This window comes from Dendrobates tinctorius, unplaced genomic scaffold (genome assembly GCF_039654945.1).
Source record: "Dendrobates tinctorius isolate UK_male_01 unplaced genomic scaffold, ASM3965494v1 ptg000192l, whole genome shotgun sequence".
Lineage (NCBI taxonomy): Eukaryota > Metazoa > Chordata > Amphibia > Anura > Dendrobatidae > Dendrobates > Dendrobates tinctorius.
The window spans coordinates 2,378,680-2,522,858 of NW_027361859.1; the positions used below are offsets into that span (position 1 = coordinate 2,378,680).

Below are 144,179 nucleotides of genomic sequence, written 5' to 3' on the forward strand. Positions count from 1 at the left end.
AGCCGCGTGTGTACGAGGTGTACGGAGCGGAGCCATGTGTACGAGGTGTACGGAGCGAAGCCGCGTGTGTACGAGGTGTACAGAGTGGAGCCGTGTGTGTACGGAGCGGAGCCGTGTGTGTACGAGGTGTACGGAGCGGAGCCGCGTGTGTACGAGGTGTACGGAGCGGAGCCGCGTGTGTACGAGGTGTACAGAGTGGAGCCGTGTGTGTACGGAGCGGAGCCGTGTGTGTACGAGGTGTACGGAGCGGAGCCGCGTGTGTACGAGGTGTACGGAGCGGAGCCGCGTGTGTACGAGGTGTACGGAGCGGAGCCGTGTGTGTACGAGGTGTACGGAGCAGAGCCGTGTGTGTACGAGGTGTACGGAGCGGAGCCACGTGTGTACGAGGTGTACGGAGCGGAGCCGTGTGTGTACGGAGCCGCGTGTGTACGAGGTGTACGGAGTGGAGCCGCGTGTGTACGAGGTGTACGGAGCGGAGCCGCGTGTGTACGAGGTGTACGGAGCGGAGCTGCGTGTGTACGAGGTGTACGGAGCGGAGCCGCGTGTGTACGAGGTGTACGGAGCGGAGCCGTGTGTGTACGAGGTGTACGGAGCAGAGCCGCGTGTGTACGAGGTGTACAGAGCGGAGCCGTGTGTGTACGAGGTGTACGGAGCAGAGCCGTGTGTGTACGAGGTGTACGGAGCGGAGCTGTGTGTGTACGAGGTGTACGGAGCGGAGCCGTGTGTGTACGGAGCCGCGTGTGTACGAGGTGTACGGAGCGGAGCCGCGTGTGTACGAGGTGTACGGAGCGGAGCCGCGTGTGTACGATGTGTACAGAGCGGAGCCGCGTGTGTACGAGGTGTACAGAGCGGAGCCGCGTGTGTACGAGGTGTACAGAGCGGAGCCGCGTGTGTACGAGGTGTACAGAGCGGAGCCGCGTGTGTACGAGGTGTACAGAGCGGAGCCGCGTGTGTACGAGGTGTACAGAGCGGAGCCGCGTGTGTACGAGGTGTACAGAGCGGAGCCGCGTGTGTACGAGGTGTACAGAGCGGAGCCGTGTGTGTACGAGGTGTACAGAGCGGAGCCGCGTGTGTACGAGGTGTACAGAGTGGAGCAGTGTGTGTACGGAGCGGAGCCGTGTGTGTACGGAGCGGAGCCGTGTGTGTTCAGGGTGTACGGAGCAGAGCCGTGTGTGTACGAGGTGTACGGAGCAGAGCCGTGTGTGTGCGAGGTGTACGGAGCAGAGCCCCATGTGTGTACGAGGTGTACAGAGTGGAGCCGTGTGTGTACGAGGTGTACAGAGCGGAGCCGCGTGTGTACGAGGTGTACAGAGCGGAGCCGCGTGTGTACGAGGTGTACAGAGCGGAGCCGCGTGTGTACGAGGTGTACAGAGTGGAGCCGTGTGTGTACGGAGCGGAGCCGTGTGTGTGCGGAGCCGTGTGTGTTCAGGGTGTACGGAGCAGAGCCGTGTGTGTACGAGGTGTACGGAGCAGAGCCGTGTGTGTGCGAGGTGTTCGGAGCAGAGCCGTGTGTGTGCGAGGTGTACGGAGCAGAGCCCCATGTGTGTACGAGGTGTACAGAGTGGAGCCGTGTGTGTACGAGGTGTACAGAGTGGAGCCGTGTGTGTACGGAGCGGAGCCGTGTGTGTAAGGCTACTTTCACACTTGCGTTTTTTTGCTGCACTTTTTTTGCTGCACTTTTTTTGCGCACACAAACGCATGAAAAAAAGCATCATGCGTTTGAGTGCGTTTTTTTTGCGGGTTTTGGTGTGTTTTTTTTAAAACGCATGCTTTTTTGCGCATACGTGTGCATTACAATGCGCACGTATCCGCACCCATAGACTATAATGGGTGTTTTGCCTTTCTTCCTCCTCCACTCTCCCACTTCTCCATACTATACCCCACTATACGCTGCCTTTTTCCATAATGTCCTCCAAACTGCCTTTTTCATACTGCTCCCCCATGCTGTAGTCCCCTCCACCTCCACATACTGTCCACCATGCTTTAGCTCCATACTGCTCACCCACACTGTCTTTCTACGTTATTATACTGTCCACAATAATAAAACTCTCTCTCCAAGCTGCTCCATTGCTATACTGCGTTCCCTCACTACCCCATAAAACCAACCCCCTTGCATCTGCAATAATAGACCATAGATTCATACTTCAGCTCATCCACAGAATGCTTACTGTTCACCGCTGCCTCTGCGATGACAGTAGCAGTGTGATGGGGTCAGCAGAGTGATGACCTCATCACGTCACCTGCACGTCAGGAGGTAAAGCTGATGAGCAGTCCTCTGCCCCTGTGCTGGTGTTAGTGTTCAAATATACAATGGAATAGAGGAAGGAAGGAAGTGCCATCTACCGGTTCTCTGTGAGCCACAAGAAGTCCTATCGATGACCGCATGTGGCCAGTATGTTGTACAGGCCTGATATAAACAATAAAGCAATAGATCCAAACACAATGATATTAGTAAAAAAAAAATGTTTCTTAACATTTAATGTTTTAAAGGACTTGTCTAACACCTCTCTTACTCCTGACCTGACATCAGATGTGAGATGATGATGCTTTATTTGATCAGTTGAAAAGAGAACCATTTACTGGCGTGTATGCACAGTTCCTGCTCTAAGGCTACATTTTATAGATTTTTCCCTGGCTAAAAGTGGGTTAAAATTAATTTTACTGATCCATTAGCCCCCTCTGGTCACTTTTGCAGGTCTGCTCAGCTTACCATCTCTGGTCAGAGGACAAGAAGACTGACTTTACATTGGGCCAGGAGGCACTGCTCTTGTTAAGTGATTTTCACAGAAAGAAGGAGCCTGGGCATCTCTCTCTTTCCAGCTGAAGAATTGAACCAGGACTGACTTTCTGAAGGTTTATCACACACCAGCCCACAGAAGAGGTGAGGAGACAGGAAATCCCCAACAGCGTCTTGGATATACAACACTCAGCACGTCCTAAAGCGGGAGGTGTGGAACTACCTGGGACTCCCAAGCATAAGTCACTGCTTTGTACTCCATAAGCCTGCTCACAGTAATTTACAGCCCTGAAACAAGTGCTCATACCTTTAGAGGAGTTCTCCCACCCTTTCATACTTGGGGACCCCGTGTATAAGACGCCATTGCATAGCTTTTGGCGCCAAAGTAGCCATCTTGATTGAAATTCAGCCCTGACATTTGCAATCACAGGCCCATGTTGTCCTTGTCTCCAAGCACCAAATGGGGATATATTACTAATATTACCCTGGATGGAGGAAAGCAAGATATAATAATAATTTTATTTCTATAGCGCCGACATATTCCGCAGCACATTACATTATAGAGGGGACTTTTACAGACGATAGACATTACAGCATAACAATAATCACATAGATTATAACAGATACCAAGAGGAGAATGAGGGCCCCGCTCGCAAGCTTACAGTCTATGAGGAAAAAGGGGAGACACGAAAGGTGGGTGGTAACAATTGCTTTTATTGTTTTTATGGTTTGGACCTTCCCTAGTGTAAGAATCGGGTTTACTACCAGACCAATATTTCTAATGATATCTGTGGCCTGCTGGGGTAAGCGACGGAGTCAGCGACTGTGACGGGGTATGCGACGGAGCAGGAGGAGACACCAGGCCGATAAACAATTCAGCAAGATTTATTGGAACAGTGAACTGGAGCAACACAAATGAAAGTAATTCTGCAGCGTCCGTAATGAGTCTACAATGAGTCCACACAAAGGGAGCAGATCCGGGGGCGCCACACGGCAATCCGGCGCCAGGAAAATAGAAATAGTCCTCGGGTGAATTCAATGGATCCAGCTGATGAGGGACACAACACAGTCCCACATGGCAGCTTCTAACAATACACATGGTCACTGGGATCTCGCCTCAGCATAAGGTCCCAGCCCTTCACAGGTCACCACACAAATGAACTCAGCCAACACATGAGTCTATTGTCCTATGTCCTGGGATCAGCCCATCGATGGGGGAGGGCTCCCACCTACTTTTGACTATGTGGCTAATAAGAAGTTTCCAGAAGCTACATGCTTGTATTGGATAAGTCCTATGTTGAGGAGAACAAAGACAGACTTCCCCACCGATTGTTGACTCAGGCCTGATTACATTGCAGTCAAGGGACACAGGCCGGGGGAGGGACACGCTGTTACAGCGACTTTGTGCTCCGTCACAACTGTTAGCGTGTGATGTCTTGAGAACACCGATTCTGTTAACAACGTATCAGACAAGGCAGCCCACAACCTGAAAGGCCCTTCTGGCATTTGCCGGATGGCCAGTCCAGCCCTGATCTTGAAGGTCGGTGGACTCAGTAGCACACTGAAGCATACGTGCTGTATTATTCCTTCCTAACCAGCTTAATACGACAGACTTGGAATCCGTTGAGGTGATCTCCATATGAAGAAACCTGTACCTCATTTTTTTTAAAATCTTTGGGGAACTTATCACATAAAACAGCCCTCCCAACACCCCTTTATAAGATCTGAAGAGGGAAAAGAAGTAAAACTTCCTGCCTACCACTATACAAGTTATATAATCCTTTCCTGACATCTAGTGGCAGTTTACAGAGGTGCATAAGACTTAAGGAATAAAGGTATGGGATACATAATACAACCTATCATTTGCTGAACTCTGCTGCCATCATATGGCATATCTTATAATTATTACAATATTGACTCTAAATACTCAGCTCAAAGGACTCTCCTCTCTCATTACACCAAAACTTGAACCACCCTTTAGAACGCCTCACTTACCTAAATTTTAACTTGTTTAGACAGAAAAAGGGAACGGAAAAAATACTGATGGCAGCATAACAGTGACGTTCCAGACCTCACCGTCAACAAAGAGACAATGGACTGACACCAAGGCGGAACACGTGTGCCAAAACGAAAGAGAAGAGGAAAACTGAACCATTATGGAGGGTGTGGAGAAACCAGGCCTAACTAACACTCTTGGACAGGTTTCTGGTTAAAAGAGCTCACAATACTGGGTCGTTATGCCACCAAATTCGCAAAGAAAACCAATCCTAAAGGGAGGATCAGTAAAGAATTTCACCACAGGACTTAAATTCCTGGAAAAATATGTCATCTCCCCACCAAAGAAGACTACAAATCCTTTGTCTCATAAGTTAAGGATGCCTGCAGAGTAGAATCATAGAATCATAGAATCGTAGAGTTGGAAGGGACCTCCTGGGTCATCTGGTCCAACCCCCTGCTCAAAGCAGGATTCACTAAATCATCCCAGTCAGATGTCTGTCCAGCCTCTGTTTGAAGACTTCCATTGAAGGAGAACTCACCACTTCTTGGGGCAGCCTGTTCCACTCATTGATCACTCTAAGGCCGGAGTCACACTACAGCGAGATACGGCCGAGTCTCGCAGGTTAAAACCAAGCTCTGGCACCGGCACTCCGGAGTGGCGCGTGCAGCTCCATGTATTGCTGTGCGACTGCACGCTCCGCTCCGGAGTGCCGGCGCCAGAGCTTGGTTTTAACCTGCGAGACTCGGCCGTATCTCGCTGTGTGTGATCCCAGCCTAACTGTCAAAAAGTTTTTTCTAATATCTAATCTGTGTCTCCTCCCATTCAGTTTCATCCCATTGCTTCTAGTCTTTCCTTGTGCAAATGAGAATAAAGTTGATCCTTCTACAATGTGACAGCCCTTTAGATATTTGTAGACAGCTATTAAGTCTCCTCTCAGTCTTCTCTTTTGCAAACAAAACATTCCCAAATCCTGCAACCTTTCCTCATAAGACAGGGTTTGCAGACCGGTCACCATTCTGGTCGCTCTTTTCTGAACTTGCTCCAGTTTGTTGATGTACTATGTACACCAAGATGTTAAGCAAAGTGGACTCTATGGAAAATGAACATGATATCACCAGGAGATACTTTTCTAAACTACATATTCGAGTGACCATATACGCTAAAGCTCTGGATGAAACAAACATCTTGAAGACTTGGACAATAGAGGTTGACGCAACAATATAAAGGTACTGTCACACTTAGCGATGTACCAGCGATCCTGACCAGAGATATGACGTGGTCAGGATCGCTGGTACATCGCTAAATGGTCGCTTGTGAGCTGCCACACAGGCAGATCTCACCAGCGACATCGCTGGGGACGGGGGTCGCTTCTTACCTGTCACACTAGGCGATCCTGCGTCCTCCCGCCCGGCTCCACGCTCGTCACTTGTCTCTCCACAGGAAGCGCCGCAGGAAGCTGACGACGAGAAACAGTCCAGGACGTTCTCGCGCGATCAGCGATAACCAGTGATGGAGCCGGTCGTAGGTAAGTATCAGACACAGCGATATCGCTAGCAATATCGCTATAACGTCACAAATTATATCGATATTGCTAGCGATATCGCTTAGTGTGACAGTACCTTAAGGGTGAAAGGCTTTCCTGAGGCTGCAGGATCGGAAGATTTTCATGCAACACTTGAACTTCATATTGGGCCAATATGCAGCCCATAAAATAATAATAGACATTGTGCACAGAGTACTCCACTCTAAATGCTTTCAAACTCAACAGTGTGATGTGATCTGCTATGTTGATGACTTCAATTAAAGAAGGACATAAATTCTAAAGCCCGCACTCTCCGTAGAGCTGACTTTGAAGGGACTCCCATTCAACTATATCCTAACCTCTCCTGGATTACCATCCAGACAGCCAAAACCACTCCTATCCATTAAAAACAAGGCTCTCAAGAACTGTTGCTGTTTCCCATTTGCATTTATAGTCATAAAGGATAGACACTCTAATATCTTACGTTCACTCAAATACCTCCCGGCCTTCTGTTCTGACTTGGAGATCCCACTTCCTAATCTGACGGACTGGGAACTGGAACTTTGCAATACTTCACCATTACCAATTTGGCAAATTAAGAACCCCAGGAGATGCAGACCTCCATCCAGAGAAACACCCAACCTGAGGGATTCTATTACCTCTAAGCCATAGAGGATACTTTTCACTTGATACTTTTTTTCAGGGTGTTGTAAAGGTTCCGGATGTTACTTGAAGCCTGTTTTGCCCTTGTCCAAGATGGAATCTGGTACTTCGCCCTGCCCTTGACCTTCCTGTCTGTCCTATTTTAGTCCAGGTCAGGAGATCCTCCTTGCCTGAGTATTTTGTTGCTGTTGGCTACTAAGCTTCTGCATGTTGCTTCTGACTCCTTGCTGCTGCTCGTTACTTTATGCTTTATCTCTCCACGTTCTGCTGCCTTCAGTCCTCTGTGCTGCTCCTTGATCCTGAACGGGATTACTTATTGTCTGAAATTCTAATGTGGAGCTACTCGCCTCTGGAACTGCTGTGGTCAGTAAGAAATTCTGACACCATTATTTCTTCCTGGACTGTGTATGTTGGGCTGTGGTGCTGGACTTGAGCGGGACTTTTCAGCCCAAAAGGTACATTTAGAGACCTTCTTCTGCTAACACTCCACCTCTGTATTGCTGGACTTCCACATTTAAGTACTGTGTGCATTCACACTCACATTATTGCTGGACTTCCATGTTTAAGTGCCTTGTGCACTCCTGCATCATATTACTGCTGGACTGGTTCATATTAGCCTGCGCACGCCGCTATTCAGTTTGTTGAGCACTTCTATATTGTGCTGTGCACTTTGTTACAATTGCAGGAAGATCTTAGTCTTGTTTCCACTTCTTACTTTGTTAAATACACTTGTTTGCCTCAGTTTTGGTCTCAGATTCGTTTTATCCCATGCAATCAGATTCCATAGTACCCACATAATTGTTACAAGTGTTTAATGTTAATGTTTTCCTATTTTCTCTCATATACCGTTGTATTTGCTGGTTATATGTCTGGATGGTGAGCTGAGAGTTGCTCATTTGACTCTTCTTTGGTCCTCTGTTAGGTGCTGTTGTAAGAGGTGCCTAGTGCCACTATTCCCTCACAAGAGTTTGTCTTTCCCTGGTTCTGCTCTTGAAAGGGTCTCAAGGAAGGTTAGGGAGATCTACTATCTCTACACCACTGATTTTCTAAAAACTTTGCTGTAACTCTTACCAGGGGAGGGGGAGACTGAGAACTGAATAAGTTCTGCTCTCCTCTTCTGGCAACATCAATGTGTACATATTCTTTTTTGAATGTTTGTTGGATCTTTGTCTTCCCCAATACCTCTTGTGTCTTAATCAATAGGTTAAAAAATAACCGCTGGTGGTCAGCAATTTTTGACCTACACAATAGATTGACTATCAATATTAGACCCACAATGGAAGCTGCATTATTGTCCTTGAGTGACATCTCAGCTTCCAAATTAAAAAAGGTCTTCTTAGACATTTCCTTACAGCTGTCAGAAACTTGATCCCCAGATATTGGAAACAGGTAAAGTCAACTTCTCGTTCTGAGTTTGTCGCTGAGCTTAACGATATCTATAGAATGGAGCAAATGATAGGCCAAATAGTTGGCGACACAGACAGAGTCTATAACACTTGGGCTCCCTGGCATGTTTTTAGAGAGACCGCTGGGTTGGAGGTATGGGTATCGGGACACTGATGATTCTCTTTAATACATGAACACCCCTTTGATTTGACTGGATGGTATTCGGGGCACCCTGGGCTCCTGGATGGTGTTCCTGGATCTTGACTCCCATCGGAGTGATCAGAGGATCTATGGCCTGCCAGGTCTAGGGAATGCTTCAATCCCATTTCTAACTTGTAACTCCTATTTTTTAGGACCATTTAATCCCCTCCCCTCTCTTTTCTTTTTTCTTCTTTCCCTCCTGTTTCCTTTCTCTTTTCTCTTCATTTTCTTGTTATGGTTGTATAAATAACTTTCTTTCACAAACATTCTAAACATGTCAATATCCTTTTATTGACTGCTCTATAAACCAATCAATATATTGATTGTTGTCAGTTTAGCATGTTTTATTACAATAGAAATGATACTGCTATCATTTATATCCAACAGTTGATAATCTCATGCTGATGTGGATTATATGCTTTCTTATATAGCTTACAATAAGCCTGGATTCTGTATTGTATAATTATTTCAATAAACTTGATTTACACCAAAAAAATAATCCGCTGTTACTGTTTTACTATCTCCTGAATCATGTACAGTGGGGAAAAAAAGTATTTAGTCAGTCAGCAATAGTGCAAGTTCCACCACTTAAAAAGATGAGAGGCGCCTGTAATTTACATCATAGGTAGACCTCAACTATGGGAGACAAACTGAGAAAAAAAAATCCAGAAAATCACATTGTCTGTTTTTTTTTTCATTTTATTTGCATATTATGGTGGAAAATAAGTATTTGGTCAGAAACAAAATTTCATCTCAATACTTTGTGATATATCCTTTGTTGGCAATGACAGAGGTCAAACGTTTTCTGTAAGTCTTCACAAGGTTGCCACACACTGTTGTTGGTATGTTGGCCCATTCCTCCATGCAGATCTCCTCTAGAGCAGTGATGTTTTTGGCTTTTCGCTTGGCAACACGGACTTTCAACTCCCTCCAAAGGTTTTCTATAGGGTTGAGATCTGGAGACTGGCTAGGCCACTCCAGGACCTTGAAATGCTTCTTACGAAGCCACTCCTTCGTTGCCCTGGCGGTGTGCTTTGGATCATTGTCATGTTGAAAGACCCAGCCACGTTTCATCTTCAATGCCCTTGCTGATGGAAGGAGGTTTGCACTCAAAATCTCACGATATATGGCCCCATTCATTCTTTCATGTACCCGGATCAGTCGTCCTGGCCCCTTTGCAGAGAAACAGCCCCAAAGCATGATGTTTCCACCACCATGCTTTACAGTAGGTATGGTGCTTGATGGATGCAACTCAGTATTCTTTTTCCTCCAAACACGACAAGTTGTGTTTCTACCAAACAGTTCCAGTTTGGTTTCATCAGACCATAGGACATTCTCCCAAAACTCCTCTGGATCATCCAAATGCTCTCTAGCAAACTTCAGACGGGCCCGGACATGTACAGGCTTAAGCAGTGGGACACGTCTGGCACTGCAGGATCTGAGTCCATGGTGGCGTAGTGTGTTACTTATGGTAGGCCTTGTTACATTGGTCCCAGTTCTCTGCAATTCATTCACTAGGTCCCCCCGCGTGGTTCTGGGATTTTTGCTCACCGTTCTTGTGATCATTCTGACCCCACGGGGTGGGATTTTGCGTGGAGCACCAGATCGAGGGAGATTGTATGTCTTGTATGTCTTCCATTTTCTAATTATTGCTCCCACAGTTGATTTCTTCACTCCAAGCTGGTTGGCTATTACAGATTCAGTCTTCCCAGCCTGGTGCAGGGCTACAATTTTGTTTCTGGTGTCCTTTGACAGCTCTTTGGTCTTCACCATAGTGGAGTTTGGAGTCAGACTGTTTGAGGGTGTGCACAGGTGTCTTTTTATACTGATAACAAGTTTAAACAGGTGCCATTACTACAGGTAATGAGTGGAGGAAAGAGGAGACTCTTAAAGAAGAAGTTACAGGTCTGTGAGAGCCAGAAATCTTGATTGCTTGTTTCTGACCAAATACTTATTTTCCACCATAATATGCAAATAAAATGAAAAAAAAACAGACAATGTGATTTTCTGGATTTTTTTTTCTCAGTTTGTCTCCCATAGTTGAGGTCTACCTATGATGTAAATTACAGACGCCTCTCATCTTTTTAAGTGGTGGAACTTGCACTATTGCTGACTGACTAAATACTTTTTTTCCCCACTGTAGGTAAAACTTCATATATTTCACACTACTACATTCGAAACAATGGTTTAAATTGGTTAAAATACTAACACTAAATGTTAAGGGTCTTGACTCCAACATTATTAGATATATGGTCCTTAACCCCTTCATGACCAAGCCTATTTTGACCTTAATGACCAGGCCATTTTTTGCAATTCTGACCAGTGTCCCTTTATGAGGTAATAACTCAGGAACGCTTCAACGGATCCTAGCGATTCTGAGATTGTTTTTTCGTGACATATTGGGCTTCATGTTAGTGGTAAATTTAGGTAGATAATTTTTGCGTTTGTGAAAAAATCAGAAATTTGCCGAAAATTTCGCAATTTTCAAATTTTGAATTTTTATTCTGTTAAACCAGAGAGTTATGTGACACAAAATAGTTACTAAATAACATTTCCCACATGTCTACTTTACATCAGCACAATTTTGGAAGTTATAAGGGTTAAAAGTTGACCAGCGATTTCTCATTTTTACAACAAAATTTACAAAACCAGTTTTTTTAGGGACCACCTCACATTTGAAGTCACTTTGAGGGGTCTATATTGCAGAAAATACCCAAAAGTGACAACATTCTAAAAACTGCACCCCTCAAGCTACTCAAAACTACATTCAAGAAGATTATTAACCCTTCAGGTGTTTCACAGGAACTAAAGCAAAATGGAAAGAAAAAATGGACATTTTAATTTTTCCAACCAAAAATTTTCTTTTAGCATCAATTTTTTCATTTTCACATGGGCAACAGGATAAAATGGATCTTAAAATTTGTTGGGAAATTTCTCCTGAGTACACCGATACCTCATATGTGGTCATAAACCACTGTTTGGGCGCACGGCAGGGCTCAGAAGGGAAGGAGCGCCATTTGACTTTTTGAATGGAAAATTTGCTGGAATATTTAGCGGTTGCCATGTCGCATTTGGAGAGCCTCTGTGTGCCTAAACATTGGAGCTCCCCCACAAGTGACCCCATTTTGGAAACTAGACCCCCCAAGGAACTTATCTAGATGCATAATGATCACTTTGAACCCCCAGGTGCTTCACAAATTGATCTGTAAAAGAAAAAAAGTACTTTTTTTCACAAAAATTTTCTTTTAGCCTGTTTTTTCATTTTCACATGGGCAACAAGATAAAATGGATCCTAAAATTTGTTGGGCAATTTCTCCTGAATACACCGATACCTCATATGTGGTCATAAACCACTGTTTGGGTGTACGGCAGGGTCCGGAGGGGAAGGAGCACCATTTGACTTTTTGAATAGAAAATTAGCTCCAATCGGACACCATGTCGCGTTTGGAGAGCCCCTGTGCACCTAAACATTGGAGCTCCCCCACAAGTGACCCCATTTTGGAAACTAGACCCCTTATGGAACTTATCTAGATGTGTAGTGAGCACTTTGAACCCCCAAGTGCTTCACAAAAGTTTATAACGCAGAGCCGTGAAAATAAAAAATATTTCTTTTTCCTCAAAAAATTATTTTTTAGCGCACAATTTTTTATTTTCACAAGGGTACCAGGATAAATTGGCCCCCAAAAGTTGTTGTCCAGTTTGCCCTGAGTACGCTGGTACCCCATATGTGGGTGGGGACCACTGTTTGGGTACACGTCGGGGCTTGGAAGGGAAGTAGTGACATTATGAAATGCTGACTTTGATGGAATGGTCTGCGGGCATCATGTTACATTTGCAGAGCCCCTGATGTACCTAAACTGTGGAACCCCTCATAAGTGACCCCATTTTGGAAACTAGACCCCCCAAGGAACTTATCTAGATGTGTGGTGAGCACCTTGAACCCCCAAGTGCTTCACAGAAGTTTATAACGCAGAGCCGTGAAAATAAAAAAAACATTTTTTCCTCAAAAAAATTATTTTTAGCCAGCAATTTTTTTTTCACAAGGGTACCAGGATAAATTGGACCCCAAAAGTTGTTGTCCAGTTTGTCCTGAGTATGCTGGTACCCCATATATGGGGGGGAACCATTGTTTGGGCACACGTAAGGGCTCGGAATGGAAGTAGTGACATTTTGAAATGCAGACTTTGATGGAATGGTCTGCGGTCGTCGTTACGTTTGCAGAGCCCCTGATGTGCCTAAACAATAGAAACCCCCCACAAGTGACCCCATTTTGGAAACTAAACCCCCCAAGGAACTTATCTAGATGCCTGGTGAGCACTTTGAACCCCCAAGTGCTTCACAGAAGTTTATAACGCAGAGACGTGAAAATAAAGAAAAAAAATTTTTTCCACAAAAATATTTTAGCCCCCAATTTTTTATTTTCCCAAGGGTACCAGGAGAAATTAGACCCCCAAAGTTGTTGTGCAATTTTTCCTGAGTACGCTGTAAACCACTGTTTGGACACACGTCGGGGCTTGGAAGGGAGGGAGCACCATTTGATTTTTTGAACGCAAAATTGGCTGGAATCAATGGTTGCACCATGTCGCGTTTGGAGACCCCCGTGATGTACCTAAACAGTGGAAACCCCTCAATTCTAACTTCAACCCTAACCCCAACACACCCCTAACCACAGCCCTAACCCCAACACATCCCTAACCCTAATCCCAACACACCCCTATCCCTAATCCCAACCCTAACCACAAGCCTAACCCTAATTCCAACCCTAACCCTAATTCCAACGGTAACCCTAATTCTAACTGTAATTCCAACCCTAACCCTAATTTCACCCTAAGGCTAATTCCACCCTAACCCTAATTCCAACCCTAATTCCAACCCTAACCCTATTTCCAACCCTAACCCTCTTTCCAACCCTAACCCTCGCTCCAACTCTGACCCTAACCCTCTTTCCAACCCTAACCCTAACGGAAAAATAATTTCTTTATTTTATTAGTTGTTCCTGCCTATGGGGGTGATAAACGGGGGGTTTACTTTTCATTCTATTTTGATCACTGTGAGAGTTTATCACAGTGATCAAAATGAATGAAAGGAAATTGCAGCCGGCGGGCGCGCTGCGCATGCACCCGCCATTTTTCAATATGGCGGCGCCCATGGTCCGGGACTGCGGGACACAAGGAGCCATAGCGGCACTCTGTGAGTACCGGGGGGGTGGGAGCGGGGCGATCGGAAGGCGGGGGGAGCGTAGGGAAGGCAGATGATGACAGCGGCGGCACATCACCGCTATCATTCAGTGGCAGGGGGAAGATCGCCCTCGTTAACCGTGGGGGGGGTCGGATCGGTGTCACCAACCATGTCCGATGCTACAGCAGCGTCAGACATGGCTGGATTGTAATATTTCATCAATTTTCATTGATGAAATATTACTATCGCTCTGATTGGCTGTTTCACTTTTAACAGCCAATCAGAGCGATCGTAGCCACGTGGGGGCGAAGCCACGCCCCCCGTGGTGAAGTACAAAGCCCCCTGTATCTGCGGGTCAGGTGACCTTTCAGTGACCTAGGTCACCCGACCCGCAGGGAGGCTTTGAAGTCATGACACAGGGTATGCGTCATTGGTCAGAATGGCACCGACTTTCATGACGCATACTCTGTGTCACTGGTCGTGAAGGGGTTAAAGAATTACACACACACCATGCAGACATTGTGTTTTTAAAGGAAACTCACTTAAACTTAGAGGGGAATTGAAATTTTGCCTAGCATCTATACCCCACAATATACAGTATTTAGCCTCTCAGACCAGGAAAAGGGTGGGGGTAGCAGTGCTGATCACAGGGTCATGTCCTATCCAGATTTCATCAGTGACTAAGGATCCCAAGGGACGATATCTTATACTAGAAGGCAGTTATATAGACATTACAATTTTATTCTGCAATATATACAAACCAAATTTCTTACAAACAGAGTGCTCTTAAAACTTTCTTGCCTCCCTCCATCAGCCTGAATAATTGGAGGAGACTTTAATGTCATCTTCTCAGACACAATGGATAGATTATCCCTTTGTGGATCATTACCAAGCGGATCCCAACGAAAGTTGATAGTTAACGTTCAGAAAATGATACGCAAATTTGCTTTATATGATCTCTGACGTATCAATCACCCTACAGATTTTCCCTCCCTCCACGCACACATACAAAAATGAATTACTTTTTTTGGAAATATTCAAACAATTAGATTGACAATTAGATATAAAAATAAAGATTATTATTATAAAAAAAAAAAAAAAAATAAAGATTATTATTGACAGCAAATGCTATTTTGGGTGTTATGTTGTGGTCTAACCACGAGCCTGTGACACTCACTTTTACACAAGCTTCAACTCAGAAGGTGTGCCATTGGTGCCATTGGAGGATTTATGAATCCCTGCTTAAAAAAGGCAACATACAGGTACGAGTTGAGTAAAGCAATTGTTGACTATTTTGAGGTTAACATGGGTTCAGTCTCTAATTTTTCTATCTCTGAAGCTCTTAAGGCTGTGTTTAGGGGAAACCGCAAAGTATTAGGCACCCGCATAAAAAAAAAATAGATTGCACCAGATAGATCGTCTGATTGACCAACTAAGGACTCTTGAGGCTAAACTAACTATAACTACATCCAAGAGAACACTTACAGATATAGTTTCAATTTGCTCAAAATTAAAAAATATTACTATTTACAAAATCGAAAAACTATTGCTTTATTATAGACAAAGATATTATGATAAAGGGAACAAGTCCGACACTCTTCTGGCAAAGCTACTTAGGGAAAATAGGGGAAAGTCATCTATCTATGCACTTAAAGATACCAAAGGGACAGTCGTATGCAATCCAGTTGTTAGGATTTTCCATGATTATTTGCTCGAATTATACTCTCTTCAGGATAGTCTTCCTCCTAACCGAGAAAATAGGAGGAAAGTTATCCAAACCTTCCTGCGGGAATACATTCTCCCTGCCCTTTCCATAGAGACCATAGCTTTTCTTAATAAAGCAATTACCCAGGAAGAATCAGATGAGATACATAAACTTCTTCCTAACCACAAATCTCTGGGACCAGATGGACTAACTTATCTATATTTTAAAACATTTAAAGCACTCAGGAGCCACATGTGGCTCGCGGCTGTCTGCTAGCTTGGTGCATTAGCTCCAGGTCTAACAAAGAGCTAGTAGTCCGGCAAAGAAGAGTAGATCTGGATGCACATATACTGGTCTTAGGGGTATAGAGAAAATTTAAGGATGGTGGGATGGAGACAGTATGATACTACCGTTCATATGAGGTGCTTGATGCTGTATACGACAGTGGTGGGAGTGCTTGATGGGAGAATACTGAAGGGAAATTGTGGGAACCCTTGAATCTTGGTATACTGCTTCTGTGGAAAAGCTTTGGCTTTCGTTATACCCATAATAGGAGATTTGGTTGCCACTAATGTGAGGGAGTCGGTTGTAGCTCATGACCATCTCTCAAAGCTAAACAGCGCTCGCGACCCTCTCTCAGATCTGGATGTGGATCTCAAGGTCAGAAAGGTTGGGGACCACTGCACTAGACAGTACTAACTACAGGCCTATTGCTTTACTTAATGCGGATTTAAAAATCTTCAATAAAATATTGACCATATATTTGTCTTTTCGGCTTCCTCATCTCATCCATAAGGATCAAGTGGGGTTTATACCATGTAGGCAGGGGGGAATACTACAAGAAAGGTAATAGACCTCACTGAGGTTATAAACAGGACTGGTGCTCAGCCTAGATGCCGTCAAGGCCTTTGACTGCCCTGTATGGTTATTTATGTTCAAAACTCTGAAACAATTTGGACTGTCAGTGCCGTTTATTACAGCCCTAAAAAGTCTGTATTCCCAACCCTCAGCATTGGTTAAAATCCCACAAGCGCTCTCTCAGCCTCTTAATTCATAACGGTACCTGGCAGGGGTGCCCCATCTCCCCTATTTGTTTTATGTATTGAACATCTTGGCTGCTGCCATTCGCCTTGACCCAAACATTAATGGAGTAATGGTGAGGGACAGGGGAATTCAAATTATCTCAATTTGCAGATGATATTCTATGGACACTAACACAACTACATATTACCCTCCCTGACATGCATGCTCTTTTGGGAAAGTTTGGTCAACTGATAGGCTACAAAGTTATCAATAACAAAACAGAAGCGCTTCAGCTAAATGTCTCAGAATATAGATTATATCCACTTACGGAAAACCATAATTACAGATGGAAGGACACCTCCCTTAGATTATTATTATTTATTACTGTAATCCATTAATTCCATGGCACTTTACATGTGAAAAGGGGTATACATAATAAAAACCAGTACAGTAATCTTAAACAATACAAGTCACGAATGGTACAGGAAGAGAGAGGACCCTGCCCGCGAGGGCTCACAATCTACAAGGGAACATAACGAGGGTTTCAATTATCCTCTAGCTATAAAACATTATACAAGCATAATTATCCATAATTATTCTTGGAACTTAGGCAATTACTTAATATATGGAACAAGCTTCCATTATCTCATAGCTGTAAAAATGACCAAACTTCCAAAACTTTTATACCTGTTTGAAACCCTTCCTGTTTGTGTCCCTTATAGGGAACTAGGTAATGTTCAATCATTTATTATTCAATTTATTTGGGCACACAAAAGGCAAAGGATTAAAAATCAAATTATGCTTGCGAGTAAATCTAGAGGATTGGTTGTCCCTGATATCATCATGTATTATAGGGCAGCTCATCTTCGGCATATCCCATTGCGGTCTAATCTCAGAGCAGCCGTGGTTTAACAAGCAACTTTTCTGTTTGCAGGTAGAGTGGATATGCACTCCAGAACCCTATTACCATTTAACACGCTACACACCAGGTATAATCTACCGGCTAAGGCTGTGTGCACACGCTGCGGAAAAGGTGCGGATTCATCCGCGCGGATTTTGTACAATCCGCAGGTGAAACCGCAGGTCAAAAGACCTGCGGTTTTACCTGCGGATTGCTCTGCGGTTTTGCCCTGCGGTTTTTCATCTCCTCAATGGAGGAGATGGCAAACCGCAGGAGAATCCGCAGAAAGAATTGACATGTCAATTCTTTCTGCGGATTGAAAACCGCAGATAATCCGCGCGGAAAATTCCGCACCGTCTGCACTGCGGTTTTTGATTCCCATAGGGAATCATGGTACTGTACACCGCAGCAGAAACTGCTGCGGGTCCGCAGCGGCCAAAACCGCTGCGGAACCGCAGCAAAATCCGCAGCGTGTGCACACAGCCTTACTCTCCCTACAGATACTTGCAGATCAGACACTATATGCACTCCCTTTATTCCACCTTGAGGCTGTGTGCACACGATGCAGATTTGCAGCGGATCTGCAGCGGATTTTACCGCGCAGAAACGTTGCATATCCGCATTGTGATGTACAGTAGCCTTAAAATCAATTTAAAAAAAAAAACCCGCTGTGCAGACGCTGCGGATTTTTCCGCGCGGTTTCCCTGCGGTACAAAATCCGCAGCATGTTACTTCTTTTGTGCGGTTTTCCATCTCCCCTGTCACCAAATCCGCAGTGGGAAAACCGCAGTGGAAAACCGCACAAAAACCGCAAGAAAAATGGAAGAAATCCGCAGGAAAAATGCAGGTCATTTGACCTGCGGATTTCTTCCATTCTGCACGGAAAAATCCGCAGGGCCAAAAAGTACGTCTGCACTCAGCCTTAAAGTCTCTTACCTCACATATTTTGAATTGTGTAGAGCTGGTGTTTCAACTAAGGGCCTTATATTGGATATTTACAAGATATTAATTAATCCTCATCCGGATGAGCACCCTAAATATTCTTATATGAGTAAGGCCTGTTTCACACAACATTTTTTTTGTCAGTTAAAATCCGCTAAAATGGTGGACAACGGATCCGTTCCTGTACTGACCACAACGTTTGGCACCGGACCGTTGTTTTAACGGATCCGTCGAAGGAAGAATTTTAAAGGAACCGCTGCCTGCGGACGAGAGAGAGAGAGAAAGAAAAAGAGAAAGAGAGAGAGAGAGAAATTTTTTTTCTGCCGCCAGAACAGGGTTTAGGGTTAAATTTGCGGCCGAGGCAAATACACCGGGCATCTGCAATGTAAAATCCGGATCCAGACCGCCGAAAAAACGTTGCATTGTCCGTCCAGGCATGTTGGCAGACGCCAAAATTTTGGCGGATCCGCAAAAATACGGATGGCCATCCGTCAAGATCCGCCAGTAATGCAACTCAATGGGAGAAAAAACGGATCCGCCAACCAAAATGGCGGATCCGTTTTTTTTTGCAAAACGGCGGATTTTGACTGATGGTCAAAAACTGATGTGTGAAACAGGCCTTAATGGGAAGGTTTTTGGGACAACCTCTTCCACCCTGTATTTGGCAGGAGATCTGGAAAAACGCAGTCAAAACTTCTACATGTTACACCTACAGAGAAAACCAGGATAAACTACTCATGTTCTGATCTCATACTCCTTATTTTCTGCATAAACTCAACACTGCCATCCCTAGTTGTTGTTGTTGGAGATGTGGGGGATGAGGAAGGTGACCTACCCCATTTGTTCTGATCATGCCCAAATATTCTAGCTCTCTGGGAATATGTCAAGTCCCTGATTTATAAAGTCACCGGTCATCAGATCCCCTTGGGTCCAATTTTTTATTTACTCAATATATCACCATTTCAACTAGGTCATCAAGTCAAACAGCATTTATTACAGATAACAATGGCTGCCAGATGTTTGAAAGCCTGTAAGTGGAAGTCGATTCATCCCTCATCGAACACTGAACTCCAGTCGCGAATACAAGAAGTATGGAATATCTCATGGCTATGTTGAATAATACTGTTGATCGTTTCAATGGAGTTTGGACATGTATTGGGTTCAGAGAGACTACTAATAAATGCAGTTAAAGTTAGTTGTTATGGGTCATATATTAGGTATAGGTTTTACCTCCATCCACTCCCCCTTCTGTCTGTGTCTTGTAGGGTCGGGATTTTAGTTTAAGCTCCATATTGAGATGCAGATTTATTACACTGTGCCTACTCAATATTGATGATAAATCTGTTTATTGTTAGAAACAGCATCCAGTTTTGCTATAATAAGAAATCTGTTCTTGTATTGAAGGATTTGAATTTTCCTTTCTTTTCTGTAATACTACTCTAAAAAAACTTAATAAAATTCAATTATAGATGTAACAAGCTGGTGTCAGATGTTTGGCTCGGCAAGTGTCAAAAGTTTGGACATGCCTCATGCAAAATTTTCTTTGTTCTTATTGGAATGTGCAAATTGTTGATTTAGAAGTCAATAGGGGTAGTGGTCGCTAAGGATCGCCAGGAGGGCGGCAAAAAAATGTAGGAGTCAATGATCCACTGCAGCTCCAGACGTTCACCTCCAATGGAGGAAAGTGAACTTGGAAGATGAGAGTGAACGGTCAGCGGAGCGCTAGGAACACAAGGAAAAGACAATTGTTGATGAAGACGAGGTTACAGTTGAAACGCGTTGTGGGCTAAAGAAGAAACAATTGTCTTTTCCTTGTGTTCCTAGCGCTCTGCTGACCGTTCACTCTCATCTTCCAAATTGTAGATTTAGGCTGAATGCATTAAAACCCACAAAGTAACACCTAGGGAAACAAGAATTAAAGAAACCATAACAGTATTTTAAACCTTAGATACCTCAAGGAAGTTCCTTTTACTCTGATGACAGCTTTACAATTCCTTGTCATTCCCATAGGGAGATTTATTAGGTAGTCATCAAGAATGCCTTTCCAACAGTCTTAAATGAGCACGTGTTGGCTATTTTGCCTTCCCAATGTGTTATAACGTGGCCAAACCATTTCAAATGGGTTGACTTTGGGTGATTGAAAAGGCCATGTCATCTGATGCAGCACCCCTTCCCTTTCCCACTTGGCACATAGTAATTACAGTACATAGCCTGGAGCTGTGGTTTAGGTCATTATCCTGAGGCAAAACAAATTCTCACATTATACCTATGCAGATGGGATGGCATATTGTTGCAGAATGCTATAGTAGGCATGCTAGGGAAATGTGCCTGGAATTTGGAATAAATCACCAACACTGTCAACAGCAAAGCATCCACACACCCTTACACATTCCCCTCTGGCACTATATAACAGGAAAGATAAACCACCCCAATGAAACGCAGTTTTAGGGGTCATGAATTCAAAGTGTTTATGCCATAAAACTGCAATAAAAAACTTTTTAAAGTCACAAATTTTTTGTGCAACGCAAAGTTGCACAAAAATCTTGCATTTTTTGGCATTTTCACACCAGTCCCATCTAGCAATGCCAAAGTGAGTGGAAAACGGATGGGATGGCAACATGTGCCCATCTAATTAATAACCAGACATGAGATTTTGTGACGAGTTGCATGCCACTTGTAAGATGCATCCGATTCTTTAAATGGTGTGTGCCTGTTAATGAATCAGGCTTCTCATACTCTACCACCATGCCCTTTTATTGTGTACGACAGACTTAATGAATCAGTGCTATAGTGCTTATACAAGTGTAAAGTAGGTGCATGTACATGGCGAAATATCTACAAGTGTTCTCTGAATTCCGTTTGCTGATGTTTATTGATAGTTGCTTATATCTCTTAACCATCATATAATCCTCCAAATTGCTTTCACTTTCTCCTTTAGTTGTGTGACTTAAGTTTGACCTTAAGTTTTCTACAATTTGTCAATGGAAAGATTTTAAATAATGTAAAAAGGCTTTTCCCATGTGTGATTTCTCTTACATTTAAGAGAATATAAAACATATTCCACATGCTCAACATAAAAATGGCTTCTCCCCTGTGTGAGTTCTCAGATGCACAACAAGAGTGGATTTATGGGAATAACATTTCCCACATTCTGAACAAGAAAATGGTTTCTCCCCTGTGTGGCTTCTCTGATGTCTAACAAGTTTTGTTTTAATGTTGTAGCATTTCCCACATTCTAAACATGAAAATGGCTTCTCCCCTGTGTGAATTCTCTCATGTGAAACAAGATCGGGTTTGTAAGTAAAACATTTCCCACATTCTAGGCATGCAAATGGCTTCTCCCCTGTATGAATTCTCTGATGTCTAACAAGATCGTATTTTCCTATAAAACATTTCCCACACACCCAACAGGAAAATGGCTTCATTCCTGTGTGTATTCTCTGATGTCGAGCAAGACATGATTTTCTTTTAAAACATTTCCCACATTCTGAACATGAAAATGGCTTCTCCCCTGTGTGATTTTTTTCATGTCTAACAAGATCTGATTTTCCAAGAAAACATTTCCCACATGTTAAACATGAATATGGCTTCACCTCTGTATGAAGTCTCTGATGTGTAACAAGACTTGATTTCTGCTTAAAAGTTTTCCTACATTCTGAACATGAGAATAGCTGCTCCCCTGAATAAGCTATTTGATGGTCAACATTCCTCCTGATATTTTTGTTTTGAACAGTTTGTAATGAGTCAGAGCACAGGAAATGTTGAAACGAGTCAGATGATAGATCTTTACTGTGAAGGACTAAAGGTATATCTTGAATAATGGCATCATCTTCATATTTATTTAGTGTAATACCGTGATCATCTTTAACATCTGAAAATACCAGAATCTCTGAGCTTCCAATACAGTCATCTGTAAAAAACAAAAAAAAAAATTGTTCAAAAATGCTGCCTTTCTGTAATCATGTGTCTTTAAAACTAGAAATAACAAGAAACCACCCAAAAGAAAATATTCAAAGAATCACATATAAAATCAAACTAAACACAATACATGTAAACATGATAAACATGATAACAGAACAAATGGAGGAGACCTGAACGTAGGCAAGGAAAAGGATAAAGCTCAATACAGACCCTGGGGGAGCGGGGTAAATAAGAATCACTTGTGCACAGCTACCCTTTCATAAAGAAAGCATGTGAAACGCGCGTCTGGGCCCGCAAGGAAGGTTGCAGTGGTCTGGACCTACCATGGTAAGCAGGTGCTTATTCTTGTGACATCTCATGCTATTTACACATAGATATATCCTACTATTATCCACAGTGTTTCCTACTTGGTACCACTTGCATGCACCATTAGGCTTCTTTTACACTTACCGTGTTTTTGCAGGTTGTTTTTGCGGCCCCAATAAATTTCTATGGGGCCACAAAATCGGCCCGCAAAAATTCCACGGTGTGCCGTATGGCCATATTTGCGACTGTGAAAAAAGATCGAGACTGCTCGATCTTTTTTCACGGCGTACGGACACGGCTCCCGTTGCATATCAATGGGGCCGCAAAAACAAACGGAAGTTTGTTTTTGCGGTGCAACCTCACTTCCACCGTGTTTTTTTTTTCCAATACTATTTCCATAGTATTGGAAACATGAAAAACAGCGATCCGCAAGTATTTTGCGGTCCGTTATTGCGGCAGACCGTAAAAATTGCGGCGATACGGCCCGCAAAAAAAAAAAACTGGCATGTGTAAAAGAAGCCTTATTGTGATTCTTATTTACCCTGATCCCCAGTTCTATATTGATCCTTAGCCTTTTCCTTGCCTTCCTTCAAGTTTCCTCCATTTGTTCTCTTATCATGTTTATATGTATGTTATTTAGTTTGATTTTATATGTGGTTCTCTAATAAATATTATTTGTACATTTAATTTTCGGTGGTCTCTTGTTACTCCGTTTAGTTTCTAGTTTTGGTACATTATGTGGAGTACTCCACTTTTGCGATTATATTTTGGTTACATGTTGGGAGAGCTTGACCCTAGTATGCGCTCAGCCCTAATACATAAATTGTGCCTTTTGATTACTGTTTTAGTTTAAACTTGTTTCTTTGTACATACATATTTGAATCTTGTATACTCACTTAGACACAAGAAAATTCAAGTGAAAAGGTGTAAAGAAACACGAGTGAAACAAACCATAGTTAGTAGCTAGTGTTACCACAATGATTCTTTAAAGCACACCCTTTTTCTTATGATGAGAGCTATGCACACCCTTGCCATTCTCTCAAGCAGCTTCATCAGGTATTCAAACATTATGGCTTTCCAACTGTCCTGAATGTGTTTCCTGAGGTGCTTCGCACTTGTTGGCTGCTTTGCTTTCATCTGTGGTTCAACTCATCCCAAAACATCTCAATTGGATAGATGTGATTATGTACAATATGTCATGTGACACAGCTCTACATCCCCCTCCTGTTTGGTCACACAGCCTGCAAGTGTTTTTTTATTATTGTCCTGTTGTAGCACAAATAATGGTCCCTCTGAGTGAAAATATGTTGGATAGGAAATTGTTGTGAAGTTATGTCGTTGTCCTGTATTCTGAATATCATAGTGTCACCAGCATCCCCACACATCCCCCTGCATGTTTCACAGTGGGCACCACACACGTAGAAACCATCCGCTCACAATTTCTGCTTCTCGTAAAGACAAGGGGGTTAACACCAAAAAGCACAAATTTTGGCTCATCAGACCTCTGCTTTTATGTCCAGTTCTTGTGTTGCTTGGTCTTGTGTTTGTGGTCCTTACTAGGGGTTTCTTAGCAGCAAATTAACCATAAAGATCTGATTCTCGCAGTCTCTTCTGAACAGTTAATGTTGTGATATGTCTGCTTCTTGATGCCTGTGCACTATTTATGAGGGCTATTTAACTGAGATTTTGTCAATTTACTGATTTTGAGGAAAGTAATTCAAATTAACAACCTCGGCAGCAGAGGCAATTCTTTTCAAATCTTTCTTACCTTGGGTGGTACACATGAAATACAGTTTAATCAAAGTCATTAATGGATTTCATGACCAAACTTAAAGATACATGACGTCACATCTGTGCACCCTCTGCCTGAACAGTCACAGTGCACAGAGCCAAAAGACAGCGACCCTGAGGAGTCTGGAGGAGAGCAGCGACCAGCAAGGAAAGGTGAGCATTTCATTTTTTTAATGTTTGGAGCATCTTATGGGGCCAAGTACATATGGAGCAGTATATGGGGCCGATTACATATGGAGAATTTTATGGGGCCAATTACATATGAAGCATCTTATGGGGCCCATTATATATGAAGCATTATAATATACTGTATGGAGTATTATATGGTGCTGATTATACTGTATGGAGCATTATATGGGGCTCATACTGTACGGAGCAATATATGGGGCTCATTATTCTGTATGGAGCACTATGTGGTGCCCATAATACTGTGTGGAGCAACATATGGGGGTCATTCTTTATGGAGCACTATGTGGTGCCCATAATATTGCATGGTGCACTATATGGGGCTCTATTCTGTATGGAGCAATATATGGGGCTCATTACTCTGTATGGAGCGCTATCAGATGCCCATAATGCTGTATGGAGAAATATACTGTCCGGTTTCTGAGTTATCGATATCACTCATGTAATGTAAGAAGCAAGAAAAATCTTTGCCATTGTACTATACTTACACACATGGTCAAAATTGTTGGTACCCTAGTTTAGTGACAGAAAAACCCACAATGGTGACAGCACTGGAAGCCACCGACAGAAAAGGGCCCTTGTGCAAGAACAATATATGGGCACTTTGCAGCCCAAGAGCTCCTAAAAATACAAATTTGCACCTGCTTTGGAGGTAGAAATGGCCCCCCCTTACCTCTTAGGCCCCTGTGCAGCCGCACTCGTTGCACCAATGATATGTCCGCCCCTGGGTGACAGAAATAGCTTGAATCTGACAAAAGTAATAAATCAAAAATCTATGATAATGAACAAAGGAAACTCAGACACTGCTTTTCAACCATGCTTTCACAGAATTTTTTTTTTAAAATAAAACTCATGAAATAGGCCTGGACAGAAATGATGGTACCGCTGAAAATAAAGTAACAAAAGGGACATGAAAAATCAAGGCGTGTTCACTAATTAACATCACAGGTGTCTACAATCTTGGAATCAGTGAGTGGGCCTGTATGGAGGGCTACAGATACATGGTGTGTATCACACTCAACATGGTCCAAAGGAAGCAAAGGAAAGAGTTGTCTCAGGAGATTAGCAAGAAAACTGTAGACAAACATGTTAAATGAAAAGTTACAAGACCATCTCCAAGCAGCTTGATGTTCCTGTGACTACAGTTGCACATATTATTCATAAATTTAAGCTCCATGGGACTGTAGCCAACCTCCCTGAATGCAGCCGCAGGAGAAAAAATGATGACAAATCAAAGAGATGGATAATACGAATGGTAACAAAAGAGCCCAGAAAAACTTCTAAACAGATTAAAGGTGAACTTCAAGCTCAAGGAACATCAATGTCAGATCGCACCATCCATCGTTGTATGATGTGTATGATGGTGGACTGGACTTCATGGAAGACGACCAAGGAGGACACCATTGTTAAAAAAAAATCATAAAAAAGCCAGACTGGAATTTGCCAAACTACATGTTGACAAGCCACAAATCTTCTGGGAGAATGTCCTATGGACAGATGAGACAAAAATGGAACTTTTTGGCAAGGCACATCAGCTCTATGTTCACAGGTGGAAAAATGAAGCATATCAAGAAAAGAACACTGTCCCTACTGTGAAACATGGAGGAGGCTCTGTTATGTTCTGTTGCTGCTTTACTGCATCTGGCACAGGGTGTCTAGAATCTGTGCAGGGTACAATAAAATCTCAAGACTATCAAGGGATTCTAGAGAGAAATATGCTGCCCAGTGTCAGAAAGCTTGGTCTCAGTCGCAGGTCATGGGTCTTGCAACAGGATAATGATCCAAAACACAGCTAAAAACACCCAAGAATTGCTAAGATGAAAACATTGGACTATTCTGAAGTGGCTTTCTATGAGCCCTGACCTAAATCCTATTGAGCATCTTTGGAAAGAGCTGAAACATGCTATCTGGAAAAGGCAATCTTCAAACACGAGACAACTGGAGCAGTTTGGTCTTGAGTAGTGGGCCAAAACACCTGTCGGGAGGTGCAGACGTCTCATTAACAGTTACAGGAATCGATTGATTGCAGTGATTGTCTCAAAAGGTTGTGCAACAAAATATTAAGTTAAGGGTACCATCATTTCTGCCCAGGCCTATTTCATGAGTTTTATTTTTTTTTAAATTGTGTGGAAGCATGTTTGAAAAGCAATGTCTGACTTTCATTTGTTCATTTTCAGAGATTTTCGATTTATTATTACATTTGGCAGATTCAAATTATTCCTGTGCCATTGTGGGTTTTTCTGTCATTAAACGAGGGGTACCAACAATTTTGACCATGTGTGTATATTTCACTGCTGTTTCTCTGCATCATGAATTGTGGTATGTGTTAAAGAAGCCCACTGAGACTCTTTCGCCAAGGCCCACAAGAACCTGGAGCAGGCCCTGCTCTAGAGGTTCTGATAATGAAATGGAGCTTTAAAGAAATTTTGATGTTAAATGAGAAAAACAAATTTTGTAGCTTGAACAAATCATCATACAGGGAAACTATCTTGGAAACCTGTAAAAATTATTAAAAATGTCCACCCCAATTTTTATAATTAAAAAACCTTCCAGCATGATTTAAAAAGATAGAAATTATCATACTTGCCTTGCTGATCCCTATTGTCTCTTCAGAGAGGAAAAGGACTATAATCCTAGTGCCATCTATTGGAAATAGCAATCCTAAAAGTCAATGTTGAGCCTTTCCCGAGCCTTGTTACATGACTTAGGATAAAAACCAAACCAGAATCTCAATTTGCAGACACACAATTTGCATATTTCCCAGAGCAGCATTGTGGCTTTAAATCTCCTCATCCCGGCATGCTTAGCATGTCAATCTCCGCAAGGAGAAAAGATACATCTTGGTTACTGATCCCTAGACACTCTGTTTCCTATGCAATGCCTGTTTCTGTACATATCTTTTCTGCCAGACAAGCATGTGACCAATGTAGCCAATGACCAATGACCGATGGTGCAGACGCCCAGCACAATTTTGCTGTGGCCAATAATTGTCAACAGTGATGATATGTCCAATGACTGAGTGGAATTTAGGGGCTAACACTCACCTGGGTAGTCATAAGTAGGAATTTCCTCTTTACACCAATCCTCAACCTTCACATATGTCTCTGTAGTATTAATATGGGTCAGATCTTCACCCTGAAACAAATATTGGAAAAGTCACAGACAGGTGGAGAAGTCACATCTATGATCAGCTCTAATCCTGCCATCTCCACCGTTCTCATTACACAAGTATAAAGCATATAATACTGAGCACAAGACCTTCACAGCCATCTACACATCAAAGGGGAGATTTCATGTCACCTTCTCTCTATCTACCTGATGATCCTGAGGAACATTGGGATCTTCTTGTTTACAGTCCTGTGGAAGAAGAGGACGGGGACATCTCTCTGGTGTTGTTGTCCTCTTACTGGATAGATCTGGAGGAAACACATAGGGACCAAATTCATTATTTACATAGTTTTAGGCGCTCCCTCAAAATTTGTTCAGAGCAGCCTATCACGTTCACTAATCAAAGTCATTTTATGTGGAAGTGTGTGTGTAGCCCATTCACTATCCCCATCTATCACCCACTCCCTCAAGATGGCTGGACCATCATTGTAAATACACATCTGCACTTTGTGTCTCCCCCACCTCATTGTAGATTGTAAGCTCTCACGAGCAGGGTTATCTAATTTTGCTTTAATTATTGTATTGTTAACGTTGTTACTTATGACTTGTGTTTTGAAACTGTTAAACTGTAAAGCGCTGCGGAATATGTTGGCGCTATATAAATAAATATTATTATTATTATTATAGACAATTATAGGAACTGTGTATTTAGTCCTGTCTGTTACCTGGTGATGTGAGGGGCTGGGGATCCTCCATCATGACGTCCTTGTACAGATCTTTGTGCCCATCTAAATACTCCCACTCCTCCATGGAGAAATAGACAGCGACATCCTGACACCTTATAGGAACCTGACAAATACAATGATATCGTCATCACCCCAATCCCTTCATAGAGTTACTGTAAAATATCCCAGCATTCCCAGCAGTGTCACCTCTCCAGTCAGCAGCTCAATCATCTTGAGGGTGAGTTCTAGGATCTTCTGGTCATTGATGTCCTTATGTATCAGGGGTTGAGGTGGAGGCCCCGTGATTGGGCTCAGGGTTTTTCCCAATCCCTCAGACACAGGGTCCTGACAGCGCTCACTAGAAGTCTTCTTCACTACTGTGTAATCCTAGTTATGGAGAGACACATTAATAAATCTCACTACAGACGTTTCCAGAGTCCTCACCTCTCCAGTTCTGTCCATCTGTTGTTCCCATAGATAAGAATGATGTAATGTGACATCATCAGAATCTCTCACCTCTCCAGTAAGCCCAAAGAGGATCTCTAGGGTGAGGTGTAATATCCTCTCCACCATCTTTTCCCTGTCCGTATCCATCCTTTACAGGTCAATCAGGAATTCTCTTATATAGAAGATTTCCACTGAAAGGGTCCAGTATTGTGGGACCTGAATGGGCAGAAGATGTAAAATCAAAGAGAATCCAATGTAATAATACAATTACTGGAGACTTGTGTCATGGTTTGCTCAGCTTGTGGGATTAGGTAGTTCAGAGGTTAATCTGGACGGCTTCACTCTGGGATTCTGGGAGACTTCTTATAGCCTCATTGTGGGGGTCATTCCTCGTTGCTTATACTCTGACCATTGGCCGAGTGTGTGTGACCGTGTAGTGCTTGTGTCTGTGCATTGTGCCTGTGCTACTTTACGCTTGTCTGGTTCTGTCCCCGTTAAGAGTTCTGCCTGTCCCTCCTGTACTGCGCTGCTATCTCTGTGTATGACCCCCTTGGCTACGTCCTGACCATTCTCTGCTCGCCCCTCTTGTACTGCGCCGCCCTCTCCGTGTATGACCCCTGTTTTTGTCTGACCTGCGTTCACCCTCTAGAGTCACAGCCGCATACCCCCGGGTCTGCTGTCTCCCAGCGGTGCTCCACTGTGGCCCCACCCCCTCCTGTGACGTGCGGTCACATGATCGCAGGTCTTTCTGCCTCCTGCTAGTACAGCGTCCCCTCTAACCGCGGTGCTCAGGTCCCGTCTGCCTGAGCTCCCCCGCAGCACCTGATCCCCAGGCTCCCTCGCAGTGTGGGCGAGTCATCCTGTTCAGCCATGGCAGATCGCCGGTGCTGACAGGGTCTTGACAACTTGTATGCTATGTGGCAGCAGGAGTCGGGCGATTCTTCCTGTGGAACACATCACCAGCTGCTGTCTGCTCAGCACTGACCCTCCAGTTATTGTACATTTTAACACCCCCTTCCAAACAGCTAAGACTCAGTCCATTTGCCCCAGCCTCTTCATTAGCCCAAAAGTCCCTACTCTTGAAAATCCCATAAAAAATAAGAACAGATAAACTTGTCTGATTCTTGGGTTTAGCTCTTTACATTTTTGCAAGGTTAAGATATTCCTGACTGTCCAATTTCCTGTTGACGTACAGCTGTTAAAGGGTTATTCACTCAAAAGGTGGTTCCCAAGCTGTTTTTATACATATAAGATAACACAGATGGCATTCACCGGGGCCAATGTCGGCTCTGGTAAAGCAAACTCAGCTTTCCAAAGTACACTGCTTCCTCCCTGATTTTTGATAGCTCCTGATTTAGCCAGTGTGTGGTCTCTTACGGGAGCCTGCTGCAACCATATGACCTTTTTCTCATCAGTGCAGACCAACATTTCCACTGCTGGGTTCCTCCCTTTGTTTCTATTCTGTTCCTTGGGTCTCTTGGTCCTATTAACTCCTTCATAACTTGTCTCAATAACCTGACTGCAATTTCAGTGTATTCCTCTGTAAATACTATAGTACATTTCATCATATTGACTAACGCTGTAGACATTAGTTTGACCCCTTTACCCCCAAGGGTGGTTTGCACGTTAATGACCGGGCCAATTTTTACAATTCTGACCACTGTCCCTTTATGAGGTAATAACTCTGTAACGCTTCCTTGGATCCCGGTGATTCTGACGTTTTTTTCGTGACATATTGTACTTCATGGTAGTGGTAAAATTTCATTCATATAACTTGCGTTTATTTGTGAAAAAAACAGAAATTTGGCAAAAATTTAGAAAATTTCAGAATTTTCCAACTTTGAATTTTCATGCCCTTAAATCACAGAGATAAGGCACACAAAGAACTTAATAAGTAACATTTCCAACATGTTTACTTTACATCAGCACAATTTTGGAACCAAGATTTTTTTTTGTTGGGAAGTTAAAAGGGTTAAACGTTGACCAGCGAATTCTCATTTTTACATCACCATTTTTTTTTAGGGACCACCTCACATTTGAAGTCAATTTGAGGGGTCTATATGATAGAAAATACCCAAAAGTGACACCATTCCAAAAACTGCACCCCTGACAGTACTCAAAACCACATTCAAGAAGTTAATTAACCCTTCAGGTGCTTCACAGGAACTTTTTGAATGTTTAAAAAAATGAACATTTAACTTTTTTTTTCCACAAAAAAATTACTTCAGGTCCAATTTTCTTTATTTTACTAAGGGTAACAGGAGAAATTGGACTTCGAAAGTTATTGTGCAATTTGTCCTGAGTACGCTGATACCTGATGTGTGGGAGGGGAAACCACTGTTTCGGCACATGGTAGAGATCGAAAGGGAAGGAGCACCGTTTGACTTTTTCAACGTAGAATTGGTTTGACGCAATATTGCAATTGGAGAGGCCCTGATGTGCCTAACCAGTGGAAACCGCCCACAAATGACACCATTTTGGAAACTAGACCCCCAAGGAACTTATCTAGATGTGTGGTGAGAGCTTTGAACCCCCATGAGCTTCACATAAGTTTATAACGTACAGCCATAAAATTAACAAATCATATTTTTTCCACAAAAATCATCATTTCACCGCCAATTTTTACTTTCCCAAAAGTTGTTGTGCAATTTGTCTTGAGTATGCCGATACCCCATATGTTGGGGTAAACCACTGTTTGGGCGCATGGCAGAGCTCGGAAGGGAAGGAGCACCGTTTGATGCAAAATTGGCTGGAATTGAGATCGGGCGCCATATTGCGTTTGGAGAGCCCCTGATGTGCTTGAACAATGGAAACACCCCCATAAGTGACCCCATTGTAGAAACTAGACCCCCAAGGAACTTATCTAGATGTCTGGTGAGCACTTTGAACCCCCAACTGCTTCACAGAAGTTTATAACGCAGAGCCGTGAAAATAAAAAATAATTTTCTTTCCTCAAAAACTTATTTTATAGCCCGCAATTTTTTTATTTTCACAAGGGTAACAGGAGAAATTGGACACCAAAAGTTGTTGTCCAGTTTGTCCTGAGTACGCTGGTACCCCATATGTGGGGGGGACCACTGTTTGGGCACACGTCGGGGCACGGAAGGGAAGTAGTGACGTTTTGAATGCAGACTTTGATGGAATGGTCTGCGGGTGTCATGTCACGTTTGGAGAGTCCCTGATGTTCCTAAACTGTGGAAACCCCCAAGTGACCCCATTTTGGAAACTAGACCCCCCAACTAAACTTATCTAGATGTGTGGTGAGCACTTTGAACGCCAAAGTGCTTCACAGAAGATTATAACGTAGAGCCATAAAAATAAAAAATCATTTTTTCCACAAAAATGATATTTTTGCCCCCAATTTTTTATTTTCCCAAGGGTAACAGGAGAAATTAGACCCCAAAAGTTGTTGTGCAATTTGTCCTGAGTAGGCTGATATCCCATATGTGGGGGTAAACCACTGTTTGGGAGCATGGCAGATCTTGGAAGGGAAGAAGCAACGTTTGATTTTTCAACGCAGAATTGGCTGGAATTGAGATCAAACACCATGTTGCATTTGGAGAGCCCCTGATGTGCCAAAAAAACAGTGGAAACCCCCCAATTCTAACTCTAACCCTAATCCCAACCCTAGCCATAACCCTAGGCCTAACCCTAATGAGAAAATGGAAATAAATACATTTTTTTAATTTTATTATTTTTCCCTAACTAAGGAGGTGATAAAGGGGGGTTTGATTTACAATTTATGGCGGGTTCTTTATGTTTGGCAGCTGCCACATGCTAAAAGACGCTTTTTATTGTAAAAATAGTTTTTGCATCACCACATTTTGAGAGCTATTGAGAGCTATTTGAGAGCTATTTTTCTGTACTTTGACCCACAGAGTCATGTGAGGTCTTATTTTTTGGTCGCTTTTTATTCATATTTTTGGGACGCAGAACAAAAACCAGCATTTCATGAATCTCTTTTGGGGGGGGGGGGCGTTTACACCATTCCGCGTGCGGTAAAATTGATAAAGCGGTTTTATTCTTCAGGTCAGTACGATTACAGCGATACCTCATTTATATCATTTTTTTATGTTTTGGCACTTTTATATGTCATGATCTGACAGTTTTAAATTGCTCTGGGTGAACTTTTTTTTACTTTGGAAAGTTCCAAGGTGTCTTGACTGTCCCCGGTGGTGGTTAGTGGTATCGCACTTTAGGTTTTTTGTGCACGTAATTATGGATCAGGTGTGACACCCTATAAAGGTGTGCTAGGGGTGTGCAATCACTGCCTGTGATATTGTGAGATTGTGTTCACTCTGAGTTTGAGAGCCTGGTCGAAGGATGGAGCTGGAGAGGAGTCCTGCGCAGCTTAGCCAGGGGGGACGTGTTTCAGCTATGGTGTCTGGACGAAGGGCTGGCATGGCGTGGTGGGGTCGCAGTGATGGTGTCGGCGGGAAGTGTCTGCATGGACTGGTGGAGTGGCGACTATGGAGAGTGGCACTCACCATGTGGGACTTGGCTGCTGAGCTGGACTCAAGCATGCTTGACTTCGTGGCAGAAGCTGGACTCATCTTGGGGACTCTGTTAGTAAGCAGCAGCAACTGGTGGTGGACTCTGCTCCAAGGCTGCACTAAGGTGAAGGATCCTGTTATGGTGATGGATCCAGGTGGAGGAGAAGATGCACACAGGTGGTGGGCTCTGTTGCTAGGAGCGTACGCAACAGAGCAAAGATAAGTGGTGTTTCCCCTGTATTGTCTCTTTCCTCATGTGTGTTATTAGTGCAGTGGTGGGATTAGTCTCCGCACCGACCTATTCCCTAGTGAGGGTTTAGGTTCAGGGCGAGCAAGGGGTTAAGGTTCGCGTGCGGCGACAGGTGCGGAGCCTGTATAGGGAACGTAAGGAGTGCAGGGACACTGGCTCAGGGGAGCTTAGGAGGTCTCCACGTCCCCCATTCCCTATCGCAGGGCCCACCATTGTTAAAGTTTCCCAGGTTCCCCCTTATTTAAATTCGCCTTTCTGGAGGCGGGGTTTCCAGATTGTATGTATAACGTGTAACTCCTAAATTCGCCAGGTGGAGGCGGCGTATCCACCTGCACGTTTTATTATTTAAATTCGCCCCACTGGAGGCGGTGTATCCAGGGTCACGTGTGTCATATGGGTTCACCTTGCGGTAACCGCTGTGTCCAGAGACACGTGACCGTGACATTATACAATAATTATTTTTGCATCGCTTTATTCTGCGAGTTATAACTTTTTAATTTTTTTGCTGATGACGGCTCGTTTTTTGCGGGACAAGATGACGTTTTTAGCAGTACCATGGTTATTTATATATGCCTTTTTGATCGCACGTTATTGCACTTTTTGTTCGGCGGTGTGATGATAAAGCATTGTTTTTTGCTTTTTTTTAAGGGGTTCACTAAAGGGGTTAACTAGTGGGACAGTTTTATAGGGCGGATTGTTACGGATGCAGCAATACTAAAAATGTGCACTTTTATTGTTTTTTTAATTTACAAAAAAAATAATTTATTATTAGGGAATTTTTTTTTTATTTAGGAATTTTTTTAAAATTAGTTTTACACTTGTTATTTTTAAATCTATTACTTTGTCCCAGGTGGGGACATTACTATAAAGTGTCAGATAGCTGATCTGACACTTTGCAGTACACGGTGTCAGATCAGCGATCTGACAGGCACTGAGGAGGCTTTCTCAGCGCCTGCTCTCAGCAGGAACTGAGAAAGCCACCGCCCTGCAGGACCCCGAAGGCCCCCGTGGCCATATTGGATCCAGGGGCCTGCAGGGAGGAGGCCCTCGGAACAGCGCGATTGCATTGCGCTGTTCCGAGGGTCTCAGGGAAGCACGCAGGGAGCCCCATCCCTGCCCGATGCTTCCCTGTGCCCCCGGTACACTGCGTTCATGTTTGATCGCAGTGTGCCAGGGGTTAATGCCCCTGGCACATAGTGCCGGGTGTCAGCTGTGCTAATCAGCTGACACCCGGCCGCAATCAGCGGCGCTCCCCCCCGTGAGCGCCGCTGATCGCGGTGACGTACTATCCCGTCTGCGGTCATACGGGCCCGGGTACTGTGGACGAGATAGTACGTCAGATGTCAGAAAGGGGTTAAGTTTTCTGTGTATGTTAATTAGTTCAAACCTCACTTTTTTGCACCCGTTTTTTCACTATATATTGAGGTCATGCCTCTTCCATTATACAGTGGGTACGGAAAGTATTCAGACCCCTTTAAACTTTTCACTCTTTGTTTCATTGCAGCCATTTGGTAAATTCAAAAAAGTTCATTTTTTCATTAACCCCTTTCCAAAATTGGGCATACAGTCACGCCGATCTGGGACTCCCTCTCTTTAATGTGGGCTCCAGCGGTGAGCCGACATCTTTCCGGGTATATGTTAGCTGTTTTGAACAGCTGATATGTGCCCGGAACAGTGGTGGGTGGAATCGCGATACACCCGCGGCTATTAACCCATTAAATGCCGCTTTCAAATGCTGACAACGGCATTTAACTCGCGCTTCCGGCCACCGGGCTGGAAATTCACCCACCGGTGACCCCCGTCACGTGACTGCAGGTCACCGATTCGTTTGCATGACAACCAGAGGTCTCCTGGAGACCTCTATGGTTGTCAGTGCCAGCTTTCTGTGAGCGCCGCCCAGTGGTCGGTGCTCATTGCAAGTGAGTAATTCTAATTCTACTACACATAGAGGCGATCTGATCATCGCCTCTACGTAGCAGAGCTGAATCGGGTTGTGGAAGCTTATAGTCTCCCATGGAAACTATTGAAGCATACTAAAAGTTAAAAAAATATAATTTTAAAAAATATTAAAAATTTTAAAAAATAAAATTCAAATCACCCTCCTTTCATCTCATTCAAAATAAGACAATAAAAAAAAACAAACATACACATATTTGATATTGCCGCATTCAGAATCGCTCGATCAATAAAAAAAAGGATTAACCTGATCGCTAAACGGCGTAGCGAGAAAAAGTAAAAACGCCACAATTACGTTATTTTGGTCGCCGTGACATTGCATTAAAATGCAATAATGGGCGATCAAAAGATCGTATCTGCACCAAAGTGGTATCATTAAAAACGCCAGCTTGGCAAAAAAATAAGCTCTCACCCAACCCGAGATCACGAAAAATGGAGACGCTACAGGTATCAGAAAACGGCACAATTTTTTTTTTATTTTTTTTTTTAACAAAGCTTGGATTTTTTTTTTCACCACTTAAATAAAAAAGAACCTAGACATGTTTGGTGTCTATGAAATCATAATGACCTGGAGAATCATAATAGCAGGCCAGTTTTAGCATTTAGTGAACCTAGTAAAAAAGCCAAACAAAAAAATAAGTGTGGGATTGCACTTTTTTTTGCAATTTTACCGCACTTGGAATTTTTTTTCTGTTTTCTAGTACACAACATGGTAAAACCAATGGTGTCGTTCAAAAGTACAACTCATCCCGCAAAAAACATACCCTCACATGGCCATTTTGCTCGAAAAGTTAAAAAAAAAAATTATGGTTATGGGAAGAAGGGGACAAAAGAACGAAAAGGCAAAAACATAAATACCTCCGATCATGAAGGGGTTAATGTACACTGCACCCCATCTTGACTGAAAAAAAACAGAAATGTAGAAACTTTTGCAAATTTATTAAAAAAGAAAAACTGAAATATCACATGGTCATAAGTATTCAGACCCTTTGCTCAGTATTGAGTAGAAGCACCCTTTTGAGCTAGTACAGCCATGAGTCTTCTTGGTAATGATGCAACAAGTTTTTCACACCTGGATTTGGGGATCCTCTGCCATTCTTCCTTGCAGATCCTCTCCAGTTCCATCAGGTTGGATGGTGAACATTGGTGGACAGCCATTTCCAGGTCTCTCCAGAGATGCTCAATTGGGATTAGGTCAGGGCTCTGGCCGGGCCAGTCAAGAATGGTCACAGAGTTGTTCTGAAGCCACTCCTTTGTTATTTTAGATGTGTGCTTAGGGTCATTGTCTTGTTGGAAGGTGAACCTTTGGCCAAGTCTGAGTTCCAGAGCACTCTGGAAGAGGTTTTCATCCAGGATATCTCTGTACTTGGCCGCATTCATGTTTCCTTCAATTGCAACCAGTCATCCTGTCCCTGCAGCTGAAAAACACCCCCATAGCATGATGCTGCCACCACCATGTTTCACTGTTGGGATTGTATTAGGCAGGTGATGAGCAGTGCCTGGTTTTCTCCACACATACGGCTTAGACCTTTTTGGAGATAATTCTATCTTCGTCTCATAAGACCAGAGAATCTTATTTCTCATAGTCTGGCAGTCCTTCATGTGTTTCTTAGCAAACTCTATGCCGGATTTCATATATTTTGCACTGAGGAGAGGCTTCCGTTGGGCCACTCTGCCATAAAGGCCCAACTGGTGGAGGGCTGCAGTGATAGTTGACTTTGTGGAACTTTCTCCCATCTCCCTACTGCACTTGTGGAGCTCAGCCACAGTGATCTTGGGGTTCTCTCTACCCTCTCACCAAGGCTCTGCTCCCATGATTGCTCAATTTGGCTGGACGGCCAGGTCTAGGAAGACTTCTGGTGGTCCCAAACTTCTTCCATTTAAGGATTATGGAGGCCACTCTGCTCTTCTCATTTGGTCTGACATGCACTGTGAGTTGTGAGATCTTACATAGACAGGTGTGTGCCTTTACAAATCAAGTGCTGTCAGTTTAATTAAACACAGCAGACTCCAATGAAGGAGTAGAACCACCTTAAGGAGGATCAAAAGAAAATGGACAGCATGTGACTTAAATATGAGTGTCTGAGCAAAGGGTGAGAATACTTGTGACCATGTGATATTTCAGTTTTTGGTTTTTTTTAAATAAATGTGCAAAAATTTCTATATTTCTGTTTTTTTTTCATTCAAGATGGGCTGCAGAGTGTACAGTAATGAGAAAAAACTTTTTGAATTTACCAAATGTCTGCAATGAAACAAAGTGAAAACATTAAAGGGGTCTGAATACTTTCCATACCCACTGTATACAAGATAATACTTTCCAACCATCCCAAAGTTGGAGAGCTGTCTCACTCTCCTGGGAGTATGTAGTGTAATGCAGTGGTGTCCACGCTGTGCAGTGATGAGGCAGTGACCAAAGCAAGTTCAAAGCAAAACGTGTTTAATATCCAAAAACTCACACTCTGTGGTCACAGGCAACTTATAAGATCTGGGCACGAGGAAACGGACCGGACCCCACTACCTTCCTGCAGTCCGTTTCAAAAATAAAAGCCCATACCGGATTTTCCTGAACAAACTCCTGGGTCAAAAATAACTTGACCAGGTTCAAACTTACTTTTATTCTGCCTTGTGACTCACAGGCACGCTGCTGTGGCCACAAGGCACTACAGCGGATCTAATACACTTCTGAGCGCATCCTGGGGGACACATAACGACCCTCACATATGACTCCGAGCACGGACTCACAGTACCAGTTTCAAGAAATAACATAGCTGCACTCTGAAATGTTTAAAATAGTAAATCTAGAAAATTGGAACTGCATTACTGCCATAGAAAATAGGTAAGTGCTACATTATGTACATATGGAATTATGGAATATTGGAACTGCAATATTGATATAGGAAACCAGTAAAAAAAGGTAATTAGCACATAAATTGCCCAATGTATATGAGCCCAACTGCTACCATATCAAGGCGTACCTAAGGCTATGTATGCACGTTGCGGATTTGCTTGAATAAAATTGTGATCGGTTTCTGCCTCTCTTGTCAGAAAATGCAGTTGGAAATCCATGCGGTTCTTATGCAGATTTTCACACACATACACACAGTTGTGCTCAAAAGTTTACATATCCCGGCAGAATTTTTGCTTTCTTTGCCTTTTTTCAGAGAATATGAATGATAACACCAAAACTTTTTCCTCTACTCATGGTTAGTGGTTGGGTGAAGCCATTTATTGTCAAACTACTACTCCTCCAGGCCCTGGGTACCATAATCCTGTAAAAAATAGAATAAAAAAAAAAAAAAATGATATTCTGATTTTCCGACCGTCGCCGGATCCTTCCCGCCTGTCCGCCACGTTGCCACCATCTTCCGGTCCCAGTAATGCTTTGCACGAATGACCACTGATGATGTCGCGCTTTCGCAAGCATGACGTCATCTCAGGTCCTTCGCGCAAAGCATTACTGGGACAAGAAGAATCCGGGAGTGCCGCAGAGCAAATCGGGGGCCGTCGGAAGGTGAGAATAACAATATTTTTTATTTTTTTTAATTATTTTTAACATTATATCTTTTTACTACTGATGCTGCATAGGCAGCATCAATAGTAAAAGTTGGTCACACTTGTCAAACACTATATTTGACGAGTGTGACCAACCTGTCAATCAGTTCTCTCCAAGCTATGCTACAGATCGCTTGGAAAATGCTAGCATTCTGCAAGCTAATTACGCTTTCAAAACGCTAGTTTTTAGCAGGAATTCTGCATGCGTATTTCCCGCGGCAGGGAGTTGCGGAATTGCGGTGGAAATTTCCACTGTAATTCCGCAACGTGTGCACATAGCCTGAAACAAGAGACAACTGGAGCAGTTTGCTCTTGAGGAGTGGGAAAAATAACTGTCGAGAGGTGCAGAAGTCTCATTGACAGTTACAGGAATCATTTGATTGCAGTGATTGCCTCAAAAGGTTGTGCAACAAAATATTAAGCTAAGGGTACCATCATTTCTGTCCAGGCCTATTTCATGAGTTTATTTTTTATTTCTGTGGAAGCATGGTTGTACAGTAATGTCTGACTTTCATTTGTTCATTGTCATAATTTTTTATTTATTATTACTTTTGTCAGATTTATTTCTGTCACCATTGTGGGTTTTTCTGCCATTAAACGAGGGGTACCAACAATTTTGACCACATGTGTAGGTATAGTACAATGCCAAAGATTTCACTTCTTACATGATAGTGATATCTATAGTAAAGTCCTCCATAAAGTATTATGGGCACCACATAGTGCTCCATACAGTATAATCAATCAATCAAATTTATTATCGCCAAGTACATATTACATATATACAAGGAATTCTTTGTGGCAAAGAGGCAACATAATATATAACAACAGATACAACAAGTAACATCTAACAAGACAGATACAGTATATAGTCTACACATGACGATTTAATTGTTGAACAGAGAGTGGATAGAAGCTGTTCATATGGCGGTTGGTGCTGCATTTGGGGACTCTGAAGCGACGTCCTGAAGGGAGTAGTTGGAATGAGGAGTGTCCCGGGTGAGAGGGATCGGATGAAATTTTCAATGCGTGGGATCGAATACTCTTATCATAAAGATCCTGGATTTTAGGCAGGGGGGAACCTATAATTCTCTGCTGTTCTGAAAGTCCTTTGTAAGCCGAGTTTGTCATGCGCAGTGGCTCCCCATACCAGACTATCAGAGAGGAACAAATCACAGATCTGATGACAGCATTAAAGAATAAGATCAGCAGATTCTTAGACAAACCATATCTTTTCAGCTGACGCAGGAAGAACATCCTCTGTTGTGCTTTTCTTATAACAGCATCCACGTTTTTCCCCCATTTAAGATCATGAGAGATGATAACACCAAGGAATTTGGTCTCTGTGACCCTAAGAACCACTTCGTCATGGATGTAGATTGGAAGTATCTCATGTTGATCTTTCCTAAAATCCACAACCATCTCAGCAGTTTTTTTAGTGTTGAGTACAAGATTATTGGCTTTACACCAGTCACATATTCTTTCCACCTCACTCCGATACAAGTCTTCAGCATTTCCCCTGATGAGACCAATCAGTGTCATATCATCTGCAAATTTCAAGATTTTTACTGAGTCTGCTGAAGAGATGCAATCATTCGTATAGAGAGAAAACAGTAACGGGGACAAAACACACCCCTGAGGTGCCCCGATGTTTGTGACCAAGGTGTCCGAAGTGAATGGTCCAATTTTTACACTCTGTATCCTGGCTGTCAGGAAGTTATAAATCCACAAGCATAAGTTAAGAGGGACTCCAAGAGCTACCATTTTCTTATGAAGTAAATTCGAATCAATGGTATTGAACGCTGAGCTAAAGTCCATGAAAAGAATCCGGACATATGAGTGCAGTTCATCTGTATGATCCAAAATGTACTTCAGTGCCAGATTGACAGTGTCGTTTGCCGAACGATTCTCCTTATAGGCAAACTGAAGCGGGTCCCATAGCTTCTGCGTGAATTTTATCAGGTGGGACATCATAATTCTTTCGAAGACTTTCATAGCTACAGATGTGAGTGCTACTGGTCTATAGTCGTTCAACTCAGAGGATCCCACTTTCTTGGGGACAGGGATAATTGTGGAATTTTTCCAACACTGAGGTACAACGCACTCTTTCAGTGACACATTGTATATATTTGTCAGTATAGGGGCAAGCTGGGTAGCACATACTTTCAGACACATTGGAGATACACCATCAGGGCCAGGTGCCTTTTTGACCTTAAGTCCCTTTAGGATGCGTATCACCTCTGCCTCGGAGATCACTACTTGGGTGTTGCACAATGAATGATCTTTATATGAACAGACTGAGGAGCTTAGAGATGAATAGCCACTGTGTGTAGAGCTTGCCTCAAATCTGCAGTAGAATTCATTTAACTCTGCTGCCAGACTTCTGCTGGGGTTCACTATAGTGGGGTGGCTTTTATAATTGGTGACCTCTCTTAATCCTCTCCATGCAGATCTATTATCTTTTGATGAGAACCTTTCCTCCAGAATCTTTGCATACTCGTGTTTGGCTAACTTGATCTCTTTAGATAGCGAGTTCCTAAGTTTCTTGAATTCAGTAATATCGCCTGCTTTATAAGCCTCCTCTTTTCTCTTACGGATCAACCTGACTTTATTTGTAAACCACGGCTTGTTGTTTCCCCGAAAGTGGACAGATTTGGATGGAATAAACGTGTCTTCACAAAAACGGATATATGAGGACACTGCATCAACCCATTCATCCAGACCCGAGCATGTTTCCTGGAATACCTCCCAGTCCGTGCATTCAAAGCATGCTTGTAGTTGCAATTTTGCCTCCTCAGACCATGTCTTCTTTGTATAAACTGTAGGTTTGGATGTTTTCAACCTTTGCCTGTAGGCTGGAATTAAATGAATTAGACAATGATCTGAAAAGCCCACTGCTGCTCTCCTCACTGCCCTGTAGGCCCCTTTTATGACTGTATAGCAGTGATCAAGCGTATTGTTCTCTCTCGTGAAGCAGTTTATATGTTGAGTAAATTTGGGGAGATCCAGGTTGAGTTTTCCTTTGTTAAAGTCCCCCATTATGATCACAAATGCTTCTGGAGATCCTTTCTCCCATTCTGATATTTTGCATGCTAATTCACCAATAGCAGCTTTAACAGATGCTTGGGGGGGAATATATACTGCAACCAGAACCATAGATGAAAACTCTCTTGGAGAGTAAAATGGTCTACAATTGAGTGCAAGGTACTCTAGATCTGGAGAGCAACCTTTTCCCAGTATGTTAACATCACAGCACCAGCTAGTGTTGATGTAGAGACATACCCCACCCCCCCTTTGTTTACCTGAAGCTACACAATCACGGTCAGCTCTGTAGATAACAAAACCAGGTAGATCCAGACTACAATCAGGGATGGTCTCATTCAACCAGGTCTCAATAAAACAAAGAGCAGCTGAATTGGCCATATCAGATCTCATGTTACAAAGTAAGTTCAGTTCCTCCATTTTGTTAGATAAGGAACAGACATTAGCCAAGTGGAGTGAAGGAAGAGCTGTTCTGAACCCTCTCCTCCGAAGGCGTGCCAGGACTCCTCCTCTCCTACCTCTCTTGCAGTACACCTCCACAGGTTTCACAGAAGTAATGGATTTTATGTACTCAATTGTTGAATTAGCAATCATGCTCCAAGAAGGGGAGTCCATGAGAAATTGCGGATGATTCCAGAATAAATCGTCCCTTGAAATCATAAGAGTAGGTTTACAGAGTGCAGTGGCCATGATTACACTCAGCTTGTAGCTATAAAGACTGAACAGTCACAGCTTAGCAAAGTTAAATGTACAACTTTCCATAAAGGGTGCTTCCAGCACTGCTGGGGGGAGGGCATGGGTGCAACAAGACAGGGACATCAGGGGACATGCCAACAGTCAGTCCAAACCTGCCCAGCTCACCCCTTCAGCTCCACCTGGACCACAAGATCTCCAGAACATCTCCAGCACCGCACACTCCACCAGCTTTCCTATCCCGGGATCATCTGCATTCTGGAAATGGGTACAAGTTGTAGGAAAGTTGGCAGGCAGCTAGCAGCTTCACTCTCCCCCAGCTGAAACCAGGCACGGAGCTCCACGAGGACAGAAATACACCGGTCCCAGCTGGTCGCAGTCTCCACACTACTCCCAGCTCTGCCGAATCCTGTAGCCCTACAGCTCCACGTGGACCACAAGATCTCCAGAACAACTCCAGCACCGCACACTCCACCAGCTTTCCTATCCCGGGATCATCTGCATTCTGGAATTGGTTACAAGTTGTAGGAAAGTTGGCAGGCAGCCAGCAGCTTCACTCTCTCCCAGCTGAATCCAGGCACGGAGCTCCACGAGGACAGAAAGACACCAGTCCCAGCTGATCGCAGTTTCCACACTACTCCCAGCTCTGCCGAATCCTGTAGCTACGCAATGGTGAGTGCTCCAAAGGGAGAATTAACAATTAAACGGGGTAAAAAACTAAAAAAACTCAGGAGCCTCATGCCAGAGCAGCCATGTCCTCGGCGCTCCTCCTCCTTATCCAAAATAAATCCACCGGAGGGAAAGCTCCCCGCAAGCAGCTGGCCACTAAAGCCGCCAGGAAAAGCGCTCCCGCCACTGGCGGAGTGAAGAAGCCGCACAGATACCGGCCAGGGACAGTTGCTCTCCGTGAGATTCGCCGCTACCAGAAGTCCACCGAGCTGCTGATCCGTAAGCTTCCCTTCCAGCGCCTGGTGAGAGAAATCGCCCAGGACTTCAAGACTGATCTCCGCTTCCAGAGCTCCGCTGTCATGGCCCTGCAGGAGGCCAGCGAGGCTTATCTGGTGGGGCTGTTTGAGGACACAAATTTGTGCGCGATCCACGCTAAGAGGGTCACCATCATTCCCAAAGATATCCAGCTAGCCCGCCGATTCCATGGGGAGAGAGCTTAGATCTGTCCTGCCCACCTGACTGCAACACGGTCCCATATAGTGCTCCATACAGAATAATGAGCCCCATATATTGCTCCATACAGAATAATGAGCCCCATATAATGCTCCATACTGTATATGATGGCCACAATATAATGCTCCTTATAATAATTGGCCCCATATAGAGGTAAGTATCGCAAGTACCATGGCCCGGAGCAAGTGGGGGGAGGCTACTCGTGGGCGCCAGCAGTGGGCCCCCATATAGCACAGGTGCCCCCAATGGCGAGTGGGACCCCCACCGTCCCTGGTCAGGGCCCCGGAACTTGCACGGCTGCTGACGCCGGCCCTGCCTGCACTTGTTCTCTCTGTACAGCAGGGGGCACAGTAACAGCCAATCCCTGTGCTCCTTTATAGTCGCCATGGTGTCAGTCTAATGCTGACCCTTTTATACACTCAATGCTAAAGGGGTTAATGTCCCCCTCCGCCCAGTAATAGGGAATCTCCAGCACCTACCTCCACCTGCAGAGCCGCACTCCACATATATGGCTGCTCTGTGCGCACAGGACCTGGGATGAGGTCACAGGAGGGGAGGAGTCAGGGGTCACATGATCAGGGGCCTCAGTGTATGCAGGACTCTGCTGCGCTGGGTGTCATGGTGCTGGATGATGGGAAGTTTCTGTGTGGGGTCGGGGGGGGGGGGGGATGTAGCAGAGCCGTGTGTGTACGAGGTGTACGGAGCAGAGCCGTGTGTGTACGAGGTGTACGGAGCAGAGCCGTGTGTGTACGAGGTGTACGGAGCAGAGCCGTGTGTGTACGAGGTGTACGGAGCAGAGCCGTGTGTGTACGAGGTGTACGGAGCAGAGCCGTGTGTGTACGAGGTGTACGGAGCAGAGCCGTGTGTGTACGAGGTGTACGGAGCAGAGCCGTGTGTGTACGAGGTGTAAGGAGCGGAGCCGCGTGTGTACGAGGTGTAAGGAGCGGAGCCGCGTGTGTACAAGGTGTAAGGAGCGGAGCCGCGTGTGTACGAGGTGTACGGAGCAGAGCCACATGTGTACGAGGTGTACGGAGCGGAGCCGCGTGTGTACGAGGTGTACGGAGCACAGCCGCACGATTCCCCTCACAGGCAGTACGATTCCCCTCACACTCAGTACGATTCCCCTCACACACAGTACGATTCCCCTCACACGTAGCACGATTCCCCTCATAGGCAGTACGATTCCCCTCATGCAGTACGATTCCCCTCACATGCAGTACGATTCCCCTCACGCGCAGTATGTTTCCTCTCACACGCAGTACGATTCCCCTCACACAGTACGATTCCCCTAACACGCAGTACGATTACCCTCACGCAGCACGATTCCCCTCAAACGCAGTACGATTCCCCTCACGCGCAGTACAATTCCCCTTATGCAGTACGATTCCCCTCACACGCAGTACGATTACCCTCACACGCAGTACGATTACCCTCACGCAGTACGATTACCCTCACATGCAGTACGATTACCCTCACACAGTATGATTCCCCTAACACGCAGTACGATTCCCCTCACGCAGCACGATTCCCCTCAAACGCAGTACGATTCCCCTCACACGCAGTACGATTCCCCTCACACGTAGCACGATTCCCCTCATAGGCAGTACGATTCCCCTCATGCAGTACGATTCCCCTCACATGCAGTACGATTCCCCTCACGCGCAGTATGTCTCCTCTCACACGCAGTACGATTCCCCTCAAACAGTACGATTCCCCTAACACGCAGTACGATTCCCCTCACACAGCACGATTCCCCTCACACGCAGTACGATTACCCTCACACGCAGTACGATTACCCTCACGCAGCACGATTCCCCTCACACGCAGCACGATTCCCCTCACATGCAGTACAATTCCCCTTATGCAGCACGATTCCCCTCACACGCAGCACGATTCCCCTCACACGCAGCACGATTCCCCTCACACGCAGTACGATTCCCCTCATAGGCAGTACGATTCCCCTCATAGGCAGTACGATTCCCCTACATGCAGTACGATTCCCCTCACGCAGTACGATTCCCCTCACATGCAGTACGATTACCTCACACAGTATGATTCCCCTAACACGCAGTACGATTACCCTCACGCAGCACGATTCCCCTCAAACGCAGTACGATTCCCCTCACACGCAGTACGATTCCCCTCACACGTAGCACGATTCCCCTCATAGGCAGTACGATTCCCCTCACATGCAGTACGATTCCCCTCACGCGCAGTATGTTTCCTCTCACACGCAGTACGATTCCCCTCAAACAGTACGATTCCCCTAACACGCAGTACGATTACCCTCACACAGCACGATTCCCCTCAAACGCAGTACGATTCCCCTCACGCGCAGTACAATTCCCCTTATGCAGTACGATTCCCCTCACACGCAGTACGATTACCCTCACACGCAGTACGATTACCCTCACACGCAGTACGATTACCCTCACGCAGCACGATTCCCCTCACACGCAGCACGATTCCCCTCACACGCAGTACAATTCCCCTTATGCAGCACGATTCCCCTCACACGCAGCACGATTCCCCTCACACGCAGCACGATTCCCCTCACACGCAGCACGATTCCCCTCACACGCAGTACGATTCCCCTCATAGGCAGTACGATTCCCCTCATAGGCAGTACGATTCCCCTACATGCAGTACGATTCCCCTCACGCAGTACGATTCCCCTCACGCAGTACGATTCCCCTCACATGCAGTACGATTACCTCACACAGTATGATTCCCCTAACACGCAGTACGATTCCCCTCACGCAGCACGATTCCCCTCAAACGCAGTACGATTCCCCTCACACGCAGTACGATTCCCATCACACAGTACGATTCCCCTTACACGCAGTACGATTCCCCTCACACGTAGTACGATTCCCCTCACACGCAGTATGATTCCCCTCACACGCAGTATGATTCCCCTCACAAAGAATAGTGTCCATTCCCCTGCAAACAATATGGTGCCCCAAACAGTATGATGTCTCCACATCTAGTTGTGTAGGAATGTAGCCACCTGGGCCCAGCATCCCCTCATCTCCATAAAAGATGGATAAAAACATCCTCGGACCCCTGTGACGTTTGAGGTACTCATGCAGGAATTGGTTGTACCCTGTGTACTGTATTCTGGATGTGGTGTAATACATACGGTGACGGATATAGACTAGACAGTAGAGCCCTCTCCTCTCAGTACCAGTCTGTCATGTTAGTGTGTTCATTACAATTTATATTTGTATTTTATATGTAACCCTTCTTCATGTACAGCACCATGGCATCAATGGTTCTCCAACAATAACTAATAATATATAACTGTGTGACTCAGTATATTTGGGACAAATGTGATTATGGGTTTACAAGGAGACCTCCAATTGCTCATCACTCATTTGTCCTACAATTACCTGCCACTACTCTCTCACGGTTTTGAGCTCCCTGCCAGCAAAACGGCATGCAATTAGGCTATAAGCCCAGCATGTGGATCAAATAGACAGGGGGAAGTTCTGCACGACATGGGTGAGACTCGCGAAAAGGAACTTGTTTGGAAGAACAGTTCCTCTTTTAGCTTCTGGAAGGTCTTAAAGCGAACCTGTCACCAGGTTTGGCTGATACAAGTTACGGCCACCATCTTTCTGGGCTGATATACAGCATTCTATAATGCTGTAGATAAGCCCCCGATCCGACCTGCAAGAGAAGAAAAATAACTTTTATTATACTCACCTGCTGGGCGGTCTGATCCGATGGGTGTCGCAGGTCCTAGTTCGGGGCCTCCCATCTTCTTGCGATGCCGCCCTGCTGCTTGCTTCACAGGCTTCGCGCTCCTGCGTAGGCGTACTTATCTGCCCTGTTGAGGGCAGAGCAAATTCCTGCAGTGCAAAGGTGCCGAGAAAGGTCAGAGAAGAACAGCGCTTGCGCACTGCAGGAACTTGCACTGTATGTGTATATGTATTTTTTTTTATTTTTATAGAAGGCTGTATAGGGGCTCACACTGCATACAGGAGGCTATATCTTTGGGCTCACACTGTATACAAGAGGCTATATAGGGGCTCACACTGTATACAGGAGGCTATAGAGGAGCTCACACTGTATACAGGAGGCTATATAGGGGCTCACACTGTATACAGGAGGCTATATAGGGTCTCACACTATATACAGGAGGCTATATAGGGGCTCACACTGTATACAGGAGGCAATATAGGGGCTCACACTGTATACAGGAGCCTATATGTAGGGGCTCACACTGAAAACAGGAGGCTATATAGGAGCTCACTGTATACAGGATAAAACACTGGGGAGAATATAGCACGAAATAGGGTCCTATTAAAAAACATTTGAATATTAACTTGATCCATAGTGATATGCATTTTTAGGTTGCGATGTTTAGTTGCGGCAGCTCCACAGGTTATAAGATGACCAACAAATATCTGTGTCAAAGGAGTTTTGTGGATAAATCCAGTGCTGCTGATTTATTGAAGATTTCAATCCAAGGGTGTTCTTTAATAAATTTGCATTACCTGTGGTCTTTTCGTGAAAAAGCGCTTGTCACTTTGAAGGCGTTGAATAAAAAAAACACAAATTTATTAATGAACACCCTTGGAGTGGCATCTTCTATAAATCAGCAGCACTGGAGTTATCCACAAAACTCCTTTGACAATGTATACAGGAGGCTACATAGGGGCTCACACTATATTAGGTTATGTGTGGGCTCATACTGTGTATAGGAGGCTATGTGCAGATTCATACTGTATATAGGAGGCTATATGGGGGCTTATGCTGTATATAGGAGGCTATGTGTAGGCTCATACTGTATATAGGAAGCTATGTGCAGGCTCATACTGCATATAAGGGGCTATGTGGGGGAGCATAATATGAGGGTTAATACTGCAAATAGGAGGCCATATAGGGGCTCATACTGCAAATAGGAGGCTATGTGGGGGCACATACTATATATAGATTATATGGGGGCTCAGACTGTATATAGGGAGCTATGTGGGGGCTTATGCTGTATGCAGGGGGCTGTGTGTGGATTCATACTGTACGTACAGGGATATGTGGAGGATCATATTTTATGTGGGGGCATATTGCCTGAACCTGTGAGATGTTATCCTCAATGCAGTACGGCTTATGGTCTCCTTTTCTTGTCCTGATTGAAGGAATTCCCTGATAAAACCCTGCATGACCAAAAGAGGAGGGAAACGAAGAAGATGCCATTAAGCTTAGTACACAACTGTTCAGGCTATGTACTGAAGAGCCCAAAGGGGTCAATCAGCTAAATGGGAGTAGAAAACATGTAAAGCCTACAAGGATACTCCTATAACAACATATGTTCAAATCAATAATGTTTATTAAGCCATTAAGCCCTTCATAACTGGAGGTATTTTTGGTTTTGCTCTTTTTTCCAGAGCCATAACTTTTTTATTTTTCTGTCAATATGGTCATGTGAGGGCATGTTTTTTGTGGGACAAGTTGAAGTTTTCAACGACATCATTGGTTTTAACATGCTGTGTACTGGAAAACGGGAAAAAAAATTCCAAGTGCGGTGAAATAGCAAAAAAAAGTTCAATCCCACAGTGTTTCTCGTTTTGCTTTTCTACCATGTTCACAAAATTCTAAAACTTTATTTAAAAAAAAGAAAACTTGCGCCATTTTCCGATACCCGTAGTGTCTCCAGTTTTCGTGATCTCGGGTTGGATGAGGGTTTATTTTTTGTGCGTCGAGCGGACGTTTTTAATGATACCATTTTGGTGCATATACAATCTTTTGATCGCCCGTTATTGCATTTTAATGCTATGTCATGGCGACCAAAAAAACTTAATTCTGGAGTTTTTAATTTTGAGTATTCTGGCAGCTGTGCTCTGCTTGTGAGCAGCACATGACATCCCTGTCATGCGCTGCTTACAAGCACTAAGCAGCTGCTGGTAACGGAGCAGGACACTGCGAGGAAGCTCTGGGAAGGTAAGTGTAATGGTTTGGTTTTTTTAATCTTTTCTGATGGGGCCATGCATACCAGGACCGGGATGGGTCCAATCATACCAGAATAAGGATGGGACTAATACCAGGAAAGGAATGGGGCCAATTATACCAGGATGCCAAAAAGAAATTAATATTCATTGCTCTCCATGCCCATGGGCGTGGAATACACTGAAAATTCATTTCTCTTTACCAGCGGGCACAGGAGTTAGCCGCAGCAACTGGCTCCTGCCTTTGTGACCCGCTGCTCTGCCGAAACCACTCCCTCACCTCCCCACCACAGCCAGAGCCGATACATCTGGATTGTGATACGCGCACTCCCCCCCCCATTTTGAGAGGGAAAAAAGTGCGTCTTATAGTCCGAAAAATACGATATATACATTTTTTGTGTCAGTTGTCCATGTATGCATGGATATGCCAATGTTCAAATAAGTTATAAAGTGCAAATGAATAGATCAATTACACACTGGCATTCCCCAAGCACAATGCAAACAAACATTTTTGGAAAAAGGTATATATTTGTTATAAAGTGCAAATGCATAAATCAATAGACATGTAAGCATTCCCTAAGCACAGGACAGACAAACAATTGTGATTACATTATATAATTTTATATAACTAGTGCCTATTCCCATGTAATTACCAGCCTGGAGCCTCTCATATTCTGCAGTTTATCTATTTTTAAAAGTTTTAATTTAATTTTTTTTCTGTTATTTAATAAACATTATTGATTTGAACATACAGGTGCTTCTCACAAAATTAGAATATCATCAAAAAGTTAATTTATTTCAATTTTTCAATACAAAAAGTGAAACTCATTAAGTAATGTCATTACAAACAGAGTGATCTATTTCAAGAGTTTATTTCTGTTAATGTTGATGATTATGGCTTACAGCCAATGAAAACCTAAAAATGATTATCTCAGTAAAATAGAATAATTAACAAAAAACACCTGCAAAGGCTTCCTAAGTGTTTAGAAAAGTCCCGTAGTCTGTTTCAGTAGGCTCCACAATCACGGAAAAGACTGCTGACTTGACAGATGTCCAGAAGGCAATCATTGACACTCCACAAGGCGGGTAAGCCACAAAAGATCATTGCTAAAGAAGCTGGCTGTTCACAGAGTGCTGTATCCAAGCATATTAATGGAAAGTTGAGTGGAAGGAAAAAGTGTGGTAGAAAGATGCACAAGCAATCGGGATAACCGCAGCCGTGAAAGGATTGTTAAGAAAAGGGCATTCAAAAATTTGGGGGAGATTAACAAGAAGTGGACTGCTGCTGAAGTAATTGCTTCAAGAACAACCACACACAGACGTATCCAGAACATGGGCTACAAGTGTCTCATTCCTTATGTCAAGCCACTCATGACCAATAGACGCCAGAAGCGTCTTACCTGGGCCAAAGAGAAAAAGAACTGGACTGTTGCTCAGTGGTCCAAGGTGTTGTTTTCAGATGAAAGTAAATTTTGCATTTCATTTGGAAATCAAGGTCCCAGAGTCTGGCGGAAGAGTGGAGAGGCACATAATCCTTCCATCTTGAGCTCTAGTGTGAAGTTTCCACAATCAGTGATGGCTTGGGGAGCCATGTCATCTGCTGGTATAGGTATACTGTGTTTCATCAAGACCAAAGTCAGCGCAGCCATCTACCAGGAAATTTTAGGGTACTTCATGCTTTCATCTGCCGACAAGCTTTTTGGAGATGGAAATTTCATTCTCCAGCAGAACCTGGCACCTATCCATACTGCCAAAAGTACCAATACCTGGTTTAAAAACAACAGTATCGCTGTGACTGATTGGCCAGCAAACTCACCTGACCTTAACTCCATAAAGAATCTATTGAGTTGTCACGCCCCCCACCAGCGCCATGACATACCTGCGCACCTCCAGGCGCGTCCCCGCTCCACGACACGTCCCTGCTCCTAACATCCGGCCTCCTCGTCGTCGCTCCTGCGCGCCTGCGCCCGATGCTCTGACTGGAACCTGTGATGCGGTGGCTCCGCCCCCAACATGGCCGTGCCCACTGTCTATTTCTTCCCGGCGTCTTCCCAGGTAAGACGCCTGTGTATCTTTGCGGTGTCGCTGTCCGTTCGGCCAGCGTTCACCCATCTCCCAGGCCCTGTACAGCTACCTTTGCTTTCTGCCTGCGCTACCACTGGTAGCTTCTGTGTTCTCCACCTCCTGCTTTGATCCGTGTCCCTGTCTCTGTCCCTGCTCCTGTGTCTCCCTCCGTGCTGCCATCCCCGGCAGGCTGTCTGGTGTACCTCGTGCCTGCGGGTTCCCTTGTCTGTCCGCTCTGAGCCCTCTTGTCCGCTGTTATATTATCATTATTATCTTGCTCTCTTGCAGCCTCCAGCCTCCGCCATCCCCAGGTGCTCCTGGTCCTCTCGCCTCTCTCGCTCCGTGGTCCCTGTATCCCTCACTTCAGTTGCAGCTCGGATCCTCCACCTGTGTCTCCCTGGTGCTCACCCAGTCGCCCCTTTGGCTCCGGCTGTCACGGTTTCATCCCTTGTGGGCTGCCCCTAACACTCCCTGTATAGGGGGTGGCTCCACCTGGTCAGCTCGCCCGCGGGGGCTCTGGAGCCATGACCACAGAGGGTCCACTCCGGGTTGTTCTAGCTTTTTCTACCCATCCTAGCACAACCGTAACAGATACACAGGCCATGGACCCCGCTGGAGTCACGGCTACTCAGAAGGAGTTAGTTTTCTTACAAGAGAATCAGTCACGCATAATGTCCTTCATGAAATCTATGGACACGCGCCTCTCCGCCCTCCAATCCTCCGATCCTAGTAATGCGGCTCAGCTGGCCAGCTTACAACAGGAGCTGGCGCAGCAGCGTGACGCTCAGACTCATATTCTCAGCTATATGGCTTCCGTTGATGCTCGCTTACTCTCGCTCCAGGCAGCTGCTGCTGCTCCTCCTCCAGTCGCTAGTCCTCACCCCCAACCGCGGTTGGCTAAACCACCCCAGTATAATGGTGACGCAAAATTATGCCGGGGCTTCCTGAACCAATGTCGCCTCCATGTCGAATTATTGCCCCAGCAATACCCCATGGACCGATCCAAGGTGGCCTTCATAATCTCCCAACTTGAAGGGGACGCATTGGTGTGGGTGAACCCCCTCTGGGAGAGTGACGACCCCCTGGTTACTCACCTGTCTGATTTTTTGGATATTTTTTGTTGAGTATTCGACGAGCCAGGCCGCCTCGCCTCCACTACAGAGTCTCTGTTCAGTCTGTGCCAGGGTTCTCTAACCGTGGGCCAATACGCCATTCAATTTCGGACTCTGTCGTCCGATTTGGATTGGAACAATGAGGCGTTGGTGGGAGCCTTTTGGCGGGGTCTTTCGGGTCGTATAAAAGACGAGCTGGCGGGTCGCGACACTCCCACTGCCTTTGAGGATCTAATTTCCCTGGCCACTCGAATCGATCTTCGGTTCCAGGAACGGGCTCGTGAGAGAAGACTGGCACGCCCGGTGCCATCTGCTCGCAGACCACCCAGTCCTCGACCCAGGGCTCTCACTTCTGCTTCCGCGCCCGAGCCAATGCAAGTGGATCGCCTGAAGCTCTCCGAACAGTGTCGCAAGGAGAGAAGTTCCCACGGCCTCTGTTTCTATTGCGGCAGTGGGTCTCATTTGCTCCGAACCTGTCCGGAAAACTTCTCCGCCTAGGTCAGGTAAGAGAGGCCTCCCTAGGTGTGCATGATTCCTCTCAACCCCTTTCTTTGTCTGTCCTCTTGCATGTTGGTGATAAGCGGGTTTCTTTGGCGGCCTACGTGGACTCGGGCGCCGCCGGGAATTTTATTAGACTCGATGTAGTCTCCAAATTTTCTGTCCCCATGAAGACCCTTGAGAACCCCCGGGTCCTTGCGTCTGTAGACGGTAATCTTTTGCAAGAAGCCGTTACGCTAGTTACGCATGAGATCGAGCTGCAGATTGGGGCTCTGCACAAGGAGAAAATTACATTCTACGTTTTAGCTGGTATCTTTCATCCTGTTCTCCTTGGCCTTCCCTGGTTGCGACTTCATGAGCCTACCTTGGATTGGCGTAACGGCAATGTTCTGCGCTGGGGGTGTCCTGTCAGTCTCGGTTTCTGCAGTCGGTGCGTCCCGTAGGTGTCCCCCGTCCTCTCCCTGGTCCCTCCGGATTGCCGCCTGCATATAGTGCCTACTCAGATGTCTTCGACAAGAGAGAAGCTGAGGTCCTTCCGCCTCACCGACCCTATGACTGCCCCATCAAGCTCATTCCTGGTACCACTCCTCCCCGCGGGAAGATTTACCCTCTCTCTTTAGCTGAGACGCAAGCCATGTCAGAGTACATTCAAGAAAACTTGGCCAGAGGGTTCATTCGGAAATCATCCTCGCCTGCGGGAGTGGGCTTCTTTTTTGTGAAGAAGGATGGGTCTCTTCATCCGTGTATTGATTATCGGGGTCTAAACCGCATCACGGTGAAGAACAAATACCCGCTTCCACTCATCTCTGAGCTCTTTGACCGCCTGAGGGGAGCACGAGTCTTCACCAAGCTTGACCTGCGAGGAGCCTACAACCTTGTTCGCATTCGGGCTGGGGATGAGTGGAAGACCGCGTTCAACACACGGGACGGTCATTACAAGTATTTAGTCATGCCATTAGGTCTCTGCAACGCTCCTGCAGTATTCCAAGAACTCGTCAATGACATCTTTCGAGATCTCCTCTATGTCTGTGTTGTGGTCTACTTGGACGACATCTTGATCTTCTCCCCCGACTTGTCTACCCACCGTCGAGTCGTCCGTCAAGTTCTCCATCGCCTCAGGGAGAACCACCTATTTGCCAAATTGGAGAAATGCCTCTTTGAGCAAGCTTCACTGCCGTTCCTTGGTTACATCGTCTCGAGTTCTGGGTTGGAGATGGATCCTGAAAAGGTCTCTGCCGTTCTCAAGTGGCCGCGTCCTCTGGGTGTGAAAGCAATCCAGCGTTTTTTGGGCTTCGCCAACTATTACAGGCAGTTTTCCCCCGATTTTCTTCGCTGACCAAGCCTATCTCGGCTCACGTTCGCAAAGGGGCCAACCCCAACACTTGGCCTACGGACGCTGAGGTCGCCTTTGAGGCTCTAAAGCAAGAATTCGCTAAGGCTCCAGTGCTCCACCGCCCAGAAGTCAATAGGCCATTCTGTTATGAATGAGTCACTGTAGGAGGCAAAAACAGAAATGCTAGCTAAGTCCAGAAAACCAGAGAAGTTGGCAGCTATCGGATTGCAGACCCCTGAACCTATCAACAACAACTAGCAGTAGCCGTGGGGGGTTCCTACGATGCCCTAGACCCCTCGATCACAGCCGGAGAACTGCCTAGCCTAAAGACAGAAAGATAAATCTAAACTGCCCCAGAGCAGACCCCAAAGCAATAGGCAGCCCCCAACATATAATGACGGTGAAGCAAGAAGAAAAAACACTAACACAGATAGAAAGATAGACTGAGCAAATGATGGGGCCCAAGCTAACTAGATAGGACAGGATAGGAAGGCTGCTGTCTGCAATCCGCGAAAAACCCTATCAAAATAAGAGCCAACAGACTGACAGGGAAAAAGGCCCTGAAGACGCTAGGCTTCAAAAAGACTATGTCAGTACTCAGGTATTTTCTGAAGACAGAGCAAACCGACAAAAAGGAATTCAGCTCACCCCAGCAGGGAATGGCAGAATCCAGAAAAGCAAGGCAAACTAAAACCAAAACACAAATGCAAAAAGGCAAAGCAGAAAACTTAGCTTTTGAGGAGCAGGAATCAGACTGGTCTCCTAGAATTCCACAGAGAAATCACCAGCGAGGCAGAAGGGCGTCGGCTGCCTTATATCCAGTCAGAGATCCCCGTCGCCCAGTCATCCTCTCCCAGCTCAGGTGCTTGGTAATCAGCCTCACTACCTTCCTTCACCAGAAGAGGGAGTTCATCAGACCTCAATGGTGAAGGGGAAAATGAACTCATAACACCATTCATCCTGTTATGGTCGGCGGAACACGCTAAATAAAAATATAAATAAAGCATGTTCGCCGCCCGGGGTCCACCGTGCGGCAGATGTAGAAACCGCTGCTAAAGAGGCAGAGCACAAGGACGGTAATGTGCACAGGGTTAAACTGCACCTGGTGCACAAAAGCAAGCTCTGTTGTACTCACAGAGCTGCAAGCATAAACATATGTAAAGTAACGCTGAAGCAGTCTGTTTCACACACAGAGCTGCAAGCAAAACACATATACAAAAACGCTGAGTCTGTTTTAACTTCACAGAAGCTCAGCGTGACAGACGTGGTATAGGGTCACAGGAGTCGCCAAGAGTGACAGGCCTGACTCCGTCTAGACCTACCGATAAACATCTGACGCAGTGGCGTTGCAACTGCGAACGCACACTGGGCTGCAACTGCAGCGCGGCAGGAACAGCCGCTGGAAAAGCGCTGCAAAGACGCTGGCGCAATGCAGGGCGCAGGCTGCTGCAACAGGTGAGGCTTGAGCGCGCTGGCGCTAGCGCTGCTAGAGACTGAATCCCACACACTCTCACAGACGTATTATCAGAGGGAAGGGGTTTCTTAATGAGTCAGTCACCAGTCCAAGCATCCATCACCATACACACAGCAGCAGTATGAAAATACTAGCGCATGGCGGAACAGCCATGCACACTTTTTATAGCGTACGGGACCTTCCGGAAATCTCCAGAGCCCAGAGCAGAACCAATGAAATCAGGAGCAGGACCTGAGCACCTGACTCCTGAACTCCAATGAGAGCTCGTCCCGTGAGCATGCTCAGAAGCTGGGAAAAGGGACTTAGCCTCTGGAGATAAATGTTAGAATCTGGGTTGCTGCATAGGCATAGAAGGACCCAGATTCCTAACACATCCTTGAGGTTTATGCATCGTCCGTGGGAGCAGGAGCAGTCCTTCTGCAGAAGTCCTCCTGTGTCATGATCCAGGCCGGGGTTTCGCTTTGGCCCATCCTGATCAGACTGGGGGTTAATTGTTCCGCCTCTCTCTGGCAGAGGGCGGCTATTTAATGCTCACTGGACCTAGGTCCGGTGTCAGTTATACTCCTGTCCTCGGCTGAGTTAGTTGACCTTGTGCGTACGTGTGCCTTGTGCCTGATATCTTGCTTGCTTTGGTTTTGATCCGTTTCTTTCCCTGTTACGAGTTTTGCCTGGCCCTCTTGTACTGCGCTACCTCTCGTGTATGACTCTCTGCTTGTGAACCGACTTCTCTCTGCTCGTCCCCTTGGTACCACGTCGCCCTCTTGTGTATGACCTTTGGCTTTGTCTGACTACCTGTCTGTTTGTCCCTCCTGTGCCTCGTTTGCCCGTACTGTTGTGACCTCCGTTTTGCCTGACTCTGAGTTGTTGTATGGTGTCCTGTCATATCTGAAAGCAGGACGCTAAGCCCCGCCCCCTTGCAGTCACCTGACCATAGGTCCTGTGCCAGCTTGCTAATTTCAGTGTCCGCAGGTCATGTGCCTCTTTACTTTCCGGCGCTGACTGGACCCTGACACTAATAGTTTGAAGTACGCATTGTTACCTCTGCTGCCCTGCTCCACAGGTATCTTTTAGCACTGTTTCTGTACTCAGGACACGCGCACTGGCTCTGTGAGCGAGTGTAGTGCTGTGTCTCTGACATTCTGGTCGCGTGGTCACTTGCGGGTTTTTCTCAAAAGCTTTTTCCGCTCCAGAACAAAATTACTCCATCGGAGACAGAGAACTACTGGTCATTAAGCTTGCCCTCGAGGAGTGGCGCCATCTTCTCGAGGGAGACGTCCATCGAATCATCATATTCACGGATCATAAGAGTTTGGCCTATGTTCAGTCCGCCTAAAGACTCAACCCACGTCAGGCCAGATGGTCTTTATTTTTCGGGCGCTTTGATTTTGAACTCCATTTTCGGCCAGGGAATAAGAACGTCAAGGCTGACGCCCTGTCTCGTTCATTTTCATCTGTGGACAATGAGGATGGTCCTACGAATATCATCAATCCGGCCAAAATCCTTACTGTGGCTCCGCTAAGAGTGCTTTCGCCACCACCGGGGAAAACCTTTATTCCAAGTGGGGACAGGACGAAGGTCTTGCGCTGGGGCATTCGTCTAAATTTTCTGGACATGCTGGAGTCAAGAAGACTCTCTCTCTCGTCTCCCACCACTATTGGTGGACATCGCTTCGCCAAGACATCTTGGACTTCATCGCTTCTTGTCCTTCGTGTGCCAGGAACAAAGTCCCTCGACGTCGTCCTCCAGGGCTCCTACATCCGTTGCCCGTACCTACGACCCCGTGGACTCACATCGCTATGGACTTCGTCACCGATCTACCACCGTCTTCGATATGTACTGTTATCTTGGTGGTCGTAGATCGATTTTCCAAAATGGCTCACTTTGTCCCTTTGTCCAATCTGCCTTCTGCCCCTGAGTTGGCGAAGATTTTCTTGCTCCATGTTTTCCGACTCCATGGCTTCCCTCAGCATATCGTCTCAGACCGAGGAGTCCAGTTTACCTCCCGATTTTGGCGAGCTCTCTCCGGATTGATGAAGATAACTCTGGATTTCTCTACAGCTTATCATCCCCAGTCGAACGGGCAAGTGGAACGGGTCAACCAAGTCCTAACTTCCTACCTCTGGCATTTTTCCAACGCTCACCAGGATGACTGGGTTTCTCTTCTTCCGTGGGCTGAATTTGCGTACAATAATCATCCCAGTGAAGCTTCTTCCAAGTCTCCCTTTTTCATGGTTTTTGGACAACATCCCGGCATTCCCCTTCCCGTTTCCCCCACCTCGGGTGTACCGGCGGCGGACTCCTTGTCTGTAGACTTCTCTCAGATTTGGAGGGACACCAAAGAGGCTCTAGAGAGAGCCAGTCACAGAATGAAGTGTTATGCTGACAAAAAACGTTTGGACGCTCCTCCATACACCCCCGGGGAAAAGGTCTGGCTATCCTCACGGTATATCAGGCTAAAGGTCCCCTTCTATAAGTTGGGTCCACGCTACATTGGCCCCTTTGAAATCTTGAAGCGTGTCAATGACGTGGCCTACAAATTAAAGTTGCCTGCTTCGCTAAAAATTCCCAATGTTTTCCATGAATCACTCCTCAAACCTGCGGTATTTAATCGCTTCCAGTCGGCTTCTTCTCAAAATCCCCAACCTAGCAGTTCTGATAATACCTTTGAGGTTAAAGATATACTCGCCATGAAGACTGTTAGGGGAAGAACTTTGTTTTTGGTCGATTGGAGAGGTTTCGGTCCTGAGGAGAGGTCCTGGGAGCCTCGAGAAAACATTGATGCTCCTCTTATCATGAAACGATTTCTCGACAGCCTTAGGAGGGGGGGAATAGAGGGGGGTACTGTCACACCCCCCCACCAGCGCCGTGACTTACCTGCGCACCTCCCGGTGCGTCCCCGCTCCACGACGCGTCCCCGCTCCTAACATCCGGCCTCCTCCTAGTCGCTCCTGCGCGCCGGCACCCGACGCTCTGACTGGAACCTGTGACGCGGTGGCTCTGCCCCCAACATGGAGGCGCCCACTGTCTATTTCTTCCCGGCGTCTTCCCAGATAAGATGCCTGTGTATGTTTGCGGTGTCGCTGTCCGTTCGGCCAGCGTTCACCCATCTCCCAGGCCCTGTACTGCTACCTTTGCTTTCTGCCTGCGCTACCACTGGTAGCTTCTGTGTTCTCCACCTCCTGCTTTGATCCGTGTCCCTGTCTCTGTCCCTGCTCCTGTGTCTCCCTCCGTGCTGCCATTCCCGGCAGGCTGTCTGGTGTACCTCGTGCCTGCGGGTTCTCTTGTCTGTCCGCTCTGAGCCCTCTTGTCCGCTGTTATATTATCATTATTATCTCGCTCTCTTGCAGCCTCCAGCCTCCGCCATCCCCAGGTGCTCCTGGTCCTCTCGCCTCTCTCGCTCCGTGGTCCCTGTATCCCTCACTTCAGTTGCAGCTCGGATCCTCCACCTGTGTCTCCCTGGTGCTTACCCAGTCGCCCCTTTGGCTCCGGCTGTCACGGTTTCATCCCTTGTGGGCCTGCCCCTAACACTCCCTGTATAGGGGGTGGCTCCTCCTGGTCAGCTTGCCCGTGGGGGCTCTGGAGCCGTGACCCAGAGGGTCCACACCGGGTTGTGCTAGCTTTTTCTACCCATCCTAGCACAACCGTAACAGGAGTATTGTCAAGAGGAAGATGAGAGACACCAGACCCAACAACACAGACGAGCTGAAGGCTGCTATCAAAGCAACCTGGGCTTCCATAACACCTCAGCAGTGCCACAGGCTGATAGCCTCCATGCCACGTCACATTGATACAGTAATTGATACAGTAATTGATGCAAAAGGAGCTGCGACCAAGTATTGTGTGCATTTACTGAATATACATTTCAGTAGGCCAATACCGGTTATTACGTACTGGTAATAGGATTTTACGGAGTCCACACCACCGATTGGGAGAGGGGATCCGCCCATCATCAGGACAGGAACCTACAGATTAAAAGGGGGGCGGTCTCCCTCGCCTCCTCAGTTGTGTTTCAGAGCATGAGAGGAACCACTCCTGGATTAATACACCAAAATTATCTTGTTCATACCACAAATACTATCACCACTATAGAGTGAAATGTTAACACACTTTCCCTCAGAGTGCAGGAAATCCAGTGAATAATTACAAGGGGGGGGGACGTGCGGGTGCTGTCGTGGACTAAAAATCCTATTACCAGTACGTAATAACCGGTTTTCCTATCGCCAAACAGCACCCACTGAGAGACTTTTAGAGACTATCACCTGAGAGGGACCACAGCACTAAGTACTGATCGTCCGAAGTCTAGAATGGAGATAGATGAGAGATCAAGATGGTAGGGTCCATAAAAGGTGAAAGGTGATGACCACGCTGCCGCCTTGCAAATCGACTCAATGGAGACATGCTCATTCTCAAGAAGATGGCATGGCTTGGCTCGCATTGAGTGTGCCCTCACTTCTTCTTTTGGAGACTCCCTTTTGGTCGAATATGCCATGCTGATCGCATCCCTTATTCATCGAGCGATATTGTTCTTTGTGACACATCCCTTTTCTTTGACCCTGAGACCAAAGCACCCTACTCTGCCTCCAAGCCTGAGTCCTTTCTAAGCACTCTAGCACCGCTTTTTTAACATCTAGAGTATGGAATCTTTGTTCCTTTTGTGTAGCAGGGCTATCATAAAAGGATGGAAAATAGATCTCCTGGCTCCTATGAAATTTAGAAGCGACTTTAGGTAAATACGCTGGGTCAAGTTTTAAAACTATCTTCTCCTGATAGACTTTCAAGGGAGCATCCACTGGCAATACCTGAATATCACTGACCCGCCTTGCAGAAGTTAAGCTACCAACAAGACGGTCTTAAGGGTCAGAACCTTAGCTGAGGCCGAGTCTAAGGATTCGAAGGGGGATGACCCGTCAATGCGTCTAGTACCAGGTTTAAATCCCATGGATGCAATCTTGTAATGCGCACTGTTGTGAACACTTTTGACCTGGCTTCTGAGTTTGGGCTCCCTCTGGTGGTTGCTGCTGGAATGGAGCTGGTCTGGCTGACAGAAGTCAATCAACTGAGCAGGATGATTGGAGGTCAGGTGTTACAGACTGGAGTGATTTAAGTGAGCAACCTTCCCTCCGCTCTTGCTGGTGATTTCTTCCTGAGCCATATGGAAGTCTGCTTGCCTCCTGCTTCGTCCTGCATCTTTCAGATAAGTTATTTGTCTGCTTGAATCTTTTCGCATTTGATCCATTTTTTGCTTTTCTCTGATTTCTGCCTTGCTGGTGTGATTCCAGCCTGGTTCCCTGCTGGGACCTGTGCTGGACCCTGTTTCATTTGCCACAGCTTATGTCAGTCTTTGCAGTATTTCTAATCCCCTGTTATATCAGTATCTTTTGTTGGCGTCCAGTTACACCAGAGTTCTGATTTAGTGGGGGAGAGATTGTGTGACCTCAGTATTTTTGCATATCAGACGTGTTGGAGTTTTTCTTAAGGTTTTTTGCGTGATTGCAGACAGTATCCTTTCCTGTCCTATTCTATCTAGATAGGTTGGGCCCCATCATTTGCTTACTCTATTTTCTGCCTGTGTTTGTGCCTCATCTTGTCTCACCGGCAATATATGTTCGGGCGCTATCTATTGCTTTGGGGTTCTACGCCGGGAAAGTTTAGCTTTCCCCTTTATCTCTTTAGGCTTAGTTAATTCTATGGCTGTGCCGAGGCGTCTAGGGCATCGTAGGTACGTCCCATGGCTAATTCTAGTTGTGTTGTCAGTTTAGGGGTCTGCAATCTGCTAAGTTACCAACCTCTCTGGTTATCTGGTTGCCTCGCCTATTCCCCTGTTATCCTCCTCGGTTACCTAATAATGACAGCCCACCAGGTTACTGCGATCACAGGCTTTCATGAATCTAGTGACCCACCTATCCCCTGCGACATTATGGTTATACAACGCCCACAGTGCCGACACTTGTACCCTAAGGGTACTGACAGATAATCCCAAATCTCAGCCCTTCTACAAGCACTCCAGAATCGCCAGAATTGGAACCTGGTCTGACAGGGGAGCTGAGTAAAGCAACAAAAATTTCTTCCAGGTTTTACAATAAATTTTTGTGATAATCTCTTTCCTACTTGTTAGTAAAGTAGCGATTAGGGCTTCTTAAAACCCTCTACGCCTCAGCAGCTCCCTCTCAAATTCCACGCCGTCAAGTGGAGACCCTCCATCTGTGGATGACGGAATGGGCCTTGAGAGAGAAGCTCCGGGCACGTTGGTAGCACCCACAGGTCGGTCACAGACATTGACCCCAGTCAGAAAACCAAGGCCTCTTGGGCCAGAAGGGGGCAATTAGTATCCCTCTCGCTCTCTCCTCCCTGATTTTCTTGAGGACTAGTGGAATCAGACACATCGGGAAAACGCATAGGCCAGGGTATAATCCCACCTGGAGTGAGTCTACTAATCTGTCTGGTCTGATGCCCATAGTGACGCGAACCTCCTGACCTGCCTGTTGTTTCTCGTGGCGAAAAGGTCTATTTCCGGGATATCCCATAAGTGTACGATCTGCTTGAATACCTGTCGGTCCAGGGACCATTCCCCCGGCGCAAGGAATGTTGACTGTGATAGTCCGACTGAACATTGTGCTCCCCCTGATGTGAAGTGCTGACAGGGAGAGGAGGTGATTTTCGGCTAATATTAGTATGTTGCCAACGGTGAACATCAGAGATTGTGATCTTGTCCCCCCTTGATGGTTTAAATAGGCTACCACCGTAGTGTTGTCAGTGTGTATCCGCACGTGTGAATTTCGCAGCACCAGTAGAAACTCTTGAAGCGCACACTTCACCGCCTTGAGTTCTTTCAGGTTTGAGGAACACTCTTCCTCCCTGGTTGTCCACCTCCCTTGGGCAAGTCTGTCTCCCATGTGAGCTCCCCACCCCAAGGTACTGGCGTCGATGGTGACTATACTGTCGGGTACTATCCCCCACGGCACCCCTTAGGATGGATGCATCTTGTCCAGCCACCAGCATAGGCTGCTGACTGTGGTGACCCACAACCGCAATCTCCCTCCAAGGTGGCCCCAACGCTTTCTTTCAGCCTTGAGAACTTCGTTCTGCAGTGTTTAGGTGTGAAACTGAGCCCACTGTACAGCTGGCATGCAAGCTGTCAGAGAACCCAGCATGGACATTGCATCTCTCAAGGATAGATCTGGCTTGTCCATTACTCTTCTGGCTTTGCGGATGATGCCTAATTTTTTGTCCTCCGGGAGAAAACAATGCTGAGCCACTGAGTACAGGAAGATGCCGATGAATTTTTGACAGGTCGAGGAGACTAGCCTTGATTTCTTCAGACTAGCCAACCCATATCCTGCAGGAATGATATTATATGGTTCAAATGATTACTACACAGGGCGGCCGACCCTCTCACTATCAAGAAATCATCTAGGTATGGTATAACCAAGGTATCTTATTCTCTTAAATGGGCCATCACTTCTGCAATCACTTTGGTAAATACCTGTGGTGCTATGGAGAGACCAAATGGAATGGTGGCAAACTGAAAGTGTCTAACCTGATTGCCTATTCGTATTGCCACTCAGGTATTGCTGGTGGTCTCGGTGTATTGGTAGATGGTAATAGGCATCCTTTAGATCCAGAACCGTCATGAAACACCTGGAAAATAGATACTTGGTTGCAGACTTGATGGACTCCATCTTAAATGTATGACACTGCAGGAACGTATTTAGCTTCCGTAAATTATTGATGGTTCTAAAAGAACCATCCGGTTTGGAAATCAGGAATAGAGGGGAATAAAACCTCCTCCCTTCTTGGTTTCTAGGGACCTCAACCAGGACCCATTTTTCCCTTAATTGCAGAATTTCTATTTCCAGGGCCCGTTGCTGGTCAGGGGGGTTTCTTAAAGTTGTTAACCGGAAGGAGACTGGAGGGATACTCCGAAACTCCAATCTCAGCCGTGAGGAAATTATACTGAGAACCCAGGAGCTGGATGTTATACGGAGCCATTTATTATAGAAATATGACAATCTACCACCCACCGGAAGATCAGGGCTAGCGATAGTTGCGTCTACGCTTAGAGGACGAGGCTACGCAGAAGTAGGCACCTGTCTTCTTCGGTTCCGCCAACTCCCAGTCCTGGTCTCTATACCTCCTCGGGAATGATGACCACTTCCTAAAGGTGTTCCTAAAAGTAGGGGTAAACAGTTTAAGGAACCCCTTCTTCCTGTTGCATGCCTTCGTGAGAATTTCATCAAGCACGGGGCCAAACAAATAATCCCCCCGGCATGGTATGGCACATCATTTCGCCATAGCCTGGGCATCCCCCTTCCAGTCTTTTAGCCAGAGTGCTCGGCCGGCAGCATTCAACAGGCCAGCAGACCTGGCGGCTAACCATAAAGAATCAACTGACGTATCTGCTAGGTAAGCCGCCCCTTCATGGATTTGTGAGGAGTCCAGCAACCTGTCTCTAGGTATCCCAGCCCGTATCTGACTCCAGCTGGTCCAGCCAAACTAACATAGATCTGGCAGTACAGGCACTTAATATCGCTGGTTTAAACGCCCCAGCCGACGACTCCCATACTCTCTTCAGGAGCATGTCTTCTTTCCTATCAGACGGATCCTTCAGATGACCTCCGTCCTCTGGGGTAGCGCTGTCCCCTGAGATGAGGAAGCCACGGCTGCATCAACTTTGAGGATTTTAACCCTCTCCGCCAGTACTTCATCTTCAAATGGGCATCTCCGTTTGGAGGTGATTGGAAGGAATACTCGGTTATCCTGACTATCCCTTTCTCTTTTTACCAGAGCTTTTAGGCTGGTTTCACATTAGCGCTTTTTGCACAGCGCATCATGCGCATGCGTGCCTATGTTTAACATGGGGGGCGCATGGTCAAGTGTTTGCAGGTGTTCATATGCGTTTTCGTGTGCATGCGTTTTTTCGTTGTATGCGCCTAGGCACTAGGCGCGCCTGACGCAACCTGTTGCATTTTTAGGTTCATCCAACGGCGTCAAAAACCGCTTGTGCACGGAATGCGACAAAATAACGCATTACAGTCTATAGGAACGCAGGTGTGCGCATGGACATGCACACGCATGCGTTTTATGAGTTAACATGGCTAGAAACTGGCTAAACCTCATGCGCCTAAAAAACGCAAACGCATGCAAAACGCATGATGCATTTTTTGCATGCGTTTCTGTTGCACACGAAGCGCTGTGCTAAAAAACGCTAATGTGAAAGTAGCCTTACTGAGTTATTCACTGGTAAGGACTTACGACTCCTATGACACAAACCGGCAAACATTAGGTCCTGAGCGGACTTGGGTTCCTTACCATCTGCGACTCCCATAGTGGCTCGCACCGACCTCTCTAAGGGGTCCACATTTTCAACTGGGAAGCAAAGCCTCCCTTCCTCGTCCAAAGATGATGATGATGATGAGGATTCTGAGGACTTAAACTGCTGTTTTCTTATTGACGGACTAGATTCTGAGAGACTCGATAATTTTAGCCTTCCTTTTCCAGGTCTTCCCCTAAGGGAGATCCTAACCTCTTCCCTGATCAATGACGTTAGATCCCACATACGTACAGGGGCCTCCAGGGTCTGGCATACGCATGACTGACATAGCCTTTTAGCTTAACTGTCGGGGAGGGGTGCTGTGCATAAGGCACAGTGCCTGTGGTTAGTTTTTGCCAACTTTTTAACCTGGGAACACAGAGCACAAAAAGTGGGGATTCAGCTATCAGGTGACCATACATGCACTCACCCCTGAAGCTGTGTCTCAGCTGGGTACCGGTTCCCGGAGGCAGGGATCCAGCGCGCAATGTAAGGGTCCTAGATGGCTCATGCCCCTGTCCTTTTCAGCTGCCCTTGCCTTTTTTCCGCTGGTTCGGTGACACCACCACCAGTGGCAAGTGCCACAGAAGACATCCTTGCTGCATGACTCCGGCATAAGAAGGCCCGGCCCCGCCTTCTGTGATGCGCCTCCCCGGTCCCTCCCGGAAGTTGAATCTACCACTTCTAGATCACAGGCGCTTTTCTCCTCTACCTGCCACTGCCGCTCCAAACATCCATGTGTGGCGCCGTCCGGCTCCTCCGGATGGACGTAGTGAGCCTCACCTTCCCCTGTGCTGCGCCCGCGTGACCCAGGGTGGCCTCCTCCGAACCCTGGGTTCGCGACATCCTGGCCAAACGAGGAGGGGTCTGCCTGCACCCCCATGCTTAGACAAGGAAGTGTCAGCTTCTACCACTGTGCCAGCAACAAATAGCGATAGCTCCACACCAGAACCTACTGTGTGGAACATTTTGTCAGCACCTGTGAAATGATCCCTGTCCAATATAGAACCCATTACTCTTGGTATCTCACCTTAACACAGGTCCAGTCTTTACCAGTGGGGATACACCATATCAGATTGTATGAAATACTACACCACAGGGACAAAGACTATCTTTAACCTAAGATGTGTCATTAAATGGGCGACTATGTGATCAAGGTTATTAAAGGGAATCTGTCACCTATTTTTTCGACTATAAGCTGCTGCCCACAGCCATCAGGGGTTTATCTACAGCATTCTGTAATGCTGTAGATAAGCCCCCGATGTTACTTGAAAGAGAAGAAAAAGGAGTTATATTATACTCACCCAGGGGCGGTCTGGGTCCAGTTTTGGTCCGATGGGTGTCACGGTATGGTCCGGCGCCTCCCATCTTCTAGCGATGACGTCCTCTTCTTTGCTTCCCATTGTGGTTCCGGCGCAGGCACACTGCTCTGAGTCCTGCAGTGCGCAGGTGCCGGGAAAGCTCAGAGAGGTCTGGCGCCTGCGCACTGCAGGACTCTGCTCTGCCCTCAGAGCAGGGCAGTGCACCTGCGCCAGAGCCACGACGGAAAGCAAAGAAGATGACGTCATCGCTCAAAGATGGGAGGCGCCGGACCGGACCGCAACACCCTACGGACCAAAACCAGACCCGGTCCGCCCCTGGGTGAGTACAATATATAACTCACTTTTCTTCTCTTTCAGGTTACATTGGGGGCTTATCTACAGCATTGCAGAATGCTGTAGATAAGCCCCTGATGGCAGTGGCCGCAGCTTGAAGTCGAAAAAAATAGGTGACAGATTCCCTTTAACTGTCCGAAACGTCATTTTGCCTGAAGCTTCAGCTATCACTATTAATAAAGCCTCACTTGAAGCATAGTTTCCAACTCTTACGTGTGCAGTGATTTTCTTGAACTATTGCAGAACACCCCCAACGCTGCATCCGGTGCCCCAGGCTCTGCCGCTCTCTATGGCCACTGCGCAGAAGCCGTTTGGACCCGAGTAAGCTTCTGTCGGTTTCCATCAGGACAGGAACCCAACTGAAGAGGAGAGGGGGACCGCCCCCCTTTTAATCAGTAGGTTCCTGTCCTGATGGTGGGTGGATCCCCTCTCTCGGTGGGTGCCGTCGTGGCGATAGGAAAATTTCAGATTTTAAAATCATTTTTCAAACTGGTGTTATAAATTATTCTAATTTACTGAGATAATGACTTTTGGGTTTTCATTGGCTGTGAGCCATAATCATTAACAGAAATAAACACTTGAAATAGATCACTCTGTTTGTAGTGACCCCAAACAGATTATTTAATATTCTTTCTGACCAATTGGTTACTATTAGGTCCAGCAGTGCCCACTCTTGTTAGATCCTAAACCAGTTGTGAAAGGTAATTGTCCTTAATTATTGTCAAAAATCTGCATACTTTGCTGGACCTGCAGGAATCTACGCCCCAATTTATACCAGGGTAGTTAAAGTTACCAATAATAATGTCTTATCCCCGATTTCCTGCCTTATCTACTTGCTTATGAGGATATTTTCTGCCACTTCCATTATATTTGGAGAGTTATAACAAACCTCAAACAGGTTTCATTTATCCCCACCATATCATAACTTTTCCACCTAACTCCACCAACCTTCTAGCCATTTTCCCCCAGCACAGCAGCACCCTCCCCATTGAGATGCAGAGCATCCATAGTGTAGGGCTTGTAGCCAACAGAGAAGTCAACATGATTCTCCAAAAGTCCCAAATCCTCCTACCTAAATTAATTTTTGAGGCACTGATTGATTCACCTCCATAACTTCCCGCTGTTTCCCTGGTGTAGCATGTCGTATAGTTGTGGCCAAAAGTATTGACACCCCTGCAATTCTGTCAGATAATACTCAGTTTCTTCCTGAAAATGACTGCAATCACAAATTCTTTGGTATTATTATCTTCATTTAATTTGTCTTAAATGAAAAAACACAAAAGAGAATGAAGCAAAAAGCAAAACATTGATCATTTCACACAAAACTCCAAAAATGGGCCAGAGAAAAGTATTGGCACCCTCAGCCTAATACTTGGTTGCACAACCTTTAGCCAAAATAACTGCGACCAACCGCTTCCGGTAACCATCAATGAGTTTCTTACAATGCTCTGCTGGAATTTTAGACCATTCTTCTTTGGCAAACTGCTCCAGATTCCTGATATTTGAAGGGTGCCTTCTCCAAACTGCCATTTTTAGATCTCTCCACAGGTGTTCTATGGGATTCAGGTCTGGACTCATTGCTGGCCATCTTAGAAGTCTCCAGTGCTTTCTCTCAAACCATTTACTAGTGCTTTTTGAAGTGTGTTTTGGGTCATTGTCCTGCTGGAAACCCATGACCTCTGAGGGAGACCCAGCTTTCTCACACTGGGCCCTACATTATGCTGCAAAATTTGTTGGTAGTCTTCAGACTTCATAATGCCATACGCACGGTCAAGCAGTCCAGTGCCAGAGGCAGCAAAGCAACCCCAAAACATCAGGGAACCTCCGCCATGTTTGACTGTAGGGACCGTGTTTTTTTCTTTGAATGCCTCTTTTTTCTCCTGTAAACTCTATGTTGATGCCTTTGCCCAAAAAGCTCTACTTTTGTCTCATCTGACCAGAGAACATTCTTCCAAAACGTTTTAGGCTTTTTCAGGTAAGTTTTGGCAAACTCCAGCCTGGCTTTTTTATGTCTCGGGGTAAGAAGTGGGGTCTTCCTGGGTCTCCTACCATACAGTCCCTTTTCATTCAGACACCGACGGATAGTACGGGTTGACACTGTTGTACCCCCCGGACTGCAGGGCAGCTTGAACTTGTTTTGATGTTATTATTGCACAAAAAGGTCCTTAAGCAACCCCAGATAAATTAGTCCACTCAGAACAATTTATGTAACAAAATCAGATGCTTCAAAAAACTATCCATTTGTTTTTTTTGAAGAAAAGAGAGTGAGACATATATGATATAAAAATATAAATCTAAATCTTTATTAATCCATCCATATACATGTTAAAAATAAGAAAGGTTTAGGAACAAAAAGAAGAGGGACAATGGGTCTAAGATAATTTATGCCACCTGGTAAGTGCCATGTTCAAAAATAGTTCCATGAGTTCTAATTAGTATGTAAAGTAGCCATAGAGTAAATTTAAAGCAAAGTGACACATTTACCATTTAAAAATCTATAACAGATTAACATTAATCAGGTATCTCAATGCCTTGAAATATATTATACCAAAAATTGCATCATCGCACACTATTAAATGTCCATTTCTACTGTGCATTTAAATAAATTACTAAGACTCATGACTAGCCGCTGTATCACTCTTATAAACTAGCACATAAACGCTCCCATAAGCATGGGGGAATTAATGATCACGGACACATTACCTGGATCCTGGTGGCTAGATAATTGTAAACGAAAGCCCAGTCCCTCTGCCCCGACGCGCACGTTTCGCCCAGCTTCATCGGTGGGCGAAACGTGCGCGTCGGGGCAGAGGGACTGGGCTTTCGTTTACAATTATCTAGCCACCAGGATCCAGGTAATGTGTCCGTGATCATTAATTCCCCCATGCTTATGGGAGCGTTTATGTGCTAGTTTATAAGAGTGATACAGCGGCTAGTCATGAGTCTTAGTAATTTATTTAAATGCACAGTAGAAATGGACATTTAATAGTGTGCGATGATGCAATTTTTGGTATAAAATATTTCAAGGCATTGAGATACCTGATTAATGTTAATCTGTTATAGATTTTTAAATGGTAAATGTGTCACTTTGCTTTAAATTTACTCTATGGCTACTTTACATACTAATTAGAACTCATGGAACTATTTTTGAACATGGCACTTACCAGGTGGCATAAATTATCTTAGACCCATTGTCCCTCTTCTTTTTGTTCCTAAACCTTTCTTATTTTTAACATGTATATGGATGGATTAATAAAGATTTAGATTTATATTTTTATATCATATATGTCTCACTCTCTTTTCTTCAAAAAAAACAAATGGATAGTTTTTTGAAGCATCTGATTTTGTTTTGATGTTAGTCGAGGTTCTTTAGCCAACATCCGCACAACCTTACGTTGAAATCTCTTGTCAATTTTTCTTTTCCGTCCACATCTAGGGAGGTTAGCCACAGTGCCATGGGCTTTAAACTTCTTGATGACACTGCGCACAGTAGACACAGGAACATTCAGGTCTTTGGAGATGGACTTGTAGCCTTGAGATTGCTCATGCTTCCTCACAATTTGGTTTCTCAAGTCCTCAGACAGTTCTTTGGTCTTCTTTCTTTTCTCCATGCTCAATGTGGTACACACAAGGACACAGGACAGAGGTTGAGTCAACTTTAATCCATGTCAACTGGCTGCAAGTGTGATTTAGTTATTGCCAACACCTGTTAGGTGCCACAGGTAAGTTACAGGTGCTGTTAATTACACAAATTAGAGAAGCATCACATGATTTTTCGAGCAGTGCCAATACTTTTGTCCACCCTCTTTTTATGTTTGGTGTGGAATTATATCCAATTTGGCTTTAGGACAATTCTTTTTGTGTTTTTCATTTAAGACAAATTAAATGAAGATAATAACAAAGAATTTGTGTTTGCAAGCATTTTCAGGAAGAAACTGAGTATTATCTGACAGAATTGTAGGGGTGTCAATACTTTTGGCCACAACTGTACATGCACTATTTCAAAAAATACTACCATCAAGGTCCCTACTTTAAGATTACAGCCTACTTCACTGAAATAAATTTTAAAGGACATTTTACCTACCTCTAACTTTGTCATTGGTGTGCATGTTCTGCATGACCACTTGGTCCTCACTAGCCGCCCCCAGCATGCTGTCAACCCTATCAGTGCTGTGTCGAACTCTAGTGTCAGGAAGACAATCCACCATTTGATGATCCTGGTCTTTTGTGACCAGATTGCATGGTTTCTACACCTAATAATGGAATCCCCTACTGCTAGGACCTGTCTGGACTACCCTGTACTCCTAGATCATAGTCCCCTTTACTGAAGTAAGCTTTCATTTTCAAAATATTTTTTATTAAAGTTTTCAGGAGGGAAGGGTACATAAAACGAAAGGGAGGGGAAATATAGCAGTACTATTACATTATAGTGTGCAGTTAAGCAGAGATATGCAAATACAAATTTTAAACTTAACAGTATGGTATTAACCTGTTATTATGCGGTAGAATGTTATGTTTGTCACATGAAATTACGTAAAGAGAATATTAAAAAGAAACTTTTAAGATCCTAAGCCAAAGAATAACCCTTAATTCTTAAACTGCTATGTAATGTTGACCCAAGAATCCCATCTCTTACTGAATTTGTCAAAGTAGTTGTTCGCAATTGCATGCGATTTTTCATAAGAGTAATGTAAGGACATCTTATCCATAATATCATTCACTTTAGGAACTGAGCTTTCACCCCATAATGTAGCAATTGCGTTTTTTGTAATTAGGAATAAATGGATAACTAAATATCTTTGAGAAGGGTGTATGTTTTCTAAATTTAATGAGAGCAAGGCCATTTGTGGGGTCACTATTATTTTTTGTTTAAGCATCTTATTAACTATGTTCGAGATTTCTGTCCAGAGTGGTCCGATTTTGGGACAATCCCAAAAAACATGCAGTAAAGTACCAGTAAAGCCGCATCCCCTCCAGCAATCCGGGGATTTATCTAGGAAAATTCTTGCTATTTTGACTGGTGTATAATACCATCTGGAGACAATTTTATAATAGGATTCATGTAATGAGGCACATATATTTGAAGAGTAGGTCGTTTTAAAAGCTCTACACCAGTCTTCTTGAGAGATTGGAATACCAAGGTCTTTTTCCCAATTTTCCATAAAAAGGGACTTTCCCTTATTGTCTTCTTCATTAAGGAAATCATATATACCTCTTGATTTCCAATAAATTTTGTTATTTGGGTTGCATAATAATAGAGAAGTATACTCTGTAACTAATGATTTTTTCCTCATAAGTTTCGCTATGCATTTTTTAATCAGTTTAACCAATTTTAAGTCTTGGGAGGAAAACTTATTATTGGTTTGTAAGGTTTTGTTATCTAAGAATTTCCCACCTACATATAGGTCATTAATCGTTTTAATATTGGTTGTTTTCCAGCTTACTGGAATCTCTTTATCCAAAACAACTCCCAAAAATTTAATAGAAATTCCTCCTAATTGGGTCATTCTTGTGTTTCTCTTTTGAACCTGGAGGCTAGCCAGTTGTTTCCACGCTTGCAATGTGGCGTAAATCGTTGGTGACTTTCGTGGTGCTACTATAAGAGTAGAAGTCAGGAGATAATCTGTAACCACTTTCAAAAGGGATGAATTATTACAGCTGAATTTTTCAATATCTACCCATATAGGCGTGTCATCAAGGTTAAACCAATTTAAGGATTGTTTGATGAGATTGGTGAAATAGTAGCTAATCAAATTTGGGAGAGATAGACCTCCATCTTTTTTGTTTTTCATGAGGGAAAATGATGCAATTCTGGCTCTTTTTTTATTCCAGACAAAAGAATTTAGCATTTTTTGTAATTTTCTGAGGTATTTCAGTGGAATAGGTAGTGAAACTCCCCTAAATATGTACAAAATTTTGGGCAATATGAATAACTTGAATAATACAATTCTACCCGTCCAATTAATTTCAAATTTAGACAGGTCGTTAAGCTCACTTTGTGTATTTTTAATAAGCTTTTACATATTAGTATCAACTGTCCTACGAAACTCCCTAGTTATTGTAATTCCTAAGTAGTTGATGGCCTCCTTTTCCCAGCTAAAACCAGCAATGTCCTTAATTTTTACGGAAGTTTCATCGCTGAGGTAGAAGTCCAAGACTTGCGATTTAATTTCGTTGATTTTATAGTAGGACACTTTAGAGAATTCTTCCAATGTTGTGATAATCTCTCTAATTGAATCAAAAGGCTCAGTGACACTCAAGATGACATCATCCGCAAACAAACAAATCTTGTAGTTATTGCTCCCTATCTGGACCCCTTTAATTTTTTGGTTTGTTCTAATGGCTTCGGCCAGGGGCTCCATTATTAGGGCAAATAGCAAGGGGGATAATGGACACCCCTGCCTAGTACCATTAGATATAGCAATCTGTTTAAATAGTTTATTGTTAGCTAAGATATTCGCTGAAGGGTAAGAATATAAAGTCATAATCATGTTTATAAAATTGTTTGTAAAGCCAAATTTAGAAAGCGTAGCAGTTAGAAAATTCCAATTCACTCTATTAAAAGCCTTCTCTGCGTCTAAGGCCAGTAGCAGAGAAGGACTTTTACCGAGTTTAATATGATTAACCAAGTTTAGAACTCTTCTGGTGCCATCGCTAGTTTGTTGGCCTCTAATGAAGCCCAGTTGATCCCTATGGATAATTTCAGGCAAAATCTTCTCTAATCTCTTGGCATTAATTTTGGAATATATTTTAATGTCTGAATTTATCAGAGATATAGGCCTGTAGTTTTTGACTAGTTCTAGGTCTCCTTTCGGCTTGGGTATTAGGGTGATAATAGCTTTAAGCATTTCAGGGGGAAAATCCCCTATTGCAACTTGCTTTATTATATACCTTTGTGAGATGTGGGACCAGAATAGGAGCAAAATCTTGAAAATATTCGTTTGAATATCCATCTGGGCCTGGTGATTTTTTTGTTTTAAGATTTTTTATCGTGTCTAAAACCTCGGATTCGGTGGTGTTTCTAGAAAATACGACTGCTGGTTAGTGGTTTTTGGGAGCTTCAAACGGGACAAGAAAGTTTCAATAGATTGTTTGTTAGGTTGAATTATATCTTTGTCCTGTTTCAAGTTATATAAAGCAGAGTAGTAATCCGCAAAAGCGTCCACTATTTTTTGGGGATGTTCAACTGTTGAGTCATTATGCCTAATTCTGAGAATTCTGTTCTTTATTCTCGTCATTCTAAATTTCTGGGCCATCAATTTTGTTGGTTTACCAAATGAGGAATAATAATTACATTTCATGGCTTTTGCGTATTTATCATATTCACAAAATAAAGCCTCTCTTAATTTGATTCTAATATCCAGAATCTCTGAATGTAATTTAGAGGAGGGATTGGGTAGTATTGATTGGGCATCTTCTTTTTCCCTAAGCTCTAATTGCAGTGATCTTATTTTTTCTTTTTCCATTTTTTTCTTGAGAAACATGGAGTGTGTCATTACGCCTCTGATGCCTTATGAGCATTCCAGACTATGAAGGGACACATGTCTCCTTTGTCATTATCTAGAAAGTAGCTAGAAATAGCTACCTGTAGGTCAATTTTTATTTTAGGAGTATGTAAAAGTGAAGAGTTGCATCTCCAAACATAGTCTGTATTTACTGTTCTGCCCAAATGAACCTCACATAAGACGGGCGAATGGTCTGAGAATGATTTTGGTAAAATTTCAATTCTTTTGAGCCTAGAGATTGACATGGAATCAGTAAGAAACAAATCAATTCTCGAGAATGTTCTGTGAGCCTCAGAATAATGAGTATACTCCAAGGATGAAGTGTTCCGACATCTAAAGATGTCTAAATACTCATGTGTCTGGAGTCAGTTTGTCAGCATCAGAAAAGAGGATCTGGTTGGGGAAGTGGAATCTAACGTACCATTTGGTACAATGTTAAAATCACCTGCCAGAATGACACACCCTTTTTTGATTTCTTGAATTTTTGTATCTAATTCATTGTGGGACTGAGCTGGGAAAGCCATCCAGTCTGGCCTAAGCTGTTACTAGTGGTTCAGCCGCTCGACCCTTATTCACATTCACGCCACTTGGCAAGTGAAAAGGTTTTAAATACTAGAGTAGGGACTGTCCCACAAGGGTTGCCGTGACGTGGCGGGATGGCTTGTACATTATTTTGATCAAAATTATGTTTACTAAATACCCTTATTATCATTATTACCTTTATGCATTATTTGCAGTATATTTTTTACTTTTTAGTTCAGGATATTTGTGTTTTTTGTTTTAACTTGACTTCTTGTAGACAAATTATATCAGCGTTACTCTTCTTAATTTCTTTCCATGTGACGAACCTTTTAACAGGGCTATTCAGGCCCCTGACATTAAATGATAAAATTTTAACCATTATTTGTAAAGAACAGATAACAATAACAACAAAACCCGCAGGTAACCAGTATCAAACTGAGAGAATCCAATGCTCCTTGGATAAATCTCTTAGTGGGAAAAGTTCATGGCAAAGCCTAAAAGAACTTCCATTTTAAAGAAATACAACAGTCTCCAATTTCTCTGTATCAACCTGGTGTTTCCTTCTTTTTTGTTAGAGAGGAGACAAAAGACATTCCATCCTGTGGAGAGAAAATTGTGGTTATTTTACCCCCATAGTTAACTAGGAGTTTTGTGGGGAAACCCTGTTTGTAGACCACACCTTTTTCCCTGAGCAATCGGGTGACTTCATTAAAGCTCTTTCTGACCTGAGTTGTTTCCTTTGAAATATCTGCAAAAACTTTTATATGATCATATGGGTGTGGAAGTGCCCTTTTGATTCTCATGTAATTTAGAAATTTTTCCTTAGTGGTGTAGAAGTGAAATTTTAATATAACATCCCTTGGCATTTCGTCTGAAATGAATTTGGGGCGGGGAAGCCTATGTATTCTGTCTACCATGAGTTCCATTTCTGGAACAGAGGGTAGAACTTTGTTCAGAATTTCTAGGAAGTAATTTTGAAGATTGTTTTGACTCACTTTCTCTGAAACTCCTCTGAGTTTAACATTATTGCGTCTGCTGCGGTCCTCAAGATCCGCAACCTTGGTGCGTAGAAACTGTACCTCCTTTTGAATATCTGACTGTTTTTTTTGCAATGATGCAGATTTATTTTCCAGTACCTCTATTTTTTTTCTCAATTCTAGTGTTAAAGGAGTCTAATTTGGATTGCAAAGAATTGGTTTGTTTATCGATTTTAGACTCAAAGTTTCTATTTAAAGCCATTATTAAATCTTTTATATATAGCTCAGATGCTCCTTTTTCAGAAGCTTGGATCTTATTTAGCTCACTGTGAGTGTCTGAGCTCTCAGATACTTGATTATCCTCTAGCCTTGGTTTGTTTTTTTCAGGGCTTTGTGAAGGGGAAGTTTCATGATATTCCTCCTCTGAATCAGAGAGAACATCTAGATTTTTTCTTTAATTTCTTTTGGTTTTTTGCTTGTATTTAATGGAGGGGACGTATCCATCTCAGCTTGAACAGTAATAATATTGTCAAGTTCTTTGATCATCTGAAATGTTGTTTCATCTCTACTTCCTTCCTTATAGCTAGATTTAAGGTTTCCCATTATAGGTGTAGAGAGAGAGGACTGATACAGTCAGCCTCGTCAAGTTCTATGGGATCTATGTTAGGAGCCAATTTTTTCCTTTGAGATTTCTCTCTTTGGGGTTGTGCTTTTGTATTTTTTTGGCTCATTTTTTTTTGCAGATATCAAATACCCTAGAAGAGATTTTGCTAGTAAAAGTGCGGTAGACCTAACTGTAAGGTCAGTTATAATCTTACAAACGCTACTAGACCCAAAGAAATTTACCAAGCCACTCTAAAAAGGTTGCAATACTAGGGGATGTGTTGATAGGCAGACGTCCCCAAAATTTTAGTCACCAAAACCCGTCAACACAGCCCCACCTTGTGATGTTGTGTTTAGGACAATCAATATTTAACAAGACTATGAATTATGAGTAATAACTATTAACAGAGACACTGATGCTTCTTCAGTTCTTCCTTCTCACTGTTCCAGGGTGTCAGCCAACCAAAGTCACTTCTCGTTGATAGTGTCCATCAATTGGGTAGAAAATCAATCAGACAGTCCCCCACCAATTAGGGTTAATGACCTCCAAAGCCTTCAGAAGCCAATACCTGCGTTAGTTTCTGCAGATTTGATATCACTTGTGAATATGGGCCAGGCAAAGCAATCAAGTTCTGTACACAATTATCCTCTGGGACTGAGTGAAGATGTTCCTTCTTTTCTTAGGCTTCAAGGGGTACCCGCCTCCCTGATGCAGTAATGGTGATGAACTTGAGATCCACTTCCTTGTGGTTGTTAATAGACTTTACATGCGAGTCTCACAAAATCAGATGCCAGACTGTTAGTAGGGTGGGAGGGATTTCCACAATGCTTTCCCATCTATAGTCTATGTTGAGATCCCCAGATAAGCTAGCAGGAGTTTAGGGGTTGTCGGCACTGGTTGGTGTCACTGATGATTTTATACCAGGACTCGCTGAATCCTTCAGTAACCCTGGGGTGCCCGGTCTATAACTGAGCAGGGGGGCCCCCTGAATTCCAGGAAACAGGCTCCCCTCAAAACGGAGTTCTCAGGAGCCTTCCACACCTCTAAAATAGCGGCGCTCACGGGTTCGCAGCAGCAGCCACCAATCAAAGTACTTACTTGATTTTAGGTTGTACCTCTGCGGATTCTTGATGGATCGCAGCGTGCAGGGTCTCAGGGTACAGAGGGAGGCCTCCCAGATCCCGCAGGACAGGCTCCCTCACAGTCAGGACGCACAGGAGCTCTCAGCTCCCCGTAGGTTACAGCGGTTCCAGACGCGTCACAGCAGCTGTCAATCACAGCGCCTGCTCCTGCCCCCTCAGTCGCTGCCGAGGATTTTTAGCTAGAACTCCTCGAGTTTTCAGTAGATCTAGGTGTGCCAGGTCTTGATTTACTCTGGGGGGGTATTCGGACCTCGGGAAGCAGGCTCCCCCCGGATCCAAGGCGATAAGGACGTGTAATGCTCCTTTTGTGCTTTCTTTACTTCCCCATCGGGCCACAAAGCGTCACTTCAGCTCTTTAAGGGAGCTCTTATGGCAGGAAAGGTCTGCTACTCACTCCACCAACGCTGGAGGCCCAGGCTTCGGCTCCGTGCTGTTTTCACAGGCCGCACTTCTTTTATCTATATAATCCACTGATTTTGGACAGTGAGGGGTATCTTTATAATCCAGGGGATGTCAGGAATCCCAGGAAGGGTCTTCTTAAGCTGGAGATGTCCGTATGGTAGCTTAAATTTGTAGCTTTAGTAGAAGCCTTCAGGAGCTCAGCACAGGATGACCTACTCCATCCAGCAGCAAGCCACGCCCCTGAAGTAAGCTTTCAATGGACAGGTCTAGCTATAAAAAACTAGCTATAGCAGTGCTACCCCTGCAATAACACTCCCCTCATCTGCCTCTTCCTCAATTGAGCAAACTTGCTGGAGTGTGCCAGATTAAGACTAGCCTACCTGACACTTTACTCTTTAAACGGCCTTCTTACTGTAACCTAGTTAGCTGCCTCACTGCCCCACAGCTCAATGATACTTTCCTCCCCCCATCTACCCCAGCAAGCACCTGCTCAATTAGTAACACACTCCTTTCAATGTCAGTGGATCCCAGTGTTGCATTCTGCTCATTTAGATCCAGTACCTGGGCATCTAAATCTACAATGTGCACACATTTCGCACAGCAGTATGCAACTTCAAACGACTGTTCAAGGACTGCGTACATGCAACAAGATGTAAACTTGATGGCATTGTCAATAATGAAGCATTTTTACTCATGGGGATTAAACAACATAGAAATATAAGGAAGTAAATACCGTGATTTAGTATGGGTTACTCTCTTCTAAATTTTCTTAATCCACACACTGAAGACAAATCACACTTGGGAACAAATCATTCACAAGCACTTTCATTTATTTCAGATGCTTTAAATATAGTTAATTTTCCCATAGTTGTAAAACAACCTGCAACTCAATGCAATGACTGCAAGGAAATTTTTAAATGTTTGTTGATATTTATTGGTAATTGCATACATTTCCTAATCATCAGCCAGTGCTCCAAATTGCTTTCCATTTCTCATTTAAATTTGTGACTTACTTTGATTATAACTTATGTATACAGTGGGTACGGAACGTATTCAGGCCCCTTTAAATTTTTTACTCTTTGTTTCATTGCAGCCATTTGGTAAATTCATTTTTTCTCATTAATGTACACTCTGCACCCCATCTTTACTGAAAAAAAACAGAAATGTAGAAATTTTTGCAAATTTATTAAAAAAAGAAAAACTGAGATATTACATGGTCATAAGCATTCAGACCCTTTGCTCATATTTAAGTAACATGCTGTCCATTTCCTTGTGATCCTCCTTGAGATGATTCTACTCCTTCAATGGAATCCAGCTGTGTTTAATTAAACTGATAGGACATGATTTGTAAAGGCACACACCCGTCTATATACTGTAAGCCCTCACAGCTCACAGTGCATGTCAGACCAAATGATAATCATGAGGTCAAAGGAACTGGCCAAGGAGCTCAGAGTCAGAATTGTGGCAAGGCACAGATCTGGCCAAGGTTACAAAAGAATTTCAGCAGTACTTAAGGCTCCTAAGAGCACAGTGGCTTCCATAATCCTAAAATGGAAGAAGTTTGGGACCACCAGAAGTCTTTGTAGACCTGGTCGTCCAGACAAACTAAGTGTGACGGACTCAGCTTCAGCCCATTTTTTGAGTGGACCCTCTGGGTCGTGGCACTCACCCACCAAGGGCGAGCTGACCTTGTGAGGAACCACCCCCTATACAGGGAATGTCAGGGGAAAGACCAAGGGGGTGAGCCACAACGACTGCTGTGACCAGACGGCCAGCTCAGAGGGACACTATGTGAGTGTCTGACGACCAGGGACAAGCAGGAAACAAGACAAGACAAGACGTAAGTTCAAGGCATCTTCATTTAGACAACTGCAGGAACATTCAGTGCAAAAACGTGAGAACAAGCAAACACAGCAAGGTGCGTGCGTGGGCACGCCAAGGTCCATAGCATAGTACGTGCCAGGCACACATGGGTACAGGCAAAGGCACAATGGCATCGGACTCCGGACAGCTGGCAACGATCGACATGATCAGGGCATCAGGCTGTGGACATCAGCTCCGGACATCAGGCCGCAGTCATCAGGCTTACGATCTCTGGCAGCGATCGGCAGGTTTCCGGGCATCCGGTAGGCAAACCAGGGTTCAGGCAAGGAGGCAAGACAGATATCCAGGCATGGTGCGTGTTAGGGAACACGCCGAGGTCCAAGGCAGGATTCCAGGCAGGGTGCGTGCTAGGGGCACACCAGGGTCCAGGGCAAGGTGCAAGGCAGGGTGCGTGTGTAGGGGACACACCAGTGTTCAAAGCAACAAACAAGACAGGGTGCGTGTATAGAGACACGCCGAGGCACAAGGTACAAGGCAGAGTCCTGCGCGTGCCAAGGGGCATGCCAGGGTTAGGTTCAACATACAAGACAGGGTCAGGTTCAACATACAAGACTGGGTCCTGCACGTGCAGAGGGGCACGCCAGGGTCAGGGTTCAAGGCAGGGTGCGTGCTAGGAGCCACGCCAGGGTTCAAGGCAGGGTGCGTTCTTGTGAACTCATTTTCTGGTTTACCTCTGGCTTCTGGTGAGGGTGGTGGAGCTGGCTGTGTTGACAGAGGAGTCGTGAGTTCTCCATCCGGGCTCCCTCTAGTGGTGACAGTAGGTAATGAAGTTGATCTAAAGGAGGACTGTGAGTGGACATCAGGAGTCTCTGACTGGATTTAAGACAGCCGACTCCCTAATTTTGTGCTGGTGATTTCTCCTGCCCTGAGGTTCTGGTTTCCAGTTCTGTTCCTGCCTTCTCAAGCTAAGTGTGCTCTGCTATTTTTTCACATGAGATTTGGTCTGGTTTACTCAGTTTTTGTGGTCAGCCAGCCCCTGCTGCGGCTGTGCTGAATTTCCATTCTTAGGTCTCTGTTTATGCCAGTTTGCTTTTTGTCCCTGATCAGATTGGTGCTGATATAGGGAACTGAAGTCTAGCGACTTCAGGGTTTTTGTTATCAGAAAGTGTTGGACATTTTTTGGCAGGGTTTTGTGCGTGATTGCAGACAGTATCTTTCCTTTCCTGTCCTTTCTAGTTAGTGTGGGCCCCATCGTTTGCTCAGCCTATTTTTCTATCTGTGTGTTTTCTTCTTGTCTCACCGACAATACATGTTGGGGGCTGTCTATTGCTTTGGGGTCTGCTCTGGGGCAGTTTAGATTTCCCCTTTTCTTGCTTTAGGCTTATTTAGTTCTCCGGCTGTGACGAGGCATCTAGGATCATCGTAGGTACGCTGCATGGCTACTGCTAGTTGTGTGGATAGGATCAGGGGTCTGCAATCCGCTTAGTTACCAACCTCTCTGGTTTTCTGTGGCTTAGCTTGTTTTTGTTTTTCCTCCTCGGTGACTCATTCATAACAGTGTGTGCTAGGAGCCACGCCAGGGTTCAAGGCAGGGTGCGTGCTAGGAGCCACGCCAGGGTTCAAGGCAAGGTGCGTGCTAGGAGCCACGCCAGGGTTCAAGGCAGGGTGCGTGCTAGGAGCCACGCCAGGGTTCAAGGCAGGAGACACGCCTCACTGGCCAGCGCACACGGCTGAGACACAAGCACGCTACACGACTAAGGTACAGGAGGCGGGTAAGGGCAATTTGTCACGAATGCCTGTCCTGAGTGACATGGCTCAAAGGCCGGTAACTAAAACAACAGGACTGACTAGTGACACTGTCCTGTGTGACGCGACCACGCGACCAACAGGTCGGTACTGAAACAACAAGACAGAGGGGAGGGAAAACCAACAGGGCAAGGAAAAGACAAAGCAAGGAGCGGAACCTGGAGAGGAACATAGGCAGAAACACAGAGTCAGGTCAGAGAGAGAACAGAGCTAGCAGCGGAGCGTAGGCCAAAGCCCAGAGCCGGGCCAAGGCTGAACCTTGAGACTAGCCAGGAAACGAGACATAAAACTAGCAGCGGAGCGTAGGCCGAAGCCCAGAGCCGGGCCAAGGCAGAGCCTTGGGACTAGACATGGAAAACCAGGCAGAGGCAAAGAATGTGGAAGTACTACAAGGCTCAGAATAGCAAAGGCTAGACATGGCGAAACAGGCAAGGCAGAGAACAGAGGAAGGACTACAAGTCAAAGAATAGCTAAGGCAAGACATAGCAAGACCGGCTAAGGCAGAAACAGCGGAAGTACTACAAGGCAAAGCAAGGCAAGGACAAACACGGCACGAGAGACAGCACAAGACATGGCACGAGACAAGAGGCAGAGTACAAGCACAGAGCGTGTGCAGAGACGCACGACAGGGCAGAGTGCAGGGGCACAGAATACAGGGAGCGACCGAGCAGACCAAGCAGCCATGCAGGGAAGCAACACAATAATCAGACCCTGACGATAGGGAGGGGCGGTCTGATATAGCACCATAGCACCAGTACTTCCGGGTCAAGACCAGGGGAGAACTTCCAGTTCAGATCCTCCAGGATCACAGAGAGCAGTCACATGACCAGGGATTCCAGACATGCAGAGATGATTGCAGAACCAGACAGCGCTGGAGCCTAGGAAAGGTCACATGATCAGGGGTTCTTGGAACACAGAGATGATCACAGAAGGCAGAGCAGAAACACAGGCATCTTGCAGCCCAACAGTCATGAGGCGAGTGTGCACACTGCTCTAGGGAACATGCAGGACAGCAGACAAGAGATGCGCGTGCACACCGCTCCAGGGGTCATGAGGCAAAACAGACATGGCAGACATGGCGGACGTGACACTAAGCAATCATGGGCGAAGAGCCTTGGTGAGAGAGGTAAAGAAGAACCCCAAGATCACTGTGGCTGAGCTCCAGAGATGCAGTAGGGAGATGGTAGAAAGTTTCATAAGTTCAACTATCACTGCAGCCCTCCACCAGTCAGGCCTTTATGGCAGAGTGGCACAACGGAAGCCTTTTCTCAGTGCAAAACATATGAAAGAATGCAAAGTTTGTTAAAAAACACATGAAGGACTCCCAGACTATGAAAAATAAGATTCTCTGGTCTGATTAGATGAAGATAGAACTTTTTGGTGATAATTCTAAGCCGTATCTTTGGAGAAAACCTGGCACTGCTCACCACCTGCCCAATACAATTCCCACAGTGAAACATGGCGGTGGCAGCATGATGCTATGGGGGTGTTTTTCAGCTGCAGGGACAGGACAACTGGTTGCAATTGAAGGAAACCTGAATGTTGCCAAGTACAGAGATATCCTGGAAGAAAACCTCTTCAAGAGTGCTCTGGGCCTCAGACTTGGCCAAAGGTTCACCTTTCAAGAAAACAATGAACCTAAGCACACAGCTAAAATAACAAAGGAGTGGCTTCAGAACAACTCTGTGACCATTCTTGACTGGCCCGGCCAGAGCCCTGACCTAAATCCAATTGAGCATCTCTGGAGAGACCTGAAAATGGCTGTCCACCAACGTTCACCATTCAACCTGACGGAACTAGAGAGGATCTGCAGGGAAGAATGGCAGAGAATCCCCAAATCCAAGTGTGAAAAACTTGTTGCATCATTCCCAAGAAGACTCATGGCTGTACTAGCTCAAAAGGGTGTTTCTACTTAATACTGAGCAAAGGGTCTGAATACTTATGACCATGTGATATTTCAGGGTTTTTTTTAATGAATTTTTAATAAATTTGCAAAAATTTCTACATTTCTGTTTTTTTCCAGTCAAGATGGGGTGCAGAGTGTACATTAATGAGAAAAAAATTAACTGTTTTGAATTTATCAAATGGCTGCAATGAAATAAAGAGTGAACAATTTAAAGGGGTCTAAATACTTTACGTACCCACTGTATATAACTCTTCTTGTACAATTTGGCTAAATAATGATTTAGAAAATATATATAATTGCTAGATAATTGATGCTTAATATGATGTAATTTCTCTAACACATTTTACACATTCTCAGCATGAAAATGATTTCCCGCTATGTGACTTTTCTTATGTTTAACAAGATTCACTTTGTAGGCAAAACATTTGTCACAGTCTGAACACGAAAACGGCTTCTCTCCAGTGTGAACTCTCTGATGTGTAGAAAGATTTGTTTTCTGGCTAAAACATTTCCCACATTCGGAACATGAAAATGGTTTCTCCCCTGTATGAGTTCTTAGATGTACAACAAGATTATATTTCTCGTAGTAACCTTTTCCACATTCTGAACATAAAAACGGCTTCTCCCCTGTGTGAGTTCTTTGATGTATAATAAGTTTTGATTTACTGGAATAACAAATCCCACATTCTGAGCATGAAAATGGCTTCTCCCCTGTGTGAGCTCTCTGGTGTCTCAAAAGAAGTGATTTCTGTACAAAACATTTCCCACATTCTGAACACGAATATGGCTTCTCTCCTGTGTGGATTTTGTTATGTACAACAAGAGCTGAATTGGATGAAAAACATTTCCCACATTCAGAACATGAAAATGGCGTCTCAGTGCGGTGAATTCTTTGTGCAACAAGAGTCAATTCGTGCTTAAAGCTTTTCTCACATTCTAAATATAAAAATGGATTTGTCTCAGCACATGCTCTTTGATGTTCCAGATCCCATCTGTTGTTTCTATTTTGATGAACATTCTGTATGGAGTCAGAAGATAGCACATGTTGAAATGGATCAGATGATGGATCCTTGCTGCAAAACGTTGAAGGTGAATGTGGGATAATGATATCCTCTTCCAATGTACCTGGTTTGATACTATGATCATCAGTTCTGAAATCTAAGCTCCAGGTAAGATCATCTGACGAAAAAAAGTTTTTACTGAAGATATTCAATTTATTTCAGTAAAATTCAATTACTTGATCAAGACAGTGATGGCAACAGGAAACTTCAATCCAAGCACTATTAGGTTACGATGCTAGCCTGAGGTTAAGGTCAAACACTCCCTTGATCTACCTGCACGTTAGCACACAGCAAGGCACAGTGGTGAAGCAGTATGTTCATGTAAGAAAAAGCCTGCAGCAAGGGTGGGGTTGGAATACGGTTTGTATTTTTTGTTATTAGTAAAATCATGGAGTGGATACAAGAAACCCCATAGGATTAGTTTTTTTTATACTCCTATAAAGAATAAAAGTCAATGAGGGAGATTTATTACAGTAAGACTGGCATAGACCTACTGCAGCTGTCTTCAGAGTCCAGCGTTGTTTTTCTGTGACGTCACCACTTTGCAGACTGGCTGGGTCACGCATGCGCTCTTGCGTGACCTGGAAGTCTCTTTTACAATAAAAGCCTATGGAGTGTTAGAACCAGTCTCCATAGCCTTTCATTGTAAAACTGACTTTCCTGAGCCGGCTAGACAGAATTGCGGTGACGTTACAGAAAAGAATGGTGCTGGACAACAGAGAAAGCGGAAGTAGGTAAGTATATTACTAAATTCACACTACATTACATACACACACATTTAATCAATAAAAAAGTTAGTGAGAGAGCTTCTTTACATGTACAACTGCTTGACATTTGAGTATGACCCAGTTCCTTCTTTGAGCTTAATTTGGGTTAAAAAGTGAATAGATCTTTTGAACTACCATATATACTCGTGTATAAGCCGAGATTTTCAGCACATTTTTTTGTGCTGAAAATGCCCCCTCGGCTTATACACGAGTCATGGTGCAGAAACCAGCAGGGGGAGGGGGAGCGGCGGCAGGAGCCAGGGGCTGGGATATCATACTCACCCTCCTGTGCCTTCGCTGAACGTCCCTACATCCTCCGTTGTCCCAGCGCTGACAGCTTCTTCCTGTCTTCAGCGGTCATATGGTACCACTCATTAAGGTCATGAATATGGACACCTATGGGCGTGGAAGCATATTCATGACCTTAATGAGCGGTATCATGTGACCACTGAAGACAGGAAGAAGCTGTCAGCGCTGGGACAACGGAGGATGCAGGGACGTTTAGTGATGGCACAGGAGGGTGAGTATGAAGGAGGAGGATGGGGGAGCACGGAGGAGGACTGGGGGAGGACAGGGGAGCACAGAAGAGCATGGAGGAGGACTAGGAGAGGATGGGAGAAGCAAGGAGGACTGGGAGAGGACGGGGGAGCACCGAGTAGGACGGGAGAAGCATGGAGGAGGACAGGAGAGCATAGAGGAGGACTGGGGAGCATGGAGGAGGACTGGGGAGCATGGAGGAGGATGGAGGAGCACAGAAGAGCACCAAGCAGGATGGGAGAAGCATGGAGGAGGACTGGGGAGCACGGAGGAGGACAGGGGAGCACAGAAGAGCAGGGAGGAGGACTGGGGATGGACGTGGGAAGCACGGAGGAGGCCTGGGGGAGCACAGAAGAGCACGGAGGACTGGGGAAGCATGGGAGAGCACGGAGCAGGACGGGAGAAGCATGGAGGAGGATGGAGGAGCATAGAGGATGACTTGGGAGCAAGGAGGAGGATGGGAGAGGACAGGGAGCTGAGCCATACATAGAAGGATGGAATGGGGGAGCCGAGCCATGCATACTGGGAGAGCCACACAGAGCAGGACAGGGATAAGGGGACAATGCATACCCGGCTTATACTAGAGTCAATTAGCTTACCCAGTTGGCAAAATTAGGGGCCTCGGGTCGGCTTATACTCGAGTATATACGGTACCTCTTTTAGACAACATGATTATTGCCTGCATTTTCCCCACCTGATTTTTATTGCTTGCTACGATATAATAAAGAAGATTTCTCCATGATGCGGTGAGTGCCGTCATCTTCACTTCTAATACTTGGGACAAGACAAAATGCAGCTTGCATCAATTTACAAGTAACCGTAAAAGAGTAGCTGGCCAATATTAGCAGGAGGGGAGAATAAAATTCTATTGCATAAAATCTCAGCAGGAAACTATTGCTCTGACTTCAGACGGTGGGCTACAGATTCCAGAATGTTCCTGGGATCTGATATGAACTTCTCACTGTCCTTTCAGACTGCATTAAAGGACAATACGGTGCATTATCTAACCCCTGACAAACAGTTGAAGTGTGGAGACAAGCACTCTACTCAAGGTAGAGCAAGTATGATGCCGAGTCTCTTCTCACAGGCAAGTCATGAGTTGGGATAGTCAAGGAGTCCGATCTCAATAAAACGAAGGGTACATCATAAACAGAGGGAAGAGACAAAAGAGTAACTGTCCCAGGTCAAAACACCAGGAGAATAGAGGAACAGAGCAAAGGGGTTAAACAAACAAATGGTCAAAACAAGGTCCAAGGTCAGGCAGCAATAGATCAACATGCAAAGCACTAGGCACGGAGAATATAAACCACACTGAGGTGAAGCTACGGCTGCCAGCTACCTTGGACTGCCAACCCAGTTAAGTAGAAGAGTAATCAAGGAAATAATAAGCACCTGTGGAGAGCTCAGCACCTCCCAATCTCACATTGGACGGCTGAGATGCCAATTACTGCGACCTAAGACACACTGAGGGGTGGAATCGTTACAGTACCTCCTCTTCCAGGGGGGCCACCAGACCCCAGGTTTCTATGGAAATTTCAGATGGAAGGCCTTGACTAACAACACTGCCTTCACATCTCGAGCTGGGACCCAGGATCTCTCCTCAGATCCATACATTTCCCCTCCAGTGAATGAGGGAATTGTGGAACCTATGAGAATCCACCACCCTCTGAACCTCATATTCCAAGCCTCCATCGACCGGAAGTGGGGTAGGCCGCGATGAGGGAGACACTTCCGAAAGGACAATCTCCTTTTACAGAGACTTATGAAAAACATTAGGGAAGCAAAGGGATGGAGGAAGCCTTAATCCTAAAGCCACCAAATTGACCATCTCCCAGATCTCATACAGATCAATATACTTTGGACCCAAATTTGCCGACGGCACTTTAAGGGAGGCAAATTCGTGATGTAATCCATACAGATGAGTCCATGGATTTTCTGGAATCGTAGTACAGCCAATTCCCCGGCTGGCTGATTATGACAGGCTTTAGCTCCTGTGCAGACTACAGGGGCGAATACAAAATCTTTAACCCCTTCACCCTCTGAAGATCGTTTGCACGTTAATGACCTGGTCAATTTTTACAATTCAGACCCCTCTGGGGTCTGGTAATGACAGAGGACAATAAAACTTTCACTCCTTATCTATTAACTGGTCCAATATTTATGTTTCTCCCTCTCCCATAATGATAGTTCTGCTTCACGTCACTTGTCTTATCTATTGCATTTTTTCTGTGCTGTGTTGTGCATAAATATGTGATTCTTCAGATTTTGTATTAGGTTAGCCTGATGAAGAGACCTGAGTAGTCTCGAAAGCTTGCAATGTGTTACCATCTTTTCAGTTAGCCATTAAAAGGTATCAACCATTGAGGACTCTCAATTCTGAATATTTTTCTATCTACTGGCTAACACGGTACAAAGATATACGGTACATCTTTTCTGTATCAGTATTGCTGTAGTAACCAGTATGTTGCAGTCGCCATTAAGTTAGCTCAGCCTGTGCTACTGGAGACATGCCAGCTTAAGTTTGGCATTTCTGAAGAGATGAGAGCTTGCCTAACATGTGGACGCAATATGTGGTTTAGGTACACTGGAGCTCAAAAGGGAGGGGGTATTTGGATTTAGGAATGGAGTATTTGCTGAATTTCTTTTGGGAGGCGAGGAGCCATTTCGCTTTTCCAGAGCCTTTGTACTACCAGTAACGTGTAAGCCCCCTATATTTCCATTAACAGATGACAGGTCTGAGTGGGGACTTGCTTTTTTTGTGGATTGGGTTGAAGCTTTTATTGGGAACATTTTACATAACGTTAGGGAACACCGTTATCCGGCGCTCTACGCTGATCACTTACTTTGGGGTTTCCATCTAAATCTCTGGGTGACAAGATTCAGATGAAACCCCCAAGGGATCTATTCACTATAATGAGGCAGCAGAGTTACTCTGTACTCTGTTCAGCAAAGTTCTTTTCAGAAGGGCACTTTTATGCAATCCTAAAAAGACTGACACCGCCAGATCACAGGTCAGACGGTGTCCACGGTGCCTCCATCTGCCTCATTATAGGGAATCTTCCGCCATAGGTTTCATCTGAATCATGTATTTCAGAGATTTAAACGGAAATCCCAGTGCAAGCGCTCAGCGCAGGATAAATGTGCTCTAAGCCCTACTGTGATCTTTGGGAGGCAGAATAAAAAAACCACAGTAGGTGAAGAATTGTTTATTTATTTTTTACGCCGTACCTCGTGCGATATAAGTGATTAGGCGACTTTATTCCTCAGGTCGGTGCGATTACAGCGATACCGGATTTATATCGTGTTTTTATATTTGGCAGCTGTCACACACTAAAAGATGCTTTTTATTGCAAATAATTGTTCATGCATCACCACATTTTGAAAGCTATAATTTTTACATATTTCGTCCGACAGTCAGGTGATGGCTTGTTTTTTTTTTGTGAGATGAAATGACGATTTTATTGGTACCATTTTTGGGCACATGAAATTTTTTGATCACTTTCTATTCTGATTTTTGTGAAGTAGAATAAACAAAAATCAGCAATTGAGGAATTTCTTTTTGGGGGGTGGGGTTATGCCGTTCTGTGTGTGGTAAAATTGCTTTATTCTGAGAGCTATAACTTTTTTATTTTTCCGCTGATGGAGCTGTATGGCAGCTTTTTTATTATAGGACAAGATGATTTTCAGCGATACCATGTTTATTTATACTGTATCTGTCTTATCACTTTTTATTCCACTTTTTGTTTGGCAGTATGATGATAAAGCACTGTTTATTTTTTAAGGTGTTCACTAAAGGTGTTAACTAGTGGGACAGTTTTATAGGTCGGGTCGTTGCGGACGCGGCAATACCAAATATGTGTACTTCTATTGTTTATATTTTTTTTCATACAAATATTTATTTATAGGTACAATATCTTGATTTTTTTAGATTTTTTTTACTTTGTCCCACTATGAGACTATCATTTTTTGCAGGCTGATCGCTTGTAAATCATGGGGATGCAGCTGCATGATCAAGCAACTTTTCTAGCTCTGGTGACCCAGATGTTGTCATGACATCGGGTCACCTTCGCAACGATCGGGACCCCGTGTCACACTGCGGCACTTCCAATCCAAAGGCAGAGGGGCTGTCATCCTTCTGCCGGCTTCCGGAATGCTGCAACAGCAATGATCTGTCCGTACAGAACAGACTGTATAGCGAATTCCTGAGATTTTTTTTGTGTTTGGGAAAATTAGTGTCAGTTGTGCCCATTTAGCTATTCAACTAAAATGTTGAAAAAAATTCAAATCCAATAAAATCCATGTCACACAATTGTACCAACCAGCGACTGAGTAGAATTTAGAGGCTGTAACTCACCTGTGCAGTTATCTGTACAAATCTCTTCTTTACACCTCTCATCACCCCTCACATATGTCTCTGTAGTATTAATATTAGTCAGATCTTTACCCTAAAACAAATATTGTAAAAGTCACAGACAGATGGAGAAGTCACATCTACGATCAGCTCTAATCCTGCCATCTCCACCATTCTCATTACACAAGTAGAAAACATATAATACTGGTGGATAAAACAAGACTGAGCACAAGACCTTCACAGCCATCTACACATCATAGGGGAGATCTCATGACACCTTCTCTCCATCTACCTGATGATCCTGAGGAACATTGGGATCCTCTTGTTTACAGTCCTGTGGTAGAAGAGGACGGGGACATCTCTCTGGTGTTGTTCTCTTACTGGAAAGATCTGGAGGAAACATATACAGGGACTGAATTAATTCTTTACATACAGATAATTATACACTGTGTGTACTTAGTTCTGTCTATTACCTGATGATGTGAGGGGCTGGGGAACCTCCAACATGACGTCCTTGTACAGATCTTTATGTCCTTCTAAATACTCCCACTCCTCCATCGAGAAATAGACGGCGACATCCTGACACCTTACAGGAACCTGACACATACAATGATACTGTCATCCCCTCGATCCCTTCATAGCATTTCAGTATAATGTCTCAGGATTCCCACCTCTCCACTGAGCAGCTCAATCATCTTGTAGATGAGTTCTAGCACCTTCAGGTCATTGATATCCTCTTGTATCAGTGGGTGAAGTGGAGGCTCCATGGTTGGGCTCAAAGTTCTTGCCCACCTCTCAGACACAGGGTCCTGACAGCGCTCTCTAGAGGTCTTCTTCACTACTGTGTAATCCTGGTTATGGAGAGACACATTAATAAACCTCACTACAGACATTTCCAGAGTCCTCACTTCTCCAGTTCTGTCCATCAGTTATTCCCATAGCTAACAATAATGTAATGTGAGGTCATCAGAATCTCTCACCTCTCCAGTAAGCCGGAAGAGGATCTCTAAGGTGAGGTGTAATATCCTCTTCGCCATCGTATCCTTTTCCATCCTTGATGGCTCAAACAGGAAAATACTCTTATACAGATTATCTTCACTGCGAAGATCCGATATTGAAGAGACCTGAATGGGATGAAGAATAGCCAATGTAACATCATAAAGAATCCAGAGTAAAAACTGTAAAGGAGGTTGAACTCTTCATATGACAATAGTCCTATCATCTATATACCAGCATCAACGCTGGGAGCAATTTTGTAGTAGCAGTGTTGTATTATAAACTGAATTTGGGCCATGGGTATTGGGCATCTTAGTGTTCGACATTAGTTTTCAATAGAATATAGAAGCTCCAAAACTTTTGACAATTGTGAACACATCCTGGCAGATATCAGTAGATGTGGCATCCCCTGTCCTTCTTAACTAGTGCTAAAGTGAGCAGACAAAGACTAAACCTTTAAAAAATTCACTATTATCGCCCTATGTGACGCTACAAACCGCACGTCTTACAGATTGACACCATGACATGGCACCATCTTGACTCCTGCATTTCACACCATAGGGTACAGTATGGTCCTGATACTTGATGTACCTTCATACTATTTGTAATACAGCACACACAGTGAAAAGTAGTTTCTTCTTTGATGGTAGTCTTTCCCTCAGATCCTACAGGCTGAAGATATGTCCCATACATTAATACTTTCTGTAAAGCTGATTCATGTCTCAGAAATTGACACTAGAATCGGCATCACCATCTTCAGGCTTACTGTAACCACCAAGAACTACTGCAATACAGCGAATACAAATGCCATACAAATGAATTTAGAGAGATACGCATGAAAGACTACCATCATCCCCATTACCAGCAGTGTGCTATGAGGTCCCTTACTGTGACGCTAGTCACTACTCACAGATAAACCATGAGGCTGGGTAGTCAAGAGGTCTAAGGTCAAATGCCAGGAAAGTACTTCATAGACAGAGGGTGAGAAAAAGGCATAGTCAGGTAACAGTCTGAAATCAATATTCCAAGAAGGTAGCAGATCACGACAAAAGGACTAGACAAACAGATGGTCAAAATAAATCCTACATCGAGCAGCAAAGGTTAGAATACCAAACAAGGAGCACAGAGCAAGCACACACATCATGACCAAAGTTACAATTGGCAGTAATCAAAGGCAGAGAGTATTATTCTGAACAGGTGACACATGGATGAAGCTCCAACCTACCATGGTCCTGATTCTACTGAAAGCTTAGCATGCCCCAGAATCCGACTGGACGGCAGAACTGTCATTCACTGCGTGCAGACACTAAGATAGGATGAATCATGGCACATCCTAGAGATAATATGTCCCATTTATATCAGACTTTTATAGCAAATCGTGTTTAAAAATTAGCACTAATTAAAAAGGCCCATATCTCTGGAACATATGATGGATTTTATTTAAAAAAAAAAAACCCGCTGGCAGTTCCTCTTTAAACCTTTAGTAACGGAGCCAATTTTGACCTTAATGACCGGGCCAAATTTTTGAACCCTGACCCAGTGTCAATTTATGTGATAATAACTCTGGAATGTTTCAACGGATCCCAGTGACTCTGAGAATATTTTTCATATTGTACTTCATGATAGTAGTAAAACTTGTTTGATACAACTTGCATTCATTTCTGAAAATATAGTGAATGTTGTGAACGTTTCGCAATTCTCAAACATTTTATTCGTATGCCCTTGAACCAGAGAGTTATGTCACGCAAAATAAATAAAATTTTCCCACATATCTACTTTACATCTGCATCATTTTTTAAAAATATTTTTTTTTGTTAGGCATTTAGAAGGGTTAAAAGTTGACCAGCGATTTCTCATTTTTCCAACAAAGTTTACAAAACCATTTTTGTAGAGGTCACATCACATTTGAAGAGACTTTGGGGGGCCTATATGACAGGAAATAGCCAAAAGTGACACCATTATAAAACTTGCAACCTTCAAAGTCCTCAAAATCACATTAAAAAAGTTGTTTTAACCCTTCAGGTGCATCACAGGAACCAAAGCAATGTGGATGTAAAAAATGAACATTCTGCTTATTTATACAAAATTTTTACTTTAGCGAAAACATTTTTATTTGTCACAAGGGTATCAGAAGAAAATTTGCACAACAAATTTTGGCATAATGTCCCCTGAGCACACTAACACCCCATATGTAGGGGAAAACTATTGCTTGGGCACACGGCAGGGCTCGGAAGAGAAGGCACGATTTGACTTTTTGAAAGCAAAATTAGTTGGAATCGAGACCGGACACCATGTTGCATTTGGAGAGCCCCCTGATGTGCCTAAACTGTAGAAAACCCCTCACAAGTGACCCCATTTTGGAAACTAGACCCCCTCTTTTTTATTTTCACAAGGGTAGCAGGAGAAAATGGATCCAAAAATTTGTTGTACAATTTCTCCTGAGTAAGCAGCTACCCCATATATGGGGGAAAACTTCTGTTTGGGTGCACGGCAAGGCTTGGAAAGGAAGGAGTGAATTTTTGGCAAAGTAGATTTTGATGGAATGGTCTGCGAGCATCATGTTGCGCTTAGAGAGCCCCTGATGTGCCTAAACAGTGGAAACCCCCCCAAATGTGACCCCATTTTGGAAACTAAACCCCTCAAGAATTTTATCCAGGGGTATAGTGAGTATTTTTAACCCACAGATAGTACACAGATTTAATAACATTAGGTTGTCGTATGGAAAATTTTGATTTTTTTCATGAAAATGTTGCTTTAGCCCGATATTTGTAATTTTCACAATGGACAATAGGGCACATGGAAGGGCTAGTAAAGGAAAGAGTGTTTTTTGTCTGCATTTAATAGTAAATGCCATGTCGCATTTGGAGAGCCATGCGAAAACAGCAGAAACCCCCAAAAGTGGCCCCATTTCATTTTGGAAGCTAGACCCCTCAAGGAATTCATCTAGGGGTGTACTGAGCATTTTTATCCAACAGGTGATTCACTAAACTTTATAACATTTACATTTGAAAGCAAAAAATGAAAAAAAAATCCACTAAAATAGTGTTTTAGCACCAAATTTATAATTTACACAAGGGGCAATGGCTAGAAATTGGACTCCACAAATTGCTATGCAATTTTTCCCAAATGTGACTGTACACTACTGTTTGAGCACATGGCGGGGATTGGTAAGGAAGGAGCGCTTTTAGAATGCAGATTCCGTTTGAATAGATTGTGGACTCCATTAGCTGAGCTAGGTGACCCCATATAGGAAACTTTACTGCCTAAGGAAAGAATTTAGGGGTGTAGTGAGTATTTTGAAACCATAGATGCCTCACAGAATTTTATAGCATTGAGACATGGAAATATGACATTTTAGTGGTAAAAATGTAATTATTGCATTTGATGCTAATTTTTCAGGTACACAGGGGCTAATAGGTGAAACAGATTTGTTCATTTGGTCAGTACGATTTCAGCGATACCAGATGTAAATTTTTTTTATGCTTTGCTACGTTTATACACTAAATACAATATGAATTTGTTTATGCATCATCATATTCTGAGAGCTGTAACTATTTTTTTTTGCTGATTGAGTCATATTACGCTTATTTTTTGCAGGACGGTTTGGCGCTTTCATTTATATCATTCATTTTACCTATGATTTGACAGCTTTTTATTCACTTTTTTGAGAGTCTGTATTATTTTTAACAGCGTTCGCCACACGAACTAAATAACACGCCAGATTTATAAAGCAGGTCATGCCGAACGCTAACAATTATGTGTACTTTTTTTGTGTATTTACACTTCATTTTGAGTGTCAAAATGGCTTTTTGTGATTTGTTTGCACTTTTTTTATTTATTTTTTTTACACATTTTATTTTACTTTTTCCACTGTGCAACATGTATATTTTTTTTTATTGCAGGTCCCATACACTGCTATACTCGTGTACTGTAGAGCATGAGAGCACTCTGTGAGTCACTGTCTCAGCTTGTGAGATCCAGCTATAGGCCGGGGGGTCACACTTGCGAGAAACTCGCCCGAATCTCGCACCTCAATACCCGGCATTGCCGCCGGCACTTGGGATCGGAGCGTTCAGCTGCACGTATTTCTATGCAGCTTAGCGCTCTGGTCCGAGTGCCGGCGGCAGTGCTGGGTATTGAGGTGCGAGATTCGGGCGAGTTTCTCGCAAGTGTGACCCCGGCCTATAGCTGGATCTCACAGGCCACTGTACCCTTGGGTCATCACTTGACCTCAGGACACCATAATAACCATCAGGACCCACGATTCTCATCGCAGGGGTCCAATGTTTACTAAGGGAATCTTGTGACCACTCCCCTTGCAACAACTAAAATACTGCTGTCACTATTGACAGTAGTATTTAAGGAGTTAATGGGCACCAGTTCTGATACCGTCCGGGTCTGATACTGCAGGGCGTAATTATTAACTTAACCCTTAGGGGTGTAAAACTAAAAAGTAGTAAAACACTTCTCTGACATAACCAGGTGTATAGCGAAGTCCCTGTGCTTGTTAGGTGAGAAATGAAGAGCTAATATGTGCTGTCTACAGCAGAATGTCCACGGTCCGTCTTATTGTTACAAGTCAATCACTGATACTTGTAGATTACATGTGACGTGGAGTGGTGTGAGACGCCTCTTTAAAAAGATAAGGGTTTGTTACATTAGGGGCGAATATGCCGCCCAACACCCGCCAGGTGTCCTGTGCACGTCCTATTACTTGGGCTAAGTCCATGTCGCCCCCCCGTCCTATTGAGAGTATAGAAGCATTATACCCATCAGTGTCGCAATCCGCTAATACTCAAGAAACAAAAATATATACACCTATTTTTGTACCAATAAGTTATTATTCTTTTTGGTACATGTTCCCCCCTAAAACGCTTCCACTACAAGGTACAGCTCGGATAGCGACCCCTCACACCTACATCAGAGGGAATGGAAGAAGGTCTTTCTCCTGGAGGGTGAGGACAGAAAAAACTGCTAAAGGGGCTAAAGTCACCCGCCCAGTAATGAGGAATCCCCAGCACCTACCTCCACCCGCAGAGCCGCGCTCCACATATATGGCTGCTCTGTGTGCACAGGACCTGGGATGAGGTCACAGGAGGGGAGGAGTCAGGGGTCACATGATCAGGGGCCTCAGTGTATGCAGGACTCTGCTGTGCTGGCTGTCATGGTGCTGGATGAGGGGAAGTTTCTGTGTGGGGTCAGGAGGGGTTTACAGGGGGGATGTAGCAGAGCCGTGTGTGTGCGAGGTGTACGAGGTGTACGAGGTGTACGGAGCGGAGCCGTGTGTGTACGAGGTGTGCGGAGCCGTGTGTGCGTAAGGGGGTAAAGAGGAAGAAGAGTCAAAAAGGGGTTACCTTTCCTGCTCCGTATCCTATCCAGAACCACCTAGCCAGACAGCAGGGTTGCCGGGGGGAAGACATTCTGCACTGGACCGACTGGACCATGTGACTGCAAGGGGCAGGGAGGAAAAGGAAGGGGCGGTGGACCGGAAGCTGTGCAGGCAGAGGGTGCGAAAGGAGAGCGCGCCAGAGAGAAAGGCTACAGCACCTTTCTCCCAGAGAGAGGTCTCCTCGTCAGAGGACTGGGACTGAAGTATGAGACATAGTGAACGCTGTAGGTAAGTACGTGGACTCGGTAGCTTCCATGGCCAGAGGAGACCTCCCCCCTGACAGTGCAGAGACAGTGACCCGGGCGTGCAGTCCCGGTGACAGGCCGGAGCCCCTGAGTGTGGTAGAGAGACTTCTCAGTAAGCGCAATAACGTTCCTGTGGAAAGACAGTCAGAGTATCATAAAGAGACTGAGAGCAGGGGAGACTCAGTTCCGCAGCGTCTCCCTGCTCCTTACTGTAACCCCTGAGGTCCCACCTTCATCCAGAGGAAAAACTACAGAGACTGTAATCCCTGAGGTCCCAACTTCATCCAGAGGAGAGACCACAGGGACTGCAAGTGCTGCTGTTGTCGGTGCCAACGTGGGAGAAAGAGACCCTTCAATCAAGCTTTCCCCAGACTGATGTTATAATAATTCCAGTTTAACCGTTTCAACGCCTCATAACTGTTTAATAGCTTTCTTTAATCTATTTTGCTGTTAATATTGTTTACTCATTTAATCCCCCACTGCTTCTCTCTGCGTGGAGAGTATGTTCCCTGTAAATAAACCCTTTAACTCTTGGTGTGTCTCTGATCCGTGGCGACATCCTCAGCACCTGCAGCATATTACATGTGTACGAGGTGTGCGGAGCCATGCGTTTATGACGTATACTGAGCGGAGCCGTGTGCGTACGGCATCTACGGAGTGGACCCACGTGTAGACGACGTGTACGGAGCAGAGCCGTGTGTGTACATGGCATAGCAGTCTGTGTACGGAGCAAAGCCGCCTGCATGGACGCTGTGTTTTGAGAGCAGCCATGTTTCGATGATGTCATTTATATTTGTTCTCAAAGAGATATTGCTCCAAACGAGGCTCATTACGGGGAATCTATCACCCCCCAGGACGTATATGACCTATTAATATGGGCATACAGGTGATATAAATGTTACACTAGTCCTGCCTGTATGAATCATATTAATGGTTGGGTCGTTCAGAAATCTTATATTCTGTCTTTACGCTAATGATGGCTTCGAGGCAGGCGGTGCCTGGAAGAAATCTCTGCCTCCTGTCCTCATTACAATACTGCCCCCTCCCATACATGTCAGTTCAACCTACAGCTATTTTGTTGATCCAGAGGAAGTTAAAAACCCCACAAGTCAGATGCTAATTGCGCCATATTAGGAGACAAATTCCTTCCCGACTCCACATGCAACTATCAGACTAGTTTTTTTGGTCAAAATTTGGGTTACTGTAATAAAATCCATAGTCGCACATTAAAAAATCTGCATCTGTTATTATAAGTAAACCTTCTTTAGACCAAAATTGTAAACAGTATTCTAAGTGTGGTAGCACCAGTGACTTGTATAGAGGTAAAACTATGTTCTCCTCGTGAGACTCTCAATGCATCCCATTATTTCTCTAGTCACCTTCCACGACGGTACACGGAGATTGTCTCTTTGTCCTCATCGGGGACAAGAAGCACAGAGGGGTTAAAAGGCCCTCCCACTTGCCAGTGTCTTTCCTGTTCCCCATGGGGCAAGGAGAGGTCCGTATACTGTGGTGGCCGGCGACTTCAGTATATTGCGAGATCACAGGCTTTTTACCTGTATTGCCTGGCAGCAGGGGGTCGCATTCCGCCTCCTCCTTCAGGCTGCTCCCATTGTCCCATCTGCGGTGACCTCGGGACCCCTCTGGCCTTCCCGTGCCCCCGAGAGGGCAAAGCAGGCCAGGGATCCCCGACCGGGGGCCTCCTGGAGCTCCACGGTCTTCTCCAATGCGTGGTGTCTCAGCATCCCGGAAGTGATGTCAGTGAAACGCACGTGTCACTTCCGGTACTGGCGTTCCAGCTTGATTGCATCGACTTCCGGCCACCGACCGGGCCCGGCAGCGTGAGGTGCCCGCTTAATGAACACCGGCACATGGACCCAGGAGGGGGAGGGGGAAATCCGACTATGCTGGGGGCAGGTGCTGACTTCCGACGGCCATAAAAATCCTGCCGAAGTTGCCACAGAGGTAAGACTAATTCCTCAGCATGGAAGGCATTTCCTGCCCTGCGTCTGCAGAGCCCAGTGCTGCCCCGCCACAGTGAGTGTATGCAGGGAAGGTTTCCGGAGGGTGGTTAAGATTAAGGGTTCTTTTTCTCCTGAATCCTTTATCCCTCTTATTTTAGGGAGATAAGTCTACCCCCAAAGCCAGTAATAGAAAAAGTACCCAATTTGTAATATTAAATTGTCCTCTCTATGGGATAAAAAACTCTGCCAGGCCTGCACCGACAAATTGGTCAGAGCGGAGCAGCCGTTCCTTTTGGAGGAAATTCGCTCGCTGGTCAAGCAAGAGGTGCAGTCTTCCCTGGTGGCTTTTATTCCCCCATCACCACCCCCTTCTCCAGGGAAGAAAAGGAAGATACAGGTCAAGGACTCTGAGTCTGAGTCCGACCTGTCTTATACATCATCCTCTGGTAGATGGGAGGAACCTGTATCGCCCAAGGCCTCTGAAATCCCAAAGTACCTCTTCTCCTCTGACTATATCGAGGAGCTGGTATCTGCAGTACGCAGCACCATGGAGTTAGAAGATGAATCAGAGCCTCGGTCCATTCAGGATCAAATGTTTGGTGGGCTAAAAATGGAGAAACGTATAGGGTTCCAGGTGCATGCCAACATACTTGACATGAATTTGCAGGTATGGGAACTTCCATAAAAACGCCTTAGCACCCACTCGGAAATTAAACACAGATTTACCCTGGAAGGTGATTCTGTGAAATGGGACATTCCCAAAGTCGACGTTCAGGTAGCAAGAGTTGCGAAAAAACCAGCACTCCCATTTGAGGATTCTTCACAATTGAAGGATCCTATAGACAGAAAAATAGAGACTCCTAAAGAAATCTTGGGAGACATCTACGTTCACCTTAAAGGCTAACATCACCTCTACCTGTGTAGCTAGAGCTCTCTTCCGCTGGCTAGAGGAATTAGAAACCCATATATCTCAGGGTACCTCCAGGGGTGAGTTACTGGACTCACTGCCTATTCTTCATAAAAGTACTGGATTGTTAGTGGATGCCTCCATGGAGTCTATTAGAGTTGCCGCTAGGTCTCTAGTGCAATCCAACTCCGGTAGGAGAGCTCTAAGAGAGCGGTGATATTACCTCCAAAGCAAGAATGTGTTCCATACCCTTAAAGGGGGAGTATGTCTTCGGGCCGGTCCTAGATGAGATCCTAGAGAAGGCCACAGACAAGAAAAAAGCCCTCCCGGAACAAAAACCTCCTAAAAAAACGGCTTTTTCATGCCCCACAGTCTCAAATCTCCCAGGCGAGATGGTAAAGGCAAGACAGGGAGATGGAGCTACGCAAAAGGTAGAGGAAAGAATATTCTCGTCCCACAGCAGCAGCATTCCCAACAGGAGAAACAATGACTCTGACCCGGTGGGGGGGAGACTCTCAAGATATGCACATCAGTGGGAAAACATCACCACTTCCCACTGGGTCCTCAATGTCATCAAAGAGGGTCTATTGATAGAGGTCATCTCCTCCCCTCCATGGGGTCTAAAAGTCACTTCCCTTCCATCTGTATAGTGCCTTACCTGGACGACTTACTGATAGTAGCTTCCACTGAGACAATCCTGGAAACCCAGGTGTCAAAGACTAGACACATTAAAATCCCTAGGATGGATCCCGAACTTGAAAAAGTCTCAGCTGCGGCCCTGAAAGACCAGGAAATTTCTGGGAGTACTCTTGCAAAACAAATGTCCTTCCTTCCAGACGACCACCGTCAGACCTTAATATCAAAGGTCAGAAGGTTCAGGGACATGAGATCCCCTACACTCTGGGAAGGCATGTCGGTCTTGGGCTCTATGACAGCTTGTATACAATCGGTAGCCTGGGCTCAAGCCCACTCCAGAATCCTTCAAACTCATATATTGGTGAACTGGAACGGTCATCCCTGTACTCTGAACAGAAGAATGCACACTCCGGGTCGAGTAAGAGCCTCCTAAAGCATGGTGGATAAACTTCAAAAACCTCCACAGAGGCGTAAGCTGGACCCAGGTCCCGCTGACTACATCGGATGCCAGCAGAAGAGGTTGGGGGGTCATGATAAACCATATTCCGTTCCAAGGTCTCTGGGATCAGACAACAAGTGGAAAGTCATCCAATTTCAGAGAGCTGAAATCTGTGGAAGAAGCCCTTCTGGCAGCAAATCGCCAGATTACTGTACAGCACGTCCGAATATATTCGGACAACACGACCACAGTTGCTCATATCAAGCACCAGGGCAGTACAAAGTTCAACAGCCTAAAAAGAATTTACCAGGCAGCACATGGGGGGGCAGAGACTGCGAATGAGGTCCCAGGCAGCGCACAGGGCCTCAGGCAGCACAGGAAACCCCAGGCAGCACACAGGGGCCCCAGGCAGCACACGGGGGCCCCAGGCAGCGCCCAGGAGCCCCAGGCAGCGCACTGGAGCCCTTGGCAGCACACATGGCCCCAGGCAGCACACAGGTGCCCCAGGCAGCGCACATGGCCCCAGGCAGCGCACATGGCCCCAGGCAGCACACAGGTGCCCCAGGCAGCACACAGGTGCCCCAGGCAGCACATAGGGGCCCCAGACATCGCACAGGGACCCTAGACATCGCACAGGATTGAGGTACAGACTCAAGAACAGGGCCCCAGACATCACACAGGGGGTCCAAAACAGCACACAGGGGGTCCCAGACAGCACACAGGGGCCCCTGGCAGCGCACAGGGCCCCAGGCAGCACACAGGGGGCAGAGACAGGGAAAAGGGCCCTGTGCACTGTCTCTTCCCTCACCTTGCGCACTGTCTCTAGCCCTATGTGAGCTGTCTGGGGCCCTGTGCCCTGTCTCTGCCCCCTGTGTGCTGCCTGGGGCCCTGTGCGCTGCCAGGGGCCCCTGTGTGCTGCCAGAGGCCCCTGTGTGCTGCCTTGGGCCAATGTGTGCTGCCAGGGGCGCCGATGCGCTGCCTGGAGCCCTCGTATGCTACCTGGGGCCCCTGTATGCTGCAAGGGGCCCTGTGCGCTGCCTGGGGCCCCTGTGTGCTACCAGTGGCCCCTGTGTGCTGCTTGGGGCACTATGCGCTGCCTGGGGCACTGTGCGCTGCCTGGGGCCCCTGTGTGCTACCTGGGGCCCTGTGCACTGCCTGGGACCCCTGTATGCTGCCTGGGGCCCTGTGCACAGCCAGGGGCCCCGTGCGCTGCCTGGGGCCCTGTGTGCTGTCTGGGACCCCTTGTGCTGCCTGGGACCCCGTTCACAGTCTCTGCCTCCCATGTGCTGCCTGGTGCCCCATGTGCTGCCTGGGACCCCGTTCACAATCTCTGCCCCCCATGTGCTGCCTGGGGCCCTGTGTGTTGCCTGGGACCCCGTTCACTGTCTCTGCCCCCTGTATGCTGCCTGGGGCCCCTGTGTGCTGCCTGGGACCCCGTTCACTGTCTCTGCCCCTGTGCACTGCCTGGGGCCCCTATGTACTGCCAGGGGCCCTGTGCACTGCCTGGGGCCCCGTGCGCTGCCTGGGGCCCTGTGTGCTGCCTGGGACCCCTTGTGCTACCTGGGACCTCGTTCGCAGTCTCTGCCTCCCATGTGCTGCCTGGGGCCCTGTGTGCTGCTGCCTGAGGCCATGCGTGCTGCCTGGGACCTCGTTCACTGTCTCTGCACCCTGTGTGCTGCCTGGGACCCCATTCACAGTCTCTGCGCCCATGTGCTGCCTGGGGCCATGTGTGCTGCCTGGGACCCCGTTCACTGTCTCTGCCCTGTGTGCTGCCTGGGACCCCGTTCGCAGTCTCTGCCCCCATGTGCTGCCTGGTGCCCCATGTGCTGCCTGGGACCCCGTTCACAATCTCTGCCCCCCATGTGCTGCCTGGGGCCCTGTGTGTTGCCTGGGACCCTGTTCACTGTCTCTGCCCCCTGTGGGCTGCCTGGGGCCCCTGTGTGCTGCCTGGGACCCCGTTCACTGTCTCTGCCCCCCGTGTGCTGCCTGGGGCCCCGTTTTTGATGGTTCTCAAAAGCGTGAAAAATCTGATCTACAGCAGCTGGGGTATATTCTGGCCCAGAGGGGTGTAAACTGTCCTAGGCCACTTATATTATATTCTGGCGGGGAGGTTAATCTGGCCTGTTACACAGGGAAAGATGTGGGCTCACTGCTGGAGCCCACATCAAAGGGAGAGATACTGACATCAGCGTACTATTACGCCCGACGTCAATAAGATACTGTCATCTGTCATACATCATACACACATAGCTATGCTGCGTACACACACTCGACTCCACTCCTCCGTAGATATCACACACGCACGGCTCTGCTCTGTACAAATCGCACACACACGGCTCTGCTCTGTACACCTCATACACACAGCTCCACTCCGTACACCTCGCACACGCACGGCTCCGCCCCGTACACCTCGTACACACGCGGCTCTGCTCCCTACACCTCGTACACATGCAACTCCGCTCCGTACACCTCGTACATACACGGCTCCGCTCCGTACACCTCGTACACATACGGCTTCACTCCATACACCTTGTACACACGCGGCTCCGCTCCGTACACCTCGTACACATGCGGCTCCGCTCCGTACAACTCGTACACACGCGGCTCTGCTCCGTACACCTCGTACACACGCGGCTCCACTCCGTACACCTCGTACACACGTGGCTCCGCTCCGTACACCTCGTACACACACGGCTCCGCTCCGTACACCTCGTAGACATACGGCTTCACTCCATACACCTTGTACACACGCGGCTCCGCTCCGTACAACTCGTACACACGCGGCTCTGCTCCATACAACTCGTACACACACTGCTCCGCTCCATACACACATGGCTCCACTGCATACACCTCGTTTACACTTGGCTCTGCTCCGTAAACCTCGTACACAAATGGCTCCGCACATACGCGGCTCTTCTCCATACACCTCGTACACACACGGCTCCGCTCCGTACACCTCGTACATACACGGCTCTGCTCCGTACACCTCGTACATACACGGTTCCGCTCCGTACACCTCGTACACATACGGCTTCACTCCATGCACACATGGCTCCACTCCATACACCTCGTTTACACTTGGCTCTGCTCCGTACACCTCGTACACACATGGCTCCGCTCCGTACACCTCGTACACACACGGCTCCGCTCCGTACACCTCGTACACACACGGCTCCGCTCCGTACACCTCGTACACACACGGCTCCGCTCCGTACACCTCGTAGACATACGGCTTCACTCCATACACCTCGTACACACGCGGCTCCGCTCCGTACACCTCGTACACATGTGGCTCCGCTCCGTACAACTCGTACACACGCGGCTCTGCTCCGTACACCTCGTACACACGCGGCTCCACTCCGTACACCTCGTACACACGCGGCTCCGCTCCGTACACCTCGTACACACACGGCTCCGCTCCGTACACCTCGTAGACATACGGCTTCACTCCATACACCTTGTACACACGCGGCTCCGCTCCGTACAACTCGTACACACGCGGCTCTGCTCCGTACAACTCGTACACACACTGCTCCGCTCCATACACACATGGCTCCACTGCATACACCTCGTTTACACTTGGCTCTGCTCCGTAAACCTCGTACACAAATGGCTCCGCACATACGTGGCTCTTCTCCATACGCCTCGTACACACACGGCTCTGCTCCGTACACCTCGTACACACACGGCTCCGCTCCGTACACCTCGTACACACACGGCTCCGCTCCGTACACCTCGTACACATACGGCTTCACTCCATACACACATGGCTCCACTCCATACACCTCGTTTACACTTGGCTCCGCTCCGTACACCTCGTACACACACGGCTCCGCTCCGTACACCTCGTACACACACGGCTCCGCTCCGTACACCTCGTACACACGCGGCTCCGCTCCGTACACCTCGTACACACGCGGCTCCGCTTCGTACACCTCGTACACACGCGGCTCCGCTCCGTACACCTCGTACACACGCGGCTCCGCTCCGTACACACACGGCTCCGCTCCGTACACCTCGTACACACACGGCTCCGCTTCGTACACCTCGTACACACGCTGCTCCGCTCCGTACACCTCGTACACACACGGCTCCGCTCCGTACACACACGGCCCCGCTCCGTACACCTCGTACACACGCGGCTCCGCTTCGTACACCTCGTACACACGCTGCTCCGCTCCGTACACCTCGTACACACACGGCTCTGCTACATCCCCCTGTAAACCCCTCCTGACCCCACACATAAACTTCCCCCATCCAGCACCATGACAACCAGCACAGCAGAGTCCTGCATACACTGAGGCCCTGATCATGTGACCCCTGACTCCTCCCCTCCTGTGACCTCATCCCAGGTCCTGTGCACACAGAGCAGCCATATATGTGGAGTGCGGCTCTGCAGGTGGAGGTAGGTGCTGGAGATTCCTCATTATTGGGTGCAGTGACATTAACCCCTTCAGCAGTGTGTATACGGGTGGTGTTAGACTGACTGTTACCAGGGTGATTATAGTGGAGCACAGGGATTGGTTGTTACTGCGCCCCCTGCTGTACAGAGAGAACAAGTGCAGGGCTCAGTACCTGATACCGGAGGCCGGGAACATTTCCTCACACACAACGTCCCATTCACACTGTGCGGACTGGTAACTCCAGCTGTAGGAATAATTGTGGAGGAAACGGTCTGACACCGGCCAGTAATCGGACAGGTGAGGGATCAGAAAGGTCAGCGTGCAGCACAGAATGGAGGCGGCCCTGTCTCTCTCTTGGCATACCTCAGTGTGCCTCTGCGGCCCTGAAAAGAAAAGCGTTCAGAACCTTCTACGCCATCAGAAGACACCTGTTACACCTTAATCCAGCTGGGAGAGTCTGACTTATGATATTTGACATCATCACCCCTATACTGCTGGACGGCAGCAAGTTATGGGACCCAGCGGCCTGCCCATACCAAAGTGGGATCTCAGCTGAAGTTTTCCACATGGAGTTCTGCAAATTTCTCCTCCAGGTCCATCGCAGCACCTCTAATAGAGCCTGTCAGTCAGAGCTGGGCTGATTTCCCCACATGGGTCACTGTACACAAGAGGGCGCTATCACACCAGGTATACAGAGCAGCAACCCAAGCTCCTACCATCATAGAGCCCAGAGCAAGCCAGGAACCCCAGCAAGCTGTGCCGCCAAAGTCAGCAATACGTTCCTCTCCACTTATGACGTGTGGTGACAGATTGGGTGGCGATCTCCACTGTTGATTCCTCTTCCCTCAGTAGGATGCGGCGTTTTCTCCCCTGTGAGTGGACAGTCTCTGGAAGTGGGAGGCCATCACTGCTTAGTATTTGTTGCAGTGCAGCAGGAAGTGTGCCTCGTCCCACAGGGCCCACTGCTGGCACAGTCCGTCTTCTGCGGCTTGTATGTCTGTTGGTGCCGCCCTGTTTCCAACAGTAGGCATTCAGTCTGTACAGACTCAGAGTCTGAAATGAAAAAAGAAGAAATATGCAGAACTCACCAATATAGCTGAAAAACTGTGCGCCTTTATTTCACATGAATTCCATCAATGGATGTGTGGACATGCAGGACGTTAGAGGAATGCTAGGGGAGGGAGGTGCCGGACAACGGCCGTTTCGCGATTACTCGCTTCTACGGGTCTTTTTTCACTTCACATTGAAATATTCATGTTTTTTCATGCAAGCACCTCCGTTTATTGACTGTAATATATACCGCAATACTTTAGATAAATAGCTCCGTCTGTTAATGTGGTGATTTGTGTGCCCTAGCTTGCTGTTCATCTGTTTGCTCTTTGCTGGGAACAGACTCAGTCTACCTTTGTGGTGGCGTAACCTCTCCAGATATGGAGCCAAAGAGTGGTCCCTCCATACTGACCAATAGATAGTGAATTTCTGGGCCTTCTCAAATTCATTTTTCCATCCCTTTATGTTTCGCTTCTTGCAGCTCTCTAAAGTTCCCTTTATTTGGGCTTTTGTCAGGATATGTTGCTGACTTTGGCTGGACTGGCTGTAGGGGTTCCTGGCTGGGATTGTTGCTCTGTATGTGCTCCTGGTGTAAGAGCGCCCTCTTGTTTATAGTAAACCATTCTCACGATCCATCCTTGGATCTGTGGCAGATCTGCTTTCTCACATATAATCTTTTTTTCCTTTTAGGCCATAGGGGGTTAATCAGTCCCCCCCCGGTGGCCGCTGGGATAATTACATGGCTGTTTAGTTTGCTGGTGCAGGTGGTGACCACTCCCACCATCCTTTAAAAGGTCATCTGAAGCATCAGCTGACAGTTGGTTATACAGGTCCTTTTGGATACTGTCATGCTCGCCATGTCTGTTTTGCCTCATGACCCTGGAGCGGTGTGCACGCGCATCACATGTTTGCTATCCTGCTTGTTCCCTAGAGCAGTGTGCACACTCACCTCATGTCTGCTGAGCTGCAAGATGCCTGCGTTTCTGCTTTGCCTTCTGCAATCAACTCGTCATGTCTCAAACTCTAATCATGTGACCTTTCCTAGGATCCTGCACTGTCTGGTTCTGCAATCATCTCGTCATGTCTGAAACCTTGATCATGTGACGTTTCCTAAGATCCTGCACTGTCTGGTTCTGCAATCATCTCATCATGTCTAGAATCCCTGGTCATGTGTCCTTCCTAGGATCCTGCACTGTCTGGTTCTGTGATCATCTCGGCATGTCTGAAACTCTGATCATGTGACTGCGCTCTGTGATCCTGGAGCATCTGAACTAGGAAGTTCTCCCCTGGTCCTGACCCAGAAGAGGAGGTGCTATGCCCTATATTAGTCTGCCCCTTCCTATGCTCAGGGCCTGGGTATTGTGTTGCTTCTCTGCATGGCTGTTTGGTCTGTGGGGTTGCTCCCTCTATTCTGTGCTCTTGCACTCTGCTCTGTCGTGCGTCTCTACACACGCGCCGTGCTCGTACTCCATCTCTTGTCCCGTACCTTGTCTTATGTTTGTCCGTTGTGCCATGTTCGTCTTTGTCCTGCTTGGACTTGTAGTCCTTCTGTTATTCTCTGCCTTGCCTGTTTTTGCCATGTCTTGCCTTCGCTATACTCTGCCTTGTTCCTCCCTATGGTCTCAGTCTTTGCTTGCTCTGCCTCGCTCTCTCCTATGGTGCTCTGTAGTGCTCCTTGGCACACGCACCATCCCTCCTTTTTTCCTTTTGTGCTCTTTTCCATGTCTAGTCCCAAGGCTCTGCCTTGGCCCGGCTCTGGGCTTCGGCCTACGCTCCGCTGCTAGCTCTGTTCTTGTTACGTGTTTCTGCCTATGCTTCCGTTCCTGGTTCTGTATTCTGCTTAAGCCCTGCCTTGTTTCTCGTCTTGTCTTCCCTTGCTCTGTTTCTTCGTGTGCCCTTTGCATGCGCCTGGCCTTCCTAGCCTCCTGTTTGTGCCTCAGCCGTGCCCGCCCTAGCCGTGCCCGCCTGCTTGTGCCTCAGCCGTGCTCGTCGGTCAGTGTAAGCTGTGTCGCCTGCCATGCCTCAGTCGGGTTCGCTGGAGTCTTGCCCGTCTGTCAGTGCCGCAGCCCGATCAGCTAGCCAGTGTCCCAGCCGTGCCCTCTGTGCTCCCTTGCACCTCACGCTGTTTCTGCACTGTGCTCTACGTGCGCTCTATAGCACGCGCAGGCCTCGCCTGCCCATGACATACCTCCCCGTGCTTCTTTAAAAGTCCGTGCAGGCTTTGCCATGTCCCCTGTCGTCCCCTCTTGCACGCATAGGCCCTAACCCTGTCCTGGAACCCTGACCCTGGCGTGCCTCTCTGCACGAGCAGGACTCTGCCTCGCCTGACCCTGGCGTGCCTCTCTGCACGCGCAGGACTCTGCCTCGCCTGACCCTGGCGTGCCCCTTTGCATGCGCAGGACTCTGTCTAGTACCTTGTGCCTTGGCGTGTCTCTACACACGCATTCTGTCTTACATTGTGCTTTGGCGTGTCTCTACACATGCACCATCTCGTTTTGTGAACCCTGGCGTGTCCCCTTCACACGCACACCTTGCCTTGCACCTAGCCTTGAACCCTGGCGTGTCCCCTACACACGCACCTAGCCTTGGACCTTGGCGTGTTCCCTAGCATGCACCATGCCTGGATATCTGACGTGCCTCCTTGCCTGAACTCTGGTTTGCCTGCCGGATGCCCGGAACCTGACGATCGCTGCCAGAGATCGTAAGCTGGATGACTGCGGCCTGATGTCCGGAGCTGATGTCCGCAGCCTGATGCCTTGATCATGTCGATCGTTGCCAGTGGTCCGGAGTCCGATGCCATTGTGCCTTTACCTGTACCTAGGCGTGCCACCTGGCACGTACCATGCTATGGACCTTGGCGTGCCCACGCGCGCACCTTGCACGTTTTGCTTGTTTTCATGTTTGCACTGAATGTGATCCTGAAGATCTTAATGAAGATACCTTGCACTTACCTCTTGTCTTGGTTTCCTGCCTGTCCCTGGTTGTCAGACACTCCCGTAGTGTCCCCCTGAGCCGGCCGTCTGGTCCCAGCAGTCGTGGTGGCTCATCCCCTTGGTCTTGCCCCTGACACTCCCTGTACAGGGGGTGGGTTCTCACTAGGTCAGCTCACCCTAGGTGGGTGGGTGCCAAGGCCCAGAGGGTCCACTCTAAAAAGGAAAATGGGCTCAGCAGAAGCTGAGTCCGTCACAGATACCAACCGTGCTGAAGACAGGAGGTTGCTGGCGCAGTGGTGCTTCAGCTGAATGCTGTTATCTGGTGCCTTACTCTGCTCTGTGGTGCATTGCAGCAGAGAAAGCTAAGTGTTGTTTTTGTTACCCTGTTCATTTTGCTGTCTATCCTTACCTTGTGTTGTATTAGTGCAGCGATGGGACCAGTGTCCGCACTTGCCAATTCCCTACTTGGGGATAGGTGCAGGGCAAGTGAGGGCTAAGGTATCCTGCTCGGAGACAGGTTGAAAGAACCTGTATAGGGATGCTAGTAAAAGCAGGGCACATCCTCAGGAGAGTGCAGGAGGTGTCCATTTCCCCGTTCCCTATCGCAGGGTCCACTGTTGTAATTGTGTCCCCGGTATTCCCTTGTTTGTTTTTCCATTTAGTGACAGACCGATTGTTGGGTCGTGTCACACAGGGCCAGTCACTTCGTGACAGCCATGTGTTGAATTGGTCCAGCGCTGCCTGACTAGCTATATCTGAGGTGCTGCGATGGCAGCCCAGCCATTCTTTATATGAAGCAACAGAGGGTAACAAATTCAAATCTTCTCCAAACAAACTTCCCACATTATCGTTAATATATAAAATATAGTGGAAAATAAGAAATCTGCAACAAATAGAGAGCTGCTCACAATTTACATCAATATGGGACTCCTCATGGTTAGTTAATGTGAGAAGTTTGGTGGGTTTTGGGAAGTGGAGGGAGAGTGGGGTGGGCCGGGTATCCCAGCTGCTATTAGATAATGTACTCATATCTTATGCACAATTACAGGAGGCGTTTGATCTCAGTCCAAAGGACTTTTATAAATACCTCCAGCTACGTCATGCGTTCAATGCGGATTTTACGGAGAGTGGCTTGAAAGTCTATGTACCAAATACTGTTATACAGATAATTAGTAGATCAAAGAGTTCATCTGAGATAATATCGCAGCCATATAGATCTTTATTAACTTTAGTGCTAAGCAAACACCCAATTCATAGTAAAGAGAGATGGGAGGCAGAGATCAGCCCAATAGAAGGTCAATGGATAGAGATATTGGAAAGGGTACCTCAACTCTCTCAGTGAAGCGCATAGACTTTCTCAACTTTATTTAATACTTAAGGTGTATAGAACACCGGAGTTTATGTGTAAGATTGGGGCCAGAGCAGACGCATGCTGTCTTAGGTGTGGGGTGGAGTCGGCTACTCTACTTCATATGATGTGGTCATGTCCTAAACTGGAGGGATAGTGGAGGAAACTACTAAGATGAATCAGACGAGTGTTTTACGGTGGTATTGGAAACTCTCCAAGAAAATGTATATGACCCGGCGATGAAGAATCCGCTGCACCTTCAGAGGTCTTGTATATAAAACTTCAGTTTTATTGGAAATATCTAAAAGATATAAAAGAGCACAGTTATATGCAGTCAGATCAACCAGTGGACATCTAGAAACCAACATGTTTCGGCCTGTGACAAAGGCCTTAATCATGGTCTCACTGAACAGACACAAATAGACATTAAATACAGTGCCTTGCAAAAGTATTCGGCCCCCTGGAACGTTTCAACCTTTTCCCATATATCATCCTTCAAACATAAAGATACTAAATGTAAATTTTTGTTGAAGAACCAACAACAGGTGGGACACAATTGTGAAGTTGAACGAAATGTATTGGTTATTTTAAATTTTTGTGGAAAGTCAAAAACTGAAAACTGGGGCATGCAATATTATTCGGCCCCTTTACTTTCAGTGCAGCAAACTCACTCCAGAAGTTCATTGTGGATCTCTGAATGATCCAATGTTGTCCTAAACGACTAATGATGATAAATATAATCCACCTGTGTGTAATCAAGTCTCTGTATAAATGCACCTGCTCTGTGATAGTCTCAGGATTCTGTCTGATGCACAGAGAGCATCATGAAAACCAAGGAACACAACAGGCAGGTCCGTGATACTGTTGTAGAGAAGTTTAAAGTAGGATTTGGATACAAAATGATTTCCAAAACTTTAAACATCCCAAGGAGCACTGTGCAAGCGATCATATTGAAATGGAAGGAGTATCATAGAACTGCAAATCTACCAAGACCCGGCCGTCCCTCTAAAATTTCATCTCAAACAAGCCATGAGGCCCATGATCACTCTGGATGAACTGCAGAGTTCTACAGCTGAGGTGGGACAGTCTGTCCAAGGACAACAATCAGTCGTTCACTGCACAAATCTGGCCATTATGGAAGAGTGGCAAGAAGAAAGCCATTTCTCAAAGATATCCATAAAAAGGTGTTGTTTAAAGTTTGCAACAAGCCACCTGGGAGACACACCAAACATGTGGAAAAAGGGTCAGATGAAACCAAAATCTAACTTTTTAGCAACAATGCCAAATGATATGTTTGGCGTAAAGGCAACACGGTTCATCACCCTGAACACACCATCCCCACTGTCAAACATGGTGGTGGCAGCATCATGGTTTGGGCCTGCTTTTCTTCAGCAGGGACAGGGAGGTTGGTTAAAATTGATGGGAAGATGGATGCAGCCAAATACAGGACCATTCTTGAAGAAAACCTGTTGGAGTCTGCAAAAGACCTGAGACTGGGATGGAGATTTGCCTTCCAACAAGACAATGATCCCAAACATAAAGCAAAATCTACAATGGAATGGTTCACAAATAAACATATCCAGGTGTTAGAATGGCCAAGTCAAAGTCCAGACCTGAATCCAATCGAGAATCTGTGGAAAGAGCAGAAAACTGCTGTTTACAAACGATCTCCATCAAACCTCACTGAGCTCGAGCTGTTTGCCAAGGAAGAATGGGCAAGAATTTCAGTCTCTCGATGTACAAAACTGATGGAGGCATACCCCAAGTGACTGCAGCTGTAATCGCAGCAAAAGGTGGCGCAACAAAGTATTAAGTTAATGGGGCTGAATAATATTGAGCGCCCCACTTTTCAGTTTTTGAATTTCCACCAAAATTTAAAATAACCAATAAATTTCGTTCAACTTCACAATTGTGTCCCACTTGTTGTTGATTCTTCACCAAAAATTTACATTTGGAATCTTTATGTTTGAAGCATGATATGTGGGAAAAGGTTGAAAAGTTCCAGGGGGCCGAATACTTTCACAAGGCATTGTAGCTACAAAGAGCAAGTCCATACAGAGGCTTGGTTCAGAGCAGGGATTTCAGCTGTGTGAGTAACACTTTCATGACCAGCACACACGCAGGTGGTTTCAACATGGCTGTTTAATTTAATTTTTTGTAATCAGAAAAATGCAGCTAGAAAAAAAGGGTCCATGTGAACATATACATATGAATATAATAGCAAGGGATGATATTATGTTATATAAATAACGTTACGAAGAGTATATCATTTCATGTATCAGGATATTCCCATACACAATACAAATTAATTCAATATATCTAATAAATTATGGAACATTAGTGCCGGTGTCATATGCAAATCAGACTTTCGTGGAATATAATGGTATTATATGTGCACAGTATACTTTATTTTTTATTTTTGAAATTAAATAAAATGTCAAAACATAAATATACCTGTGCAACGCATGTTATCTACTAATGGATGCAAACAAAATGATATTCCACTTATCTTTGCTAATACCTATTTACACTGTGATCCCTATATATCACAATTATCTATTATTCCAAGTAGTGTATGGGGCCTGAGTTTTATATTAGTTTCAAGATCCAAACGGTATATCTACATTGTTTTATTTTAAATAAAGTTAGTGCGTACACACTTTGCGGGCATGTGGGATGTAATTTCAAAAAGAGTGGTTTCTAGGAATGCTCAGCTTGGAATTTTTTATGGTGAGATATCAGGTTCTTAGGATTCGATGTTATTTTTTACGACATTACTTGTATTGTAGGATTAAATCCCTCCTGATAATCGGACCATCTGGGTGTATAGCAGCCAACTTAAATATCCAGAATGTTTCATGATTCAGAACCTTTCTTCTATAATCACCACCTTGAATCGGGCGTTTATCCTTCTCTATATTGCAGAATCGTAATGCGGCAGTATTCCCACCGTGCGTTACGCAAAGTGTCTTGAAATGGCTGAAACATTTGTTTTCAATTCACCCGTGGAAGAGATGTCTCCTGATTCCACGTTTCAAAGGACCGATCGTGCAACCGATATATTGAACCTTGCATTCCGCACATTCTATTAAAGGGAATCTGTCACCTATTTTCACCCTATCAGCTGCCGGCACAGCCATCAGGGGCTTATCTACAGCATTCTGTAATGCTTTAGATAATCCCCCGATGTAACCTGAAAGATAAGAAAAAAGAGTTAGATTATACTCACCCAGGGGCGGTCCGGTGGGTGTCACGGTCCAGTCCGGCGCCTCCCATCTTTTAGAGATGACGTCCTCCTTCTTCCTTCTGTCACAGCTCCGGTACAGGCATACTTTTTCTGCCCTATTGAGGGCAGAGCAGAATACTGCAGTGTGCAGACGCCGGGAAAGGTCAGAGAGGTCCGGCGCCTGCGCACTGCAGTACTCTGCTCTGCCCTCAACAGGGCAGATAAAGTACGTGTGCGCAGGAACCGCGGCAGAAGTAAGAAGGAGGATGTCATCGTATGAAGATGGGAGGCGCCGTACCGGACCCCCGGGTGAGTATAATCTAACTTGTTTTTCTTTCAGGTTACATTGGGGGCTTATCTACAGCGTTATAGAATGCTGTAGATAAGCCCCTGATGGCGGTGCCGGCAGCTTATATGCGAAAAAATAGGTGACAGATTCCGTTTAAATATATCACTCCACTGGTATTACAGGTCATGAAATCATTAATTGGTTATGTCAGACCCATGTGATATGAGGTAAAATCCTTATGTCATGGTTTGAACAGGGTTCTTGCCCTGCACTCACAGGGTTAAGTGTTCGTGGCCTCTTTCTGGATCTGGGAGGGGTATTTATACTCACTCTTTACCAGGGTTCTCTGTCAGCTATACTGTTGTTCTGGTGTGTCTGACCCCTGGTGTGCGTGTATTCTGCGTTGCTTGTTTGCTTCCCGTGTATGACCCGGCCTGTTCCCTCACTCTGTACTCCGTCTCTCGCTTTGGTACTACTGTCTTCTCCAGTTCTGACCTCCTGGCTTGGCTATCTTTACTCCGTTACAGTTTGTCCCTATTGTACCGTCCATTGTCCTGTCCGTTTTGGTTTTCTGATCTATTGCTACGTCCTGACTATCCATTCTGTCTAACCCTTTGGTACTGTATTGCTATCTTGTGCTTTGAAACTGGCTTCATCTGGTTTCTGTCTGTGTCTATGCCCCTTGGTAACATTGTCCTGTAGTTACCTTTCTAGGAGTTTCCCTGCAGCTCCTAGATCTGTGGAGCTTAGGCCACGCCCCCAGCAGTCATGTGCTTCAGGTCCTGATACTCTGAAGCACGCATCGTCACTGCTGCTGCCCTGCTCCACAGGTATCTTTGAGCACTGTCTTTGTACTCAGGACACCCGCACTGGCTCAGTGAGCAAGTGCAGTGTGGGGCTCCTGACACCTTACATTTCATAGCATGTGTGCAGCTGACACATATTTTCTGGCCATATTTAAAGAATCCTGTCAGACTTAACCAGTTATTGTTTTTTTTGTATTATCTCTCACAAAAAGACTAGGCATAATCATTGTGCCCAATGTGGGATCTTTTCTGGCAGAAAACCGGACAGTATTATCTGCTAGAATTTGTTTAAGCTGTGGATCCTGATGTAACATGAGTATGTGTTTTCTGATTATTTTCACTATTTGCCCATAGTTAGCATTGTATTGGGTAGGGAAATTAATATAACCCGTACCCACATGAATATTACTTTTTTATGCTTATGTTTAATGACATGATCTCCTATGAGTTGCATATGGTATAAGTTATTATTGAATCTGTTAAATTTCTTCTCAATAGAAATTATTTTACATTTAGTAACAGCTTTTATATCCAGAAACAAGGTGTAAGCATGGGGGGTGAGTTCTCACCCTCACTTGCCAATATTACCATGGCCTTTTGGGAAGAAACTACACTGCTCAAAAAAATAAAGGGAACACTAAAATACCACATCCTATATATCTCTGAATGAAATATTCCAGTTTCACATTTTTATTCATTGCATAGTGGAATGTGTTCAGAACAATAAAACATAACAATTATCAATGTAAATCAAAATTAATATCCCATGGAGGTTTGGATGTGGAATGATAGTCAAAATCAAAGTGGAAAAGTCAAATTACAGGCTGATCCAACTTCAGTGGAAATGCCTCATGACAAGGAAAAGATGTTCAGTAATGTGTGTGGCCTCCATGTGACTGTACGACCTCCCTATTGTACATCGCCTAGGCATGCTCCTGATGAGGCAGCGGATGGTCTCCTGAGGGATCTCCTCCCAGACCTGGACTAAATCATCTGCCAACTCCTGGACAGACTGTGGTGCAACGTGACGTTGGTGGATGGATCGAGACATGATGTCCCAGATGTGTTCAATCGGACTCAGGTCTGGGGAACGGGCGGGCCAGTCCATAGCTTCAATGCCTTCATCTTGCAAGAACTGCTGACACACTCCACCCACATGAGGTCTGGCATTGTCCTGCATTATGAGGAACCCAGGGCCAACCACACCAGCATATGGTCTCACAAGGGGACTGAGGATCTCATCTTGGTACCTAATGGCAGTCAGGCTACCTCTGGCAAGCACATGGAGGGCTGTGCGACCCTCCAAAGAAATGCCATCCCACACCATTACTGACCCACTGCCAAACCGGTCATGCTGAAGCATGTTGCAGGCAGCAGATCACTCTCCACAGCGTCTCCAGACTCTGTCACGTCTGTCACATGTGCTCAGTGTGAACCTGCTTTAATCTGTGAAGAGCACAGGGCGCCAGTGGCGAATTTGCCAATCCTGGTCTTCTCTGGTAAATGCCAAGCATCCTGCACGGTGTTGGGCTGCGAGCACAACCCCCATTAGTGGACAATGGGCACTCAGACCATCCTCATGGTGTCTGTTTTCTAACAGTTTGTGCAGACACATGCACATTTGTTGCCTGCTGGAGGTCATTTTGCAGGGCTCTGGCAGTGCTCCTCCTGTTCCTTCTTGCACAAAGGCTGAGGTAGCGGGCCTGCTGCTGGGTTGTTGCCCTCCTACCGCCTTTCCATGTCTCCTGGGGTACTGGCCTGTCTCCTGGTAGTACCTCCAGCCTCTGGACACTACGCTGACAGACATAGCAAACCTTATTGCCACAACTCACATTGATGTGCCATCCTGGATGAGCTGCACTACCTGAGCCACTTGTGTGGGTTGTAGAGTCCGTAACATGCCCAGGTGTCGTAGGGAGGTCAAACAGGCACATAGAGGCCACACACACTACTGAGCCTCATTTCTTTGTCTTGAGGCATTTGCACTGAAGTTGGATCAGCCTATAATTTGATTTTCCACTTTGATTTTGAGTATCCTTCCAAATCCAGACCTCCATGGGATATTAATTTTAATTTATATTGATATATTTATATGTTTTCTTGTTCTCAACGCATGCCACTATGTAATGAATAAAGATTTGCAGCTGCAATATTTCATTCAGTAATATCTACGATGTGGTATCTTAGTGTTCCATTTATTTTTTTGAGCAGTGTACTTTGTTCTTATTGTGGGTCATTCCATGGTAACTTACTTTACAACAGTTAGTAACTTACGTTACAATAAGTTTACTTCTCATATGAAGTAATGGTATTGTAACTTAAGTTACCATTATCTTTGTAATTTAAGTTACTACATTGTGTTGTAACGTAAGTTACCAAGTAATAACATTGTATTTTGTATTTAATTTGTATTCTTGAAAAATCAAACTGTGTTGAAATCTGTTGAGAATAGTTTAACGTACAATATACATTCACTCATTTTTGTGCCTGCCTTCAAAGAACAGTCTGTAGCCAATATTAACTCAGTGTTTGGCTTGTGAATGTAACGTAATGACCCGTGTGTGTGTTTATTTAACCCTTGTAGAACTTTAGGATTACTAATGGATAGGTGTCTTATTGAGCCGGGCTTAATATCACCTTACAATACAACCCCTGGCAAAAATTATGGAATCACCGGCCTTGGAGGATGTTCATTCAGTTGTTTAATTTTGCATAAAAAAAAGCAGATCACAGACATGGCACAAAAATAAAGTCAATTCAAATGGCAACTTTCTGGCTTTAAGAAACACTAAAAGAAATCAAGAACAAAATATATGGTAGTCAGTAATGGTTACTTTTTCAAAGGGAACCTGTCAAACCACCCCCCCCCCCCCCTGGCGTTTTTAAGTAAAAAAGCCACCTTGTGCAGCACTAATGATGCATTCTGTCAAGTTGGCTCTTTTATTTAGCGTCCCTTCCACAGCAGAAATAAGCGTTATTAAAATTTGTCAGGCACACCAGAAGTTTGTCCGGGAGGCAGGTCTTTCCCACTCGGACACCGACTCCTCGCATCCATCATTCATTTCCTCCTTCAGTCTTTGCTCTGCCTCCTCAGCGTTAATTTCAAATGCTGGCGCCTGCGCTGTAATATATTTTCTTGGGCATGCGCAGTTAGCGCTGCCCTTCTCTGACATCACATGATGTCCTTCCTACCGCGCCTCAGGAGGCGGAGCAAAGACTGAAGGAGGAAATGAATGATGGATGCAAGGCGTCGGTGTCCAAGGGGGAAAGACCTGCCCCCCCGGGCAAACTTCTGGTATGCCTGACAAATTTTAAAAACGCTTATTTCTGCGGTGGAAGGGACTCCTGGGGGGTGACAGGTTCGCTTTAAACCAAGCATAAGGGAAAATTTATGGAATCACTCAATTCTGAGGAAAAAATTATGGAATCGCCCAGTAAATTTTCATTCCCAAAACTAACACCTGCATCAAATTAATCTGCTCGTTAGTCTGCATCTAAAAAGGAGTGATCACACCTTGGAGAGCTGTGTAATAATTATAGGGGATAACTCAGGAGTCTCTGTGCATGGAACAAGATGACTACAGGACACAGCTTTATAAGTGATAAAGTCTATATTAACACACAGTGATACAACAGATGCAGAAAGAAACTCAAGTCCATAACACTTGGAGAAAATATAAGAAGCAGCTTTGCAGTCTATAGGAACTTTAGAGGAAGATGCAATCAAGCAAAAAGTCTATGAAGCACAGTTATTTCTTGAGGATACTTGGCATGAATAAACCCTTGTCTTAGTCCAGACACAGATAGGTAAGCTTAAAAGGCAGTTCAAATCTTATCTTAGCTTGACCAGGAAAATAGTCTCAGGCTCTTGCAGAGCAGGAACAGCTTACATGTCCAGCAAATGCAGATGGAAGTGAAACACGAGCAGCAGAGGAAGAAGAGTTCTGGAAACTGGAGTATGCAGCAGGAACTCAGAGCAGAGCAGCAGGATCACCACACAGGTTCACAGGAGACGGTATATAGCCAGGGAGCAATCAGAGGTCAGGAGCTGGATGCAAGGCAGAATACTCAAGCACAGACTGAAGGCTGGGGTGGAGTTTTATAGCAGGAGGACACAATGCACATGAGACCAAGGACACCATCTTGGAAAAGGGCAGTAATGCAAAAAGGTAAAAATGTTCAGAGTCCTGACATTACTCCCTCCTTAGAAGCGGCCTCAGGACGATCCTGGACCTGGTTTCTCAGGGAATCTCCGATGAAAACGAGAAATCTTCTGTTGGGCATTGATGTTTTCCACAGGTTCCCAAGAGTCTTCCTCAGGGGAATATCCCTGCCATCTTATCAGATATTGGAGCCGATTCCTGCGAATCCTGGAATCAATAATTTCCTCCACCACAAATTGTTCTTGGTCATCAATCACCACAGGCTGCGGAGGTGGCACAACACGTCCCTGGAAGGTATTAGGAGATACAGGCTTTAGTAAAGATACATGAAAAACTGGGTGTACCTTCATAGTCCTAGGCAGCTTCAGCCGGCAGGCCACAGAGCTCACAATACCATTGATCTTGAAAGGGCCAATGAATTTCTGTCCAAGTTTCTGTGAAGGAACGTTTAACTTCAGATTCTTAGTTGCTAACCACACGGAATCTCCTACCTTGAACATGGGTGCAGGTTTACGGAATCTATCAGCCGATTTCTTATAACGTTCTTGAGCTGTGGTCAGGGATTCCTTCAGAACTTCCAGATTTTGCCTCAACGCAGTCAGTCTTTCCTCCACTGCCGGAACCGGAGAATTAATTGGCGACCTAGGTAAGATACACGGATGATAACCCAGATTGGCAAAGAAAGGTGTAAATTTAGTGGAGGCGCTCTGAGAATTGTTATATGAAAATTCGGCTAATGGCAGCAACTCCAACCAGTCATCCTGGAGATGGCTGACATAGCATCTTAGATACTGTTCCAGCGTCTGGTTGGTCCGTTCAGTCTGACCATTAGTCTGGGGATGGTAAGCGGAAGAGAGACAGACTTTAATATTGAGTGCAGAGCAAAACCCCTTCCAGAATCTTGAAGTGAACTGTACTCCCCGGTCAGAGATGATCTCATCTGGGACCCCATGTAACCGAAAGACATTCTGTATAACCAAGTTCACTGTATCTTTAGCTGAGGGTAGGCCGGTGCACGGAACAAAATGGGCAGCTTTGGTCAGTCGATCAACTACCACCATGATTGTATTCATGCCCCCCAATGTGGGCAGCTCCACGATAAAGTCCATTGATATAGACCCCCAAGGGCGAGATGGAACAGGTAATGGTTGTAGAAGACCCGTAGGTGCCACATGAGGAGTCTTGTAACGAGCACATACCTCGCAAGAGAGCACATAGTCCTTGGTATCCTTCAGGCACGTTGGCCACCTGAAGAATCGGCTCAGGAACTCTTGTGTCTTCTGTACCCCCCTGTGACCAGCCAACTTGGAGTCATGTACCAACTTGAGGATCTGCAGACGGACGACCTCAGGGACGTAGATACGTCGATCTCTGAACCACATGCCACCCTTAAAGACAAGATTAATATCCACTGGTGGGTTGGCCAGAAATACATCACCGTCATAAGCCTCCCTGCACTCCTTCCACAAGTGCTGGTCGTGGATAACTCCGATGAAATTGGCATCCGATAGAATGGTCTTGGGCGGGGATCCAGGTACGGAATCCGCAGCATGGATTCGGGATAAAGCATCAGTCTTCCCATTACGAGAACCTGGACGGTACGAGATAACAAAGTTAAATTGGTTTAAAAATAAGTTCCAATGAGCCTGACGAGGAGAAAGACATCTAGCGGATCTAAGGAACTCTAAATTGCGATGGTCAGTTAGCACTATGATTTGTTGTGCAGCTCCTTGCAGATGATGTCTCCATTCTTTGAAAGCTGCAATAATGGCCAGCAATTCCTTGTCTCCCACGTCGTAATTCTTCTCTGCTGAGGTTAGTCTACGGGAAAAGAAAGCACAAGGATGTAGCAGACCCTTCTCTCCAGTCCTTTGGGAGAGAATCGCCCCCAAAGCATTATCGGAAGCGTCCACCTCCACAATGAAAGAAAGTGTTGGATCTGGGTGTATCAACAGTGGTGCTGAGGTGAAACAGATCTTAAGCCGATCGAAAGCTTCTTGAGCCTGTGATGACCACTTAAAGGGCTTTTCCTTCTTTGTCAAGGAAGTAATGGGACGGACAATATCAGAAAAATTTCGAATAAAGCGTCTGTAGAAATTTGCAAAACCAATAAAACGTTGGACCTCCTTAACGTTCTTGGGTACCGGCCAGTCAAGGATAGCCTGAATCTTACCGGATTCCATGTTCAGCCCCTGGGGAGAGATGATATACCCTAAGAACTGTATCTCAGAACGATGGAACTCGCGTTTCTCCGGCTTAATATACAGATGGTTGTCTTTCAGACGTCTTAAAACAGTCTTGACATGTATTTCATGTTCCTGTAGAGAGTCAGAAAAGATTAGTATATCGTCCAAATAGATCACCACAAACTGGTCCAACAAATCTCTGAAAATGTCGTTAGCAAGGTGTTGAAACGTTGCAGGGGCGTTACAAAGGCCGAAGGGCATCACAAGATATTCAAAGTGTCCATACCGGCATCTGAATGCTGTCTTCCACTCATCCCCTGGACGAATACGCACCAAATTATAAGCCCTATGAAGATCTAGTTTAGAGAACACTTTAGCATGGCGGACTCTTTCCAGTAATTCGGGAATCAGAGGCAAAGGGTAACGATTTCGTATGGTTACCTTATTAAGTTCCCGATAGTCACCACAGGGTCTCAGGGTCCCATCCTTCTTCTTTACAAAAAATATAGGTGCCCCTGCTGGTGAGGAAGAAGGATGTATGAAGCCTTTGGCCAGATTTTCATCAATATACTCCTTTAAGGCTTGAAGCTCAGGTGCCGCCAAAGGGTATACGTTACCAAAAGGAATAGCTGCCCCAGGAAGCAGCTCAATGGGACAGTCATAATGCCTGTGTGGAGGAAGCTGATCTGCATTCTTCTTGTCACAGATGTCAGAGAACTCTTTATATGCTGAAGGTAAAGTAAATACCTGTACATGTGGTTCTATGGCTATGGACTCAGGGACAGCTTCTGTTAATGCTGCGTTGCTCCTTGTTGGAAAGATGATCTCCTTGGTTTCCCAGTTGATACTTGGGTTCTGAGAACGCAACCAAGGAATGCCTAAAATCACAGGAAAATGAGGAGAAGAAATTAGCAAGAAAGAAAGTTGCTCCTGATGACTAGGCTCCAACAAAATTTCAAGGGGTACGGTCTCCTGATCCACAGGCCCAGAGATTAAAGGTGACCCATCCACTGTTTCCATGGTAAGTGGAGAGGCTCTTTGCTGAATTTTAATACCATGTTCCTTGGCAAATGCGATATCCATGAAATTGCCACCTGCACCAGAGTCAATCATAGCTGCACTGGAAATCCACTCTCCTGAACACAGGATCTTAATAGGGAGAGAACAGTGAGAGTTCTTCTCCTTCAGCTCCTTGGGGGGTGAAGTCATAGAAAGTGAATGAAATACAGCGTTTAGAGGCAGGCTACATTCAGAGATGTCAGATTCATCATCACAGTTGTCATATTCTCCTACTGCTGCTAGCACCTTTTTAGGCCGCTTGGGACACTTGGGACAGTTGATTAAAAAGTGGTCAGACTGACCGCAGTAGAAACATAGACTCTCACGAAGGCGATGCTCCCGGCGCTCATTACTCTCGCGCCTCTGAACGGAATCAATTTGCATGGGCACCTCCTCCCCCTCCCGAGAGGTTTTACCTGCAGGCTCTTTGGAAGGAAGGGAAAAGTTAGAAATACGGTTCTATGCAGCAAATCTCTCCTGCCTACGCTCAGTAAGGCGAATGTCTATGCGCATACAATGCTGTATAAATGTCTCTAGCTCTTGTGGTGACTCAGAGCGAGCTAGTTCATCCTTTACAACACTAGACAGACCCCTCTTAAAAATAGGCAATTGTGCATAACTGTCCCAATTGGTATCTACCGCTAATCTCCTGAATTCAGTGGCATACTCAATAACAGAACGTTTAGCCTGGTGTAAAGACAACAAAGCAGATTCTGCGGTTGCACGGCGATTAGGGTCATCAAACATTAATGCCATAGCAGCCAAGAAATCATCCAAGTTATTTAACCGTGGGTCACGAGACTCAATCATTGGATTCGCCCAGGTGAGCGCTCGTGAGGTCAGTAGCATTATTATACACAATACCTTGGATCGATCAGTAGGAAAACGGTCGGCATGCACATCAAAATATAGCATACATTGATTCATAAAGCCACGAAATTTGTCGCGATCACCATTAAATCTGAATGGGGGCAACTTGGGTGGGCTAGCTGGTGGCGGTTGCCCAGCGGGTAAAGTTACTTGTGCAGCTATTTGCGTGCTTATGTCCTGAAAAGCCCGTCCATACTGGGACTCTATGCCAGCAAGTTTGTTTTCCTGGGCTGCCATGCGGTTGCTTAAGTCCTGCAAAGTCTGTCCAAACACTTGTTGTTCAAAGCTTCTAAACTTCTTTTGTAGACCTTCCACATCTTTCTGCAGTGATCTAATTATGGAAAACACCTGCTCTAGTCTGCTTTCTGCAGTCATTGTCCAAGAAGTCTCCTTTTTATATGGCTTGAGTATCCTGTAATAATTATAGGGGATAACTCAGGAGTCTCTGTGCATGGAACAAGATGACTACAGGACACAGCTTTATAAGTGATAAAGTCTATATTAACACATGGTGATACAACAGATGCAGAAAGAAACTCAAGTCCATAACACTTGGAGAAAATATAAGAAGCAGCTTTGCAGTCTATAGGAACTTTAGAGGAAGATGCAATCAAGCAAAAAGTCTATGAAGCACAGTTATTTCTTGAGGATACTTGGCATGAATAAATCCTTGTCTTAGTCCAGACACAGATAGGTAAGCTTAAAAGGCAGTTCAAATCTTATCTTAGCTTGACCAGGAAAATAGTCTCAGGCTCTTGCAGAGCAGGAACAGCTTACATGTCGAGCAAATGCAGATGGAAGTGAAACACGAGCAGCAGAGGAAGAAGAGTTCTGGAAACTGGAGTATACAACAAGAACTCAGAGCAGAGCAGCAGGATCACCACACAGGTTCACAGGAGACGGTATATAGCCAGGGAGCAATCAGAGGTCAGGAGCTGGATGCAAGGCAGAATACTCAAGCACAGACTGAAGGCTGGGGTGGAGTTTTATAGCAGGAGGACACAATGCACATGAGACCAAGGACACCATCTTGGAAAAGGGCAGTAATGCAAAAAGGTAAAAATGTTCAGAGTCCTGACAAGCTGTTGCTCCAAGTGGACTGACATGAATCATGGCTCCAACACGAGAGATGTCAATTGAAACAAAGGAGAGGATTATCAAACTCTTAAAAGAGCGTAAATCATCACGCAATGTTGCAAAAGATGTTGGTTTTTCAGTCAGCTGTGTCTAAAATCTGGACCAAATACAAACAACATGGGAAGGTTGTTAAAGGCAAACATACTGGTAGACCAAGGAAGACATCAAAGCGTGAAGACCGGAAACTTAAAGCAATATATCTCCAAAACAGGAAATGTACAACAAAACAAATGAGGAACAAATGGGAGGAAACTGGAGTCAACGTCTGTGACCGAACTGTAAGAAACCGCCTAAAGGAAATGGGATTTACATACAGAAAAGCTAAACGAAAGCCATGATTAACACCTAAACAGAAAAAAACAAGGTTACAATGGGCTAAGGAAAAGCATTCGAGGACTGTGGATGACTGGATGAAAGTCATATTCAGTGATGAATTGTGAATCTGCATTGGGAAAGGTGATGATGCTGGAACTTTTGTTTGGTGCCTTTCCAATGAGATTTATAAAGATGGCTACCTGAAGAGAACATGCATATTTCCGAGATTCAAGATGGCCGCTGAGGGAGCAGGACACGTTCAATTTTGCTCCTGCTCCATCTGAAGCAATCTCCCACACCCATCCTCGGAGCCGGCGACAAAAGGATTCCGGGACTACCAAGACCATCTAGCCTCATTAGTGGCTACCTTATTTTAGGTCTAAAGCTCATCAGCTCACTAGCGGAGGAGCTTACATCTGGCACATGTGAGAAGCAACAGAGCGTGGAGCGGGTGCAGGGCCTGGAAGGTTGGATCCCCCCACGGCTGACCGCACGCTGCAGGAGAGCTGGAGAGAGAGAAGTGGAGCAACTTCATCGTGATAGCGGTGGAAGCAGATGCCTGAACGGGGAATCCCTGGAGAACTGAGGTCCCAACGAGCTGCAGATGGCGTGAAGCAGGAGGGGCGGGACTGGAGTTCCCCTCCGCGTGGCCTGACGTCCCCTTCCCCCACAGCTGCACGCGCAGCTCACAGGCATAAGAGCTGAACTGGTTCATTAACCCCCTCGTCTCTGGAGAGACTAAAGAAGCGACGCTTCCAGGAGGTGGGTGACAGGTGAAATAGGGGAGCGACAATCTGCCCTAACAATGTGGCAAGAAGTAAGCGCTGCTGAGACCCACTAGTAGGCCCTGATATAAATTCAAAAGCGACTTACACCTATACAGCACCGCATAAAGCCTATTCATCTCCACAATAAGCTCTCACTCCACCCCCAAAGGGAGGATAGATATATAGTAGACTCTCTCAGACATTCTGAGTATATACCACCATCTTCCATTACTATTGGAGGCAACGCTATACGCGGCACCTCCCACCGCTTTATCAAGAATATTTCTCTGAACATCATGCTACCTATTAAAGGCCCAGACACGTTCATCCAAAAGGTCAGATCTCTTTTTGGGGGGGCTTAAAACCGAGAATAAGCTATAATACACTTTCCCTACCTAAACTTAAAGGGGGCATGGGAATCCCAGACCCATAAAAATACCACGCGGCAGCGACTCTGTCGCTGCTAATTGATTGGGTGAGAGATAGTAACCACAAACTATGGACAGGGATTGCGAACGAGTCATTAACAGTACCAATCTCTGCTATTCGCCACACGTCTACGGCTCCCACAATGAGAGCTTTTTCCCCAAACGCAATAACAAGAAATTTAATTAAGACTTGGGCCAGATTTTCCTCCTCACTAATGCCGCTTCCGTCACCGCTAATAAAAGTAAGAGACCTACCTGGCCTATATCTAGACCGCCCTTTAATTAAGGACACAGACTCTCTACATAAAATAAATGAAAGTCTAGATGCTTTCATAGAAGATGGTGTAATCCTCTCTCTGCAAGATCTACAAACTAAATTCCCACATTACCACATTAGCTTTCTTCATTACAACAGGCTCAAAAGTGCGATCAGATCATACTTACAATCAGGACTACCATATAGAGAGTTGACAGGCTTTGAAAAGATGCTGACCCAGAGGAATAAACCAAGGGGTGTGCTGGGTAAACTCTGCCAGATGCTCCTAGCTCACTCATCCTCTGCTAAACGGGCGTTTATATTGAAATGGAATGGAGACCTGGGGGTGGAATTGCGGGATTGGGAGGTGGAAAAGATATATAAAAACTCGCATGGCCCTTCTGGTTGTGTGAGGGTTCAAGAAAATTCTTTCAAGATCCTTACCAGGTGGTATACCACCCCTCCCTGACACAAGGCAGATTTGGCAGCCTGATGCTTCCACTAATTCCTCTAATTGCTGGAGATGTATCGTTGAGAGGGGATCATTTTTGCACATATGGTGGCAATGCGACAAAATTCAACCTTTCTGGAGTAAGGTACTTAAAATTACGACAAAACTTTGCCAGCTGCCAAACCCCCCATCTGTGAAATTGATATTTCTAAACTGGTCAAGTGATATTGCACAATACAAACACAAAAAGCTTCTTGCGTATCTGTTGGCAGCAGCTAAAATGCTCATCTCCTTGCATTGGCTATCACAGAACAGCCCCACCCTGTCAGAATGGTTACACAAGGTAAATCAGATATACCACATAGAAGAAATAATAGCTAGCACGTCATTCAAGCTACGGTAGTTAGATTCGGTTTGACCAGGGCGCCCTGGACACTCTATAGAGAAACAGACGAATACTTAAATCTGCTAAACTCTAAGTAAACAAGATTAGTTTGCCCTAAATAAAGCTGGAGTCACACATAGCGACTTACCAGCGATCCCGACAACAATATCAACGTGTCAGGATCGCTAGTAAGTCGCTATGTGATCGCTGGTGAGCTGTCAAACAGACAGCTTCACCAGCGATTAGCACAGCGATGCCGAGCGCGCGGCATCGCTGTGTTCGTGAGCGGTCATGCCATGGATCCATGTAAAAAGTAGAATTAAAATAAAAAATATTGTTATTCTCACCTTCCGACGTCCCGCGCAGCATTCCCGCCTCTCTCCACGCTCCGGTCCCAGTAATCCTTTGCGAGAATGACCGCGATGACGTCCGTTCTCGCGGGATCGCGAAGTATCGCGGTCATTCTTGCAAAGGATTACTGGGACCGGAGCGTGGAGGGAGGCGGGAATGCTGCGCGGGACGTCGGAAGGTGAGAATAATAACAATATATTTTTTTTTTATTATTATTTTTTACATCCTAGTAAAGCTGATCGCTGGTCTCCCGCCTGTCACACGCAGCGATGCGTGCTGGCCAGCGGGAGATCAGCGACCAAAAAAAAGGCCAGAGGTTTCTTGCAGCGATCAGCGATACCGGCAGGGGGGTATCGCTGATCGCTGTCACACACAGCGATCTCGCTGGTGAGATCGCTGTTGTGTCACAAAAGTTGTGACTCAGCAGCGATCTCACTAGCGAGATCGCTATGTGTGACTGGGCCTTAAGACCAATTATAATGAAGCAACACCAACTGACTATCTAGATTGACAGGGCACAACATCTAACGACTGGACATCCCTCCTGACTAAAATTCCTTCTCCATCCTTTAACATCCCCCCCTTCCTCTATCCTTCCTTTCTACCTAACTGTTGTTTTTCCCCCTTAGTTTAAGACTTGTACTAAGTTGCGACTGGTATGCACATTTCTACCTGCGCTCTATGTTACCGTCTTTCCCTTTGACTCAAGATTTCAAATATGAAAACTTGGATAGACACTGTCTGACCTGTTAAAAGATTGGGTACCTCAAGTGATATTGCTTATGATGTTAATATATGTACAGCAACGCCGGACTGGTAACTCATGTAAATAATGTTACTTGATCTTTCTAGTCGCATGTATTGTTTCACCCTTTTGTTAAAACAATAAAAAGATGTTTAAAACAAAACAAAACATGCAAATTTCCACAGTCGTAGATGATATGGGGCTGCATGTCAGGTAAAGGCACTGGGGAGATGGCTGTCATTGCATCTTCAATACATGCACAAGTTTATGTTGATATTTGGACACTTTTCTTATCCCAGCAATTGAAAGGATGTTTGGGGATGATGAAATAATATTTTTTCAAGATGATAATGCATCCTGCCATAGAGCAAAAACTGTGCAAACATTCCTTGAAAAAAGACACATAAGGTCAATGTCATGGCCTGCAAATAGTCCGGATCTCAATCCAATTCACAGGTCTGCAAAAAAAAATTTTTTAAGAGCTATTTTGATTATTCCACGTAATCTTTATGTTTTTGAGTGCGCTGAATCCGAAAATGACCTCCGTTTTGTCATAGGACATCACGTTTTCTGACAATTTAAGTAACTATGTTAAATAAGACAATACCTCAAAATAAATGAAAATAGACTCCTAAAATTATTTTTTTACTACAAATTTTTCATGAAAATCATTTTTTTAACTGCAATGAGCTCACTAACACACACTAAAATTGATTCTTCTTCCCTGTGAGGCTTCTCTTGGTACATATACGCTTGCGAGTAGCATCTGTAATGTCTCTCTGAAGCGTCCAACAGTAGTCTGCCATCATTGCAATGCTCCATCTTCCCTGGTATCTTCTTTCCATCTCTTTAATGTCCTGGTGGAATCGTTCACCTTGCTCTTCACTCACAGCTCCCAAATTTTCAGGAAAGTTGTCAAGGTGGGAATGGAGGAAATGCACTTTCAAACTCATCAGGCAACCTAAAGCTTGAAATGCTTTCAGCATTCGTCCGACGATTTTTTGTAGTCAGGGTCTTTGTTATTGCCTAAAAACTTCTCTATGACCTCTTTAAATGCAATCCACCCTTCTTTTTGAGGATGCGTCATGGTATTGATAAACTCTTGATCAGCTATAAGCCTTCTAATGTCTGGTCCGACGAACACACCTTCTTTCAATTTTGCCTCCGAGAGGCCTGGAAACTTGGTGACCAAGTATTTGAAGCATTCTCCATCTTTTGGAAGTGATTTTACGAATTGCTTCATCAATCCCAATTTGTTGTGGAGAGGTGGTAGAAGAACTTTATGGGGAGGAACCAAAGTTTCTCGGAGGACATTTTTTTCACCAACTGTGAGCACCCTCAGCTGCCAATTCTTCTTGTCCAGTGATTTTGTCGGTCTCGACTGTTCCATAGACACAGAAATCAAGGGTATTTGGTATACACAGCTTGTTGCCCAAGCAGCGTGCACAAGACTTTCAAATCCCCGCACACTTGCCAACCGTGGTCTTCATATTTAAGTTTACGAAGAACCAATTCCAAGTTCTCGTAGGTTTCCTTGAGGTGTACGGAATGACCTACAGGGATGGAAGCATAAAACCGCCGTTGTGGAGTAAAACTGCTTTGAGACTTCTTTTTGAAGAATCTATAAAAAGACGCCATTGCGCTGAATCATATTGGATTTTGAATTGACCCATCAAACCTTCGACATCGATGCAATAAACTAGCTTATCTTCCTGGGCAAAGTAAGGAACAAACTCGTCTTCGCGATGTCTGAACCATGAAAAAGACACTCCTGGCAACAATAAATTCTTGCTTTTGAGCCTTGATCCGAGTAACTCAGCGGCATCTTTGGGAAGATTCAAGTCTCTTACCAAATCATTCATCTCCTCCTGGGAAAACAATTTTGGTCTTGTATCATCTTCAAAGTCAGAACTTGATTCATCATCTGGTTCAGGTATGACTCCACCTTCATCGGAGCTAGTTATCTCTTCCAAGGTAGCAGGGGCCTTGGGTACTGGTATATCTGTGCCATGGGGGATGGGACGAATTGCTGAGTGAATATTGGGGTATGAAATGGAATGCTTCCATTTTGAATTATACCCTTTCACATCACATGAACAAAAGTAACAATCGTCACTATGGTTCTTTTGCTCTCGCCATACCATAGGAATCCCATAACGGAAAGCTTTTTTCTTACCTTTGAATCAATTTCGGAGGTCCTCAACACACCATATGCACACTTTATGAGGCGCCCAAGCTTTATCTTGATCTCCAAGCTTTAGTCCGAAATATGCGAAGTATACTTTTTTCACAAAGTCTGTAATATTCAGCTGTTGCTTCAACACTGTATATTCACCAACAGGGCTGCGGAGTCGTGGAGTCGGAGTTAGTTTTGGTCGGAGTCAGTAGAAATGTACCGACTCCGACTCCAGCTTTAAAAAAAATGTATTAATATTTCATAATTTAACTTTCATATGAATTTTATAAATGTTACTCAAATATATATGTTCTATCAAACTATGAACAACAGTGATAAGCAGTTCTGCTGGAGATAGAGACATTTCTTACTTCTTGTGTGTCACTGTTCTCCACTGCCCTTATCTAATCTTATACTTGGTTAACCTCATGCTGCCCCAACCCCCCTACTTACAATGTATGAAACTGAAAGTGAAAATGTGTTGCAAATTCTTAGTAGTAAAGCTCCTCCTCTAGACTAGATCATACTAGGTGTGCGTCTTCCAAGCATCTCACAGCTGCCTGCTACTCAGAAGAGGAAGACTGTAAGAAGTATTATCCTTTCAACAAACTTTGCATCAGTTAACTGTGAGTACATGAGGAATAATAACAGTATTACTGACCACTATATTAGTTGTACGACCTGGCAATCATTTTGTACAATTGTTTTTAGGAAAAACAATTGTCATTTGGATTGTGAATGCAGAATTAAAAACCTGAGAATGTCAAAGAAGCATCACATTAAATCAGCTGTATTTGAAGATTTCACCATCACTCAAGATAGAAAACTTTATGTCTGTCAGTGTATGACAAATGATCCAGATGAAAACAAATGCTGTGAAGCCAAGATGAGTGCATATTCAGGCAAAGATAAAAATGCTCCTACCAAAGCTTCTAATCTAAAGAGACATTTACAGCGCTTTCATCCAGAAGTACTGAAAGCAGTGGATGAGAAAGACTGCATCCAAACCAATGAACCAGTGCCCAGCTCTTCCAGCCAAACAAAGGAGCAAAGAACTTTGCAGCCATCAGTTGCAAGATATTTTGTCAGTGACAAAGTTACTGTGACAATGACAGTAGATACATTTAAAAAACAGATCATAGAGCTTGTTGTAAAGGATAGTGTGCCTATTTCATTATTTTCACGACCAGCTTTTATGTGTCTGAATGGGGAAATGGCCCGCAAGCTTGGTGTTTCTCTGGAGAGAGAATTTGAAAATTAGTAATCGAAGAAGCTTTTAAACAAAAGGAAGAACTTAAAGAAACTCTCAAGGGACGCTTTCTGTTTCTTAAAATGGATGCCTGCACACGTCACAGAGTGAACTATTTTGCCATCAATGTCCGATTTGTTTGTGACAAAAATGAAATAGTTACCAAGACATTGGCAGTAAAAGACACCAAAGCTCATCACACCAGTGAGTTTCTCCAGGTCTTGGTGGAAAAGGTTCTGCAAGACTATGAACTTAAAAAAGAGCAAGTTCTTTCTGTCGTAACTGACAATGCTTCAAATATGATAAGTACTATTAAGCTAATGAATGAGAGTAATGATGGTGACCAGCAGCTAGAAGAACATTCTGGGTCCACAGACACAGAAATGTTTGAAATAGAGGAACACAGTATTGTAACTGAGGAGCAAACTGAAGTTGCTTCAGATGAACAGCAACATGATAGTTTAGATGATCTTGTTGAAACTGTGTCAATATGTTCTTTCATCACATGCGCTGTGTTGTGCATACGCTACAGCTGGCTATAAGAGACAGTCTGCAAGAAGGACATGCTGCTGCACTGATTGGCAAGGTGAGAAAATTGGCTACTGTTGCCAGAACCCCTAAAGTTGACTCAATTTTGAAGAGATGTGCTGGAAAAGGGGCAATTATTGATCAAGCCATACGATGGGGCAGTACTTACTTAATGATTCAGCGCTTGGTTGAACTGAAAACCTTTCTTGTAGACATGGCTAACCCTCAACTGATGCTAAATGAAAGTCAGTGGAATCAGGTGACTGAGCTGGAAAAATTGCTAGAGCACCCATTTACAGTGACTAAAAAATTACAAGCAGAGGACTTAACTCCAGGTATTTTCTTAAAGGAGTGGAAGAACCTGATGTTTCGCCTGTCCCAAAGAGGAGGGTTAATTGCAAGTGGCATTGCTACATCAATGAAACGGAGAGAGGAGCTACTATTACAAAATAACATTCTTTTGGCAGCTGTTTATGTAGACCCAATGCATCGGATTCTTCTAGATGATCAACAGCTAAGTAAAGGAAAAGAAGCTCTGTTTGAAATAGCAGTAAGGATGAAAGGGTTGCAGAACAGTCAGGAGGAACAAGAAGAATTTGGTCGTCCTGCCACATCTTCACCCTCATCATCAACTGATGAAGAATTTAATTTCGAAAAATATTTGGATCACAAGGACCGTGCAAAGCGTTCCCACATAGAAGAAGAGTCATCCCCATCAAGGAACACAGCCAGTACATTTCAGCAGAATTTTTCATGTGCACTAAAAGAAATTGAGAAATTTGACCGTTCATCAAAAATAACAGTGCAACAAGCTATTCCTCTGTATCCTGACATTGTCAGAGATGTTGCCCGAGTGGTTACTGCTTTGCCACCAACACAAGTTAGTGTAGAGAGGTTGTTCTCTGCTCTCAAAATAATTAGATCAGATTTGAGGGCATCCATGAAGGAGGATCTGACAGAGGCAATACTTTTTCTGAGGACAAATTTATAGATTTCTTCTTCTTAACTGCATAAAAGTGTTTATTGCATATTTACTTACAGTTTAGAAAAGTTTATAAAAGTTATTTGCTACATTCTAATTGTATTCTAATAAATGTAGTTTTTGCTCTAAGTGGTCTGATTACTTATATGATGGTGAGAAACTGAATAAGCACGATGTTTAATATTTTACAACAGTAAATTTGTTGTTATGAATTGGCCATTTATGAAGGAGTCGGAGTCGGAGTCAGAGCCTGATAAAATCCAGGAGTCGGAGTCGCAACTGTGGCTTACCGACTCCACAGCCCTGTTCACCACAAATGTAACAGAAACTGTCAGGTGAATTAATACACTTCCGCTGAGCCATAATGCTAATTTTGGGAAACACGGTTCAATATGACGAGCTAACACGAACTGAGATTAAAAAGTGTGAACAGGCGAGAACCAAGATAAAACAATTGAAACAAGCCCGGGCATGTCAGAGCCTGCTCGTTCAGCCTGCAACATGTTGATGCTGGTTTCATTAGCTCACTCTGCAAGTTCTTTTCTTTGAAACTTATATTTTTTTGGCATTGTATATCTTCAATGCATTTATGTGAATTAATTAATAGTAATTTTGACTTTCAAAACCCTAAGATAAAAAAAAAAAAAAATTACAAAATTTGAAGAAAATTTTGCATTTTGTGGCAAATCCTGACATCCGGGATTTTTTTCAATATTTTTATCGTTTTCAGCACACCAAAATACATGGAAATTAGATGAAAATAATCAAACAGCTTTTTAGTCGCAGACATGTGAAATCTTTCATGGAAGTTGAAGAAAAAGGTCCATGACAAGGCTCCAACCTGCAAAGCTGATCTGGCAACAGCAATCAGAGAAAGTTGGAGCCATATTGATGAAGAGTACTGTTTGACACTCATTAAGTCCATGCCTCAGAAGACTGCAAGCTGTTATAAAAGCCAGAGGTGGTGCAACAAAATATCAGTGATGTGTTGGAGTGCTTTTTTGTTTGTTTTTCATGATTCCATAATTTTTTCCTCAGAATTGAGTGATTCCATAATTTTTCCCCTATGCTTGGTTTAAAAAAGTAACCATTACTGACTACCACATTTTTTGTTCTTGATTTCTTTTAGTGTTTCTTAAAGCCAGAAAGTTGCCATTTGAAATGACTTTAGTTTTGTGCCATGTCTGTGATCTGCTTTTTTTCTACAAAATTAAACAATTGAATGAACATCCTCCAAGGCTGGTGATTCCATATTTTTTGCCAGGGGTTGTAGCAAGGTGACATTAACCCCTTATTAACCGCACTTTCCACCGCTACAGGGCAAATGGAAGAACCCGACAAAGCTCCAGAATAGGTGCATCTAATAGATGCGCCTTTTCTGGGCAGCTACGGGCTGCTGTTTTTAGGCTGGGGGGGCCAAGATCATTGGCCCCTTACCAGCCTGAGAATAGCAGCCCCCAGCTGTGAGTTTTGCCCGGTTGGTTCACAAACAGAGGGGGACCCCACATCGGGTTTTCATTCATTCTTTCTCTCCTTCTCGCTGTTGCCGACAGAGCAGGAGAGAATGACAGCTGCATTCAGCACCAGCCGCCGAGGAACAGTGCTTACTGTAGTGCTTCTTCCACGGCAGCCGGGAAACTGTTCTCCGTGTGCACGTGTTCAGTATGTTTTGCAGACTGTGCTTGCCCTCAAACACTGACATGTCTCCGTGTTTTGCACACGGACCGTGTGTCCGTGAAAACACGCTGACATCTGCATAGACCCATTCATTTGAATGGGTCTACGTGTGTCAGTGTCTCCAGTACGTGAGGAAACTGTCACTACAAGTACCGGAGCCCCTGACGTGTGAAACCAGCCTTAGTTTGTATGCTCAGGTATGTGCAAGATCTACAGACAAATGAGCCGGGTAAAATAGCTATAGCACGAATGCTGGATTTAGCAAGGAAACTAATAACGCAACACTGAATACTGAGAGCTCAACAAAAAAGGAATATATCAACAAAATAAACTGGTTTATAAGTTTTCAAAGCGTTGTGTACAAAAAAGGCAATATTAATAAATTTGACAGCTTTGGGCTGCTTGGATGGATGAACCAAGGCTCCCGTCGAGGGAATTAGTGAGATATAGATTGGGCTTGATTTAATAAAGAGGATTACGAGAGCTATGATCCATGTTTATCCCATGAGCAATAATAATGATTGCACGGCTAGAAGCTCCAAAAGGAGATGTTTTCTTTCTAGACATTACAGTGGTGATGACTATATGCTTTATCCATTTTTTTGTAGAACGGGAATTTTTGTTTTTAATTTAATTTGGTCTTTCCCTTTCTTTGTCCCATTCCCCACCTTCCCAGTTGTTTTTAATTTTCTGTGTTTACCCGAAGCAGGTAATATATTTGTGTAAAAATTGTTGGAAAACAAGATACTTTATTTAAAAAAACAAACTAAAAAAACAACTTTGATTTGTATCAGCATTTTCTGAGACCCATAACATTTGAGACATGCTTTTCTTTTTTTACTTATTAACTTTTCACTGTATTAGTTAGTTAGTTAGGCACTAATTCCTGCTTATTACTTATACTATTATACGACTTACTTTTTTTAGTATGTAGTAAAAACACAATTTTCTATGAAGCCAAATCAGACAGTGATATAAAGTCTCCAGTAATTGTAATATTTCATGGGATTCTTTGATGTTACATCGGCTTATCTTCTCCCAATTCAGGTTCCTACAGAAACAGATCTTCTCAGTGGGGATATTCTAGATAAGAGAATTTTTCCGATTGACTCATCAAGGCTGGATAGAGACAGGGACAAGATGGTGGAGAGTATATTACACCTCACTCTAGAGATCCTCTTCCGGCTTACTGGAGAGGTGAGAGATCCTGGTGATGTCACATTACATCATTCTTATCTATGGGAATAACAGATGGACAGAACTGGAGAGGTGAGGACTCTGGAAATGTCTGTAGTGAGATTTATTAATGTGTCTCTCCATAACCAGGATTACACAGTAGTGAAGAAGACCTCTAGTGAGCGCTGTCAGGACCCTGTGTCTGAGGGATGGGGAAGACCCCTGAGCCCAATGACGGGGCCGCCACCTCACCCCCTGATACATGAGGACATCGATGACCAGAAGATCCTAGAACTCACCTACAAGATGATTGAGCTGCTGACTGGAGAGGTGACACTGCTGGGAATGCTGGGACATTATATAGTAACGCTATAAATGAATCGGTGATGACGGTATCATTGTATGTGTCAGGTTCCTATAAGGTGTCAGGATGTCGCCGTCTATTTCTCCATGGAGGAGTGGGAGTATTTAGGACACAAAGATCTGTACAAGGACGTCATGATCGAGATTCCTCAGCCCCTCACTTCACCAGGTAATAGACAGGACTAATTACACACGGCCTATAATTATCTGCATGTAAAGAATTAATTTAGTCCCTGTATGTGTTTCCTCCAGATATAACTAGTAAAACGACAACACCAGAGAGATGTCCCCGTCCTCTTCTTCCACAGGACTGTAAACCAGAAGATCTCCATGTTCCTCAGGATCATCAGGTAGGTGAAGAGAAGGTGTCATGAGATCTGCCCTATGATGTGTAAATGGCTGTGAAGGTCTTGTGCTGTGTTGCATCTACCAGTATTATATGTTTTATACTTGTGCAATAAGAGCCCTGCAGCTGGCAGGATAATTAATCCTAATGATAGACCTTAGATGTTCTCTGGATCTTCTCACGGTTTTCTTGCTGTGAACACTACTGGAATAAGGAATTAACAGGTTGATTCCCATACCTCCTCTTGTTGCAGTATTTGTGGGCATCGTAATAATTGTAAATAATGCTGTGTTTTTTACAAAATTAGTTTCAGGATGAAAGTCTGGACAACATTAATACTACAGAGACATATGTAAGGGGTGATGATTGGTATAAAGTGGAGATTCCTACAGATAACTACCAAGGTGAGTTGTAGGCTCTATATTCTGCTTAGTCATTGATTGGAAGCAGCACTCCTACAAGTCTCTCTATCCACTCTTTAATGGTCCTTGAAATGTGACTTAGGATAAAAGCCAAATCAGAATCTCAGTTTGCAAGCACAGCATTTTGGGGTATTGCCTCTTGTCATTGCAAAATATGAGAACTGATTTGGCTAGCTGAGAGGCCCTGGACTCAGGTCTAAGAGGTAAGATTTCTCCTTGTGGAGAATGACATACCAGCTCTGGCATGCCAAAGTAAGTGTCACGCTCACACCCTGACTGATGGGCGTGAGCCAGGGGGTCGTGGCCACTCTGTGCCACAAACCAGACTACCCTGGAAGGGGCGTGGCTAGGACAGCTGCCTTGGTTTTCGCTGGAGTTTCTGATGGTGAGATCAGGCTTGTGTGGCATGCAGCTGCCATGTGTCACTCCAGGGTGGTGTCTGGTTGTGGCTGCTGATCCCACTTGGGGAGACGGTGGCACGGCAGAGACATTGGTCAGGCTGGCACGGCAGAGACACTGGTCAGGCTGGCACGGCAGAGACACTGGTCAGGCTGGCACGGCAGAGACACTGGTCAGGCTGGCACGGCAGAGACACTGGCCAGGCTGGCACGGCAGAGACACTGGCCAGGCTGTCAAGGCAGAGACACAGGGCAGGCTGTCAAGGCAGAGACACAGGGCAGGCTGTCAAGGCAGAGACACAGGGCAGGCTGGCACGGCAGAGACAGGGCAGGCTGGCACGGCAGAGACACAGGGCAGGCTGGCACGGCAGAGACACAGGGCAGGCTGGCACGGCAGAGACACAGGGCAGGCAGGAGTGGTATATGAAGGAACAGGTAGAGACCTGTTCACACAGCAGGTACTGGAACTGGCAGAACGGAGTTGAGTATGACGGAACAGGTTTGGACCTGTTCACACAGGAGGTGCAGGTACAGATATAGGCAAGAAGGAGTGGAGTATGACGGAACAGGTTTGGACCTGTTCACACAGGAGGAGAACCGCAAGACTGCGGGAAAGAGCTGGAGAGCACCAAGAGGTTTGGCAGCAACAGAAGCAGGACAAAGCAGCAGAGCACGAGCAGAGCCGCAAGAGTGCAGAACACAAGCAGACAGGGAGGACACAAGGAAAGACACAGCAGGGAAAGAAGCCAAAGACAGGGAGACAGGCAAACAGAGGTAGGACAGAGTTCAGACAAGCTAATAGTGCGAGACAAGGAACAGGTCCAAAGACACAGGGACCAGAGTACACACAGATACAAAGCAAGGCTAGGAGCTAGAGCACAGCGACCAGGAAATACTGCCTCCTGGAGGGCGGCAAGACAGGTACAAGGTAAGGCTAGAACAAAGACACAGAAACCAGGATATTCTGCCTCCTGGAGGGCAGACAGAGTACCAAGCAAAGCTAGGAGTAAGACATCCAGGGAAGGAGAAACACAGAGCAAGACCTGGCAGCTCTGTAGCAAGACACTGAGTTAACACATTGCACAGGCAAGGTTCCAGTGGGTGGAGCTGCCCTAAATACTAGAGGGCTCCTGGTAATTGGTCAGGGACACATTAGACAGGTGCACCCTGACTCCATAAGAACCAGAGAGTTCTGGCATCGCCCCCCCTTTTCACACAGCCAGGAAACATGCACAGAGCATGTAGCTGGCAGCAGACAGAAGTCCCAGCATGGCCTGGAGCAGTGAGGAAGTTGGTGATTGGGGAATGGGAGGCCATGCAGCGATGCCAGCAGGGTTGTTACAGTAAGGATGCTTATTATTATTTATATAGCACCATTGATTCCATGGTGCTGTACATGAGGCTTATTCACCGTGCAGTGGTGTCATGATCCCGCTGCTGACACCGGTATATCATGGACGAAAGGACGCGACGCACTGCCGACACACGGCTATCACAGGCACAGGGGGGCTTATCTTGGTTATCCCACTGCTGGCACCATGTGATAAAAAAACGGCAAGCTAGTCTTGCCCTAACAATTTACCGCAGGGGGGTTTATTTTTGTTATCCCACAACTGCCTCAATATGTTACAAGATGTCGGGATTTATGAGTATCCCACTTTCTCAGTTCCACTTTGGAACTCGCAGCTCTCCGGCGCCCCCCCTTATCCTCAGGTCAGTCAGGGAACTACACTTAGGATAATTGGTCGCCAACCAGCTGCTTGTTGTGCACTGGCGATTAGGCCGCTGCAGTGAAGGAATTATAAATGCTTTGGCCGCAGCCACACAAATAGCTTATGAAACCCCTTTCCGTCACTGCCAGCTAGCCCACCCGGCCAGATCACACTTCGCTGCCACAACTACGATTCTCTTAATTAATGAGTTAATTAAGAGGGTCCATAGCAAGCCCCCAAATTAGTAGCGTAATTATCTTAAAGGCACGTGAATTTGTTTTTAGAGCATGAAGACAGACTAATAAAGTTATAATTTATTCCCAAAAGACGGGCAGCGTTTACAGAGATAAAAGATCTTACAAAGTTGAGACATTAGATATGTACAATGCAAATCTAAAATAAACGGGTTTAAAAACAGAGGTTGACACTTACATTTGCTTAGGTGGTCTTAGGCTAACCATGTGGGGAGAAGGCGGAGCCAAAGGTCTCCACTCATCTGAGTTCCTTTTGGCATGGAATCTCCAGCTCGAATGACCAATTTTAGGGAGGGAATACCTTATCCCTTTGGGTTTGTGACATCACTAGAGGGTCAGTCTGGTGAGGGTCCTCCAGGACCATCATTCATCTTATATTGAAATTAGCTTTGTAATGACATCAAACACTAGCTGCTTATTCCACTCTGTATAGGAGAACTCCGTATCTCTGGTTCTGTCGGGGCTGGAACCGTGAAAATTATGGACCAGAACGCTGGTTAGGCGCCCTACGCAGATATGCAATTTTCATACCTCTACCGCGTATGGTTTTCGAGATCTGGCCTCTTTAATATTTCCCACACTTGTCTGGGCACATGTTTGAGGAGAACAAAAGAAATCCTTTCCTGGCTAATTAACCTTCCTAGCAGTGAGGAGCAGAGGGGGGGAGTGAGAATCCTCACTGGGATCTGACTACACAGGGCTGCACAGTGGGACACTGGTTGTGTCAGCCATGGATGAAGAAGGGGGGGGTCGCAGCTGTGTGACAAGCAGGGTATCATCTGTAGTTTAGAGAATGTAAGATTCTGGAATGTTCCAGAGAAGTCATATTTTACTTATAATTACAAGTGGTCCTTTGGGAAATTTAATGTGCAAATTTCACATGTCAAGGCCTGTTAAAGGGCCAATAGTGACTCGTAGGTTTGCTGCATCCAACAGGGAGCGCTATAGAGATCAAGTCCTTTTTTTCTCTGAAGAGGTAATTTGCATAGTAAATTGTGCTATTTGCATTAAAAAAAAAGCACCAGATATCAAGGAAGGGAAGACACATTTACATGAATTCAGGGAGAAGTGTAAATATTAGCATCTCCAATACCATACAATCTCTAGTCCACATATCTAGTTGATATTACTGATACTCTTTTTATCATTTAATTAAAGATTTTCAAAGATAAATGGATGTAACAGTTTTGCCAGCTAAAGGCCCTTTTACATTTAGCGATGCACCAGCGATCCGACGAGCGATCCGACCCGGTCAGGATCGCTGGTGCATCGCTAAATGATCGCTAGTGAGCTTTCATACAGAAAGATCTCACAGCGATGCAGCAGCGACGCAGCGCACGATACTCACCTTTCACACACAGCGATCCTGCGTCCTCCCGCCCGCGTCCAGCGTCGCTCGTCGTCACAGCAGGAAGCCCAGCAGGAAGCGCCCGACGAGAAATGGAGACGGACATTCTCGCGCGATCAGCGATGGACAGCGGGGGAGCCGGTCGCTGGTAAGTATGAGACATAGCGATATCGTTAGCAATATCGCTATAACGTCACAAAATCGGTGACGTTTTAGCGATATTGCTAGCGATATTGCTTAGTGTAAAACCCCCTTAAGGGGCCAAAATATAACCAACCAGAAAACCAAAACAACACTAAACTATGTCCTTATTAAATATACATTAAAAACACCAAAAATTTTAAATAGTCTTACAGAGGTCTAAGAGGTAACATTTCTCCTTGCAGAGAGTGACATACTGGCTTTGGCATGCCAAGGTAAGGAGGTCTATTCGCCATGTAATGCTCCTCTTGGAAATTTAATATGCAAGTTGCCTCTTCAGAGAGGAAGAGGACTTGAACTCTATAGTGTTTACTGTTGGAAGCAACAATCCTACAAGTTTCTCTCAACCCTTTAACGGACCTTGAAATGTGAAATTTGCATATAAAATATCCCAAAGGAGCATAGCAAGGTGAATAATTCTCCTTACCTGGGCATGCCAGAGTCTGTATGTCACTTTCCGAAAGGAGAAACGTTACCTCTTAGACCTCTATAACACAATTTAAAATTTTTGATGTTTTTCACCCCGAAGCCTGTTTTCACCTTCCTGACCAAGCCAATTTTTTTCAATTCTGACCACTGTCACTTTATGGGGTCATAACTCTGGAACGCTTCATTGGATCCCACTGATTCTGAGAATGTTTTTTTGTCACATATTGTACTTCATGATAGTGGTAAAATTTCTTTGATATGACTTATGTTTACTTGTGAAAAAAAATAAAAAATTTGGTAAACATTTTGAAAATGTTGCAATTAAATCAGAGTCATATCGCACAAAATAGTTAATAAATCACATTCCCACATGTCTACTATACATCAGCACAAATTTTGAAACATAATTTTTTTGTTAGGAACTTATAAGGGTTAAAAGTTGACCAGCGATTTCTAATTTTTACAATAAAATTTACAAAACCATTATTTTTAGGGAACACATGGCGTTTGAAGTGACTTTGAGGGGGCCTATATGACAGTACCATAAAGTGACACCATTCTAAAAACTGCACCCCTCAAGGTGCTCAAAACCCCATTTAAGAAGTTTATTAACCCTTCAGGTGCTTCACAGGAATTATTTTTTTTTATTTTCACAAGGGTAACAGGAGAAAATGGACCATACAATTTGTTTTCCTAGACTAGTTTGCGAACTCCATATACAGAAGCCCTAAGTGGTACAATAGCAGAATCCCCTCTCAAGTGACCCCCATGTTGGAAATTATACGCCTTTTGGGAATTTATCTACAGCTGTAGTGACGATTTTGACTTCGTGGCTGCTTTCCAGAAATAAGTAGCAGTGGATGTTGTTGAGTGAAAATTGCTAGCTTCCATTGTAGTGACCAGTACCTTATAGTGCCTAGTACAGTATGCCCAGCTCATGCTTCTAGAGAGACACACCAATAAATTAAGAGTGCTCTCATCACTACAGAAATGCCAAACGTGGATGCTAAATGTGGTTTAGGCACACTGGGGCTCAGAAGGTAGGGGGGCATTTGGATTTGGGACCAAAGAATTTGCTGAATTTCTTTTGAGTGGTGAAGAGCAATTTCGCTTTTCTTGTGCCTTTGTGTTACCAGTAACGTGAAAGCCCCCTATATTTTTTGGCTGCTATCACACACTAAAAGGCGCTTTTTATTGCAAAAACTAGTTTTCTCTAATCCCCTCCACGACAGCACACAGGAAGTTGCTTCCCCATCCTAACTAGGGACAAGAAACAAGAGGTTTAAATAGCCCTCCCTTTCCCCTAATCCCCAGTGTTTTCCTGTCCCTAATGGGATGAAGAGGTTTTTTTCTTGTGTGCTCCGTGGATGGACCGATGATATCCAGGCGGTTTACCTTTAGATGGGCAGCCTGGGTTGATCGTCCCAGACCTTCTTCCCTGATGCTGCTCCTGCCACGAGCGTGACCGCACCATCCTCCGTCGCCTTCGGCAATGCTGGATGGTTAGACTGGGCTGGGGGCTTCATGAATCGCTCTCCCCCTCGCGCCTGTATGCCGACATGCACTCAAAGCATCCCGGGGCATGCAGAGGAAGTGACGTACACCGCCCAGGCAGAAGGTGCGACATCACTTCCGCCCTGTGTTCCACGGTGGAACGCACCACCATTTTGGCGGGAAATTTGAAATTTAAAAAAAACAAAACAAAGGAATTGTGCAGGAGGCATCCTATCACTGAGGGGGAGAGATCTCATCCGATTGGATGATGGGAAAACACTGGATCTCAGTTCCTATATAAGGTCCCTGATGGAAGACTCCATAAGGTAGGACTAAGGTCTGAATGATGGATGTGTCTTCCGTGAGAGCTTCACCTGCAGAGCCCAGGGAAAACCCTGGCCCAGTGAGTATACCTGGTAAAAGGGGTACCCGTGTTTGGTTCAGGACCCATCCTTATGGAAACTCCCCTTCTCCTCTCTTTTAGGGAAACAAGGATTCTGCACCAAAAGCAAGGGAAAAGACTGCAAGCCGCAAGTGCATCATCTGCAGTAAAAAACTCCCCTCCAATTACAAAAAAAGCCTTGTGCCAGCTATGCACAGTGAGAATTGTCTGGGATGAACAACCATCCCTGATGGATGAAGTAAGAGGGATGGTACAACAGGAGATAGTCATCCCTGGCTACCTTTTCCCAGTCATTCACAGGGGACCCACACTCTCAAAAAAGAGAAAATACGCCCCTGAAGACATCTCAGAAAGAGAACCTGAGTCATCAGTCTCTGGAGATTGAAGGGAGGAAAGTGAACTTACTCCAAGCCATACGGAGGATGATAGGAAACTGTTCTTTTCCTCAGAGGATATGGAGGAGCTACTCTCGGCAGTCAGGAACACAATGGGGGTTGAGGAGGAGAAACCATCCCGCTCAGTCGAGGATGATCTATTTGGCAGTCTGAAGTCAAGAAGAAAGATGGTCTTTC

General features: G+C 45.2%; 2 protein-coding genes and 1 long non-coding RNA gene across 3 annotated transcripts in view; 2 read left to right on the forward strand and 1 right to left on the reverse strand.

Moving 5' to 3' along the window:
- Positions 1–16,777: 16,777 nt before the first annotated feature.
- LOC141055943 (uncharacterized) lies at positions 16,778–97,147 on the reverse strand. The gene is made up of 15 exons (XM_073552641.1): positions 97,056–97,147; positions 91,686–91,829; positions 91,377–91,556; positions 91,179–91,302; positions 90,998–91,095; positions 90,709–90,799; positions 84,337–85,168; positions 63,874–64,070; positions 63,530–63,672; positions 43,609–43,791; positions 28,502–28,675; positions 28,295–28,418; positions 27,777–27,877; positions 27,506–27,596; positions 16,778–22,167 (listed from the first exon to the last, which is right to left on the reverse strand). The coding sequence occupies exons 1-15, from the start codon at positions 97,143–97,145 to the stop codon at positions 21,326–21,328; spliced, it is 3,414 nt and encodes a 1,137-aa protein (XP_073408742.1). The 5' UTR covers positions 97,146–97,147; the 3' UTR covers positions 16,778–21,325.
- Positions 97,148–105,616: 8,469 nt separating this feature from the next.
- LOC141055836 (uncharacterized) lies at positions 105,617–109,681 on the forward strand. The gene is made up of 2 exons (XR_012221544.1): positions 105,617–105,686; positions 107,780–109,681. It is a non-coding gene; the product is annotated as an uncharacterized lncRNA (long non-coding RNA).
- A 26,382-nt stretch (positions 109,682–136,063) lies between these two features.
- Positions 136,064–144,179, forward strand: part of LOC141055809 (uncharacterized) — a 19,823-nt gene continuing 11,707 nt past the window's right edge. The window contains exons 1-5 of the mRNA XM_073552522.1: positions 136,064–136,258; positions 136,388–136,567; positions 136,649–136,769; positions 136,853–136,950; positions 137,254–137,350. Coding sequence (XP_073408623.1) covers positions 136,064–136,258; positions 136,388–136,567; positions 136,649–136,769; positions 136,853–136,950; positions 137,254–137,350 — 691 coding nt within the window. The remainder of the gene's footprint in view (positions 136,259–136,387; positions 136,568–136,648; positions 136,770–136,852; positions 136,951–137,253; positions 137,351–144,179) is intronic.

Bases quoted from the DNA above. Each gene is read 5' to 3' on its own strand.
- LOC141055943 (XM_073552641.1), bottom strand. From the start codon at position 97,145: ATGGTCCAGTCGGTCCAGTGCAGAATGTCTTCCCCCCGGCAACCCTGC. The intron at 91,830-97,055 runs GTAACCCCTTTT...CATCCCATTCAG, and splicing joins TAGGATACGGAGCAGGAAAG to GTCTCTTCAATATCGGATCT. The intron at 91,303-91,376 runs GTGGGAATCCTG...TGTATGTGTCAG, and splicing joins TTGAGCTGCTCAGTGGAGAG to GTTCCTGTAAGGTGTCAGGA.